This window comes from Leptosomus discolor, chromosome 3 (assembly GCF_034619465.1).
Source record: "Leptosomus discolor isolate bLepDis1 chromosome 3, bLepDis1.hap2, whole genome shotgun sequence".
Classification (NCBI taxonomy): Eukaryota; Metazoa; Chordata; class Aves; order Leptosomiformes; family Leptosomidae; genus Leptosomus; species Leptosomus discolor.
Window position 1 is genome coordinate 74,146,745 of NC_141393.1, and position 144,179 is coordinate 74,290,923.

Genomic DNA, 144,179 nt, shown 5'->3' on the forward strand with positions numbered 1-144,179 from the left:
GTTGTGACACATGAAGTGTTGCTGTTTTGTTTAGCAACTGCATTGGTACACATTAGGTAATAGAGTGTCAGGGCACTGTGAGGGCTGGGGCCTCCCTGGGGTGTGGGGATCACTTCTCAGGAGATGGCAAAGCATTTGTAATCATCCGTGGTAGGCAACTGCTAATACAGACTCACCATTTTTAACTGTTTTTTAATGCGTCTAAAAACATTTTGAAATTATGTTTGCTTCTCATATTTATTTTTCTTTTAAATCCATTTTGAATTAAACCTCCTTGCTTCTATTATTTCTTTTTCTTTTGTGTGGAATGATTATTTGCCATTATCCTGAAAGTGTGAATGTCACATACAAGATATTTTGTGCACTTGTAAATTCAGCAGGCATTTTCTTGGCACCTCAATATTCCATTGATGCAGCTGGTACTTTACACTCTTCATTTAAAAAACCCAGTATCCTGCCAAACTACACGAAGTCTAATTTGCCTTTTACCTCTGTACATCTAAAAGCGGTGGTATAACCACCCTTTCCCTGTCCAGAAGTAGGAATAGATGTAGAAGAGAGCAAATGCACACAGAGTTCACAAAGCTCTCGGGTTTATATCGCTCAAGATCAAACAGCTAATAATAACAAATTCATTCCTTTTTCATGAGTGGTAGCTCTTCATTCTGGCCACAGTTCAAGAAAATAATCATGTTGAGAAAGTTTGAGAGCTTAAGACCCAAGTTATATCTCAGGTATCCAGGTGACAGTGAGGTTACAGGTAGGTCATTGCCATGATTGCAGTGCAGTGTCACTGTGTGATGAGAGATGGCACAGCTGCACCAAACACTCCAGACAGTGCTCCAGTGCTCATCCATGCTGCTGGTGACTTTTGCTGTCCCCCACCATGTGCTCGGGTTTTTGTCAAGGAGGGCCGTATTCATGGGATACTGTATTTTAAAGAAGATTTAAATAAGAGATGTGTTTGTGGCCAATAGGACCATAAGAGTAGAGAGTAGCCTTGAAAGGAGGACAGAAGCTTTGCAAGAGAAGCAGCTGCTGACAGAGGACAGATGTGGGCAAGAATGAGAGAAAGGGGAAATGTCATAAAAAGAAGCAGGGCAATGCAGGAAGTTTTATTTGATGTAATCTGGGTTGCTGGGCTCCTGAAAAGCTGCTTCTCTAGATTGCTGCCCACCACACTGTGACAATTCTGCTCTAACTGAACAGGGATGGGTATTGTTATCCCATACAGCTGGCAATGGAAACCCCATTGCTTTAGTTCTGCAGATGAACCTGCAATATTTCTTTATGTTTAGAAGTGATAACCAGTGCAAAAGGTGCTGAGGTAGCCCAAAGGGGAAAGCTAAGTCCTGAACACTGCAGTGAGTTCTTGTGAGGTTAGTGTCCACCTTGGTGGCTGTTCACAGAAAATATATGTTTCACAGTTGAGCACTGCACTTGGACTGCAGCCATGACCGAAACTGGAGGCAGTTGTGCCTAGGGAGCGAGGCAATCCTGACTGCCCTGTGCCATGCAGGAGGGTGCCTGCTTTGGCTCATGCGTGTAGGCTGGGACTGGAGTTCCTTCCTCCCTTCAGCAAATCGAAGCCTATCACAGCTTGATTCAAAGCACTCCTAAATAAATGAGCCTTTCAGCTGATGTCAATAGGATTTCTAGTCTCTTCCCCATTCCTCGGCAACTTTGCATCCCCAGAGAATATATCCAAGCACAGGAGACTGTAACAATCAGGGCTTGGAGATTATGTAGCATCCAGGCACAGCCCTGAGGAGCTGTGTTTGCTGACATTGACTACAGCTTTACGGTCATTTTACACATGACAGCGTGTCAGTTGTGTAAACCTCGCTGGAACAGAAGATTGCCTATGACCAGCTGCTGTGAAATTGAAATGATCTGTCTGTGTCTACATGGACTGAAAATCATGGCTATTGTTTGCTAGCCATTGCAATTTCTCAGGGTTCTTTTCTAATTCTGTGTAATTTTGTGGTGGAGACAAGGCATTAAGGGGGTTCATGATGCAGGTGTGTACCAGATCCCCACTTCATCAGTGCCTCCCATCAGCCTCCCTTCAGATTTATTTCGCTTCACCTGGAAAGCACCAGATCATATTATATTTTTTTAGCTTCAGTAGAATTTATTCCAAGGGAAATCTGTGCCATTGCAGGGGGAAGTATTACTCAAGGTCACTCAGTGTAACAGAAGTGAGCTTTAACTGGCATGATTTCTGTGAACACCCTGTGGGTTAAGGTACCATTTAGCGTAACTGGTGTAGAGTTTGAGCCCATGGATTCCTGTGCTTTTGGTGTAACTGTATAGATGATGATGGATGTGCTAGTCTGCACCCTGAACCAAAGCAATTTTATAAATGATTATTTCTGTTCTAATTTTTCAGACTTAACAAGGCTATATAAAGTTTGTGGTGTAGTTAAACAACAGGACAATATTTTGAGTACAGCTTTTGAACATAATTTATTTTGCTTTAAATTAGCATCCAAAAATTGAAAATATTTTGACTCATGATTTTGACCAAAAGCTACAGAGTTTGTGTATGTTCCTTAACCTGACCACTCCATGCATCACAAGGAAAACAGAAATGTTTTATTTTAAGTTCTTGTGATAGTCTATTTTGTGTGACTTGAAGTACAATAAAGATTGGGATAAACAGACTTCAGCAACACCACATCCTTTTACAGAACATTTTATAAAAGAAAAGGAATAAAGGCTCCCACTGAAAAGCTGCTGGTGTCAAATAATCATTTATTCTGCTGTTGTTGACTTGCCCTTGTGTAAATGACAGGGGCTTAGCTACCAAGAGGAAACAATATTCCAACAAATGCTTGTGAAACCCTGTATAATTCTTGTCACATCAAAAGCCAATGTGGAACAGTGTGCTTTTGGCTTTAGTGTTCTTTTTTTCTCACACATACAGAAACAGTAAATGAGGAAATATTTAGGCTTATCAAGAAAGAAGGCTGCTTGTTACAATCATCCTTCCCCAGCACATCAATGGATCTTAAACTGCATGTCTGAAGTTTTGGTGAACTTCAGGGTTGATGTCACATATTGTGCTCAAAAGCTTTTTCATTATGCTCTCCATGTTCTTGTGGTAGCTGCTAGTGAGGTTTCGGACGGTTTCTGTTGTTTGCTCTTCTATTTTAGCAGAGAGGTTACCTTGGGAGCCCATTACCTGAAAAGCAGAAGTCCTCTGAGCAAAATAAAGGGTTATATATGACTGTGTTTATTGTACTTTTCTTCACCATCTAGCATAAACATAACACAAACATGTCACAGTTCTTCCTAACAGTAAGGGTATGATCTAGGTTGAACTGTATGCATAAAACCAGGATTAAAGGGAAATCTTTCATATGCTCATTAGCAACAGGAATCTCCCCATGCAATGAAAGTTTCCCAGCTCACTGTGGGAAAAACATTGTACATGTTTAGTCTTTTTTATCTCTCATTTTAATTTGTTTTCTATTTTAATGACTAGTCAGCTAAGTTCTATCACCAGTGTGCTTCATTTGGCCTTACTGAGAATGAATGTGAGTGCGACTAAAGAGAGAAAACATGGGAAAGCCTTCCTGACAATGTGTAATTATAGTTTCAGAGTACTTGAAGTGTCTGCAGCAGTTAGTGATATATGACCCTCAACAGGCCTCAGACAAGGTCTTTTAATGTTACATTTTCTTATCTGGCGAAATACCAGACAGCTTCTGGCACAGTTAATATCAGGACATTCGCTTAGAATTTAATTGACTCTAGACTCGCTGAACATTTTAGCAAGGTTATGTTATAAACAGATGCACACGTTCCAAATCCGTGACTTTGCTCCCTCCTCCCCCACTGCCCCAACATCCCTTAAATTCTTCCCTTATGGAAAAGTCCTTCAGATACCAGCAGAGAAATTGGTTTCCAGCTAAAGAATTCCATGGGGGAGAGAAGAAGTCATTACTGCATGCTGACAGAGTAAGAAAGGAATAAGTAACATATTCCTCTTGTTCCTGCCATGGTTCTCTGGGGTGGACTAGCAGCTGAAGCTAACCTGTGATGTTAGTGGGATACCTAGAGGATGACCAGAAACAAGGAAGGAGTCATTTGCTTTATTTTCCATGTGATTTCAGCCCAACTTAGTTCTTAAGAGAAAGAAAAGCAGCTGAGTGAAGATCTTTTGCACAAATCACTTGCAGTTCTGTTTATCGGTACCTGGTGATATAGTAAGAAGTTTGTCCATAATCCAGATGTAAAACACTTTCCTATTTGGAAGAAACACAGGATGTAGACATAGTTGTAAATATCTGTAAAAGGTTATAGTTTTCTATAGTAACTATTTTTAGCTGGCATTTTATTTTAACTTTTAGTCAAGTTGTAAGTCTCATGTGGGAAAGATTGTAAAGCTTAGACCAGATTTATGAAGCTGATTTTTTCCACTGGGGAAAACAACTTTCTAGAGATCCCAGATGGTTGCATGTTATCCAGCTACTAAATACTTTTGAAAAACCTCAAGGAAAGTATTACAATTTTAAGAAGGGCCTCTGTAGACTGGGAACCTTCGCTCTCAGTTCATGCTAATACTGTAACTTGAGATAGTTGATTCTTACACTTCTATGTATTTTCCCCCCTGCTCCGTTTCTGCTTCTGAATTTAAAGACATTTTTCTTGTCAGAATGTAGACAATGCTCTGCTTAGTCTATGATTTCTGCTGATCTTGAAGATCTGTCCCTTATTTTGCCCATACTGGTTTTATTCTAGTGCTACTCCAAAGTCGCTGAAATGTTACATTGACCTGGAAGCCACGAAATTCAGAACTAGGCTGCACATCTCCAGAGTTCAGTGATCTCAGACCCTAAGTACAAACACCATGAGCACTAGCAAAATTGGTTTCATATCCAGGCTTAAATTTCATAGATTTTGAAAAAAGATCTTGCATATTGTCACTCTAACCTCAAATTAATTGTTATTTTCTGTTGCTGCTGTTGTTCGTTCTGGGCTGATGTGGAACATCTTACAGTATGAGAAAAATTACCCCAGTTTGGATCCAGCAAAACAAAGTAACAGGAGGAATAGCATTAAATGAGACTCTGACAAGGAATTAAAAATACTTGTGTCTGAATACCTGAGCCAGTAAACTGGACTGGGCATCAGGCATCCTTCTGCACTGGCTTAGCTGGAGCTCTTGACTGCCTTCCAGGCACAGGTTAATAATGGTGATATTTGTCTGGGTAGATAAATGTTCGACATAATGGGGTCAGGGAATGTGAAGGAGGACTGCAATGATTTTGTACACATGCTGTCATTTGAGAAGTAATATGTGCTCTGTCCTGCTTGTGTGAAATGTTCAGGCAACAGTGGCCTTTCCCTGCAGCTTTAATTTTGTTTGTGATGAAAAAATTGAGTTCACACCAAAGCAATATCTGTTCTCTTCTGCTATTTCAGACCTAAAAGAAGAGGTCTGGCTTGACTGAAAAGATGAACAAATTTTAGGTGTTTTTACTTTATTCTATTGTCAGTAAACATGTGAAATTGTACATAGGAGACAATTCCACCTGGCCTGGCTGTGTGACAGTGTGTCTGGGGGCTGGCAGTGTATGTTAGAGACTCTATGTGTATATCTGTTCCTAAGGCTTGTGATCTCTGCTGGAAAATGTTTTATGTGAAGTGTGACTGAAATGACAGGTTTGTAAAGCAGTTTTTATTTGACCTCTTTGGCTTTTTTTTTTTTTTTTTTTTTTTTGTGGCTGCTTTTGCACATGTAGTTTCCTTGCCTTTGCACAAAACAAGCAGGAGAAAAAACAAGAACAAAAACATAAGAGGAAGGTCACCAAGTAAAAAGAAAACTGTTAATGAAACTTCATGAAAATATTAGAGAAAGCTGCAAGATGACATAAATGTATAAAATGTACTATAATTCAGATATGAAAACATCAGCCAGATCACTTTTACTATGAAACCGTAGTAAAAATCTCCAAAGTTTTGGTGATTTCAGTTCATCAAAGATGCAGTCTTATATGCAGTCGAAAAAGTCAGCTAAAGTGGAAAAGAAATAGAAAGAAAGATTTTAAATCTTTGCTTTTGCTGAAACATCCACCTTACTGAAACTTCCAGTTTCAAGACAGGAATGAGATCTGTCTGGAGTTAAAGAAAGAGGACCCAAAGGTATTTTTCGCTAAATGAGATAGTCTTCAAAGGACAAGCACGAGCCAAATACAGAATCTGGACAGTTTTAGTGGTGAAAGTCTGCAATACCTTCTACAAACGCATCAAAGCCTTATGAAAAAGTCAAAATGAAGACATCATAGCTGATACCTCTGTGTTTAATCAGTATGATCATGTTGGTGTGCACAAGCCTCCGTGTAACACTGTTTGAAGCAGTTTCTTTTACCATTGAGTAGATTGATACTACAAAAGAACATATGCATGTTTCTTACATTTGTTTGCTTGTTCCTAAATTCCTTCTCCCTCTGTAACCGGTAGTGGTCTATCTCGGCTATGGCTTCTTCTTTGGCCTGCTTCAGCCTCTTTCCCTTTCCTAAGAGGGGAAGAAACAAGGATTTACTTCACACTTGTTACTGTATCCCGAAAGATGAATCTCTCTAAATCAGAGGTATTTTACATGGCATAGTAAAACGGACAAATCTTCAAGCAAAGTCAACAGCAGCTTTATTTGCACAAGAATGGTCAGAAGAGCCAAAGTGATTTGGGTAGGATCCTTTTTGATTGAAAGCCAGTCACGCAAGTACCCATCTTCTGAAGCCAACTCCCTGGGCGAAAGCACACATCAAATGAAATTGTTGTTTGTTGGTTTGCTAACAACAGAAGTCTTTTTGCATCTGAACATTTTCTGATAACACAAATGCTTTTTCTTTATTTTTTCTTTTTTTTTCTTTTTTTTTTTTTTTTTTTAATCACAGCTTGGTGTTTAAATAAATATCTATCTTTCCTTCATCAGCAATAGTAGCAGCTAGATAACAGATTTTAGTTGTCACTGACGAGGAAAGACGTTATTCTGTAAGATTTGCTGTATTGATTGGTTGCCAGCATCCCTTCATCCCACACCAACTGGATTCTGCTTTGAGCTGGCAGATTTCCAAAGTACTGCAAGATACATCTTAACCACTACCAAACTGAGTTGCATCCTTCAGGCTTTGTCCTCTTCTCCCCCATCCTTTTCCCTTAACATTTGTTAAATGGAGAGGTGAGTGATTAAGAGAAAAAGGAGATCAATGGTGTTCTCTACCAATGCATAGAAAATATGAAAGTGATTAAATTTTTTTTTTTTTCCTTTTCTTTTTAAACAGGAGGGTGATCTGTAAGGTGGCATTTTAGGCTGTAGTGGGAACTAGAGCCTTCCTCCTGAACAGGTTTGTTTACCTACTTAATTTTGCTCACTGTGAATAGTTACTTCGTCTTAGTTACATAAAATGCTAAGGGTTTGTCAAATCAAGCCCACATAAGTCATTGCAGGACAGGGCATAAAGTAGTTCCTGAGTCTAGCAGGGACGTTATCTAAAGGACAGGATTAAAAGGTTCGGTGGGAATGTGATGCTTAAGTTTTTACATGAAGTAAGTGTTGAACATGTCATAGCCAACTCATGGTGATGTGCCTCTGTCTGCCCGTTTTGTATAAAGTCAGTGAAGTTGTATGGCTCTCCACAAGACTCTGCTACACTACTTTGTGAGGAAAAAGTCACTTTCTAACTGATGGGGCTGTCAACCTCTTGCATTGACTGGGCTGATGGTGACTTTTGGTGTCCCTGCTGTACGGCTAGAATATTAGGAGTGGGAGAAGATAAGCTTGCTTCCTTTTCTTAACAGGAAAAATGTCTTTGATGGCTGAAAAAGCTATTGCTTAGTTGCTTAAATCAGAATATCACAAGAATGAGAGAGGGGAGGCTAGGCAACTGAAAAAGGCATCTTAATTTGATGTGTGAAACATCCATTTATTTATTTACTTATTGTAACCACCTACTTAACACCACTGAGCAATATGGAAACTTGTAAGGGTTTTTGTTCGTTTGTTTGTTTGTTTTAATCTTGCAATGCAAGCAATAAAGTTGAAAACAGTACCTTTTCTGAGATCCTAAGGAACATTCTCAATCTAGGCTAGAAAGACGAGCGTTTGTATTTCTGATTTATTTTTTCCAGGCTTACACACTGGATTGGTTACACCTGTGCTGGGCTTCTGAAGCCTTTTCAGGTGTGGAATATAGCAATCTGCTTCTATTGAGGATGGCACAATGAAGAAGCTGAATCTTGAGAGAAAGACTGTTGGTCGTGATACATCTGAGATTCAACAAAAGCCTGGGTAAAATGCTTGATCCAGCAGTAAATTATTTGCCCAGTTGATGGCTCCCTCTGAAGTTATTATCTGCAGATGGGTGAGTAGAAGCAGAGAGATGCCTGAAATATGAATTTCTTTTTAAAGTCTTGATTCTTGACTGTTTGATTTTATGGGTGTGCTTCTTGTGAGATGTGGGGTGTGCAATTGTATAAAGGCTTTTTACAGGAAGGAGCAATCTGGTGAGGAACTAGATAGCTTTACTGACTCTCAGTTCATCAGTGCAGTGCTCTCTTGTGTAGTTAATTATATTTCTCAAAGTCCTTCTGCCACTGAGGCACTGTGCTTATGTATAAAGGGGCAGAAACTCAGTTTAAAACCTGGAGTGTACTTTCCTGGAGTTTGTATTTGTTTGATAAGGGCTGATTCCCTCAGCTTCTGCCACTCACCGTATGAAGTTCTGTGGCCAGTATGTGTGAACTGACAGATTTGTGTAAGAGCCTGACATCAGTCTGGACAACAAGATTTGGAACCAGGTTTAGGTTTGTATTTTGAAGTTTCCTTTATTCTCTTTGCCAAATTTGGAGTTGATCAGCCTTTTATAGACGTTTCCTCTAGGAGCGGAGCTGGGGAGTGATTCTCTGGAGCTGGAAGTCGGGGTGAGGAGGAGTAACTACAATGAAGCTCTGCCAATTTCACCAGCTGAGGAACTGGATCTCTACAGCAAATTAAATTATTTCAAAATCAGTGGGATTTTAATTTCAAATTCCATCTGGGGGGCCATCTGTAGTAAATATGTTGCATATTTGGCTACCAGATAATAAATAAATCCATGTAAAATGCACAAAATGGAGAGAGATTAACTGTAAAACAACAGCTCATTTGCCTCTGACAATGTAGCTAGTGAACCAAAGAGTATATATATACATACATGTCAGGTCTTGACAGTGTACTGGAGTAAGCACAATACATAGGGTGTCACTGTAAGGTGGCAGCCATTTCATTTTTCCATGATGCCTTTAGGATTGGCACAGCAGGAACCTGCTGCTTCCTATTTAATTAAGTGGAAAAGCTGTGAGTAAATTACTGCTAGTTCAACAACGTTGTGGACAGAATCGGCAACTGCCAACATATGTGATAGTGCATATGCTGCACCTGATTAAGTTAAGCAGAAACTAGAGCTTAACCTGCTGTTTCACTAGAGACAAACCAAAATTAATTAATCAGTCTGTTATTAACCACTTGTCTGCTACCTTAGTTGTGCAATATGGAATTGCCTTTTCAAAGTCTTACCCATCTTCTGGATGGGATTCTCTGCAGCGGACAGCCGAGCTGAAGTCAAACCTTACATGCTGAAGGGTGGCAGAGCATTGAAACTCAGCCAAGATCATGCAAAAAGAGGGCAAGAAATACAGGAGGATGGGCAAACCAACCTGTCCCTATGACATTTCCTCTAGGGCCATAAAGGTGAGGTAGGGAAAGCTCCAAGTTTGAAGAGATTTTTGCCCCAAAGGGCTGTGCAAGCCAGGTTTGCTGCTGTCCTTTTGTCCCTCATTCCTATCCTTGAAGACGGGGAGCAGTAAAGCAGCTGTGCTGTGCCTGGTTTCCTTGTACGCTCTGGTCTGTGATTAGGGTCGCTGACAGCCTATGAGTTTCTAAGCATCATGTTAAATCGGCCAACTCTTAACCAATTTTCTGTAATAAGTCAGCCCCATATTAGTTTTTCTTACCTGATACGGGAAGGCATTATTAGTATGGAGAAAGGCCGTAATCTTCTTTCTGGATATTGCTGTGATGTTAATGAAATACCTAGCTCTGGTTAGATCCGAAAGAACTGGCAAAGTTTTTTAGGTTGTTGGAGTTTTTTAGGTCTTGCAAGAAAGACAGCAGAGAGCAAAAATGTTGCATTCTAATTTGCTTGAACACTGAGTTACCTTACTTTCCAAAATCTGACATGCTAAAATTGGTTTTCTGTTTTCAAACTTATCATCTAGGCATTTAGCTGGGTTTCTGCATAGAAATCACGTCATATGAAGAAGTTGCCAAAAATTAATCATATTTTCTTTAAATGTGACCATTTCAGTTGTCTTCAAGAGTGTTAAATTTTGTGCAAAATGGGATTTAGGGATGCTGATTTTGAGAAGACTATTTTGCACTTTTAATAAAATACAATAGAAGCTGCTGATCAGTATGTATAGCTTTTCCAGTAGATAAAATATGGCCTGAATATTATCCAAGAGAGCACCATGAGTATAATTCTGTTTGCACTACCATATTTTGATTAATATTTGTTTTTAATCTGATTTCCTGAAATCTTTCACCTGAGTTTTCATTTTATTAGGCACTAGAAATTCAAGCCAAGATATAAAAATCTATAGGAAAAAAAGTTTTGTTAAACCCAGTGTTCATAACACATTTGTTTCCCTTGTTTTACCCAAAAGGATTTTCAGGAATTGATGTCTTGGCTCTGACAACGCTCAGTTATTTCTGGGATTCGAATTATGCTTAAAGGAAAAATGATAGGTAAAGCAGTTCTGTGTATAAAAGGCCAAAGGATTACAGACTGTTTTGGTTTGTGATTAATCAGTTTAAGAGTTTCAGCCTCGCACGTGTGCATTTAGAACAAACTGTTAATAATTTGTCAGGTATAAAAGACAGCGGTCAATGATACAGTAAAGATATTGCAAGCCAGGACAAATGGTGTTGAGCAAGAAGTAGGAAAAAGCACGTACAGAGGAGCTTTAGCACTATATTTTTGTTTTTCTTCATGTCTATAAATATAAATATATTTATTTTGCTAATTTTTCGGTTATCCAAAGTGGATTTTGCATTACAAACAGCTGCACATATGTCAGCAAAACCAGGCCCATTATCTGTTTATATACAATATTATGTGTGTTCACAATACATTTTGATCTGGTTATGTGGGTATCAACTGTAAACACCAAAGGGTTTGCATAAGGGTAGTTTTGCTCATCACATTTCCTTGAAAATGACTTTTCCTGGTTGTGTCCCATGAACAATCTGCCATTCACTCTTCTCGCGTTACAATGTAAATAGAACAGTCGGACTCATTCGTGTAGTGCAGTGACTGTTTGTGGTGACAAAGGAGGTCACATGTACAGTTTAGCAGGGACGGGACTGCATTAGCACTCACTGGACGGGTTCGTCGCTTTCACATGCGGTCCAGACCTGCAGAGGGCCAGGCCCTGAGCAGAAGCTGCTGATCTGGACTGGTACCAGGTGGATCTGAGCTGGTATTTTCTGGGGTGAAGCAGCAAGTCCTCACCTTATTTCGCTGAATTGTATGTGCACAGGTTAGCCGGTTGCACTCAGTATGTTGGTTGCATTTCATGTCTTTCCTTTTATCTTAGTTTTTATGTTCAGAGACAAACTATGCAATCCTTTCTGCTGATCTAACTGCAGAATCACTCTGGGGAAGAGACTACTGAAGTAATTCCGACTTGGCATAACTGGATTTGGCACTAAAAGAACTCCTTTTGTCCTTGTCTCACAGTATTTAAGTTATATTGGCATAGTTAGGTATCTAAGGTGGCTTAGTGATGTTGCTGTGAAAAATAATGAAATTAAAGAAAACATGGAAATTTTATAGTTTTTCATTTCATTTTGTAGCTTCACTGCAAACCACTTGTAATGTTGACTATAATAATGATTGTCTAGGTAGAATTAATTATTCTGCTAGATTAGCTATAATGCTTGGTTTAGCACAAAATCCAGGGTGGACTAGTCATTAGAAAAACCCAAATCAGAAACATTAAGGCCTGACCTTGCTTGTGTGATCACCAGATCTAAACTTCACAAGCGCTTTGTCATTCACACCCTATAGAAACTGTTGGCAGTATTTAACGTGAACAAAAAGAGCCACCAAAGTCTTTAGGTCATAAATTAATATGCCACTTCATTACCTATTTAAACTTTTTTCCCTTGATCTAATATACCTAGGAATAAAATCTCTTAAAACTGCTTGAGGCTTTTTCATGGGATCACGCAGAGCTGCTGAGGCTGTAAGGGGCCTCCAGGGTCCACTCCAACCCCTCTGCTCAGAGCAAGCTTGGCAAAGGCGGCTTGATAGGGGGCCAGCAGGTACTGAATGTCTCTGGGGATGGAGACTCCACAGCCTCTCTGGGAAGCCTGTTCCTGGGTTTGACCTTCCTCGCAGTTGTTGAGTTGTTTTCTTACGCTTAATTTTGTGCTGTTGCCTTTTGCCATTTTGGTGGGTGCCATTGAAAAGAGTCTGGCTCTGTGTTTTTTATTCCCCTTCAATCTTCCCTCCCCCGATTTTTATGTATGAGAAATGTTTATTTTCCTTAATAATTTGTATAAGGGCAAAAAAATATTTGGCCTTAAAAGTGATAGAGAAAAAAGTCATAGTGATGAAACATTTTTACTCTAAATATTTTTAGGATAGCAAAATTTTTAATAAGTGTTTTTCTGTAGCTGTTGAATAACCGCTACCAGTGTATTAGCATTGAGGTAAGTGTAGACAGTTATTTAATCCAAGTTCCTGACTCAGAGAGGTCTGCAAGGTGCTTTAACTGTAAGAAGCTCTGGGCTTATCACAAGCGCTCTGCGTGGGGCTGAGGTGATAACAGGGGAGTGTGTTTTATGCACAGTAGAGTAAATGCACACGTAACTGTGTCCAAGTCCTGCAAAACACTCATCTTCTGTCATTACTTTTATATTATAATCATACTTTTAATTTTTGCAGTTCCTTAATTTACAAAACCTCTTTTAACTGGCTGTTTTAGAAAAACCTAAACTTGACTTTTCTGGTTTTAAAAAAAACAACCCAAATGAACTGAAAATAACAAAAAAAACCCCTCAAAACCAAAAGTAAAAGGTAATCAACATCAAGCTATCATAGCTAAAGGCCTGATTCTGCAGCCTGTGTTCGGACCAAACTCCCACTCCCACCACTGGGGGCTGTGCCTTTCCAGGTCACACACTTTCTTGCTTCTTGCTTTGAGGGACAGCGTGTTTCCTCCGCCCTACGTGAGAAGGGAAGAACCAGACCACCTTGTTTAGCTATATAAGGGTCAAATCACTTAATTATTCCTTGCTTTCAGGCTGGGAGCAGCAACTTCCAAACACCTTCTTTTTATGAATCTTCTGTTTTATGAAGGTGGGATAATTTTAATTTTTTTACCCCCTCTGTTGCTTCTGCAAGGCACAGGCAGCAGCAGAGCGCTCCGGGAAGGGGTATTGCCTCTCCACTTATTATTTGTGTGCTGCTGTACAAATTAACATGCCACACTAATGATTAATGAACGCACGGCAATACTGATTTGTATGTAGAAGAAATATAGAAACTACACAAATTACTTTTATTTAGCTTCTATTTCTCTCAAAATATATTCCTTCATCACAGTCTTGTACCACGTGACATCATCATATCAATTGAGTCCTGCAGGACCACATTCTTTCCTGCTGTTGGTTTCTAAATCAAGATAACTCCGTGAAACAGTATTAATATTTCAGTGCTAATCCAGGTCAGTGACTCGTGCTTGGTACCTACATTCAGGAGGATAAGGTTATCGTATTTTGCATTATATCACTGGGAGATGAATGCAGAAAATTAAGGAAATGGATAATGGAAAGACTCTGCCAGGAGTATTCTTTCTTAGATTTAAATTATTCTAGCAAACACCTTCATTTTTATATTTGCTATTATTAATTTTTTGCTTATATAAGACTAGAATAAAAGTACTTGAATTAATTATTATTGGATATCTATACATGCTTTGCCCTGGGCATTTAGGCATTCAGTAAACAAAACTTTTATTTTAAAATGAACATTTAATCACTTGCTGATTACTTGTACCATGTAATAAGACTTATATGAATGACCTAGTACAGTACTGACAGTGATTGATGTTGTACCGTGACTTTGATTACTGTCACTGTGCTGAAGTGTCCCTTTCTTTCATATCTTTTTTTTTTTTTTTGAAGCTCAGCTGAGATTAGAAGGCAAGTTACTAGATTTTTATAAGTAAAGAGGGACACTGAAAAATTTATACAAGACCTGTAAAGAGAAAGAATTTGGAGTTCGGTCCTCCAGAGCTGGCAGCCAGAAGTGTGTAGGCTTCTAGTTTAAACAACTAAGGAAGGCTGTAATGATGTTATTGGCATTGAGATAAAGCAAGAAAAAATCTAGCTGACAGGATGAATGTAACAATGAAAAGCTTATTTAATGTAATAAGCATGTGCACACGCACACACATGCACACACAATTTTAAGCAAACTCTGAATGTTCAGGTTTGGTTAAATGCAAGTGAGGAGAGCTCTAGAATAGGAGCAGCACAGCTGTGACGTATACAGATGAAATAATGTTCTTCTGTGAGCCACTGTAATTCTGAAGAGCTTACAGTTGAAAACTACAGTAAAATCAGGCCAGCTACTTACTTTTTTTGGCTTCTTCCAGTTTGTCCTTGGCACGTTTTTCTGCCTGCAGAAGCTGCTGGATTCCCTGAGACTGGCTGGTCATGCTGATTGCTGAGGCCGATGCACTTCTGCTGGGACTGGAGGTCGGAGGGGCTTTTATACAGCCGAGAGGCTCTTCCTTGTGCTTTTTGTTCTGTCTGTTATTACAACAGCCTTCCAGATTGAACCAAACCAGCCGGCTCTGCCTGGATTGCTGCTGGGCAAAAAGGCCTGCTAGTGCAATCAGAAAAACACAGCAGCAAGGTTGAAAGGAATGTTCTCCCCTCCTCAGGGTCACAGAAAAGCTGAAGTGTCTGATTAACACATTGGGAAAAGAAAAGAGCACTCCAAGACTCTTGTAGTTTAATGGGGATTTTTTTTTTTTTTAAACCTTTTACTGCTGAAGCAGAACATAGTTAATCTTGTCAGAGGAACCGGAGGAAAAAAATCTGTTTCTCGGAATTTCCTTTTAATAAAACTTCCCTTGAATGTGAAGAATTTGACTCAGTCAACAAGTGCTTTTGATCGAATGCAGTGAACTGGTTGTAGGTTTTTGTTTGGTGTTATTTCTTTACATTATTTGTTAAGAGTTTTTTCACTTAAAAAACCCCCATCTTCATTGGAAGTGAATTCATCAGGGACTAAAGTTTAAACAAGCATGTGGTGGTTGAGGTCCACTCTGTGTTGTAATCTGCCATGAGGGAAACTTGTGTCATGGTGGGAAGCTCTGGGATTAGTTCTAAAATCCAGACTTGAGGAAGGCATGACTGGTGATCTAGGTCTTTCAAGTCCTAACATATTCAACAGTCAAATGAATGTGTGAGCATGGCTCTAGATGCACATCCCGTATCCTACGGTAGGAAACAGTGTCTTGTGAGCTACTGCATGAATAAGCAACGTGTTTGTATTTTGAGTCTATATTAAAAAAAAACAGTAAATCCCACACAGGAGAGGGACATATCGAGATACATAAATGAAATAGACTTTTTTTTTTCAAAATACTTCATAGTATGAGTAAAACATACTTATTGCAAGTTTTTCTGACACAGCTGTGTCAGAACCAGAGATCACCTTCTGATGTAAATAACTTTTTTTTGGCTGCAATTATATAGACATATATATATCTGATTTTTGCATATATATTATAAAATAAAAGACATACATATAAAAATTATTTGGTGTTGTCTGCTAATGGCCTTTGCTGCAGGGCCCTTTATTTTTTGGGGCTTTCCAGGGCAGCTGTGCCACGCTTCCTGCAAGGCTGTTACCTTGTCCTTATGAGGAAATGTGTTCTGTTGTTACGAAGGTTCCCCCCCCGCAAGCTGCAGACTTGAGGGAAAGTGAAGGGAGAACCCTCTTGCCCTATTCCTGTCTTCAGCTGTGTTCTGAGCGACAATAACACTGAGACTTTGAAGAGGAAGTTGTTTTTGTTTTCTGATTTGTGATATCATGGAGTCAAATTCCACCCAGGCTCCCTCTTGGAAAAATGCCTATTTCTTACAGCATCAAGTTTCTTCCTTCACCCAGAATCTGTGTGAGATGCCTCCTAGTCTCCAGCAGTGAACTCAGAGGTCTGCTCTAGCTGCAAGAGAGCAGACATGGCACTATTTTAGAAGATTTTAATGCATATCCTTGAAGTTTATTTTACTCTGACATAGAAGAGGAAGTGATGATCAATTGTACAGAAAATGTGGAAACTGTAGGGTTAGGAAGCCTGTTGAGCCACTGGGGCTGAGCTCCAAATGATCTGACAGGCAAAGCAGAAGTGGAAAATGAAAGTAAGAAATGAAGAGATTTGGTTTACTTGGGGCAGGAAACTTGGGCTCAGAACTTTAAAGCGGTAGTTAATTAAAAATTAAATAGGAAGTGGAAATGTCAGGCTTGTCTCCGACATCAAAAGTATATTCCAGGCAAAGGGTCTTGTGAAGCAAATCTGATTGCTGAAAGAAACATTACAAACTGTTAGCAAACTAAATTTTTTCAGAGTTTCTGGACTTGGCTGAAAGCGTCAGGGGTCAGACCCTTTGATTTTCAGAGCAGTTCTCAATGCTGTAATTATGTGTGCCTCAGTAATGATCTGAATTTTGATATTTACAATCTGTTTACTTTAATTAATATTTCACAGAACATAGTTTATATGATGAATTTTTATGGAAAAAAAAAATCTGCCCTTGAACAGATTACAAAGCTCTTCCGTTATAAAAAAAATAACATATTTCTTAAGTAGACCATTTGAGGTGCAGATGTCACAGTTTACATATTTCAATGTTTTTCTGAATAAAAAAAAATAAAATCCCAGTTTATAATTTTCCTTGTAGTTAGTTCATATACGTGTGGTGGCATGCCATGCTGACACTCCTCGTGGCATGAGGCAGGTACTGGTACGCCTCTACAGGGGAGAAGGTGATCATTTATTTTGGCTGGTGCTTATACACATTTTGTAGACTCCATACAAAGTACTGCCACTTAGAACTAATTTCAAAGCTTGTCTGATGATGATAGTGATGACCTCAGACTATGTTGACATGGCACTTCTGTGTATCCCACTTCATGGATAATTCATTAAAATAAAGTGGGTTAAGCCACCGACTGACCAAACAAGCTCCTACTTCATCACACAAGCTAAAAAGAAACTCCTCTGTGTCATAGTTGCTGGCTTTCTTTCCAAGTCAGCTCCAGACTTATTTAATTAGAGAAGAGACGCTGATATGGTGACTGGTTATGACGGGGGGTAGGGGGTGGTGTTAGTAGAGGGAGAGAGGGCGGAAAGTAGTTGGGTTTTTTAATTATTATTTTTTTAAAAAAACATCCTCCCTTCTCTTCTCAGCATTCCATCCAGCTATCTTTGTCTCCAGATTTTCCTGAGCTGTTTCTGGTTATCCCCGCCTACAGGAAGGGAAAAATGGGTTCAGTTCTGGCATTCTCGCTCCCCTAAAGCAAAGCCGTGGAGCAAGGAAATGAAGAGTCTTACAAGGGATGAGAGACCCTGCTGAGCTCCCCCTGCTCGATCACAGCTTAACCAGCACAAACACTCTAAATCAGGCATTTCTAGTTTAGATGAAGGCCGTGCAGCTGCTGCGTTCTCTCTGCAGCAGGAAGGTCAGGGCCAGTGGGCAAGTTCAACCCAGGTAGTTCAGATTATTTTATTCGGAAAAAAATCGGTTTGCTGTTACTCAGATTGAGCCTTACCTAGCATGGATATGGCAGCTTCTCAGTCTATCTACCACTCAGCAGCAAAGGCAGTGCTGTGGCATCCTTTTATTGTGGTTTAAGTGTGCACAGGCTCTCCTGTATGTAGGAGGGCAGCAGGCAGAGTTTCTGCTGAAATGTGTTTTAAGTTGAACGTCTCCCAGTGCATTGTCTCTGTGGCTATATTTCATGAAGCCCACACACTTTTTAAATAATTTTTTTAATTATTAAAAATATTCTTTCCACATGAACTGCTTTATTCAGGCTACAGCTTCAAAGCAGTACATTGATAATGTTAAAATCAGCAGCATGTCAGGCAGGGCAGCTGGTGCGGATGTGTCTGTGCCTTTTGTTTTGTTGCTCTAGAAAGGCCTAAGTAAGGAAAAGCAGGGTGCACACCTGCATAGCTTCCTACATCACGACGGGGCCTGCTCTTCTGACGAAAATGGGGCACCTTCAAAAGGAGTAAGATCTATCATGTTGCAAGAGAGTGGTGGGCTCCTGTCAGCGTTAATGTCGAAAGGTCTTTGTGCATAAATAAAGATGTATGCAGCGAAAACCATCACACATGTCCCAAAATCATGGTCTTTTCCCTCTGAATTCAACAACCATGTTTGCTTATATTAAAAGAAAAACAGTTACGAACTTTGTACTGAAGTTGTAATTATGTCTGCAAACTAGGATTCTCACTACAGCATTTTCTGACAGTGACGTTCTTGCCCTGTTGACATCAGCGCAGTTGACCTCGGCAGCCTGAATTTTGCCCAGAGGCCTGAAAAATATGGGAACAAATAGGTGAGTAAAGATGAATAAACGTTAAAATATTGCCAGGGGTGTGTTGCTGCCATACTGTCTGGGTGAGCTTATTGACTGCTGGCCAAGTCTGTCAACACAGCACCAGCTTCAGCTGGCAGAGCAGCCTGCTTACCCTATATTGAACACCTACCTGGAAACCACCTCGTATTTTTTCCTAAATTTGGCTTGTGTCTAGGTATGTGAGTAATTATGTTTGCAAATATAGTTGGTTTAGCATTCAGAGAAAGTCAGTGTGAGCTGTGTCTTTAATTATTCTTTCTAAAAATCTCTTCAACTCCCAGGACAAAAAATAAGAAAAAAAAAATAAATTTGTTTTTACTACCCATGTGAAAATTCAGATAAAGTAAATAATAATAATTAAAAACTCAAAAAAAAAAACCCCACCACCAAACAACAACCAAAAGTCAGTCTTTAAAACTTCCAGGTTAATTTATAACTTGACCATCAGTATGCCTGTGATTATCTCCTGTTCTCAGTGCATGGTGTGTTTGCCCCAGCTGGCAAGTAAGCCCCAACCCGGCAGATTGCTTACTCCCCCACAGTGGCATGGGGGAGAGAATCAAAAGGGCAAAAGCAAGAAAATTTCTGGTTCAAGACAAAAGCAGTTTAAAAAGTGAGGGGAAGGGGTAGGGGGGAGGTGAAGTGATGCAAAGGCAGTCACGCATCACCTCCCACAGGCAGACCAATGCCCAGTCAGCCTCCAAATAGTGGCTACTTTGGAAAGACCAAATCCCCAGTTTTACTGCTGAGCCTGATATTAGGTGGCATGCAATGCCCCTTTGGTCAGGCCAGGCTGCTGTGTCCCCTCCCAGCTTCTTGCCCACCCCAGCCTGCTCGCTGTGGGGGCAGAGTGAGGAGCAGCCTTGACACCCTGCAAGCAGTGTTCAGCAACACCTAAAACATTGGTGTGCTACCAACACAATTTTAGTCACGAGCCCACAACGTGTGGGCTGTGATGAAGCAATTAACTCCATCCCAGCCAGACCCAGCACGCAATGTTTCATTTCAAATAATATTTCCTCTTTTTTTTTTTCTTTTCCCAGTGCAGCTATTTGCTATCTTCTTTCCCACCCTTCTGCACAAAGAGCATGCCTCTTCCCTTGCTGCACCCTCTCAATGATTTTTAGCATTGCTGCCTTTCCCAAAAGAAGTTTGCAGCCTCACCGGTGTATGTGTGCAGGCAGGCAGGGAGGGGAAGTGGGGAGTCACATAAGTATATTTTGAACTATGTAGGCTAACCAACAACTCGCATGCATGTCGCAGCTCAACATTCACTTGAAGAAAACAGAGTGTAATATATCAGAAAATTGCAGTGCTGTCTCAAATTAGATTTACCAAGATTAACAAAGATACCACAAAGAAAATAGTTCAACTTTGCAGCCTAGAGGAGCCGAACCTCTAGCCCTCTGTACTGTACTTATGTGCTGCTGCTTTGTATATAGTTCAAGGTTGTTTAACCAATTTGCTGACCTTTGACAAAAATCTCAATTTTCTGCTCATTATATTTCATTCCAGCTTTGAGCAACAGCAGCTTAAACTGAAAGTGAATAAGAAGAATTTCCTTTCTTCTAGTGAAAATATCAATACTACAATAGGAAGAAGGAAAGCTTTATTTTTTTTTTTTTTTTTTTTTTTTTCCTTGAAGTCCTCATAAAGCAAGTGATTATTTGGAAAGGTAAGATGCAAAACCTGGGGTGGAAAAATGATGAACACTGGCAATCTGTCTTTAAGACCAGAGTATACGTTGCCTTAGCTCAGCTAGTCCCTGTAACATTTCCTGATATTATTCCTGACACATTTATGAAGGTGATGGGGGTGTTTTTCTCCTTATTTTTTAAGACCTGCTTTTGCATTAGTGTTCCTGAAACAAGAAACGTGTACATGTACTTATGCTAGTACACATGTATGTACACAAGCATGTGTTTGTGCATTAAGATTTAAAATCTCTATTTATTCACTTTGCAGTGCTTCTAGGAATTTTGGTTTAATAAAAAAAAAAATAGAACTTACACTCCCTTCATAAAAGAAATCAGAACATTAACTAATTTTAGCCTATTCACCAGTTTACATCATGTCTCTGGTATTTTTGTTCTCTGTTTCTCTTGTTCCTCATGTGGCTGTAAGAGCAGCAAGTCTTGCATGTCAGGCAGTTCCTCATCTCAGAGGGGGAAGGACTTTTCTTGTCAAGCCTTCATGCAGTAAACACAGGGGTTTTTTTCCTTCTTATTTTTTAGCCAGTCCATTGGTAACTCATAGGCATTTGAGTTTTGCTTTTTTGTTTTTCTGCTTTTGCAGAAAGCAAAACTGACAGAAAATACTGACAGGGATCTCTGTATGTTTTATGTAAAGCATTTGTCCCTCTTACAGGCTCAGAAAAAAGGTTGAAATTCGTCACTAATTCTGGTTTTCTTTCAAACACTTACTTTGCAAGCAATTTCAGACCCTAGCTAAACTGAGCACAGTTATAGCACATTAAATGTGTCCTGACTTCTAGTGTCAGACTTCTTTAAAAGCTGGTTGATTTATGCTGCCGTGTGCAGAGCGTAAAAATATGCCAGCATGTCTGCATGCACCATGCTTCATGTTTTCCTCCCGTGAGGAATTTTGCTGCTTTATCCAGCAAGGAGATGTATCTAAGGCCTTCCTGATAGTTTTTCCTTGTATTTTCAGGGCTGCCACTGCAAAAATTTCACCAGATTATTTTCTGTAAACCAGCTCTGGTGAGTGTTTTGGGCAATGGCCTGTTGCGTCACCAACCAGTCAGTGTTTCTAATCCAGTACTATCATTTTCAGAGCCTTACTTTATGTATATAGGGCTCTTTAAGATGCAAAAACTATGGCAGAACTTGCGAAGGAAAACATGGGAACAGCGCTCGGAGAGTTAGAGCCAGCTAGTGCTTACAGCTGGCGGAAAAGCAGCACTGTGCGCGGGTGCAAGGCCTGGTACACTGAAGGAAGCCATTGCCGCTGGATCCAAAGGCCACCACGCAGATGATCTGCTCCCACTTAAACACGAGAGACGACCTCGATGCTAGTCGGGCACCGAGGTGCCGGGCTAACCTGGTGGGGAGGGGGGTGTGAGGGAGGGAGCAAGACGTGGGGTTATGGGCCGCTCTGAGGCAGTGGGACTGGGATAGCAAGGTGCGGCTGTGGGAGCCAGCTGCAGAGAGGCGGGGGCCCTCGTGATGCCTTTTCAGAGGAAGGGCGAGACTCGGCTCTGATCGTCACTTGTGGACCAGTGTTGTCTGAGATTGCCCTTTCGGCGGGATGGAAAATAACAGGGGTGGGGATCCAGGGGTAAGTCAAAGATGAAGATATTGTCCTGGAAGTGTCATAGATTGAAAAGGTGCATTTCTGAGAGGAATTGTGCTTTTAATGGTGGATCTTGGAGTAGGAGCTATCATGGAAGAGCTCCTTGTTTGTCTCCCTCACGGCTCCTGTGAGGAGATGTTGGCTCTGTATTTCTGTGGTTATTGCACAGAAGGTTTAGGGGTCAAACTTTGCCTGGGAGATGCAAAGAACAAAGAGGAACAAAGTGTTGAACAGTAGGAACATTTTGGAAGTTCCTTTTCTACCCACAGGGAGTATTTTCTGGCCCTGAAGAGAGCCACAAGATTTCTGGTATCACTCAGCATTTTAAAGGGGAATGTCTGACCACCCATCTGTGCTGTTCTGAAGTCATCACAACAACAAGGCAGATGACTTTTTTTTTTATTTTTATTTTTATTTTTTTAAAAAACCCCCACTTTTAGTATAAAATGATATTTCATAAACATGCTGTTAATGTGAACACCTTTCTCTAGTAAATATATGGTCAGACTGGAGCTGCTAGAAATGACAATATAGACAAATTATCGTTAATTTAGTTATTCTGAGGAGCTGCCTAATTCTTCTTTGAAATAAATGCCTTTCTCTAGAAAAAGAAAGAATTGGGAGTAGACTACTATGAAAGCACAAAAGTATTCTCTGTATTTCTGTCTGAGGATATTGTGAATATTTGCATTGCTGTTTTTTTGACATTATGAGTAACAGCAGAAGCAGTGTGGATTAAACCTTCTGTCACAGAGCATGGCACAGACTATAATAGAAATCTCTCAAAAGAAAAAAATCATTACTTTGAAAAACCTCAAAAGATACATTAAAAAAAGAAGCTTCATGCTTGTGGTAAGGTAACACTTGATAAAAGGCTATGCAATATTGGCTTTCAAAACCCTCTTGAAATTAAATTAAATCCACTGAAATTCTTTAGTAAAGGCCTAACAAGTAATAGCTTTTATTCTGTCAGTGCGCCCTACTGGATCTTTTCCTTCCACACTACCTGAGATCCTTCTCTTAATAGCAGAGGTGAGTGCAGATATATGTCTTAGGATTCAGAATATTGCAGCAGTTCATCTGTCCATTTCACTTCTCCCCATTTTTTAGGTAGGAGTGAACAGCTTATGCCAAAGTACTAAGAATCTCAGAAATTATTCTTTTTCTGCCTCTTTCTGGGCACTCGACTCCTCCTCACCTTCAGAACAAAAATGTCTCTGGCTTTGTGAAATAACCTGTGCTAGTAGAGGGAGCAGCACCTGCATTTTGTAGGTGCTGTCTGTTCAGAGCCTCATGTTCAGTATGACCTCCAGGCAGGCTTCTGCACACATAGCACTGTCAGACCTTTCACTTGGTCCTATAGCCATGTTTTTATGAATCCCACCTGGGAAGGAAAGGGATAGAAATAGTGATGAAAAGACAAGGTTTTCCTACTGTGAGCTGCGAGGTGGGGTGGGAAGTACTCCCCTGTGTACATCAAACAACTGTGCTGTGTTACAGTGTCAAGCTTTTTGGATGTTGTGCAAACTGACTTTAATAGCAACAGGTTGATATATTTTTCATAATGTGCAAACTATGTCCTATATACTCGAGAAAAAAAACCACAACAGGAATATGTGTTATTACACTGGGGACTGCATCGAAGCATTACAGGTAGAGCACTATCATTTCCCTGTAATTTCCCAATATAACTTACCTCTCCTCATTGTAATATCTTTTATATCAGTGTTTTCTTCTGATCCTCTCATTTCTATTTTTGCAGTTCTGAGCATGTGAAACGCTTATTATTACAGCAGTGATGATTCTGAACAAATAACAAGGCTCTACAGTGTATAAAGTTGTGTCAATAGGTATGTGAATTAAAGGGTGGGAGGGGAGCTGGCGGTAAGAAGTTCAGAAACGTGACACTTTACAGTAACCTTGACTTCCTCTGTACGAATTTTTGCCGTTTTGAAGTTTGCAGATTGAAAATATAAAGGGATGACTTGGTTATGGGAACCTTTCCCCTCCCCAGACGGTATCTGATGGGCTTGTTACCAACAAACCAAAGGTTTGCATCGAAATGTATTTATGCCTGTGGCTAGATCTATGTTGTGCTGTTATTTGGCTCACAAATCTTAATAACATTTCAACACACTCCCTTGTCAAAGAATCTATGTTTATTTTAGAAAACTGACCTGAAATATGATTTTGCAAGGGGAACCTTCAGAGTTCTCTGCAGCAACATGATTTGAGCATATTGAATCCTGTCAGCATTTGAGGATGAAGATGCTTTGGTTCCTCATCTACCAGCAGCTTGCTTGAGCTCTGAAGGAGCACATAGGTGGTGCAGCACAGAGGTGTCCTCAGTCTCCAGAGGCAAGAACTATGGGTGCTATGGCATGACAGGACTTCTACCAAGTAGTCTACAGACAGCCTGTCCGTGTCCTGGTCTAGAAAGGATGCAGAGATGACCCAGTCCTTTCCTGTACTGCATGATGCCTTTCAGGTTGTCTAACAGCTGCAGGCAGCAGTGGGGAACAAGCAGTGCACCCACATTAATAAGTGAAGTTTCAATCCTGTTTTTTGTTCAAGGGATGTAAAATGGGAAAACTGCTGCATACATCTAGTCTCTAAATGTTTCCTAGAGCTAGCAGTCTCTAGCTTGCCCTAATATCTGCGTGGGAAAATGGAGAGGCCTGAGAGGCTGTGTTTCTTCCTATGAAACCACCAAGAGCTCAGTTAAATGGTTTCAGGCCTATGGTTTTTAGCGATGTTACTAAATCACAGCCTCTGCACAGAAACCTTAAAGTGGCAGACTTCGAAATTCGAGCAAAGGGAAGTCTAAGTATTGGGAAATGGCTGGGAGATTTCATTTCATTTACTGCAGTGATTACACAGACTCTTAATACTCAGAGTTTTAGTAGAAGGTGAGTGGCAGTAGGCTCTGCATTTGGAGGAAACCCTCACATTAAAAAGAATGTTTCAAAGCAGAAATATTTCAGATTCCCATAAGAATGGAATGACCTGGGGGAAAAAAGGGGGTTAAGGTCACTTCAGAGTGGCATAAATCAAAACCTTTGCTTCACTTTTGAAATCATAAAGTAAAGAATTTCTTCTTCATAGACTGCTCATTCCAGAGGTGGGGCTTTTTGTTCTTGTTTTTTGTTTTCTGGTAAAATGCTGTGAAAATGGAAAGAATTTCTAACAGTTTCAGTACGGAGCGTGCCTAGTGATTAGTACTGACTTTAAAGATCATGTTGAATATCTTTCCCTCTCCCTACAATTTGACTGTTATATTGGTCTGTTATCGTAAATCATTTGCTAGAATTAAGAGATTAGTTTTGAAAGACTTTTTTTTTTCCTACCGCATAGTTTGCAGTATCTTGAAGTTCCTCTGCTGTCTTGATGTTATCATCCCTGGTATCATTATTAATAAAATAATGGTATTAGAAATATATACTTATGGGAAACAAAAAATACTGGAAATAGTTTTATCTCCAAACACCATATCAAATAGGCAGGAAATATCTATATTTATCTATCCAAAAATCAGAAGAGCAAATTGAAGTTCAAGTCAAAAAAAAAAAAAAAAAGAAAATCGTAGTATTAATTATGGAAGACTGGCTTTTCAGAAAAAAAAAAAATTAAGTGGCTAAACAAATGTCATCCACAATTCTGCAAACTGCTTTTAGTTACAGGTCTGTATGCAGATCTATAAACTCTAGATATTAAAAGAAAGCTGGATTCAGTTACTGGTTCATAGTCATCCATTGTCATTCACCATCCAAGTGTCCACAAGAAGTAATGTCACCTCAGAGTCCTAGCATTTCAGAGCTAACTTGTTAATTATGCAGAGAATAATTAGGTGATACATATGTTTGTAATCTTAGTCAGCTATGTAGATGTTTTCAACTACAGAACCTAGATTTTTCCGTGGCGTTTGTATTCTGGGTGTGAGATACAGAAAAATGGATTCCTATATTTTTGCTTTTCAAACATGCAATGTGATTTTAAACAGTATGAAGCATTCAGCTAGTGTAATTGATATAGTGGGAACTGATTGCTGGTTAGTGATATTTTTAAATTAGTTAAGATAGTTTTAAAAGTTAATCAAAATTTTAATTGATTAAAAATTCCTAGTTACTAAAGGAGGTGGATGCAGATATCATGTAGCATTATCTTACTTTTTAGGTGTTCTTGCCACGTTGGAAAGCATTGCCCGAATAAAATATACTATTGTGTGTAGGCTGAACAATATTGCTGTGTTTCCAGTAGTGGGAAGAGATTCCCTTGATGAAATCTAGAGCGCTGCTGTACAAAAATATCAGACACTCATTCTACCGTATTTTGCAGTGTGGAATTTTTTCAGTCCTTACTGGCAGTTACAGATCAGGGAGGAATCCTCAGTGGAAGCGTGGTGGATGGTGTGTACATGTGTGCACGTGCACATGCATGTTGATGAAAAGCTCTACCAGTCGTACTCTGTGCTGCAAAAACAATTTCAAGGTCTCTCCCTGAAGCATCTTAGGGCTAATTCCAGACTTAAGGAGAAAGATAAAGGTGAGATGCAGGAGGTGGAAGTATTTATGCATAAACCAGAATGGGAAAAAGAAGTTTTTTAAAAGAAAAACCAAAAATAAATGCAAGGATCACTTCAAATTGCCTAAGTAGATACTACTGCCTATCTGTATCTTTTTTCTACTCTTCTCTTCCTGAAATACAATTTTAATACGTTCGCAAAGTTGATTTGAAACATGCAGCAATAACAGACTATAGAGCACCATCTCGGGGAACTATTAGCCAATGATACCAAAGCGTATGTAGGTTTCAATATGTTCTGACCAAAAATAAGAAGGGGTAGGCTTTTTAATCTGGATATAGCTGTATGTGGAATTAAGTGTGTGTGTGTGTGTACACATGTGCATATATATGTCTATACAGACACGTACAAATAGTTATATAAATGTGAGCAAAAGCTGCTCAAATACACTGTAATAGATCTTTAGTGTTTATTGGGTGCATTTTAAATGCACTTTTTCTTTCCATATGGACTGTATTTTCAAGCTCCTTTTCTTTCTGCCCTTCACCTCATTGGAGTATTCATTTTCTTTGTACAGAAGACCAGCAGGAGGTCTGCAAAATCACTTTTTTTTTTTTTTTTTTTTTTTAGTAAAGACTACAGGATTTGGCCTATAGTTTTAGTGTAGATGAAAGAAAGAATGGATTTCTTTGAAAAAATGAAGAAAATCAGAACCATTTTGTTCAATACTACACCACTGTTTCCAGTAATTGCCTGGTACAGTTTGCAAGTCTTTCCATTTTACGTAAATACATTACCTTCTGAAAATCCCTTATAGTTGTGAGGTGGGGCCTTCTGAAGGAGGTGTTCTTTTGAAGGTTCGTCAGTCTCTTAAACACACATTTTTTCTTCAAAGTAAATCTTGTAGAATCCCTGTCACAAATCTTTCTTGTTAGGAATTCTGCTTGAAGAACTGTTTGAATTTCAATATCAGGTATTTCAAACAAATACATCTGATGCCTCAATACATTTTTCTTATGGTCAGTCAGTGGCCCTAAATAAGAAGGGAAACCTCTGATAATTTGAAATCTATTCCTAGTAACCTTTTGAAGAAAAAGAAGAAATAAAAAAATCTGAGGTATTTATAGTTACTCCTAGAAACTAAGAAAGGGAAAGTAACTGTAAAGTTTCAATTTTTGAAGCTGTTGAAAACAACAACAACAAAAAAAAACCAAACCAAATCCCAGTCCCACAAAAAAAACCAAACAAACCAAAAAACATTCAAAAACCAACTCCCCACCTCCTTCCCCAAGCACTTGGTGAAACTGTTCTGGTTCATATTTATGCAATGATGTTACAGAATAATCCAGGCTAGCAAAGCTCTCAGGACTTCATCTGCTTGTATCCCTTGCTTAGAGCAGGGCAGACTTCACTGTTGGTTGCTCAAGCCTTAACTGGTTGAGTTTGGACTCTGAGGATGGATGGTCCTCAGCTGCTTTGGGCAGCTCATTCCACTGGATGACCGTCCTTGTGAAATTTTGGCTCTTACGATAGTCATAATTTTGCTCGATGCAATTGGTGCCCGTTGTACCTCATCCTTTCATTTTACACCTCTGAGAAGTGTTTGACTGTGTCTTCTCTATAACCACCCATCAGGTAGTTGAAACCAGCAATAACATCCCCTTCCAGCTTGTTTTTTGGGTCTAGGCTGACAGTTTTGTCATTCTCTGCTGCTTCATCATGTGCTCCAATTCCCTTTGCTTTGATAAATGAGATAAACGAGAGGTACAAAACCCTGTAACAGAGGTAGGTTTTCATCTTGACTCCTAAATAGAGGAAATAATTCGTTATAAGCATGTCTCTCATTTATCAGTTGAAGCGGTCAAGTGAATAACAGTTGTATTTAAGTTTTCTATAGTGAAATCCTATTCTAGCAGATTTAATTAATTGCAGGACAAGCAGTTTGTTTACACATTATACAGGAGTGAGACCTTAAGGTTTCAAAGCATTTACGTCTGTATTTCTTTCTGTAGCAAAGAATGGCTATTTTGTTAAATATAATTTTGAAAATTCCAATATGCTATAGTATAAGGTTTTGGAGGCTACAAGTCTGGAAAGAGAAAAGGTACTTTCAAAGTTTGGATATGGAGAGAAAGAATATCATAATCTCAAGAAAGTTTCATAATAAAAGCTAGATTTTTTCTTAGTGTGTCTATGCAGTTGTGGACATCAGGAAGTACATACCTCATCTTGGATTTAAATCCTTTAGCTGTAAGACAATTAAGCGAGCACATAGATTACTTGAAAGCTTGTCTCACTTATGTTAAATTGTTACAAGATTCCTACAGCTCAAGGACGCTATCTTGTTAAGAAAACCAGAAATGAACTTGGTTATTGAAGTCCAGCTTCATTTTTACGGACGCGGTCTCCAGGAAGGAAAATCATAAATCTGGAATGTTATAAAATATTTTCCCATAATTCAAGGTCAAGCTATAAATCTAAGTTACCAGGGCTGTTGCTAGATATGTATTTTCTCTTAGACCTTAAAGCTTCCAAGAAATAACCCTTTAAATGCTATCAACACTAATTTTAGCAGCAAACGTGAATATTAACCTTGCTGAGCTGGAGAGTATGAGTTGCTTAAAACAAGTATATGATCAAGGGACTTTGTGTGACTTGGAAGACAAAGTATGTTGCATGTTACAGAAACATGGAACGTGTAAAGAATCCTCTTTGCTTGATAACCTTCCATCTAAAAATGACAACTATTTTGCAACTTCATACATGTGTACATACTCTTGTAGATGTTCCTAGATACACCTACACACGCACCGAGGATCCCGTGTATCATTGCCCCTTTGGAACACTCCTTGGGATTTCCCAAATGCCTGTAGAGCTGAGAATAGAGTACAGCAACCTGACACCTAGATGGATTTGGTTATAGTGAAGCATATTGTGCCAGCGTTCGTGCTTTCTCTGCTGAGATGATCCCCAGCATCTTGCTTTCATCTGCAGTGCTCTGAGCGATCACCACTTCTTCGTGATCTACTTTTCTCCTCTGCTTCTCCTCCCACTTCCCTCCCACACACATTTGCATTGTTCGTCCAGAACTCGTGCACTGCGCGGAGCTGGATTAATCAGAGTGCGCACTTCCCTGAACAGCGGTGTGGTTAGGGGACATCCGGTGAAAAAAGAAAGATGCTGTCAGTGCTTGGCACCAGCTTAGGAGAAGGACAACGTAGATCTCTGCACTAGTAGTATAGTATGTCTTCCAAAGATGAAAATGTTCGAATTATTCCAAAGAATGCTGCAGAAATGGCCATTTAAAAAAAAACCCCTCATACCTCATTAGCTGGTAAGGGAAGGAGAAGGTATTAGTCAATGTGTATACAATAGGTAGATTGAAATGTGTTGTTAAACTACAAGCCAAAATACACTGAGACACAACATGCATCCTATCAAATGTACTGCAGAAAAGTGGATTAGGGAGGGCTATCTAATAGACCATTCTGTTCCGTACAACATGTTCAAGTCCTATCTTGTCAACTGGAAGCCATCAACAAGCTGAAAGAGCAGCCGGGGGCCAGGCAGAGCAAGAGATGTGCTCTCAGCACTTGGACTGGACAGAACTTCAAATTTCTGCACACTTCTGCAACCCCTCCACTGCCCCGGAGCAGGGTTCGTTGGTCTTGCAAGACCTGGGAGTCAATGTCATGTATGCTTTAGTTCAGTGCAAACTTCAAATCATCCAATGTATCGTGACAAGAGCTAAGAAACCAGCTTATCAATTTAGAAGAACCTGAGGCAACTGACTGAAAAAGTTTTGCTGAATCTCTACAGTAGTCCTTAGATAAGAATTTGGGTAGTATTTATTGGTCCCTGTACTTTTCTACTTTCAGTAAGAAAGTGCTGGCTCCTGTGGCACTTCAGATACAAAGTCAGACTGGTGAGAAAGAGCTTGATACCTGTGATGTACAAAATGAAATCTGAGATCTTAATTAGATTGCCCCCAAAGGACCAGTCTTTTCATCCAAACAATCCAAAGGTAAGAAGGCATGCACTAACATAAATGGTTTTAATATGTTAAATTGAGGTTGGGGAGCAGAGGGCTGGATATCAACACTGCTGTTTTTAGCTCCCAGATATTTCTTAACTTCAGGGACCAGCAGTGCGCTGCATCAAAACACTTCAGCTGACCTCCAGAAACTCTGTCTTCAAAGAGATATCCCAGAATAAAACATGACTGAAATTGTGAATTCACTGATGTAGCTTGGATTTCACTTATATGGCGAAGAAGGTTATATTCAGGCCCTCAGTTATGAATTTTGCCTCTCTGCCCCATTGCTGGGCCTTGGTAATTAGCATATAGGAACCAGAAAGTGAAACTGGCTTGGAAAGCTGAGAGCAGCATCACTTTGCAGGCCAAACTGAGGCAAAAGCAGAAAGCAGCAGTCATGAGTTTTTATTGGTTTTCAGTTATATCAGCTTCAGTTCTAGCTTTTTTGGTTCTAATACTCTTAATCTGATTGTCTCGAAAACACTGCTGCTGACCTTTCACGGCGTGATCGACAGTAAAGGCATTAAATGTATCTAAAGTTGCAGTTAATCTTGCTTCCAGTATGTAAACTATCGATAATCACAGCATAAAAAGTAATATCAGCAGTACTTTAAGAGGGTATTTGCTTGGATTCAAGATAGATATTCTATTTGACAGGACTTTTGGTTTTGGTTTTTCCTTTTGAGCTTTTACTTGATCAGTAAGTAATTTTAAGAGGTTTTGAAGATTAGTCTAGATAACTTATAAAAGCAGTTTTACACAATTTAATTACTGTAGATCATGCAAAGCAAACTATTTTTTTTTCCTTAATTTGAATGTTAATGAAAGCATAAAACTCTTTAAAATAGTTGAATAAGTAAAGATGCATGATCTTCAGAGAGTTCACATGGTGAGATGGTTGTACAAAGAATATGTATGTTTTCAGCCTGCTCAACTTTCCAGCACTGAGCTAGGACATATATCAAAACCAAGTTTTCTCAAACCCCACATTTTCTACTTCCTGTTATCACTTGGATCAGAGCAGAGGCCACTGTGGATATAGCAGAGAAAAGCTCTTCGCGCCTCATTTTGAAACTTCTCTTTTCTCACCCTTCTTGTATTCCTCATGCTAACAAAAGGGAATGAAGACTGAACTCCCCAACTTGCCCCAACCTCCCTAAAGTCGAGGGTTTGATTGGAGCATGGTTTCCTCAGGGCTGGTATTCAGTGCTCTCACTCCCCGAATATTGTAGTAGTATGCGAAAGGTACTATTTCCAGCCAGAAGGAAGTGGAAGTCTGACCTTAAAGGTTTATGATTTAAGAAGGTGAGCTATCTGTGAAAAGTAGGTAGGAATTTTTTCAGGCTAATGTGGGAAACTTGAAGAAAAGAAAGTTCCAAGGGCAAGGTATAGCACAAAGAATTTTCTGGGTCAGAAACAGTGGAGGGCAGGCTGGTCTTATTTTGTTTGCTATCATCGTCTGCTTTTAAATTATGTTCCTATTTACAGTAGAAGAAGGAAATGAACAGATTAATTGGCTTTCTTAGAAAAACTTCTTTGTAAATCTTTATCTTTCCACAGGACTGGTCTCTTCCACCTAAAATGGCTGAGTGCTGGAGGAGGGCATAAAATCTGTCTGAAACTTCACCCCTCCGAAATGTGTCTCCACTGATCAGAGTGGGGCAACTTGCCGAACACCAGCAAACTGAGAATAAAGCTGGGATGTCAAACTGAAATGAGGTTGATCGCTTTCTCAGTATACATTTGTCTGAAGGATAAACAATTTTTGTTTTCCAGTTTACAGGCTTGATAGACTGATGTTGCTGTAGGAACTGGCAATGTTTAGCTAACGTTTTTTTCTTCTTTTTCATAAAACCCGTTTTAAATAATGCCTCTGTATTCTAACCCAGAATTTCATGAACTCTAAAGCAGATCTTATGAGAAGATGACAGAGTGAGCCTCTTGCTAAATACTTGTTGCGTGGAGTTTCAGCTTCTGTGATATTTCTTAACTTGCTAAGTATAGGAAATAACATTTACTATAAGGCAGAAAGAGGATGTGCAAATATTTTATGCTGGTCTTGGGAGGCGGAGAGCACATTACCTCAGTTAGAATGTCAGCCTGAACTGGATAAGGGGAAAAATGAGCTATTCTTGCTACACCAGATTTTATATTGCTAACACTTTATGACTTAAAAAAAAAACCCCAACAACTGAAGAAAAAATAGTGATACTAGGCCTTTTTTTTTTTTAAGAAACTAGATTTTTGTCAGTGTACACATGAGCATAAATTATAAAATTAGCTGCTGTGAAATAGTGATATTTCTTTGTGAGACATATGAAAGGGGTTTTTTTCCTGAGCTAAAGGGATCTGATGTTGTTTTACTTCTGTTGTGATTCAATTGTTTATGTACTCTGAGAATTCTACGTGTTTTGGGAATATCACAGCATGGACTGTTTCAGCATGATAGATTACCAGCTTTCTCTCGCCCTCCTCCACCATCCTTTCTTGGCTATTTTTGGCATTGCATTGTGTGCAGTAAACACACTGTATGTGTTTATAAGGCCCCAGCAATATTTTTCTTGAGCTTTTCTGACACACAGTTAAAATAGCCAGTTTGTGCTAAATGTCTTTGAGTGTTTATTACAAAATATCCTACAATGAAATAGAAATAAGCTATGAAACAAAAATAATAAACCAAATCTTTTTATTTCAGAGTGTTTAGTTTCCCCAATGCTGTCCTTTCTCTTCCCTGTCTTTAAATCACTCAAGTATTTACCTGTGTCTCTGCCACAATTTGTCTCTCACACAAGAGCCTTTACCTGGCTGTTAATTTAAAAGCATATATTTCCGATTATTTCTGCACCTCTGTTAGCTGACTTTAATTATGACCATTAATAAGAAGCGATAAATAAGCATTTGAAATTTCATAAATGACTTTATATCATACTTATTTTAATCCTTCTAATGAAACTGAAATGCTTAATTGAGTCTCTTTCATTTTTGCTCAGATTTGCTTTCTGCACTTCTCATTCAGACTAGACACCAGTCTACCCAAGTAGGACGATGTTCACTGAACTTTCTGAACACTGTAGAAGTTTGGAGAAGGCCAAATGAATCTGCAATGTAAAAAGAACAGCCAAACCATCTTAAATTTGGCAGGTCCTCACTGCAGATCTCATTTTTCCTGAATAATCTAGTATTGTCTTCAGTTTTTCTCTTCCATTGCCATTTTTAATCTGGAGTCTTTTCTGTGTCCTAGAACAAATAACATCCTTGATTAAAAGAAAGGATAAAATCAGTACGGAAGTAGAAGAGAAAATGAGAAGGCTGATAGTTTGGTAAATTTGTATTTAATGTAACTGTTATTGCAGACAACTAATCGATTTGAAATATTTTGGCCAAGAATTACACATAATATGCAGCAAGTAACCTTCTTTCCATGGTACTGCAATGCATCTCATATTTTTTATACTTCTGCCACCTGCCCTTCCCCCATTTCTTATCTGTATTATGATTTTTATTTTTTTTTAACCCTGATTCATTTTATATCAGTCAAGGAAGATTGGTGGTAATATCAGATTTTTTAGTACTTTTACTAAAGGACCAGATAAGCAAGATACATGGAATTTCAGACTGAATAGAAAATGTTTCTGGGACAATACTTTTAAAATATGTATCAAAATTACGTCCCAGGATGTAGCTTCATGGGATTTTCAATATTACAGCAGTCTTTTTGTGCTACAGAAGCTTCTCAGAAAAGTTTGTCCCCACTTATAGTAAACTGTTTGTCAATGTTTCCTTCTAGTTTTGATAACTCTTCTTCTTTAAAGAAGCTTTGAATTTACTGCCTGTGCTAATTACTCTGTTGTTTTTACGGTGTGAGAACAAACGAAGAACTAGTGTGTCTTTAGGCAGACTTTTTCTGAGTATCAGCATTATAAATGCCACATTTTAAGATGGCTTACAGTGTGTGTGTGTGTTCATGAAACATACAAATCGAAGAGCTTACAGGTAGGGAAACAGGGAGAGAGATGTGGCATGGACCCTGATGTGCAAGGTAAGTATATGGGATTAGTCTGGTTTTCTAGCTGTTTCAAATTCAAAGATGGATATTATGGGTTAAGATTATAGAAACCTTCTAGACTCTTTTAGCTTTATAGCAGTAGTTTCTTGACAAGCCACTGAGGAAGAAGTAATGCCTGCCACATGCTTATCTTTTGAGACATCTATCTAACCCATTTGGACAGCCCCAGAGAGAAAAATCATGGCAAAATGTGGAGAAGGGTAAGAGATGGGCTATCAGAAGATGACCGACAGCGTTACTGTGAGCAGACCAGCCTTCTAGGTAAATATTTGTGGTTTATGCTTGTAAATACCTTGCTCAAAGGCATTTTTGTGCTTCTGTATCATAATGACTGGAATCAGCTGTGGGAATACATTTCCATCCAAATATAATCATAGTCTGGATGTTAAGAAAGCATTTGGTATAAAGTTATCCTCTATCTTATTGGAAAAATCAACACAAATACGCTTGGATATAAGCACTGTCATCTGACAGATAACAAAACACTAGAAGGACTTGCAGACAACAGCTAATAGTGTATGACAATGAATATGGCATCCTAGGTGGGAAGCAGTCCGGGTGGAAGCAGAACATAGTTCTAGAAGAAAACAATACATAAGTTAATGTCACAGGAGATACCTACTCGGGGAAAAAAAAAAAAGAAAAATGGACAGAGAACTCGCAGAAAGCAAGATGGTCTACTCATTTGTGACACAGATGAACCAGCAGTTAGCTCAGAAGTATCATATTGTAGAAAGATAGCCCAAAACATAAGTTCAGTAGCCTATCCTGACACTGGTTCTGGCTAGCTTCAGCTAATGTAGTGCTTTAACAAAAACCAACAAACACACAAAAACCAAAAAGAAGAAAGAAAAAAAAAAAAAAAGAAAGAAAAATTAAAATCCCCACCCTGTTAGGTTATTTCAAGCCATAGCTTCAGAATAAACAGACATGTCTAAGTATGCCACAGAGCATACAGGAAACAATGTCCAAGAGATAAGGGAATGTCCAGTGAACTGCAACGAAGTATGTGAGTGCTATTTTGAAACCAGAATGGAAACACTTTGGGAAAGATTGTTTCTGTAGGCATTTTCTTCTTTTTCTGTGTGGGCTCTTTTGTGTTGGCTGGTGTTACTATTGTTTTGACTCATGTTCTGTCAGGCCTTCTGCAAACGTAGCACAACTATGACTTTCTGTATGGTGCAGGTAAGAGCATTTACTGCAGTGTGTCATACAGTTGTGTATAATTTTGCATATAATTTGGGGAAATTAACTGGCAGACACAGATTAGCTAATAGGAAGCAATCAGTAAGCAATTAATCACTTTTGTTAAAGGCATGGTGGATTTGGTGAAGGTAATAGGGGGGATCCTGCACAAGGGAGCTTGTTTAATACCTCCAGCTGCTGTATTCCTCCTGAGTTTCAGTGTGATTCCCCAGAGCACAGCTGCCTGCCTGGCATTCAGCTCACTACTTTTTAAAGCTGTGATTGTTCATTTGCTGAGACAAAGTCATGTGAGTGTCTATAAGAATCCAGAGGTTAGTATTAGGAGAAATGAAACTAGGAAAAAAAAGGAGAATTGGACCAAGAGAAGGAAAAATCTGCCATTGTTGAAGGAGTGGTCAATGAGTGTTCAACAAGGAGTGGTCCATGGGCAGCAAATATTGAAATAAATGTTGTCAGTCCTTTTCACTTTCCCTTTCAAACTGGATGACGGAAGGAAGACACTATGAGTAAATAAGTTTGTTCGATGTTTCATAATGTAAAATGAACTCGTTCATTGTGCAATTTTTGAACACTGTGCATGAAGTTAAATCCTGAGCTGTTCTCAGCATCCAGCACTCATTCAAAACCAGGAGCAGGAGCAGATATTCAGACTCTGCTTATGGGTGTGCTGCCACTGTCTAAGGGCAGCAAATTCTAAGGGGCCAGTTAAACAGAGCTATTCAACAACACCCATTTCACAATAACTGTGCCTAGTGTTATCCTGGGATGATTTTATGTGTAAGCAAGAATTAAGTGCCTGGCACTTCTGAGAGTTTATCACAGATTTATCGCTCATTTTGGGCCAGATTGTGAATAGTGCCTCAGGGATACCAAAATACGATCTCTGTCCTGAGCAGGTACAGCCAAGATCATGCAGGCAACATATGAAGTGAAGATGTCAAATCATCATTGCCTGAGGGTTGGTAGCAGCATAGCAGTATGCCTGCACAAAGAGCTGTATTGTTTACTCTTGACCTTAAAATAATCTGATCCAATATGACATATTAAGTAAAAATGTTTTCTTCAAGAAATAGTTCTTGGCAATTGCAGAGAAGCCTGGAAAAGTATGTGCAAAATAGATTCCTTAGCAAATATTCAACAAAAATTTAAGACTATTATAACACACATTCTCTAGCACAAACAATATTTTCATGGTAAGGCTGTCAAATTAATTTTACAGGATGAAATGCATTATGGAGGTAGCTCCCTTGATTTAAACAGAGTTGCCCTTGGGATGAATTTATCCTGCGTCCATTAGTGTTTGCTAAGGTGTGTGCCTTCAGATTCTGTGGAACTACTTAATTCTGATGTGCAAAATATTGGTGTAACTGAGCTGAGCTATGTGAGCTGACTTCCATGGAAGGAAAATTATGCAAAACAAAGAAAGTCTGCATAATTTTAGATCCAAGTGATGTATGGACTATGTAGAGAATTTAATCTTTATAGAGTTGCATGCTATATTCTTTCAAGGCCACTGGACAAAAAGAAAACAAAGGTGGGTTCTCAAGAATACATTTCTTGTGAAAACTAATGTATACAACATTTTGTAAACTCATTAACACAAAACGGTATCAGGTTTAGGTTCCAGTGGAGAATACCGTTGCTGGAATTAAAATAAATAAATAAATAAAAATCAACCTAGTTACAATTCTTTGCATTTAATGCCAAAGTGAAACATCGTATTGACTTTGAAATTCTGGATTTGGAACTTGTGTTGGGTGAGGGAAATGAATGCCCCATCATTATTTGGCTAAACTCTTAGGGAAATGAACACAGGGTGAAACTGAGCAGTGTGAAATCGTACGAAAAGGGAACAAAAAGAGTGCAGTTTCATTGGCATCTTTCAGTCACAGTTGTTATGGCACTGAACAGAGCAAGCACCAGGAATGATAGCTTTTGGGTGGCACAGGCCCTGTGGGTGTTAGCGTGCGGGGTAAGCTCGGCTGCTATTTGATACCTGATGGCAGATACAGGGTGGCCCAGTCTTTTGGGGGCAACCTGTGACAATCCGACCTGACACAAACTTTTATTTGGCTTGTGGCTGTATGAAAACACTGCTCATACCCCGATTACTGCGACTCTTGCCTTCCCTCCATCTTTGCAGTCTGTTTCCTCCCAGCCCTGCTGTACCAGGTGAAGACAGGGAACGGTTTTGGGAGCATTCTGTGGGGTGGAAGAAGGAAGTCTCAGTGTTGCTTACATGGATGAAAAGTTTGTGCTTTCCCTGCCTCTAGGGTAAATAGTGGTGGGGTTTATGGTTATTCTCTACTTTCCTCTATGCTTCATTGCAATAGGAACCAGCTCCTTGGCTTCTTCCCAAAGAACAATAGGGGTTTTTTTAGCCTCATTAGCATATGATGGAGTTGTTCTGGGGCAGAGGTGCCATGCGTGCTCCCTCTCCCTCTCTCACACACATGCAGATACAGATGTCACTCTTACATAGTGAGGGAGGAAATAAGGCAAGAGTCTATACTGAAAAGAGCAAGATGCCACACCCCCTGAACCACCTGCTAGCAAAGCTATTGTAGAGCAGGGAGCTGTGGAGAAGGGCTTGTATTTATTTGGCCGACGTAGGTACCTTTTTGAGTAAAAAGTTGTTGCTCATCCTTCCCCTTTCTTAGATGTGCCCCCTTTTTGCAGGTTTCCCACTTGAGTACAATTGCCTTCTTGGGTGACTTAATTCCCTGTGAGTTCCTGCACGAGCAGGTACAGCCCACGCTGTCCACTTGGTTTTGTTGGAAAGTCAGTGAAATACTCTGGGAAAGGAAATCGGCTTAACCACCAGAAACAATCATGTTCACATGAATTTTCTCTTCCTCTGCCTTGCTTTTGCCTACACAGTGTGATAAGACCTGGCCAAGCAGGACCACTACAAGGTAATGATGCCTTCAGAAGCAAAAAATGTGAAATGCTTTGTGTAGTAGTGTTTGAGGATCACACCATGCCCAGTGCACCCTGTGATTTGACGCCTTTGTGCAGCACAACTTACAAAACACCTACAGAAACACCTCCTGGTAGTAAGGAAGTTGGCAGTGGCTTTGGAGGCTATTAGAGATCTTGATCTCTCTCAGCAAGCTCTAAGATTGTTTGGGATCTGGGCAGAGCTTTTGCAGTATCTAGGATCAGTCACTGAGTAACTACGGGATTTTTGCCTGACGTGTTACGAGAGATTGTTCAGGAGGATAGGCGTGTGTAGTGTTTTCGGGATCCCAACTCCTTGCTCTGATTCTGTGCTCTCATTAGCATTGACAGAACCAGACCTCCCTCCTGGCCTAACCATGGGGGCAATTGACTAGGCCTAGGGCTACAACTCAGCCCTGGGAGCAGGAACAGTTGCCTTCCCCCTTCCCCCATTTAGGGAAGCAGTTTAGGGCTGGCACTGAATGGTCCATCTGTGCGGTGACTCATCTTTCCATCTAACTCAAGTCACTCTGGACATGTTAGACAGGTTAGGACAGGTTAGAAGGGAAATACTTTCCTGCCAGAGGGGCATCCTTGGTTCAAGGGCTTGTGTCAAATACTGTAAGCATTTATTAGACCTATCCAAGGACTACCAAAGTGGGAGAGAAAGAGAATTGGGAGTGAGGATTGATGGTATCTTTATGATCATCTCCTTATTAAACAATTATTCTCATGTGGGACATCTGAGTCATGTGTACATCAGTGCAAATCTAAAAGAGTGGGGATTTTCATCTCGTCTTTCCACAGAATAATTTGATTTTTCTCTCTCCTTACATCATCTGTTTGAAGGAGAGAGTATCTGAATATACAGAATCTAATAGAATGTTTCTTTGAAACTTAGTTTCACACTCACAGTAAAGCCAAACTTTTTTTTTTTGCAACTGTCAATCAAAACCAGTTGTGGTGTATTGTGGGTGTTGAAGCTGAATATAGCCTGCATATATTCCTGTAAAATATTAGCTAGTTCTGAAATGCAACTTGGTTTATGTTTCTGTTATTTCTTGTGAGCTTGTTTCATTTGTTGTTTGCCTTTCCAGTCTTTTTTTTTAAAAACAAAACAAAACAAAACAAAAGGTTTAGACTAGATTGGGGATGGTTAATTTATCTGCAAATGTATGATAGCTTCAGCATAGAAATATTTTCAAATGCCAAAAGTGTCAAAGCAAACATTTATGTCATAAACCACTTTAATTAGTACAGAATGAATCTAATTATTTAATGATTATGATTTCCATGTATTTTAATGTAAAATGTGAATTGCTTCATAACAATATTTGCAACTCATCTGGAGCAAGGACATACTGCTTTAATTCTTTCTTTGAATTCCCTTTTTTTTCCCTCTATATTTCAAGGGCTTTATTCTTTAAAATTTTTTGTACAAAGCAGGAAGCATGGATTCATGATTTTTTTTCCAAAGGCTTCAGATGTAAAGCAGAAGGAAAACTGATTGCTATTGACACTTTATATTTTTAGAATTTTATTGCAATTGTGATATAACTGCCCTTTGAGCTGGTGTTTAACTGCACAGAATATGGAGACATTTATGGTAATTTAACAAATCTACTGTATCGCAAGGTGAATCAGACAAGGAAAGATTTGTTTCTTACAGGGTTTTTTGTGTTTGTTTCTTTGTTTTGGGTATTTTGACTGTTTTCATAACTTACAAAAGAGACAGACTTCCAAAGAGATGGGTAACTTAAGCATCTACATGTTTTTTTAATGTCATTTTAGAAATCCTTAATAGTACAAATTGATGGTTCTGGCTTTGATTCTTTCCAGTGCTGGGGCAGTGTACTGCTTTAGTTACATACTGACATCATCATTTGGCTGATTAAAAATGAAGTCTGTGTCTTGAGAAAGGATTTATTTTAATAGCCTATTGCTTAATCTGCAAGTAAATTAATCCCTTTCCACTCCCCCAAAAGTGGGGACTGGGGTTTATCCTTGGGAATAAGACTGCAGTTTATGTTTGGGAAAAGACTTCATGTGTTCTAACAGCCTTAAGCATATTTGTCATTAATTCTGGGTGAGCTATGAATAGGAAATAAAGTATGTGGTGTAAATACATTGACGTAGCCATAATATATTAATTTATAGAAAGCTGCACGCCGAACCTATGTGATATGGAGCTCAGAATAAGATGATGAGTGTAAAATGCCACTATAGCATCTTTATAGTATCGCTTTCAGCACGGGTCTGAACCGCACTAGAACTGAAATTTCCATCCTTTGTAGTCTGTTTGACTTGCTCGCAACGCAGTGATCTTAGCTAGCAAAACCAAGCAACCTCTCCTTGACAGAAGAGTGAAACAGAAGTGTTTATATCCTGGCCATCAGCCAGCCCTATGCTGTAGGAATTTCCCCTTCAAACCATCTTCTTCTCTTTCTTTTTGTGGAGCAACTGCTTTTATGGACCATGTTTTCCACTCAGCAAGTCTACAACAACCATTTCCTGACCTTCCCTGTGGCTGACAGGGACTAAACTGCCCTCCTTTGTTAATCAGTAGAGCTGAGATTGCTCTGTCAGTTCTGAAGTCCTCCAATACACATAGCTTTATACCCCGTGACATTTAGGTTTTTCTGACTAATGAAAATGCTAGCAGAGTATACTGATTCCCTTTGGCTGATTCTATGGGTTTTTTCCTTAAATCTGAACTTTCTTTTGTGCAACTTATAGCTTTGTGTATGTAGTTGATAATTACCTGCTTTCAGAGGCTTATTACAAAGGGAGAAATCTTGAAAGAGCTTGCTTTTTGTCACACCCTTCCTCCTTCTTAGGCCAGGTCTGCAGCTGTTTTGAGGACTTAGTGACTAAAATGCACATAGCATCTCTCAGTTAAAATATTGGCTTCTTGATTAGAGTGTTTGAAAAGCCAGTGTTTTAGTACCATGATATCCTTTATTGCTTCCTCAGTTGTCCATATAGACAAATGTCAAATATGCAGACTACTGAGATTTATATTTCAAATGCACCATAAGCAGTATATTAAAATATCTGAGACTAATCGGAAATCAAAGACACTGTGTAATTTCTGTGAAGGTGTTTGTTCTCTCTCAGTTACAGGGCAACGGTTCACTGCCAGAAAACAGGCACTGAAACAATTTGCTGATTGAAGGATCCGCTCTCGGAAAGAGAGGTTTTTCTTAGCACTTCACTGAGACTTGCAATAATATGGTTTGAGTCTCTGAATCCTCCATGACTCTCATTTATAAGTTTGGTCAGTAATTTTAACAGTTGATGGTTTATAGTTTCTCAACTGTTAAATGAGAGTAACAATATTATACCTGAATGGTATGATGGCTAGAGTGTGTGATATTAGCACTAAATAATATATATGACATATTGCAATATTTAAGTGCTATGGAGGCTATGTAAATATGACACGGCCAGCAAAGGTCCACTGTGAAGGAATTTGTCTGGGGGACACAGCTTGAAAAGTTGAGTGGAGGTTGTATAAAACTGCTGGGGAAGGATGCATAGAAATAGAGCCTGGTTCTTTGTGAAAGCCTTTATTTTCCATGGGATGTCATGCATCTATTCATCAGATGGCATGCTTCAGCCATTCTGTTATCCTGGTTTTGTCTAGGATAACAGGGACTAAGATGTCAGTGCTGCAGACAATGTATGGCTATAGTCCAAATTTGATTTATGACAACTCCAAGGTGATAAAATTACTGTGTATGAAAGTCAGAGCCTCTGGAGTGTCAGAGTGATATCACTATGTCAGTTTTGTTCTGAACACCGTTTATAATATAATTATTATTACAGTCAGTTTGTACAGAAGACATACCTCTTAATGGAAGCTAAGATTTGAGCAACCTGGTCTAGTGGAAGTTGTCCCTGCTCATGGCAGAGGGGTTGGAACTAGGTGATCTTTAAGGTCCTTTCCAACCCAAACCATTCTATGATTCTATGACTTTGGCCTGTGGTATAAGACTTGAAGTTGGACGTATAGAAGCTAAGTTTGATCTTGTGAGGAGTTTGATTCACTCATGTCATCTCTGAATTATTGTGTGAATTTGTGCAGCTTTTTTCTGAGTGATGCTTAGGAATTCTCCAAAGGACTTATGAAGAATAAGCACAAATATATTCTCTTCCCTTCTTTATCTATCTTGTGACAGCACTCTGCTGGTTCTTTTAAAACCTTTGAAACCTCCAATAAGAGAAGCTATCCCAACATCTATTCCCTTTGTAATCTACTATATAACGGGCATTTTTTATTAAGTTGTTGAGTACGATCTCATTGCATGCAGTGAGGAAAAATGTCTTTGGTGTACCTTGCACCAGCTCCAGGAAAGGGACCAAGATCCTCTGGCACTATCATGGTAAAGAATTACATTGAGCTGTCTAATTAGGAAGTGAATGTTACAGAAAACAGAAATAAGACTTCTTTTATCCATTTGTTGTGTATTACTGTCATACCTAGAATTGCACACTTGCAGGAAGATTCAGAAATACATCCCATGTTTAAAGGGTTTTCATTTCATCAGCAGTCACTTCACTTGAGGATGCATCTTTTTATGAACACCTCGTTGCCAGTATAAGGGTTTTGTTGGCTGATGGTTTAGGTTTCTCTTTCTCTCAGCAGAAATCTCAAGAAGCATCCATAACATAAAGGGACTCAGTGAATATACGCAATAGAAAAGTGAATATGAAGAGAAAGAATGACTTTGTTAAATCCAGTCCTTTGAAAAGTTAAGTCTTGTTTAGCTCCTCAGTAGAAAGAAATGGCTGAAATAATCTATTTCGTTTGAATTAAGGAAGCTGAGCATTACTGTAGCAACTTAAGAAAAACCCTCTTGACTTCCTGGAAACTGAAAGAATTTTTTTTTGAAGAAGTAATTGTCTCTGACATCATTGAAGTGCATAGCGAGTTTGCAAGTGGTTAGTTTGGGGTAACAGAGGAAGCAACTCCTTCACAGATAAGCAGGCAGTGCAATGTATGTGCCTAGTTATTCTGCTTTTTGGTTCAAGTTTTGCTGAGAAATTCTTTTGCAGACAGATAACACTTGTTTTACTTTCCAGAGAGAGACACATGCTGTTTCATAAGGATACGCCTGATTTCCAGAAATAATCATGTTTTTGTGGCTTAAACTCCTAGCTTTTGGCGTTGCATTTCTGAGACAGGATGCTTTTGGCAAAGGTAGGTAGCAACTGATATTTCTTTCTCTCATTTTGATCCCTGAATGTCCTCTGTAAAACAAATTAAAAGCTTTGTGGAGTGTAGAAATAACATCTACAATAATATAGAAACTATAATACAATTTTATGCAATGGTGTCGGAGCCTAGATCAGGAAGATTAATGCATAATAGACAAGGCTAAAATGTCTTCCGCGTGGTCATACATGAGAGTTATACGAGCCGTTTAAAAAAAAAAAAGAAGATTTATAGTTGTATTTTAAAAAGAGTACAGTTAGATCTGTTATGTGAACCTGTTCAATATGGTTTTTATGTTTAGTTTCGTCTCAGAATGCAGTACTTTGTTTTCTGTGTTTAAATCCTTCAAGAAAAAAATCTTCCCATCCTTTTTAGCCACTCCCTGATCTCAGAATCTGCTTACAGTTCCTCAAACTTTGATTTTTACTGCAGAGGGGTTAGTAAAAAAATCTAAACGTTGTAAGTAAATCTCTACAATCTGGAAATTACTTATTTTATATTAATTTAATAAGATTTTATTTATTTATTTATTTAATAAAACTGTATTCTTAAAGACCCTTCGGAATTTTAGTTGTCTAATTACCCCACTACAGATGAATTTGTCACTTGACTTTTTTTTTAATTTTATAAGAGAAAGATAGAGCCCAAGAGGTTGATCTTGCAAAACATGCTAGATGTGACAGATAATGTGAGTAGCAAGAAAAGCAATTAACTTTGAGATAGTACTTTATATAATAAATACAAAAATGGACCTATTTTTAAGAAAATATTTTCCTGAAAAGAACATTGCAGCATTCTTTATATATGTACCTTCTGTCAGTTTAGCTAGTTAATGTAATTTGGGACAGTTGACGGTAGATACAAAAGCTTTTCTCTAAAGTAATGTTACCGTAAAAAGTGGCTTGACACATATTCTGAAATGGCAGCAAATTATACGCAGGGCTGAAACCTCTTTTCACATACACGGAATTTATGCATGTTTCTATCATCATGTCACTACAGTAACTCCAGGTTTATACTGATGTAAGCAGGAAAAAGATTTGCCTTTAGTTGATAACCAGCTAAGAAAAGCATTTGAAGCCTGAGCATTAGTCCTCTTGTCCTTCAAAGTCTCTGAAGAGAGGCAGTACTGAATAAATCTGGTTGGTAGCTGTTGGATATTATAAGAAAACAAGTGAATGCTGTACTCTAGAAGAAAAGAACAAAATCTCTTGCTTTTCCTGTTCTCTCTCTCTTTTTTTTTTTTTTTTTTTAAATTTTTAAAAAATCTGCTGTCCTACTTTCCATTTTATAAGTCTTTCTGAGACTTCCTACCGCTCTCTTTTCTCCAGAAAGGGCAAGTTACTGTCTGCTCTCAGCCACCTCCACAGTCAGCCGATGTGTTAGCTAACAGAGAGGGCTGGAAGATGGAAAGAGGGGTAGCAGCATTCTATTTCAAGTGATAGTTATTTTCTCTGTTCACATACCGTAGTTTAGCTTGAGCCAGTTTCTCTCTACATACTTTTATTAAACAGAGGATCCTCAAAGAAGTTATAAGTTTTAACTCCTTTCTAGTATACTTAAAGCAATTAACAGTCTCATGCTGTAGTACCAAGTATTCAGCCTAATAGACCTTGTTTTCACCATGTAGTTTGGCACAGAGACTGATTCTCCTGTCACGGTGATAGAACCATTATACTTCATCTTTGCTGTGTAGATTACTCTGCCCTGTAGCTGTGGCCAATGGGGCAGTCTTCTAGGGAGGATGTTGTTAATGGGGGATCAATATGCAGAAAAGATGGTGTAGGTTTTGGTTTTACGGCAAGAAGAATTTTCAGGCACTTGTTAGTAAGTGTTGAGTGGGCTTTGGGTTTACTGGTCATGGTGGTGGTGGTGTTATTGCTGCTGTTATTATTATTGTTATCCAAAAAGCTATTGTACCTAGTGATTATGAAGTTCTAGCAGGAAAAATGTTAAGGTTGTCTGACTTCCACCACAAAAGCAGACATCCTATAAAACATCTCAAATTTCCTGTAATCGCCAAGCCACTTTCAAGCGTATTCAAACAAACAAACCGATGAAAAGTTAAAAGGACAGCCTACAAGGCCTTTTCACTATGTAAATCCCCCAAATAGAAGGCATGTATCCGGCTGGTTATCCTGGTAAGAAATAGATGAGTATTTGTGGATGTAGCTATACATACTGTTATATGGTACCAATAAACACCGAACTTGGAGTTCGATCTGTCCTTGTAAGCGTTTGCACTGCTGAAGCACCCCATTAAATTCATCAGTGTTTTGTGCACTGTTAGTCTTTCATCTCTACCTACATGGAATAGCTAGCTTTACCAAAAGCTTTAGTTGCCAGATGTGTGCTTCTTAAAATCTTTGCTGTAAGATTGATAACATAAAACTTCCTAATATCTAGGCTGACTTCCCAATCAAAGAAGTTATGTTAACATACCTGATACAATGCATCAATGCCTGTTTAAGAAAAAAAAATAACCCTCAAAACAAAATCAAACCAACTCCCCCCAACAACCCAATATTAACCCTAAAACAAATAAAAAAAGACCACCTCCCCCCCCCAAAAAAAAAAAAAAAAGACAAACCTAACCAAAAACCTCCTTTTGCTTCCATTTAGAAAAAAGAAAAAGAAGTGCTTGCAGGACAAGCATTTTTTTTTTTTTTTTCCATTAAATCATTAATTCAGGTTCCTCCTCCACCCTCTACAAAAGTATTAGCAATTTGACAGCTTTCAAAAGCCTTCACCCACTTCTGAGCCACTTCCTTTATTTCAGGAAATGAAATAATTGCTTGATAGTTTTGGGTGTGACTTTTTTTTCTTTTCCAAGTTAAAAGTGCCAAGCTTCAGCAGACACACAAAATCTGGGGCCTTGAGATCTCCAGGCGCAACAGCTGTGGAGGTTTCCACCTGAAGGTGTTATGTTTCCTTTGCACAGGCATTAGCGTCAGCATAGATCATCCTATGGCTTTGACTTTCTGTGAAAAGCTTTTTTGCAGATTGGTCTATCCCTTTGGAAAGAGTCTGGGAGACGTAATTATTGAATAGTGGAACTTAGTAATATTGGCTTGCTTTATGCCAATGTAGGACAAAGGATAAAGGGAATTGCTGTGGCAGGAGGGATAGGTGTTAAAGCAGAAGAAAGTGAAGTAAAGATTTTGGAGCACTGCCTCTTATGTTTTCCTCTTATGGATGCCCTCATGCACGTTCTGACTGTATAATATTTTTTTTATTTTTTTTTTAGTGGTGCACTTAAGCCTTTCTAATATTCACACCCCAGAGTCCTGAACTCAGGGACCTCTTAATAATTTGAAACAAATTGCCTGCTTTTCACATCTTGCACAGTTCGAATACTTTATTCAAAACCAACAGAGAGAGATTGTGTATGCAGAGAGGTCCAGGCAGCCCTGCTCGCTTCCTGGGCAAGCCGCTTCTAAACTAGAAGCTGCTCAGTTTCATCCTGGTGTTGTACCTAAGCCACCAGCAGGACACTTGTTAATCAGAGCACAGCAGCACACTAGCATAATTACATGGTTTCTGGACAAAATTAGCTAGTGATTTGGACTAAATATGTAATTTTCTTTACCCATTCCCCTAGACCTGCACAAACATAACAAACCCAGCAGATGGCTGGGTTGTTGATGTGGTATATTGATTTTAACTGTGGATAGGGAAAGAGACATTGATTCTGGACTAATGGGTCTTTCGTACATAGTATGGAAAAGACATTTGCTAGTTATTCTGTGTTCTCTCACATCAGTATACTGAGATACGGAGAATGTTTTACCAGTATAGATCTAAAGCTGCAAAACTGCCCGTGCAGACGCCAGTTCTAAAGAAAATGCAGCTCTTGGTGGCATAGTATGTTGGAACCTCTTCCTTTAGTTTTAGTTTTAATTTGGTGAACTTATATTTATATATTTAGGTTCTGAAGAAGATATCAACAGTCAGTTGGTTAGAAGCATTGCATATATAATGAGATAAGGGCAAAGAAGCAGGGTGAGGTAACAGAATGAAGTGACTTTTTGAAATGTTCGGAGTACCAGGAATTAAGCTCTGTTTTTCTGACTCCTGTGACCTATCTGCAGAACTACCTGGCTCCCTGGGAGCATGTGTACGTGTTAAACAAGTAGGCACTCTCCACGCTGAAGTTGTGAATACATTGCATATAGTGCATGAAAACTACCCGGTTTTGTTTTGCTGTGTGGCTGCGTTGTGATATATACTATACCATGCTGGGAGCAAGAAAAAGAGAACAGCAGGCCATGAAAACATTCTGTCCTCTGTTCACATTCTTGATCTAGTTTTAAGAGTTAATATTCATAAGCATACATCTGGCCCACCACGAAGGCAGAGCAAATTAACCCACGATGAACTTTCTGCTGTCATGGCTTGACTTCTTTTCATAGTCATCCAAATACCTCGTTTAGAGTCAGCTTGAATGTCTGCATTACCCTGTGTTTTGCAGCACAGACTTGCCCTGAGTCTTGCCACTGTCATTCCTCTTTGTTTGGGTGGCTGTTTCTCCCATGCTGCCAGCCCTAGGGTTGAGGACCACAGGGGAGCACATCACGAGAGTGGCTGCGGATGTGGCACCCAAGACAGCAGAGGAACGAGAGGCACTGCAGGAAAGTGTCACGTGCTGGGCAAGACTTGCTAGCCTCAGTTCAGCTCTTTGTGGCTGCGAGCGAACTCCTTCGTGGCTGTGAGTAAACTCCTTTTAAGCCCTAGCAAGAACACAAGTGTTACAGGAATGCCACAGCTTAGATAGGTGTGGACTGGATATCTGTGTCCTGCTCAGGACAGATGTGCCCTTTGAGCGCTCTGCTGGGCTGTGACTGCCAGACCTGCCTGGGAAACAGTGGTTGTGCCTGAGCTCTGCCGCTTTCTGCGTCGTGCAAAGATGTCTGCTGTTCGCATTTATTCATCTTTAGTTGTGTATAGCTAGAAATCAAGCAGTTATTTCTTTCAGACAAACTTATGAAGTCAGAGCATCCAATATGTTTTGAGGGAGAATAGTTTACTCTTTTCAAAGCTCAATTTAGGCCCTGAAGCAGTTTTGTGCAAAAAATAGTAAGAAGTTTTAATGTGGCAAAACTCTGACTTCCTCCTGTAAATATCTTGACTAAAATAACTGATACAGTTGTGAAAGCTTTTTTTCCCCTGCAACTTTATTGTTCTCTCAGACTGTTGTACTGTGTGTCCTGATGTATTTCCAGGCTAGCCATACACTTGCAAACAGATCTTGTTCACTGGTGTTTCAGTAACTGTTACAGCATTTTATCTATTTTCAGGCTTCTTTCCCTTTCAAGTAAAGCAGTTTGAGGCCTTTAGTGCCAGGATTTTAGAAACTAGCTGTGAGCACTTCAGTGCCAGCTTATGTTATCCATAGTGTTGTATAGCTAACAGGATCCACTCTTCTATTCTTTTATACCACTACTTTGCAGTACTGTTCTTCCAGTTATTCCCTCTGTGTCAGTGCCTCCTCGGCTAGTCTGCTTGCTTAGGTTTCTATTCTCTAGTTTCAAAGACTTCTCTTACAATCTGCCTGCTCTTCATTCATAATCCCACCGCCCTGCACAGACCTCTAGAGGTATCTTTTGTTGTGCATGAATGACTTTTTTTGTTGTTGAAAAAATGTGGACTCCATGGAGCAATATTTTTAATTGCCTTTTGAAATACATTCTTTTCCCGGCAGAAAGAAATAATCAAACTAGCTGTCTCATAGAAAAAGGAAGCCATACAATGAAGCTTTCTATACAACATATAAGGAAATAGTTAGTTAAATGGAGCATCTATGTCCTATAGGAGGTGAAAGGTTTTACATGCAGGGAAATGTAGTACAATCAGGGCCTCAGCTGAGATGATACAAAAATATATGGCTAGTAAAGCCTTTCCAGGTGATCATATACATTGCAGAAGCTGTGAATGGAATATTTAAGATAGTATTAGTCCCTGAACTGTTTCTGGATGCTTGTGAGTTAAGACATATGCAGGTGGGAAAATGGGCAAGATAAATGCAGAGCATAGTCAAGCTTCTAGAATAAGGTCTAAGAGACACAAATCACCTGCAGTCTAGGCTGTCTCAAACTCATGGTGTGAAGTGTTAAGTCGTTTTCATTTCTCCAGATCTCAGTTTCATCATCTGTTAAGCCGAAGGTAGTAGCGCTTGCCTTGTTGCAAAATGTAGAATCGTAATTCCTTCAATATTCTGAGAGACGCTTAGTTCTTGCAATCTGTAAACCACCACAAATTAATCTGAAGAAACTGGTTATGCATTGGAGTATTTTGAAGAGTGTATCTAAGCAAAGAAAGTGAAAACTATGAAACAAATGACTTGTGCAAAAATTTCTACTGTGTTCTCGGTCCTAAAGCAGTATTGTCAATAGGGAGCCGATACTTTTGTGATGAGTAAGAACAACCCATACTGTGCTTAACTTCAGAAAATCTGAAATTCTCTAAACCATGATCACATCAACTGTAGTCTCCATTTTAACCAATGTTGTGTGAAATAACTGAAGTTGGTCAATGAGTCCTTGTGAGACACAAGAACAGGACTGACAGCTTTTTACTTCCAGTGTCTGCAGATGAGACGAGAAGGTGTGCTAAACAGACCAGAGCTGCAAAAGTCTTCATCTTACAAAGCATCCTCCACACTTAGTGGTAAACACAATAGTGAGCCTATCTAGTAAATTAGGTGTTTTAGGAGTCTCAGGAGTAGCATTTATAAGCATAAACCAACTGTCCTAGAGAAATGCAGGCCAAGCTGACTCCGTTGGCATACAATTTGAAATCATACGCTTGCATAATTGAAGGAGAGATGATCGATGTTGCTACTGCAGCAGTTTAGTTAATCTTTTTGAGATAAACTTCCGATATCTAAAATGAATGCAGCATCACATGAATATACATCTTAGAGAAATCTTTTGGTTTTAATGAGTTTTGGATAGAATAGCTGGAGGATTTCTTTATTCATATCATTCTTTTTTTGGAAGAATTTAAATGATCATGAAACATATATTTTTAAAATTATGTTTAACTTTTATTACTTGATCCCCGGTATCATTGACGAGATTGCCCTAGGTGTCTTGTAAGCAATATACAAGTTCCCTTATCCCCAAATAATGTGTGTGAATATGCATGTCTGTGTCATGTATCTCTGTGTGTGAGTGGAAGTATAACACATGATACATGGGACTGCCCGATAAGTACATGAAAATACTTGGCCTTGTTTGCAGTTTCATTAATGCATTTGTGCTCAACTGTGCTGCCTCAACAGAACTGAAAGACTTTTCTACATCCTCTACACACCTGCAGTCTAGTGTGTTCATCTGAAGTATGAAATATGGTTGAGGTTTGAGGGAAAGATGTGAAACAGCAGTAAAAAATATGCGTTAGAACAACTTAGTAGCATTTCTGATTTTTCTATCCTAGTCTGCTAATCAAATGACTTAGAAATAAATGTTTCTGAGGGCTGCCCAACACACTCACTCTCACTCTTAGAAAATGTTAGGAATAATAACAGCTTAACCCAGTGTCAACTTACAGTTTGGAAGGTTTACAGTGGAATGGTGCTGAAAATGAGGGAGGCAGTTGAAGGAAATGAATGTGAGATCTGTAGTTATTTATCCTTGATATTAATGGATTGAGGTTTTGTAATACTTAGAGATTTTGTAATATTCAGAGATGAAACTTTCATAAAATCCTGTTATGTCTGGCCTCCTGAATTTAGCACTTTCTACTTTTCTGAAGATTGGGTGGTTTGTCCATGAACATTTTGAAGTGATAAAATAAATAAGTTTTAATGTGTAGTAAGATAGTATTTATAGAGGCATGCTGTTTATGGAAATATCACCTACAGATGCCTTTTTAACCAACACAGCATGTATTATATCCATTAGAAATCACAGATGAGTTCAGGAGAAAAGGTCCCACAAAAATTCCAAGATTTGAGGATCAGATTATTCCAAAAGTTAATAAAAAAGACACCTGCACTTGTCTTCCTGCTGTGATTAATGCTGAGCTTAAGGGCCTACTATGATGCAGTTTTGTACCACCCTGAATAAACAGATGAGTGTTTGGCGCAGTAGCTGGTTTAAGTTTTTGAGTTATTGTTGGGAAGAGAGTCATATACAACGTGGAAGTGATTCTGCTCCAGAGATGTCAACAAGCATGTCGTCATTGCAGGAGCATGCCTTAAATGGCAAGGGAAGGATTGCTTGCAAACCACAGCTTCTAAAAAACACTCTTCACTGAGCAATGAAGACATTTGAATAACACAGAGCATGTCAGATACGCCATTTTTGGCTGCTCTCTCTGCAGTTGATGCTCTCTGTTTCTCTTCGTGATAGAGTTGCTGCTCACCTAAGTCTCACCTCAATGGTGACCTCAGTGGAAAGTCTGAAAAGGATTTCAAGTATTTTACAGAGTTTATTTTATCTTTGTGGGTTTTTTTTAACTGTATTTTGTTTAATTTTATTTGGCTTTATGTTAGAACAGGAAAATAAAGCCCACTTTTTTTTTTTAACCTACTGGAGGTCTTCAAACTCAAAGTTCTGCTTTCCTGTTAGGTACCCTGAGAAAGCTGTTTGGAGGATACACCCTAGGTTTTGACTGTAATCTCCAAACCACTTGAGACTGATTTTTCATAGAAGAAAACGATCAGATTTTAAGAAGACCTCCATATGTTGGTCACTGAGATGATGTAAAAAATTGGAGTGTGCAGCTGCAAGTTAATAATTTCTGAAACCTTTTCTGAAGTTGTGAATACTGAGCACTCGGAAAGTCAGGAAGGAACCGCTGCTGTGTGTGTGTGTGTGACTGCCTGACCTGTGTGTGCAGTAGGGCTGATGGCCACAGTCATGATCAAGCATTCTTGTTGGGCCAGGTGCTGCACAAATGTAGGATGAAATATGATCTTGTCCTCAAAGGGTTTGTGATCTGATTCTGGACAACATGGATATATCTTAAAAAGGAATGGTATAGAGGCAAGAGGAAAGGAAGATAGGGGAAAAAGTAATAATAGCATATGTGCTCAGCCAAAGAGCTTGCATAATCCCCTGTGCTATTTATTTCCTTTTCTGCAAAAGGGACATATACCATCTTATTTGAAGCAGCTTACAACTGAATAAATTATTCCCTGGATCCAAAATAGACTCTCCTACATAGGTCCATGTATTGCAGGTCTTACACTGTGTTCTTATAACTTCTTTACGTGACAACTGATGCACATACTCCTGGAAGACAACTTTTAATGACAAAACTGTTGCAGGTAAAACATTACAGTTCTCCAAAGATCCTCTCTTGCTATATAGAAACAATAAAAAAATCAGGTTACATACAAAGGCGCTATATTTATTTGCTGTGATTATTTTCTCCGGCTCTTTAATCCTTTCATTAACATATTGCATTCTCTCACCAGTGAGTGAAATATGGTAAACAAACAACAGAATGTGTAGATGATAAGTTACAAACACACACTCTTGTATGGGAGAGCATATAATCTCACCCTTGTGATTCTCATTTCTTGTAGCACATACTCTCTCTGCAGGAGATGAGCTTACATGAACAGCATCTTTACATGAAAAAGGGTGATCATGTTCTGTTCAGTTCAGGAAATTTTTATGTCGCATTCAACATTCTCATATCTAAGTGGTCATAGATAGTAATAACAATAATAAATTAATTTTTATCCGTAATTGCCCTGACAGATTTATTTAGACTTTTAAAAAAATCACACTATAACTCTTTTCTCTTGAAAAAATCAAGGAGAAAGAAATACAAAACTTATCTTCAGGGTTGCAAAGAATGACATCGTATTTCCTGAATATCAGATGCTGAACTCTGTAGACACAGCCTCTGGGAATTAGTTGCAATTAATTCAAGTGTGACCTGGATCTATATTACAGTCTAGAATATATTTCAAAATATTTATTGAACTCTACAGCGTCGTGGTTTTTTCTTGTGTGTGTGGAATTGGTTGTGATTAATTTGCTGAGTTGGAGTTCAGGGTCATAAGGACTTTTGGGTTCTAGATGGCTGTAAGTTTGAGTGAAAAGATTTCTTATGGAATGGTAAGGGTTTGGAATGGCTGTGTTTGATATTACAGCAGTTGATTATAAGATACAGCTGTGAGTAGAGTCTTGAATGAAGCTGATCTATTGCATAATAACTGTTCAATAATATTGTCTTTCTGTAAAATCTGAGCTCTATCTGTTATGTCGGCTTGTCCTTGTGGCAATGAGCCACCGCAGGTAACAGGAAACAGGTATGTAACCCTACGTCCTTTTTGAAAAAATCACTTAAGATCTTTATGGTAGTCTTCAAAAAGCACTGCAACGATTGATAGAGTGACACATCTTCTAATTTATGGGTCATGTCAGATCTTTAAAATGTTAGTGGATACAATTGCGGTCTTTAGTGAAATTTTCTGTAGTTATAAGAATTAACATTCAGAAAGAAGTTCTGATCAGATATGAAGCCAAATGGAGGGAGATCAGTGTTGTGGGACAGGGAGTCTGGATGCGATGGTACAGCTATTGCTAGCCCAAGGCATCAGAGGAAGGATGAGGAAACTGGTTTGAGAGAAGAGACTGGATGATGGGACTGAGGTGGCAGTGGGGAACAGAGCAGCTGAAGGAAAGGGGAGAGAGAGAGGCAAAAAAACCTGATAGAGTGCCTCTACAGCATGCTGCAAGGCCTAAGATAGCAGCCAAAGTCCCTGAGTTTCACCACTTCTGTGCTGTTAGCAAATATCTGCAAAACTCATTGATGAAGCTCTTCTAGCACTGTCCTACACAGAAGATAAAAATCTCCCAATGCTATCAGTACTCCCTTAGCCCCAAGGGATGGATCTGAGCAAGGAGATACACACAGCCCAATCCTGCTGTTAAACCCTGGGGAGAACAGCATTCTGCCCTTTCATAGAGTTCCAGATTATTTTTTTTTTTGAGGGTGGGGGATGTTTTTAAAAACTAGGAAATCACATGTACAGAGACACATGGAGGTCATGAAGTTAAGTGCCCACTTTTCAGGAAGTAGCCTTGTCTCTGTATGTTATGGCAGTTTTCACTGTCACGTACCATTTTTCCACTACAGAATTGTCTTCTCTGTATAGAGAATGAAAATATATTCAGTGTGTTGCTCAGTGTATAGTTCAGGCTGTATTTATGGAATTATTATTCAAAACCTTCTGCAGCTAGAAACATTAGTTTCTTCTTAAGCTTTTTGATGATGGTGCTCATCTTCCATAGCTAGATGCTATGTACATACTGATTTTCTTATTTGTAATGACGAAACAACCCAAAGAGCACAAAGAACAATCTATTGATTTGGAAAGCTTAATCTGAAACAAGCACCATACTCTTTAAAGCACCCCTTACTTCAGTTAATTTGCAGTTTTGAAAGGTCACCACTTCTGTGAATCAGATTGGTATAATTAAGATAAGAACCTGTTAAATGCAGACCAATAATTAATGGCTGTTGTATGGAAAAATTAGAATAAGTAGGTTTTGTAACATTGCACAAGAATTCTATGACAAAAGCTGGAATACAATCCTGTTATACTAGTAGTATGGACAAAGACTACTGAGCTGTGAGATTTTTTTTTTTTTTTTTTTTTTTTTGTGGTCCCCTGCCTCACTAACTCCATGGCTCATGCACAGAATTAGCTCTGAAGGCAAAAAGTATCTTCACCACAAGGTCTGGAGCATTTTTGTGCTGGATCAAAAGAGCAGTCTGCGATCACAGAATGAAAGATCTCAGTGAATGTTTGTAAGTGTTAGGAAAGAAAAAGAACTAGAGCTTTGCACTGGCAGTACAAAGGGATATTTCCCAACTCTCGAATAATTACCTTTGGTCCCCAGACAATGTCTTTTGGAACAGCTTACGTGTGCATCATCTTATTATAAAATAGTCACTGTACATTGTGAAAGTCATACATATCTGTGACTTTCCGGGGTGTAATGCTGTGCTTTCTTCGGGCAATATTGTAAACAAAGCAAGTCAAGATTTTTCATAGCTACCCTTCCAATGTTTGGAACAGAATTGAAGAACTACTACTGGAATTCTGTTTTGTTTTGTTGATGTGTTTTTCTTGTCGTTGTTTGTTTGTTTGCTTTTGTAAAAACACTTAGAGATGTCTTGTTAAATATTCGGTTATTTGCAGTAGCGTGGTGCCAAACCTGCCACATTCCTGCACTTCTTGACAAAGGGCAACCCATTGGTAGATGTATTTCCTACTTATTTCTGAGGATTAGAATTTTTTCTGTTGTACTTATGACCATGAAACTGACTTGTATCATATTAGTTTTACTATTATTTTTGTATTGTTTTCAATTGTTGGTATCAAACTCAACATTGCATTTGTTGATGTTATTTATTTGGCAAAGCGCTTTAAATGTTGTTTTAAAGTAGATGCCACATTTAAAGTAGATGGCATGAATATTGATAATGTTTACAACGATATCCATTCGATCTGTGTGACGTCAGGAAATGTGGAATTACAATTTCAGAATGCGTTGCTTCAGTTTGGACAAAAGGTAGCTCCCATTTAATGGAGCATAGAATTGACATGGAAGTAGGAGGAAGATCCTATTGAAAAACCATCACATTGTATCTGTTTTGAGCTCTGGTCTTTATTTTTATATCCTTATTCAGCATCAACACCCGTGAAGTGGATGTTAGTAGAGAATCTAAGTGCAAAATATTGTATAGAAATATTTGATATCTTTGCTCAGGTTTAAGAGATGTTTGAGGAGAAAAAAAAAAACTGATTTGTTGACTATTTCAAGTCTTTTTAAGTTGTCAAGCAAATTCTGTGTTACTGCTACTGCTGTAACACCGAGATAAGAAGGAAGTAATAAAAGAAAATATTTTGGTCTCTTTGGGTCACATTAGGATCCCCACAGCAAAAACTGATTTCAGCAAGTTTCTTTGTATTGTTGCTGGAGTAGCTGAGAGAATTTTTTTTTAGGATCATTAGTGTCCTAAATCCCTTATATGTTTTGGAAATGGAGCACAGGAAGTTCCAATTCAACATGGGGAAAAACATCTTTATTCTGAGGGTGACAGAGCACTGGAACAGGCTGCCCAGGGAGGTTGTGGAATCTCCTGCTCTGGAGACATTCAAAACCTGCCTAGACGTGGGTTCCTGTGTGACCTGCTCTGGGTGGTCCTGCTCTGCCAGGAGGGGTTGGACTAGATGATCTCCAGAGGTCCCTTCCAACCCCTACCATTCTGTGAAATTTTGACCTTTGAAATGGCTTACAATGAATGTGCTGACATATTAATAACTTGTAGTAGTAACCGCAGTCCTGATGCTAAAACAAACAGCATGGTTTGTTTTTTTTATAATATATAAGGGGATTTATTTCCTATGTAAGGAGTAAAAAAAAAAAGTACTGAAGGCATGATCACCATTTTACATGTTAGCCTAAAGAGGATGAAAATGGTTTATCTCCAGCATTTCTTCACTGGTAGCATGAAGATAGCTTCTTTTTTTTTTTTTTTTTTTTTTTTTTTTCTTCCCCAAACTAACACTTGGTATCCCATGCTCCCTAATTGACCTCATACTTTCTGATAGCCACCAGAACTAGTGCAGAGCTTAGCTCTGCTGACTAGTTAGCCACTACTGACTGATTTGCTGCTTGGTCCCTTGGCTCAGTCACCGAATCCAAAGCCAGGGAAGAAGCTGTGGCATCTGATAAGATCGTAATTCTGACCACACTTCTAGTCATGGAAATAATGTCCTTCATTTTTTAAGTGACTATATCTGATTCATTTTGAGGAGAAGCACTAACACTCTTGAATTGATTCATCAAGATAGGTAGCATCTTTGTCTCTAGATGAGTATGGAAAATTACCTGACCTTTGATGGATATTTTGATAAAAGCAGACACACAGGCCTAGGCTGAGTTTCCAGGAAGTGTAGGCAGAATACTGTCATTCTTCCACTTTTAACAAAATTTAAAGGCAATTCTTAAAGGGGAGGGGGAGGAATTCTTGCTCAGATAAGGCACCGAGAATGTCTCTCTTCTCTAGAGAGTAAGCGTATTGTGCAGAACGAATGCAGAGGGGAAGAAGCAATGTCTGATTAAGAAAAATACATTCTTTTTCCAGTCAGGAAATCATCTCATTCATACCTTAATAATGGTTAGAGCTGTGCTACTGAAATGATTATAGTGTCCCTTCAGAAAATTCTTACCTGGTGAAGCTTTCAAACTAAGTTTGTGAGAGATTTGTCTGCGACAAAATAGCTTGTCTTTAAAATAAATGTTACTAAGATTTTACTAATTTTACTTATTTAAATCTATGCTTTTGAGAAAACAAAGAGTTATTCACTAGTTTAAATTTCGGCCAACTTCAGTGAGATTCTTTATAGAGAAAGTAAAATACATCACTATCAGGCTAGACACACAAATCTTGATCCCTTAGCCACTGTATAGCCACTATTCAGAATTCCCATACTGTTAATGGGATGATAGTCCTTTATACTGTGAGCTTTTATGTGCGTAAGTAGAAATACAGTAACTCTTCCTACATACTGAAGGGTTTAGAATAGATTTCTGCATTCAGGAATATACCTGATCCTTGATTATTCCATATACATATAAGTGGGTTTGAGTGAAACATAATGTCAGTGACTGTCATTTTTCTCTTACAGGTGAGACAAAGAAACGTAATTTCCTTAAAATAACAATAAAATATTTTTCATTACAATCCTACCTTGCAAAATATTTGTGTCATTAGAGGGAACAGTATGTATTAGCAGAAATCGGACTACGTATTTATTTTAGTAAGTCCTGATAAACATTAGTTATTAAATGAAATGTAAAAGAAAAGAGCCTTTGGACACCTGTTTATCATAGCGAATTCTCATCTTGTAGAGCTGATATAAAATATTTCTGCTTCATAAATGGACTTCAATGCCCCTTCATAAATATCTTGCTGTTATAACAGAACTCAAAACACTTCAGCAAAGAAAAGTCATTATTCCTCAGTTAAATGGAAACAGATTCGGAGAGGTCACTTCAGAAAGGTCACCTGGAAAGTTGTTGGACAGAAAGAAGTACTCTGGGACTTTTGCTCAGCAAGAAGCAGCAAAGCAGGGGAAATGAAGACACAAGAAGGAACATTTTTGAATTCAAACTTTTAGTTGCTTGTTTGACTGTTATTTCATAAAGGAAGTCACATATTTTGTAGCAAACTCAAGCAAAAAGTCGTACTGAACAATGCAAAAGGAGAGTGTAACGTTGATTATTGTGCAAAATCATTCATTTAATGAATCTAGTTAGTCGATCAGCAAAGCGGTGGGAGGCCTGTATGTCACCTCAGCTAGTTGCAGAAACCCTGCATTAATTTTTGCATAAAGTATTTGTCACCCTAGCAAAGGGTGGACACAAGGACTTAATCTGATATTCAGTAAAGACTAGTGGAGGAAGATATGAGGGTATTAATCCTTCTTTCTGGGAGAAGATGGCTGTCAGCTTCAGAAGAAAATTTCTGTCTACATCAAGGCAGGGGTATCAAATTAAAGCACAAATAAAAGAGTTGCTTGGGCAGTTGGGTAACATCAAAGGGTGGCACCTTTCAAATGTTCTGAAGAATGAGTAAATCAAGAGCAGGGAAATAGCAATAATGCATTAGTAATTTTTCAGCAGAGGTCAGTACATTTAGGAGCTGCATTTAATTTTATGATCTGGAATTATTGTGGTGCTGCAGAAAGCAAATGCAAATGAGAGTTAACATGATCAAGGCTACCATGATAGGTCTTAGTGAGACAGATTTCTAAAAAATATACCATCTACTCTCATCGTAAAAGAACTCCAAACACAAAATCAAACCAGTTCAGCTGTCCTGGTGATGTAGACTCCTAATCTATGTCTTAGGTCAGAGTGACAGATCTCTTTGAGTCCTCTTTCTATCTGTGCGCATATAATAGCTTTTTCACTGGAGGTGGAAGATGTTGCAGAGTGCATGTGGTTGCAGTGTTGGTGCAGCCATAGAGGCAGATGAGAAGTCTCGCTACAGGAAATGTGATCATTAGGGAAATGATCGGTCATGAAATTCATTGTAATGCTATATTTCAGAACAAAAAGTGCTTCAAAGCTTTTATCTCAAAAACAAACTCAAACCCAAATCCCTATGACTTCTCCTCACACTGAGACAGGAGATTTCACTCATAATGAAGAATGCTGGGAATGACTGACAGTGTGTGATGCTGAGTATTTGAAGTGTTGGATGTTAGTTTCTTCCGCAGATTCCATCTAGAAGATTCACAATGCAGTTGCTGGAGAAGAAACCAGTTTGATTGCAAATAGATCCTAGCTTGGTCTCTCTGCTCATTATCTTTATGGTACACTCACTTTTCACATGCCTGCTGTTGTTATAATATCCAAAATGCTTTCTGAATTTCAGTTCTTTGATGATTTTTTCCTAATAATAATTAGATTTAATATTAAGTGTCCAGTGTTTATAGACTTACTGGTACCTGTTTTTAATATTGCTTTTGATGCATTTATTAATGTAATGATCAAATTGGCAAGCACCAGCCCAGCTCATGCGTTCTTCATCTATGAAGCCTTGCTATGAGGAAAATAGACAAGTCGGAAAGATTCCTTAGAGTTTCTCAACTTGGACAGGATTTGTCTGCATGCTACAGGAGAAAAAAAAAAAAAAAAAAAGAGGTTTAAACATCATACAGTACGGATCTCCAGATCTGGGGGGATTCGAAGGATTCTCTGGAGATGCAAGGGTTGTTAATCTTCTGCAAAACCCAATTCCTGCTGCTTTCTTGGCTTACAAGGCTAGAGGCGTTTCAAGAACACATCCAGGTCCATTGCACTAGCTTTGTCTAGCAGACTAATAACTAATCAGAATGAACCTTCTCTATTTTTTAGTATAAATATACCTTTAATTCAGGGTAGGAACCCTTATTTTCAATGACACTTATGATCTGTCAGGGCAACTTTATTGAAATCAAATGATTTTTTGCTGTTCTCTGATTTTCATAATTCTATTAAACTGACAGAAAGAATTATTTATTGGGGTTTTTAAATTTAAATTAAAGAAACTGTTTGTATTGATAGGAATCTTTTTCAAAAGCTTGATAATGCAAGTTATGAAATAAGAAAAAATCCTTAAAAAATTATAAGGTAGGTAAGATATATGATGTGAAATGCTCAGGTGTAAACATCTTTGACTGGATCTCTTCTGCAGTTAGTAATATGCTCTAAGCTGCCCCTTGCAGCCTTGGCCCTCTGACTGTCCAGGGGGACATCCTGGCACATGTTACTGCTCCCTTCTTTCCTGCAGATTTAGGCTTGCTTTATCTGGGGACCAGCATATGGCAGGTGGAGGTGCTTCCCCTTTGGTGTCTGGTATGCTTCGTCTAGACCTGTAATCTTGGTGGTGCTTTCAGGTTTGTTGATATAGAGATAGTCATACATTTCTATTGATACATTAAGGATGAAATCTGAGGCCACTTGGATGCCTCTTACCATACTGTGTCCAAGCCTGTTTGGCAATGTGTCATTTTTCCAGTGATTGCATTGCTTTTGTTGCAGTGAGTCATCACTTTTTATCTAAATATGGACTTAGTTTAATGTCATGTTGTAACTGATACTTTTTACCAGAGAATAGATTCTTCTTTCAGAAAAGCACAGGTAACAATATGCAGATGCAGTAATTTGGTTTTACCTCAGTCAATTTTAAAGTTAGTCTGAAAAATCCTTCTCCATTTCCTTCATTCCCATTGCCTTGGAAGTGCACAGTAATCAAGCTGTCATAGTCTCATGTAAGTACCACTAAGTTAGACTGGAAAATGGTTATACAAAGAAACAAAGTTAATTCACTTAGTTGATCAAGCTCCCAGTATATCTAACCAAAGGACTCCTTGCACAGTTTTAGGCAAGGTAGAGATTTACCATGAAGAGCATCCTGTCTTTTAACTAGGTATTTGGAGTCAATCTTACAAAAATCTGTGCACACTTGCTATGAGAGAGTGAGAGATGTGAGGATGTTACATGTATGTAATGTCTTGCAAATAAATATGCTATCTTCTAGGTATAATTTAAACAGAGTAAATGTTACATCACTCCTGAAATCCCCAGTGCTATTTCTGCAGAATATGAGCAATAGTATTCTCTGGGACAAGTGTTTGGAAGTTAGCTCTAGGAGAAAGCATTCTAGAATGAACTGAAAGAGACTATAAAATATAAACTGAAAACCTAGAACCTGTAAGGAAATTATGTTAACGTGCTGTGCAAGTGTTGCCTGAGCCTAAATGGAGAATGAGCAGTAGAGCCAGGGAAAAAGCTAAAGCTGAGTTATGAGTGGTTTTTTAGGTATGAGAGGTGTTCTTCTGAAGCTGGAAATCCATCTGAAGTGATGTTAACTAAATATCAACTGTGTAGGTAAAATTCAAAGTCATTATTACCAAAATGAAGAAGAAACTAATTCAGGAGACAACATAAACCATAATAAATTAACAAATTATTCCAGTGTATGAGAAAAGCTGTGAATAACTCTGTGCATCTGCTAGATTGTTGAACAGTAACAGGAACGATCAAACAGACTAAAGCCGCCTTTTGACAAAGTTGTCATGCAGTCATCCCTGGAGAGATTCCTGTTCACTGCTTGAAAATATAGGACAACGTTAAAACTAGGGTTGGCTACGATCTGATAGTGGTGTGGGAAAGGGGGCACAGCAGTGTAACATCACAGAGTGTTTGCTTCTGTGATCAGTGGGGAAGAGAAGAAATGGGATCTGTTGCCTTTTGGTATTTTTTGTTGTTGGTTTTTTGATGCTAGAATTTATTTTAGGAAAGAATTTTGCATAAAGCTTGTGAATGTTGTTCTTAGGAAGTAAGATTCAGACCTGAATGATGTGGGATTCACCCAAAATTTCTTGAAGGACTTATGAATATGAACGTACAATAAAAATAAAAAAACAACAACTCCCTAAGCATCATTTGCCATAGTGGAGGCAGTCAGTGTACTACAGCAATCATTGTTTTAAGGGTGGCTCTTTGGACTTTAGATCAATGAACTTTCAGTAATTAAAGAATAGTTGAAACAGCAATAGGAGAAGTACAAAAGGAAAAAATTCTTTGGATGTTTTTACTGGGCAACTGTGTTCATCCTAATCCAGAACAGCACTGGATTTTCTGTGTACAGTGTGATGCTCATAGAAGGTAAACTACAAACAGTCTTATTTCTTAGAGAATAACTCTTTCATACTGTGATGCACCATGATGCTTGTGTCATTGTAGATGCTGCTTGTGTAGTGCTTTGTAGCTAAAGTAGTACGCTAAAAATGAAAGATGACTCATTTGGGCAACTACACTTTCTGGTAGTTTAGTTTTGCAAAATTCTGTGTTTTCAAGTGATGTAGGCTGAAGTGTTAATATTTATGTACGTTGCTACTATTCACCTTACCTCAGTGAGGAAGTTTACTCATTTGCGGGTTGACAGGCAGCCTTGCCATGGGAACGGGAAGGCGCTGGCTTAGAATGCAAGCTGAGAGCTGGTTTGCTAAGTACAGACTAGTGCTCTGCAAAACGGGGATAAAATTAAGGCACCCACATCCTGTGACACCATATAGGTCTTGCAGGCTGCCATTTGCCAGGACATTGAAAGAAGTCCATTAGTTCCAAACACTGTTAGAACACCAAAATGCTTGAAAAGTTATGCTTGATTTCCCTTATATTGTGTACAGCGAAAGCGTGCCTTATGAGCTAGACCTACTGACGCAACTCAGCCTCTTCCTGGTGGTTTCAGAGGAGGAGCAAAAAACAGCTCTGGCTACTTGTCTGCCGTATAAGTTTTGTAGATGGACATGAGTACATTCCCATAATTTGTAGCTAATGTGACTCTTGTACATCTATAATCATTATATGCTGTTAGTTCCTGTGTCTGTTCTTATCCTTGTTCAAAAAATGTTAAATATACAGCCTTAAATTATTAAAAAATACAACTGTGTTCTATTTCTAGAATACATATACATTTCAGATGAAGTTATAGACTAGGTGGAATTGAACATTTTCTTTTTATTCTTGTGTTCGACAGGAATAATGTTACGAACTTAAATTTTTATTTATCTTCCGCAAGAAACTATTAAATGGATCTATTTTGGAAATTCCTATGAAATGAGTTAGGTTATCAACTGAAAAGAAACATAATTTTTCATTAAGCCTGATAGTTTACCTGAAGTCAAACAGTATTCCCCCAGTGAAATCTGGTCAAGACTAGGAAGAGAAACATAGTGTCATGGTCACACGTCACAGGCTTGCTGGCCAAGCAGGTCTAAATTACTGTCTCTGTAGAAGGCTGAACCAATCTCTGATCTTGTCACCTCCAAATCTCAGAATTTCTGATCAAGTTGGCAGAGAGAGAACAAACTCTCAAGGTATCCCAAAATAGGCAACCTAGGTGGCAATTCTAAAGCAACTGCAGGTTTATAGTGAAACTGGTGTAAAAACAGGCCAGTTTTTAGGCTATGGAGACTGAACACATCTTTCAGATGGGGATATTTGTGCTGTGGAGGCGTGATCAGAGTTACAGACCAGTTTCCTGTAGTGTGACATAAGCAGTTGCACGATGATAAGCTAACAAATAGAGCCAGAAGGGTTCAGCCCCTTGAACATGGGACCATTGCAGTTTAGAGATAGGCTGCTGAAACTGTTTCAGAAGCAGCAGAGAATCAGGAACTTCTAACCATCGGGGGTGGAGGGGGACGCAAAAAGACAAAGGGCAAGACACAGCCAATCGCATACGGCTTTTGCAATTTTAGGCTTCCCAGCAGAGAGTAGCATTGTCCGGTGCATGCGCAGAAAGCTGTGGAGCCCTGCAGGACCTGTAGTAGCTGCAGCCCACTCTCTTAGCTCATTAATGTACCAGCACTGCATCGTAAGGTGTTGTGTCAGCATTAATGCAGAGCCTGGGAAAGAACACATGAAGACATGTTGTTAGACAACGTTACTACTAGAGACCAAACACATTTAACAACAGTTTTGTTACTTTTAAGTGATCAAATAACTCTTCTGCCCCTTCCTAGTGAGGAGGTGGATTGCAGTGGGTTTTATTTACTTTATGTGGGGTCTCTATACCTCTGCCATACCAGTATATGGATAGTAAGTGAATCTTCAGGCTGACTCATGGCTAAACACCAACATTGACCTCCCAGTTTTGTCCCCTAAGGTCCAAAGGCAGAAACTTAACAGAATGGGAACCCTCCCATGGTTAAGCCACTCAAATCTAAACTGAAGTTGATTTGTACTGAAATGGGAGTTTGACCATGTGGCTGATTAACTGTAATGACTCATAGCCAAAAAGACATGACTACAGGGTACAGCAAAGCAAGACAGAGAGGCCCCTGAACAAGCAGTAACACAACTAGCTGCAGAAGCAGGATTTTTACAACCACATTTGGTAGCGTAGTGCCAAAGCTCGTTAACATTGATGAGGTAAAAGATGACTTTCATTAGTAACAGCCAATAACTTAAAACATAAAGACAAAACATGTTTGGCAGTTAAGCCATTTTAGCGTTGTGTACCTTTGCACAAGTAAAAGCACCTGCACTCCTGGCTGGAGAACAGATGCTCTGGCAAGAGGCCCACATTCCTCATGGAAGGTAGACTCTTGTTCACAGGGAGAAAGCCATGGTCAAATAGTTTGTAAATGGTCTAATCTGAGAAGTTCACCGTGATACCAAGTGCAGTGGCATCCCACTCAACCATCAGCCACTCACCTCTGCAGAGCCAGCTCCTCTGCTACAGCCAGTTCCCCAGTCACCCATGGTGGGGGTGTTGAGCAGGGGGGATGTCAACTCAGTGTGGAGATATTGGTGACCTCAGTGCCATTTCTTGCATTCCGTGGAGAATGCTTTAGTAAAGTTCTTTTTACATTCATCAGAGAACAATATTCCTTTGGGGCAGCTATCTGTCCCAGACATCTGACAAAATTAATTGACAACCTTAAATTCAATTGTCTTTTGTATCATCTGCTGTGGCCCTAGAGGACTGGCTACTCATCTCCTAACAGAAATGTATTATGTCCTGTCTAGAGAGGTCCATTCCCTCATCACTGTGTTCCTTATTATCTTGGGAGTTTACTAATCTTTGTAAAGGCTTTCCTTGGCCCTGTCAATGTAAAGAATGGTGGTGGTTTCCTGCCTTATCTTTCACTACTATATTTCGGATTGCTTTACACTGGCATTGCTGCAGATGCTGTTGGTCTGTTCTTAATTTCTTTGGGTCTTGGTTATGTAAATAAGGAACATGATTTATTTCCAAATTTCTTGGTTATGTACATAAAGAACGTAATTTATTTCCAAAAGGAAAGACAGATATCATATTGTGTAACAATGTACAGTCGATTTTGCAGCGGATGTTACAATGGGCAGAGCATCCTGCGTTCTTGACCATGAAATTTCCTATCTTGTGTAGCAAAGTGAGAATCCAAAAGCCAGAATTTTACTTTTTTATAGATTTTTTGAAGTCTCTGGATGTGAGGGTAGTCTTGAAAATCCTAACTGAAATGCTGCAGCCTGTTTGAATTTTCGGGTATAGTGGTCTCAATTGCCTTGCTAATGTTAGGTACCATTATAAAATGTCTTAATGTTAATATGAATGAAATTGTTTTGAAATTTTCAGTTTGCAGTATGAAGTGTTATGAAACCAGAAATCGACACAGGGTTTGGCTGAGGGTGCTGTGGATCGTGGAGGGTTTTGATCATAGTTCAGTTTATCCAAATACTCCTAACAGTGTACGCTGGTGCAGCGCAGTCCATGGAAAGCCAAGTGATTCCACACTGGAGCTGGTTTACATGCACCAAGTGGCAGGCAGAGAAAAGGCTCATGTGCCTTCCCGAGCCAGCAGAGCTGAATGCTGAATTACGCACTGTCGGTCCCCACTTCCTATTTGTACTTGTGGCTGGGGTGGTATTAGGGGTCTGTTTCATGGTTATATGCCGGACTCAGTAGCAGTCCTGATTCAGAACATCATCTTAATTCAGACTATGGGCTTAATTACTGCTGAAGTCAATGGTGAATTTTCATGCAGAAGCGCTCTTTTGAACACCTACTAGAGTTTTTTCCAGGTTTTTTTTGCTTGTTTGTATTATCAAATTAGTGCAGCAAATGTGTGAAACATTATATAGGTGCTAAATAGTATCTCCAAGTGTCTTAATCTACACAGCTGAAAAATTTCTGATATATTCTCTTAGCTAAAAATGAAAGACCAGTTAATTTTACCAGATCATGTGATCATAATTTTATCAGCACTTCAACCAAATGCTGTTAAAGTATAGACTTTGAAAGAATAAAATCTTATGTACATTTGTACATACTGTGTCTTCTTCTTCAGCTTTTCCATATGTCCTCACAGAAGACATTACACGTGCTACTTCCAGACTGCTCCATCTATGTGCATGTGTGTATACAAACTGACACTTGTTCTACAGATCAAATCGGAATTCTGACCTCCCACTTCCAAGTGGGAGTTGTTTTTGCTATTGTCATAAGATATGTGATGCTACTATATACAGCTTTCTCATTATTAGACATCAGAAATGTTTACAGGTCTGCTGCATTTCCTGGCTTGTGCATTGCTGTGCCTATATAAAGAGTGTAAAACTATTTGGAGCATGAAATTGGAAGCTTTTGGCCTGAGGGCTTTCCCTGGGTCCTTATACTTTGAAAGGTCCATAAAATTGTTTTCCTAAATACATTCTTGCCTGGCATCTTTATCTAGTATCTTTGATTTTGCTTTTCTTTCCCAGATGGCTCACTTAATATTTTTACAATAAAAAATTAAATTAAAAATTAAAAAAATTTAAATATTTATGAAATGATGACAATTGCTTGCCAAGTACAAAAGACGGAAGCATAGAATGTTTATGTTCCTTTTGCCTTGAATTATTTAAAGCAATACTGAAATTAGTCTTGTTCAAATCCTGAGGAACATGAGCTTCAGATTTTGTAGGTTCTTTGCTGGAATATGGGGCACCACAATCCCTGTGAGCAGAGTGCTAGTGGAGTTGTTCCATTCTGAGCTTTTATTTTCGTCTCCTGAAAGGTTCAGATACACTGCGTTTTAGAACAGAATGGTCAGCACAGGATTTAAAGCAAAATCAGATGAACTGTTTTCCCCTCTTTTTGCTTATGATTATCAGATGGAATGTTAAAGCCGGGGCTCATATCTCATGTTTGTTATATTGAAAACAGCAAATATGAAGGAGAAAAAAAGAACACATTTAAAATGCAGGTAACTGCCCAGAGTTGGGCATCAAAATTGATGATCATATTTTCAAAAGAAAAATAAAGAAGGAAAGGGGATTGAGAAGCCACTTTCACTCAGTTTTTATTGGATTTAGGAGGAGTTGTGTGTGCTCAGCTCTCTTCTGAAATCCATTCACTGTTGCTTCTGGCATAACATGAAGTACAGGTCCCTTCTTGATAGCACTGGCTCAGCTTCCCTGCAGGGGCAGAGCCCAGGTTTTGCAATCCGGGTTTTGAGATAGGGAGAGGATTTGTATGTGCGTGCACAGCATTCTGGGGAGCTCAAGTTTCTCTCTGCAGGCCTACGACTGTTCCTGTTTATGCAATCAGACGGATGTGAGCACATTTTTTTTATAGCACTTTCAGATCCCTCATCTGCAAACTTCATAATTTTTGATGAATTTCCAACTGCAATATGTTAATTTAGTAGGATTGTGCCATTATCTCCACTTTGCATGGGATGTTACAGAGGCACAGAGCTGGAGGCTACATCCGACCACTGTCAGAGTAGTAAAACGTGGAATCCTTGGACAAGACTTGGTCAGAGTCCCAACTTTCCTCATGCTGGTTGTGTACAGGATGGGTTTCAGGTTATATATCCAATATAGAAAATTCTGATTAATTTAAATACTAGTATTTCTGTATTTCAATTAAAAAAATGATTCAATAGTTTGTATAGGAAATATATAAAAATAATTTCTAACAGGCAGTTTTATTGAAAGATGTTGCTATGCTTCACTGAATGATTTACTTTTCAAATTATTTTTGCATGAGCAATTGGTGGAAGAATCTGACCCTTATCTGATGCTTCCTATCAACATTTTGTGTGTATATTTTATTGTGTTTTAAATTGTACCCTAACAAGAATACAGTTGTTTTAGCTGTTGATCAGTGAATACTGTTTGTCATAATATTTTATGAACAATAAAAATGTTAGTCAGTAGAATATTTGATGAACGATATTCAATTCCCATCATTTCTGGCCTGAATGTCTGGGGGAAAAAAAAAGTCAGGATAGTAACCAAGTAAAATCACTCTCCCTTGAAACAAATAGAGTTTGCTGGCTGCAACTGGCAGCCCCGGGAGGGCAGGAAGCTGCCTAGCAGGCAGAGTTGGTATGGGAACGGTTCTCCACTGGGCTGGCTGATTTTTTTTTCCCCTCTGTACTCTATCCTTTTAAAAAACAGAAGCTAGATGTCTATCAGCCAGTGCTGGTTAGGATCTTCTCTTCATGCTGGAAGAAATCTGGGTCATAGGAGATGACTGAGACTAGCAGGATAGTTTAGAGCATTGCTGCTTGGAGATGTGAGGCTGGGACTTTGGCTCGTGGAGCACAGGGACTGCTGAGGGTCCTGTTAAGCTCAGAGCAAGAAGCTGTAGAAATACAAATGACAGATCACTGGAAAATGAAATTTTTGTGCTACATCTTCATTCTGATTTATGCCTTTCTGCTGTAGTTAAGAATCTTCTAAAGGCTGGGGCTGTGCAGTCAGAGTAACTGAGCACAGTAAAACCCAGCGCTGTGCACTGGAGGTACAGAGCAATGGCATGTGCATTACTCTGCTGCAGAATAAAGCAGCTAGTTTTCTTTAAGTCTGAACTACACAATCATCAGAGAATTCAATTAAACATTGAATTATTCTTTGGAGCAGATAAAGTCAGATCCTCACTCTAACTCCAGTGTGCTCATCTGAACCACAGGACTTGTTCTCATCAAAGACAGCAGCTGACTCCCCCCAGCCCCAGCCTTGGGCTCTGTAACAGGGATGCTTCTGTAGCAGCATCACTGAAGTCCTCAGATCACCACTCCTGTGAGCCACTTGGCATCTCCTGCAAGTGTCAGAAATTTAGTATTCAGGGCACTATCTGAAATGTGTGATCTTTGCAGCAATACTGAATTACTGGGAGATTCTCCTTGGTGAGGGGAAGAACTGTCCTGCAGGAATAGTGTAACTATAGCCTGTGCCTGTCATTGTGTCACTAAACCAGAGTTATTCTGTGACTGCAGCTTCGGAAAGACTTAGGGGGCTCTGAGCTGTTTCTGTCCCCAGCCCCTATTGCCGAGGGTCTCAATAGCCAGGTGCTGTCAGAGTGTCAGCACAGCCCCCAGTAACACCCCGCTACACCTTTACAGCTCTCTGGTAGGTTGTCGCTGTGTGGTTCACCACGCTCTGGTCTCACTGGCATGGGGCTCTTTGCCACCACTTAGCCCTGCTTGCTCTGCCCTCAGCCCTTGGCCAAGGTGAAGCCATGGCACTCCTGGTACTTCATATGTCCTTTTTCATTAAAAAAAAGTCCGCAAAGCATAAAAACCAAGTAAGGGCTTTGTTAGGGACTAGCAATTTATGATAGTAAAAGGATGGGTTTAAGAATTTACGCAGCACTAGATTGTTGTTTGGGCATCCTCTTTGTAGCATAGACTTTTTCTAAAAATTTATGAATGCCTGTCTCAAGTTTTGTAGTTGATGGGTTGGTTTGACTTTTAATCTTAATACTCCTTTTGTAACACTGGGAAAATTCCTTTCCTTTTCTCCATCTTGTCTGACTGAAACCTTTCCAGGAATAAGTTGTCTATACAGCATCCATAGAACATAGCACCAAGCAGTTATGGTTGGGATTGAGGAATACTGATATTTCTGCATTATAAATAAAATTAAATTAAGAGAAAGCAACCTCACCTTGAAAATCAGACTTCCATCTAAAACTTTTTACTGGCTTAGAATAAAACGTGCATCTAAGGTTACAAAAAAAAAAAAAAAAAAAGAGAAAAAAAGAAGATTAAAGGAAATGTTATGGTCTCTGTTCAGAGCCTATGTGTTTTCTTTCTATTTTTGATCGTGGTTTGATCCTATTTTGTAGGAAAGCTAAGTATTTCCAAATCCAGGTAATGTCCGTTGGAGATAAAGACTTTCAGAGCACCTGAATATCAACTATTTATCTCTGTCATCTGCGGTCCCCCGTCAGCTACTTTTTGTTTGGGTCTTTAATATAGGAACGGATCAGAGAAAAGTATTATTACAAAAAGGAAAAGCTCATATACAGATGTCATTTCTTGAAAGAAATGTTGATTTATTTTTAAAAATCACTTGCTGCATCTTTTTGAAAATCACTAATTAGAGTCCCCACTGACATAATGCTCCCAGTAGGTACAGAGCTGTTGATCCAAGGACTTCTTGATAATAGATTCCTACCAAACAGAAGATATTTCTAACTTCAACAGGCTTTATATTATCAGTGGCTAAAATGCTGCTATTCATACAGCACTAAACTGTTTATGGTTTGACATTTGAGCGGATTAAAGATGGTTTAAAGAAATATTTCCAAGTCGTTTCTGTTTTACAGAGGAAAGGATACATATTCTGTTGCTGGTATAATTATGTAAAAAGTAATGTGCAGTTAGGAAGAGATCTATAACATCAGATAATGCTTTTATCTTGAAGGAAGTCAGAGGTAGATAGAGAAGCAAGTCAGATATTTAAATAAACCATGGTCCAATGAGATAGTCTAAGATGAATAAGTTTTCTCCTACCTCACACTCTCACCAATAGTCAGTCAGTTCTCAGCTGCAGCCTCCTTGTCTGGTCAAAATTCTTGAGAACTGAGCTGCCTTCAGCTGTGCTCTACAGCTCCCCAGGACTGATAGGGTCAGCAACTATAAAACCACGGGAGTAGGAATTCAGTGGACAATGTAAGAGTTGCGTGTTTTTTCCTCCTCCTGCTTGCTGTAAACAATGTGCATGCAGCATATCCAGAACCAGCCTGTTGGTATCATTAAGAACAGCAATATGGAGTAAGTGTGTGTTTCTGCTCGCAGTAGATGTGGGAAAGGAAGATCAGGGAAGGTACAGCAGGGCTAGATCTAAACTAAAGTTAGGGACTGGCCCTTGACAGCAGACAAGTTTAGCACAGTATCAAAGTGAGTCTGGCTCTTGACTTTATACATGCACAAATACTGAAAATATACAAAAGGCAAAGCAAACATAACAGTTTTTCTTTCGCATGTAGCACAAAATTGCCAAGCAAATATCACAGCCAGTCTTCCATTCCTCATCTATAGGTGTTTCTTAATGACTGTGGATAGTAGCCAGCTTTTCACAGTTGAAGTAACTGTTACATCAGGGTTTGATATTCTCCCCTCTTGCAGACAATTTGCAAGTATTCCCTGCAAAGCAGCCTGGACTGTATCCCAAAGGTTACCACCCCCCAACTATATGATATTAATGAACATGTGCAACTAAAAATAATTATAAATGCAAATTTGATGAAAAGGAGTTTGATAGGGAAACTTCATGACTGCACTAGAGAAGTTGTGGTTTAGCACTAAGATAGGTCTGATTGCTTGAGCATGTGGGTGCTATGGTAACTCAGTTTCACCATTTGGAAGCACTTAAGCTCTAAACCACAGTATGCTGCACCCTCTTCCTTTTGAGTAGGGTTCTGTAAAAGAAAAACAGAAGTAAACAGCATGAGAGAAACCACAGAGCAGCAAAGGCCTCGTTAGCTGTAGTTGTACAAGTGGGTTACTGCAGTTAAAGTCCTCCTATGAAGACTGAGGATGTCATTTAAAGTGCGGTGCAATTGATAGAAATGCCTTCCTTCTGCCTGCTAACTACACAATATTCCTGTATATTGATTTAAGTTTGCAAGAACTGTGTACATGGCAAAGAGTATTTGAACTGCTGCTTTTAGTTTTGATTCTTTCAGGTTCATGATTTTGAGAAGCTTTAGATATTGTTGGTAACAAATGTTGTTTCCATGAAATTAGTATTTCTTGAGGGAAATGTCTCTTTTTTTCTCTGTGTTTCTATTTTTCTGGAAAAATTCAACTCTTAAATTTACTTTGTGAAATCAGAAAATTGCTTTTTTTTTTTTTAAAAAAAAAATACATTTGATCTCAGGTTAGTTCAGGAAAAAATATTTTTTCAGTATTTTTCTTGTGATTTTCTTCTTATCCTTTCCTTAAGACAGGCTCTGTATGTTAGCAAAAGTTATGCTTGGTATTAATTTGTTTCAGCTGATGAATGTTGGCAAACTCTGATGTTTGTACTTCCTCATCTTTCCTGAGCCTGCAACATTGCGTTCCTCCTTGTGTCTGCCAGCTATAAATTCTTCTTAATTCCATCTCTTTCTTTTGGCTGCTGCCCTTGTACTTTATTGCTGGTTAATTTGAATTTTTTGCCTTCTCCAATGCTGTAAATGCTGCTTAACGTTTATAGTTGACTCTCAAATTGAGAACAAGAGAGACAGCTCCTGTCCTGGAAGCTGGACAGCAAGGAGAGGGTCATAGATGTTGGGAATCAAGAACAAGCTTTAACTTCAAATATCAATGTTTATTAAAAAAATAATAGCACTTCCTATTGTATTTAGCTGTAGTGTAGGCCTGTGCTTATTCCTGAGATGTGGTTTGCAGGATGACCACCCGTTCCACAATGCAATTCAGGTCGGAGCACTGGTAGGTGTCTCGGGAATGAAAAAGCCTTTGGCTCCCCAGATACTTGGTTTAACCAAAGATTAAACATAGTAGAAAAGACTGACAGGATCAGGCTCTTAGGTGATGACTGCAGTGTGTTAAGGAGCCAGTATGGGTGCAATTATTAATGAACTTGTATAAAAGGAAATATTTTGAGAAATTCAAATGGAAACAATTTTAGTTATCATTTCGGAGAGTCAGAATGAATGTTACTTCCTGATGCCAAAAGGAAACAACTGGCATTTCTCAATTAAAACATTTTAAAATTTCTGTTAAATTAAAATTTACAGTTTCAAATTTATATCCCTAATTTCCTATGAAAATAAATATTATAAATATTGCCTGTGGGAACAGAAATTTGAATATTTATTTAGTTTTAATTTTCAGCTACATTAAATGTATAGCATTCCTATGATTACTGTAGGGTTATGAAATTTTTTACTAATTAGATAATGGATGACTGAAGTGATTTCGTGGCTGCACCTTCAATGACCAAAAGTGTAGGCATTTTTTTTAGGACCCTCTGAAATGTCCCAGTTACCTCAGAAGTTTCTACATGTTAAATTCAAATGAGTAATTTGGTTTTTGACTCAGAGGGTGCAAAATTTTGCATATTTTTAATGTGAACTTTATATGGCATTCCTTTAATCAAATTTAAAAAACCAGCAGTTTGTCCAGAAACTGGGAACAGTTTTGTTTTTTTTTTTCTTATCCATAGTTAGTGATAAAGAGTAAAGTGTAATTCTGCAGTCTGTGATTATGAAAGCGCTTCAGCATGTATGATCATACCTATAAAATTTGAGGGGTCCTCTGTGGTATAGAATTACTCAGATGTTTAAGTGTTTGCTAGCTTATTCATAGGTCTGCCCAAATTTATTTATAAAGTAAGTAGTAATGGATCCTTTTATTTCATGTTTGCAGCAAAAAGAATCAGTAACATCTTTGTCCCTGATGCTCATTTACTTTAAGGTCCCTTTAGCTGTTTTTGGCAGCACAAGGGAGCCTTAAAGTAGGTGTGAATTACATCCTATCCCACTTGAAGTTTAAAAATAAATGAAAGAAGGGCCACTGGCAGCATTTTGTAAGGCTCCTTGCCTTACTCACCCTTCACCTCCCACCAGGAACGGTTCTGTTTTTTGCTATTTAGTATTGGCTTGCAGTGGAGCTGACTAATGTCTGTGCTGTTTGCTAGAAGACCCCCTCAAAGAGCTTTACTCCATCTGAACAAGTAGACCACATCCTGTTGCTTTCTGTGCAGATGTGAAGAGCCCTGACCCTGCTGAAGCAGTGCTGTTCAGCTGTAAAAAGAAGGAAGACAGAATCTGGCCCTGTACTAGCTGCTTTGTGTAGAGTGCTGCTCAGTGGGGGTTGCTGGGGTCTGTCCAATATGCCAAAGGGTCGAGAGATCCTGGGAAAAGGGCAGCAGCTCTGCAGAATCGCTGAGCATCTTTCCTGGCAGAAAAACCCAGCTGCCAATGGTTTTGCAGGCATGAGGCTGAGAGAAAGGATTACTTCCTCTGCTCCCTTCCCAGGTCTAGCAAAGACATGTGGAGCACAGCTGGATGTGAAGAGCCAGCTGGTATGGTACCATGCTAGATGAAACACCAAATGCACTATAGCAGAAAGGCATCCTACTTTCCCCATTTCTCTATGCTGTGCGCATGAAGGGATGCAATACTGCAGCACTCCTGTGCTCTGAGGGGACAGCCTAAGCTACTGGCATGCAAGCCCAGTCTCCTGCCCAGCCCAGCAGGAAATACAAAACCAGATCCATTTTACCCGCTGTGCAAACTAAGCAGCAGAATGGAGTTAAAAGGCATGTTCTCTGTCTTCAGTTAATGCATTTTTGCCCATATAAACAAGTTAAAGGTTTTAGGCTCTTAGTGGAGATTCACCAGTACCTCCATTTTATCAGCTGGAGTTTCCTTTAATAACACATGCACACAGGATGCATGTGCTGGTGCTTCCTTCTGCTCGAGAAGATCAGACTCTGGACTTACTTGGAACACAGTGTCTCTACATATTAGAGGTCTGAGTTGTCTTCTGTTGAGTCACTTGGTCCTGCCAAGTGGAAAGCATTTTCACTTTATTTTGTCTTTTCTGAGAGGACAGCAGTGAGCAGTAATTTATTATATGGGTGCAACCACAGTTCACAGAATCACAGAGTCACAGAATGTGAGGGGTTGGAAGGGACCTCGAAAGATCATCTAGTCCAACCCCCCTGTCAGAGCAGGACCACCCAGAGCAGGTCACACAGGAACGCGTCCAGGCGGGTTTTGAATGTCTCCAGAGAGGGAGACTCCACAACCTCTCTGGGCAGCCTGTTCCAGTGCTCTGTCACCCTCACAGTGAAAAAGTTTTTCCTCATGTTAATGCAGAACCTCCTGTGCTCCAGCTTACACCCATTGCCCTTTGTCCCGTCATTGGCCATCACTGAGAAGAGCCCGGCTCCATCCTCCTGACACTCGCCCTTTACGTATTTATAAACATTAATGAGGTCACCCCTCAGTCTCTGCAGTGAGTACAAAGTCACTACTGCAGCAGCGATGTGTCAGCTCCTGCACTTCCAAATGTGACCTGTACAGCCTGCTGTCCTTGGGATTTGACTTTTTTGGTTTTTTTTTTTTTTTTTGGTGGCCTGATTTCCTTCAGTTTTTCCATTTACTGTTCTTGTTGAACATTGAAAGGTTTCTTCAAAATACAGCAGTCTCATGTTTCACTCCCAGGGCCTGTATGTCTTTGAGTTTTCAGGAGAAAAGGTGAGGAGCTCATCTGCTTTAGGTGTATGTGTTGACAGCCTGTCATTCCGTCTAAAACTTTTCTTTGAAGCAGCAGCTGCACTCTCTCTGCCAACTGGTAGCCAGAGAGGAAAGGGAATGAAAGCGATTAGCCAGCTCTGATCCATGGGATGTGCTGGTTGTATCTTTTTGCAGGGCATCCAACTAAGGCCATATCTGCTCAAGCATTACTGATGGGTTGCAAATCTTTCCCGTAAGTTATCAGGAACCAACTGGTGGCCAAATCAAGAGAAGGGAAAGGGAAACTTAGAGAAGTTCCTTCAGTAGTAGGAACTTTTTATATACTTTAACTCTTCCACTTCGGTTGCCTAAGCTTATCCGAGGCATATTATCTTAAAAATGTTTTATGACTGGATACAGTTTAAGATTTGAGAAAAGGTTTGGGATAGTTCCTGTCTAAACCCAGACCCACTTGCTTAGTTTGGTAATCATCAGGCTTTTATATCGCACAGCATGTTTTTGCAGGTTTGGATATCCATATTAAACTTCAAAGATATTCTTAGATTTCAGCCTTTAATATTCTAGAATTGTTTCAGAATATAAACGTGAGCAGACAGTTTGACTTTGAGGGTAACTTTGTTAACCTAAGGGTACCTCAGACATATTTGGTATCTGTGGGACATTTTGGGAAAAATAAATTAATAGTAGCAATACACCTATTAATATTGGAGTGACGTGGTCCAGTGTGTTGGGATCATTCTTTATTTTCCTTCAGTTTAACTAGTATGTCTCAGTGTTATATGGTGAAATGTTTTGCTGTTTGAGAGGCTTTTTTTAGTGTTCTGGTGCCATCTATTGAATTCTTTTCAACTGCGTCCCATTCCATTGCTACAATGAATCATATATAGAATAGACTCATAGAAGAGCAGGGGACCTTTAAAATGCTTAGAAGGACATAAAACTGCCGTGAAATTCTGTTAAGATGTTAGTGCTTATTTGGAGGAAAAAAAAGGACAATCTAGGACTATTATGTTCCAAACTGTTTTAAGAAGCGATCTGCTCTAGTTGACCGGTGTCTGAGCAGGGCAGTTGGACTACAGAATCTCTTGAGGTCACTTTCAACCTCAGCTTCTATGATTGTGTGTAACATTTAGTATCTGTCACCATGAGTGAGCAATAAACCTCATGCTATGTTTAAACTAGTAGTATTATGCCTAACTTTACAAGGGGAGAGGGTGGGGAAAAAGTCTTTCAGAGGAATCTTAAGGAAGTGAATGAGGCAACCAGAAATACAACACTGTGACAAGCTTATATTATCTTCTTTCACTTTGAAGAGAGAATCTCAAAGTATATCTTTTTGTCTCCATCATGTTTGCATAAAAGATCAGTAAATAACTTGAAAAGTATTTCTAAACGTTTCACTAATCTCTTGAGCAGAGTTTCATTTAGGACTTTTTCTGCAACTCCTTTTATTCTTTTCTTGGAAACAGTTATTTAGGTGAATATTGATGTGCATAGATGCTTGCAGAAAATTAATTTTGGGCTTGAGGCGTGAATGTGCTGAACCGAAGTAAGATCTGTGAAGGAGAGGGAACAATTTATTCTTCAGCTCGTAAGCCAGTTGAAGAAAGAAAAATCGAATTACAGAATTTAGAGTGACCAACTGCCAACTTTCAAACACTGAATTTAAATTCATGAAGTTAAATTGAAAATTATTTGCTCATGGCAAATATGAATGAATATACATGTTGGCTTTTGCAAGGTTCCTTGGCAGTTTAATGTATACAGTTAGATTATACAATTGCTGTTAATAAGTGTTCCAGTCCTTACCAGATATTTCAGACACTGAGGATACATTGATAGTTCAAAAGATAGTCTATATTTTGTTTTTTATTTGCAACATCTCTAAGCTTAGGAAGCTTCATCTGCTAACATTCTGTGGCTCTGGAAACTATACGTGGTCCTGTGTTTCAATGGAAATACGTAGATATACATGAGCTAAGATGCTAGAGCTGTTAATATAGTGGCTTCTAAACCCATGTTTTTCAGTCTGTTGTCATTTACTGTGTTTTTTACAGATTATATTCTTACAGTTCAGAGCAATTTTATTTTGACAGTTTCATATGATTTCAGACAAGCTATAGGCAGCCCCATATCCTTATCTTATGGACCAGATTTTAGGCAACACCCCTCCCCACTTCTATAAAGAATGAAATAGCTAGCTCTGCATTACTATTTTTAGCCAAGCTTCATTTGACTTCTGTTGATACTTTTTCTTTAAAATATCAGACTACTGGCTTTTTCCAAATTTTAATTTGTAGGAAGAGATCTTGAATAATGTACAGTCCGCAACGGATTCGACTGTTCTTACAAGTACTTACAAGATTTTAGCTTTTGTTTACATTCATTTTTATATCATGGCTTATACACATTTCATGACAGTTCTGAGCACAAAGAAATTACTCGCACTCCACAGGTGACTGTCATCACTGGTTGTGTGTTTTTAATGGCTGTCGTTGGTCTTCTGAACTGTCCATATGGGGTGCAGAATCCAGGGTGGCTGTTGAGCAGCCAACACGCGTGCTGCTGCTTGTTGGGTGGGTAAGGAGAAAATTTTTGGAGTCCCAGGAGGTCTGCCTATGTTGAGCTTCTGTGTCAGAGATGTGAGACATGGGTTTGATGCTAACATGTGAACAGGGCAACAGAACATGTATCCTTCACAAGTATTGCAATTTTTCACATAAACCTGGATTTTTGCTTTAAAGGTTGAAGTAGTCTATTTTCAAAAGAGTAGAGCTGCAACAGTGTGACGTACCATGTAGGGAAGCTGAAGTAACAGAGACATTGTAAACAGTGAAGCACTATCTGAAAAACATGCACGCCCCGCCTCCCCCCCCCCCCCCCAAAAAAAAATACAGGCGAGAAACACAGTGGGAAAGAACTAGGAGAAAAAAGGGAGAGAAACGAAGAGCCAAAAGAGCGAATGAAGTTTTGTGGACAGTCACAGTAAGGAATGTGTGAACAAGTGGGTTTGTTCCTTGCTGAAAGCATAATAGACTGTTAGAGAGAGAAATCTAGAGGTAACAGGCATACTTTTGGGATGGATTTCAGGATTCTTATGTCAAAGTGGAAGGTTCTGATCCTCAAAATTAATAAAAGATATAGTGATGAGAACCAACGCACGATTCCAGCCATTGCTATTTATTTTTGTCTCGTTTTCTTGCAACAGAAATTTTACATTACACTACTACAAAATGTTTTGGGTCAGGATTTCAGAGCAGAGTGGAAAAAATGAGGCTTGTTTTTATAGGTGTGAAAAGATCATAGCTCCCAGCTCAAGTCAGGAGATAATTTATAACCTGGAGATAAGAATCTCTCTGATTTGCAGAGATTCTTAAATATGAGCAGGATGGTCCAGGAGGGGTGTTGCCATTTAGAAATTATTATTAGGGAAAGTACATAGCTTTCAGGAATGCTGCAGCTTGGCTTTCCAGGTCTTGTATAGTGAGGATTAGAGACAGGTAAGATTTTTCTTGACAACAGAATTGATGTTGGTATCTCTTCTTAGTGATAAAGTCATTCTTCATTCAGCGAAAAGTCAGCTTCTATTTGTTGATATTGATTGTACTTGTATATACTGCTGTGTGGTGATCCAAAAGATTTTGAGGGTTTTAGCTTTTGATCTTGCAAAATACATTGATAAACATGAAAACATTTAAGTATCCCCCAGTCAAATCTGTCCTGAGAAATGTGGTTCAGAGAAAAGCGTACAAACCGGTGACCTTTTTCTACTATAGATGACCTTCTCATGCATTGCTCACCTGGTGACATGTTTTTCCCACTCTGCAGCAGATGAAACGCTGGCAACTGCCAGCTCTCCCTCCCCCGCGTCACCTCCACCTGCACGCTCCACATCACTCTCACCTCCAGGCACCACTGAAGGTAACGGTGAATTCAGGACCGTGGCATTGCTGCTCTTCTGTTTTAGCTGAACTGGCGTCTGCTTCTTTTATACATTGGTTAACTCCATCACTGTTAAAGCAATCTGGTGATTTATGTTGTCTGACATCCATTATATTACAACAAAATTTGTTAATGTGATGAGGACATACTTAGTTTTTTATTTCAATTAAATCAAAGGTGGGGATGTGACACATGTTTCTCAAAGTGAGCCATTAGGATTTAAGTTATAACATGCTGTTGGTACGAGTCCATGTTTTCCTTATGGACACCCCTTCTCCTTGAGCTCTCAGGTGAGAGTTTCATGCTGAGCTGTCACAGCGGCACTTTCCTGTGATTCATGCAGGGCTCATTGGGCACCATAGTAGTACCTGATGATTGTGGGAAGAGAGTCCTTCCTGGGTCAACAACACGAACCAAAACCACCCCAATCAGTCTGGGCTTTTTACAAGCCGCACATTAATTTATTGCCTTCAGCTGGTGTTTTCAAACACCTGAAATCAGTGCATCCCCCACATCTTGCTTAAAGATAGTCAAATCTCTTTACCACAAAGGCATCCCAGACAAATTGGTGGGAATTCGGAATTAGTGACATTGCAGACCTAATTGCAAGCCACGCTCTTGCAATGAATTCAAGCAGATGTGTTGCACAGCCTGTGCAGGAATCGGAGAGCAGTGTAAATGTGTTCTTTTTGCCAGTGCTGGAGGGACAAATATAAGTCAGAGAGCAGCTGGCAGCCTTTCTGCTTGCAATGAGCTTCTCACTTTCACGCATTACTCACCTGATGATATTTCCCCCCCCCCCCCCCTCTGTGAGCAGGAGATGAAAATCTGGTAAACACCAGCTCTCCCTCCCTTATGTCACCTGCACCTGCACGCTCCACATCACTCTCACCTCCAGGCACCGCTGAAGGTAACGGTGAATTCGGGACCGCTGCATTTCTGCTTTTCTGTTTCAGCTGAACTGGCATCAGCCACAGCCTTCCTGATGCTGTCTCCACCCCTCGGGCTGCACAGCACAGACTCCTGGCTCAATGAAAAGTGATTTTTGAAGTGGATGATATCAGTCCACATATGCTTGATATTTTGGGGGTCTGGTTGTTGCTACATGCCACTAAATATTACTTAAGAACGTGTAATTCCCTCTGCAAAGCTCAGCTGATAGCTGGGAGGAAAGAAAGTTACTTTTTATATTTTTGGCATATGATTGTGTTTAATTCCTTGAAAGTCCAATTTACACTTTCTCTCTTTCTCTTTTTCAGAACCTGAGTCAACAATGACTACACCTGGTAAGAAACTTTTCATTTATACGGCAGAACTGCATTGATGTTTTGTTGTGATCATTTCTTCTCACGCACAGTTATCTTGTAGCATGTGTAATGCCTTTTCTTTCAGCCCAGTGAAATGAAATATGTTGTCTTAAGAGGCAAGAATATCAGACAAGTCTGATTTTGAGTCGTGAATTTGAGTATATTTTAAAATACAGCATTTAGCATGAAAGAAGTGCAGTCAGCACCAAAAAGCATTATACTTGTTGGATGTTCAGCTGACACCTGTCGGACCACCTAATACCTTGAGCGTTCAATGTGTCTTTGCTTACTAACAAATTCACAGTGCCTCAGTACAGGAGCACTCCAGCACTGCAGTCCAGTGTTTTGTGCAGCTTCGTGTCCCTCCTTGATTGGGCAGCCTCCAATCATTAATGAAACTGCTGTACTTCTCACCACAGGTGTCTCTCCTGCAGACAGCACATATCTCTCCACGCATGCAGGCTCCGTCCCTGCCATGGGACTCAGCAACCCACCACGCAGCAGCACCGCTGCCCTCACCACACGCACTCCCATTGCCTTCAAGAATGCTTCATCAGGTTTGACGTCTTCCTTTAGATGTCACTTACTGTTCTTTGAACTGTAGTGGAAAACTAAATAATTCAGCCTCAGGATAGCCTTTTCCAGCTTATGGTTCGTCAAATAGAAAAAGTATTTGCAGTTTGGCGTAGTGGCAATACCAGAATTATTTCCAGGATCTGGTATCTGATAGCCAAGTCTTGTGGTCATCACAGTGTCAAAATGCCAGCTGCTGTCAGCAAGGCTGTTGCTAAAGCAAGGGCAATAGGAATGGACCTAAAGAGAATGTAGAAACCTGTCAGTGGTTTGTAAGTAGGGAGATAAATGTCGAGATACAGTAAATGATATAGTGAGACAGGTATGTGATCTGGCAAACAAACACTACTGGAGTGCTTTTTTCTGAAAGAGCACAAGAGCTATTCATAATTGTGTTTTACTGTGAGAATATAGGAAAATGTTTTAGTTTTTCCCAGTTCACAGTTATTAATGCCCTTTTTATGTTGACTCCATCCTGGATTATGCATAAATAATGATAAAAAATTGTCCTTATACATTGCAGTATTCATCAGTAAGTGGCATATTAAAAAAAATTGCTTTCTATTTAAATATTCATTTTCTGGTTTATTGGATATTTAACATGATTTTTCTTTCAGCACTCTTCTCTAAATTACAAAAATCCCGGAAGAAAAAAAAAATCGAGAAGTGCTGTAGTGTAAGACATTTCTGATGATGTAGCCATATGAAATAATGAATTTTACTTTTTAATGCTGATATGTTTTTTTATTTCCTTACAGATTATTACAATTCAACATCCTTGCACAGCACCATCTCACCAGTCAGCATGCCAGCAAACACTGGGATCACCCCCATTCACACAATAGGTGACAAACTTGCACGCAGCTATCACAATTATGACACTGCAAACACAGAAAATGTTTTAGGATGAAGGAATTAATTTTGAAATTATTTTCTCAAACTTAAACATATAAATTAGGCATATAACTGCATTAAACTTAGGGGTTTTTTTTAGGAATCTTATTAATAGTTTATGAGTAATATTAAAGATACCAGGTTTGCTACTTGTCAAGCAAGTGAAAACCAGAAATTTTTTCCACACAGTGGCATAGTGGGAGGGTAAATCTGTCAATCACTGTGCCAATACTCCCCTTAATATTCACGGAAATTTGCCCAAGCAGCAAAAAAAGGTCTGTGTGCTTCTCGGTTTTCTGATGCCTTCTTTTTTGTTTCCCTCAGTATCAACATTTCTTGGAATCTAACATTGCAAGCACTTACACACATTATTATTGCAGTTGATCTGTAAGGAATTACTCAAGTCGGTAAAATATATGTGTGTGCTTGAGCAAAGAATATGCAGGAGCTGGACTCCTACCACCTTTGTAGCTGTCCTTCAAGTATTCGTAGGCTGCTGCCAACTCTTTGACAGACTGAGCTTAACTTTTACTTGAGGGTCTTCTGCCCCTAACCATCTTGGTAACTCTCCACTAGACCTCTCATTAGGAGCACTACTCAGCCAGGTGACTCCTAGCCTGTAGGGATGCAAATCTAGGGCCTATCTTCTATGAAAAAAAATCAGATATCTGTCTCTTTTGGTAATTTTTTTCAGGACCAAGTCCTTTGCTCAAGCTTCTGTACAGATTTTATAAATACCGGCTCGTAATTTCTTTTGGTACCCAGTGTAAAAGTAGATGTAAAATGATCTGTATTGTTGCATAAATGTCTTTCCAGAGGTAAGAGTAGCTGTGCAAAAAGCAGGTAAATTTTGTTTCTTTGGTGACATTGGATACCGTTCAGTTAGCCGTTCCGCAGCGTGTGTATCCTGGGAAACTGTGATAGCTTATCATACCACTATGAGAATGTGTAATTTTGGAATATTGTTGTGTAAATTTTGTTTTCTTTTCTTATAGAAGCAGCCATTGTGACAACTGAAGAACCTTGTGGTAAGAACCAAACCACTTATATTTCCTCAGTCTTGAAATTTGATCAAATCAGTGAAGTCAAATACAGAAAATCGATCAGTGAAGCTGATAAAAGTTAGCATCTCAGGTTATTTTATAAATTGTCTTCTAATTCTGGAAGAGTAGGATTAAAGTCATTAACATTTCTGGTCATCTTATATCTATTTACAGTTCTGTTAAATTGCCCTGCAGTAGGCTGTTGATATCAGTGCTGCAGAAGAGACCTGCCTTCATTCCACTAAGGCCCCTCTAGTTTTTCCCCATCATGATGATAATCACTTGCTGCAAACTGTAATTCATAACTATGTAAAACTAAAATTTGGACATTGTTTTTTCTCTCTTCAGAACTAGAGACCTCTCCTCTCTATTTTTCAGGAATAGACTATAGCCATTATTTACTAGATGGTTATGAAATGTTTTGAATAAGAAAAATTGAAATTTCTGTTCAAACAAATGATTCAATGTGTCAAAAAAAAAAAGTATTAAACTTCAAACTGATATTTTAAGTTAAAGCAAATCTGGTTCTTGTGATTCTGTGAATTCTTTAGTTTTCCTAACTAAGAAACTATTTAAAAGACTATTTTCCTACAGACATTTTCTGTTTTGACTAAATGGTTTTTTGAAGTATAAGATAAATGAAAAAAAAAAAAAGAATTTTGCTGCATTTTCTGATTCTTAAAACATATATTGTGCTGGGGTTGCCATAAAACATTTAATGGTTCTTAAAAACTGTCATAAAATGTTATTTTAATTTTTTCTTTTAGATGTTGATATTCACCACACTATAACAAGTGTAAATGGCAAGGATAACATGGCTGAAGTTACACTGAACAATCTCAGAAAGAACAGAATATATGCTATTCTCGACGCTGGCAAGAACTTTAGTGTGAATTCCAGTACCCATACGCTCCAGAGATGCAGGAAATACACAGTTACGGTTAAAAACTGCCGTGATGTTTATCTTAATGTTCCACCTGGTAGGTATAGAAGGGGTTTAGTAGTTTCTTGGGGTTTTTGTTTGTTTGTCTTTTTGACATGCAGTGATTCAGCTTTCCGGGATTTCTTAGTCTATTCTTGTCTCTTTTCAGAGAATCAAACAGAAGGTTTTCATGCTTTGTGCTTGGTTTGCAAGATATGTTGCGTTTTGAAGGTGTACCTTAAAACCTCTCAGTATTTTCTTAAAATTTGGGTGTAAAAAATGTAATTTACTCATTGTAAAGGAAAAAAAGGAAACTTTAACTACTTTGGCTATACGCAGCATGGTTGGTGAGAGCAAGATGAGCCACCACTTGAAAGCTTCTATTTATGCTGGATGTTTTGTTCACTAAAGAGTTTGCTGGATTAAAATCTTAATTTATTATTTGAATACCAGCAGTGTTTTTAGCTCATGCAGGCTTTTTCAATTTTTACTTTCCATTTCTCGTTAAATTATTTGTATATTATTCTGTGCCAATTGTATCTTCATATTGCAGAACAAGTCAACAAACATAAAAGAACAAATTGCTATTTAAGGAATCAATAAAGCCAATGTCATACTTACATGTAATATTAATCCTTTTCAGAAAGCAGCAGCAATCCTTTCAAAGTTGAGGGTGAAACCAGCACGTCTGCAAAGTTATGTTGGGAAAACTCACTTGCCTGTGCTAATGTGACTGTTAGCTGCAAAGGTAAGACACTTAGAAGTTATTTTAAAAGTTTGTTCATCTATTTATTTATTTTTAAAAGCAATGTTGATGTTGTATTTTGATGAGAAACTGGAAGATTCAAATTAATTTTGCCAGTTTGAGGGAAGGGCTGTTCAGAATTTCTGAGATTGCCAGCTTGGGGACTACCTTCCCCATGCACTGCAGAGCTGGGGAAAGTTCAAACCCAGAGAGCTCATTTGCCGAGTTTATCAGCTTCACAAATTGCAGAATTCTGGAGGTTTTGAGGTCTTGCTTGATGATCTGAAGCAGTGCTGAGTGTTTGGAAATCCTGAGTCTGTGGGTCTGTTGTGAACTGATTACTTTCAGGCTACCCAGGCAGCGGGCTCTCCAGGCTCTCTGCTCTTGGAGCCAGCCAGCCCAAGGACATGCTGGCTCAAAGGCAGCTAGTGCAGGAGGGAAGATATGGATACTGAATGTCCTCGTGTGTCCCAGAAAAATGGGTGATGAATATTTGGGGCTGGAAGTTTCATGTTTCAGGGAACTGAAGAGCTAAGAAGCTACTCCAGGGTTCTGCCAGACTCTCATGAAATGTTTTGATTTCTGTAGGTAAACTGTTTTCTCAAGAAGTCAAATCATATGAGCTTTACTGAAGAAAAGTGAAGATCTATGCAAACTAATTTAGTATAAAAGAACCTAAAACCTAGTCATCACATTAGGTTGTACACTTTTCTGTTTGGAATAGTATGATAGTTTATTACAAATTATATTGAATAAATATAGTAGAGAAAACCCCAGTTAAAATGGTACCACGTACTTTTGGAATGAAAAATATTGATAAAACTCTTTTTGTGTCCACAGGTTTACCAGTCTTCACAGAATTTAATCAAACTTGCAAAGAGCTGAACGCTTTATCACCCAACCATATGTACAACTGCACTGGTACTGTACATTTTTTTGAAGATCAAATTGTCAGTCAAACGTTCAACATAACAACAGATTATGGTGGTAAGTGTAATGCTTATTTTTGCTTTATGTTCCACACATGTCTGGAAACCACTACTATGAATCGCACTATCTGTGTTTCCTGGGGTTGAAGATACATTTTTAAGAGCATGATCAGCCATCCTCAGGTTCTGCTCCAGCTCTTCCCACCCAGTCTTCTGCCCTTGTTGTTGTTGTTTGACTGCAGTCACAGTCTTCCTTTCCATCTCCAGCCCCAATCCTCAGTCTTCCAGTCTGATACCTTCCTCTCCTTCTCTGAGATTGTGATTATTTTTTTTGGAAGGTGGTAACACGGCCAAATGTAAAGAAGTCTGAATGAAGACACACATACAGAGAAAGTGCAGGCCTCCTCACAAACAAGTGTTAAATTCTTGACTTGAAGAAAGATGTGATAGAACAATTGCAAAGAATGTCTCCAGATAAAATGATGTGTTTTTCCAAAGCATTATCCTTGGAAATAGCTTAGCTTTTTTTTCTGAATTAAAAAGGAAATCAATCTAAATCAAGTAACCTGCAAATAAAAATTCAGGCCAAACATTTAAAGTTTGTTAAAATTATAAGGAAATCAAAACAATGTGTAATATTTGGAAATGTCGGACCATTTTAGTAATATGTGATATTGCTATATTTACCTTTTCCTGAATTAATTACATTTATGAAATTACTCTACTATGATGCTTTTACACATACTCAGTTTATACTTATGTATAATTTATTTGAATGAAATAGGCTATGAAAAATATCATGTTAATGGTATCTTGCTTCAGTATCCAATGAAAACTAATTCAATCAAAGTAGGTAAAAAGAGGAATATTTTGCATTTTCATTCAAACTTTTCCTTCCCTTCCTGTTATTTTTCTCTTATAACAGCTCCAGATCCACTAGAAAACCTTGGATTAGTTCTTGATACGAGACAAGTATCAGTTAGATGGGACCAACCTCGCAACACTTCAAAGGGTCCTATAAATGGCTATATGGTGATGTGCAACAGCAGCAGTAAGTATATGCTCCTTCAGTATTGAATAATTCATAGTATGTTTTAATATTTACAGGGCACCAAGTATGATGCAGTGTTGTCAAATCATACTGGAATTTCTTCAAACTGTGCATATTTATTTTTTTGGTTGTTATTCAGTTCACCATTTCAGGACACAACTCCGTGACCCTTCAGTTCTCATGCTTCTTCTGTTAAGAATAGGTTATGACAAGATCACCAGTTGCCTGATCAGTTTGTATAGCATGGTGCTCTCTGTCTCTGAAAATGCTGCTATAGCTGGTTAATATATTCACTGAGAAGACAGGGGCCTACCTGCTGTGTAACAACAGCGTGTTTAAATCCAGGGGTCCTAAGTATGGCAGTTAGCATATACATATCTAGTCAGTTAAAGCCAGGTCGTTGTCTTCCACTAAACGGTCACTCCTTTCAGATATGCTGTTTTAGGCCGCCTTTCATTTAGGTGGAAAAATGTGTATCCATTATACTGGGACCATGTTTTCCAGATGTGAGCTTTTCTTCAAAGCAAGGACTGGAAAATGATGTTTTGAAAATGAAGAGCCTTACACATATTTCCAGGAAATATATGCCAGGTTTAAGTTAGTCCTGGGTTAATTCTTTCTTCCTGCTCATATACTGCGTGTTTTGTAAACCTTGACAGCCACAGGAACCAAAGGCTGTCGTGTTTCTGTGCTCCCCATCTCTCTCGTTCTCCATGCCCCCAATTTGACTGCTACCCAAAAGGGCAGCAGCACCGTGCACCAGTTTCTGTCTTTGGTCTGGCTTGGCCAGCGTAGGAGACTGAGGTAGTATGCTGAGGTTCATCAGAAGCAGCCAGAAGGAAATATGGAAAGGCCGTTGCTGCCCGGTTCCCCAAGCCACCGAAGCCCCAGCTACAGTGTGGGCAATAGCTTTGTATGCAATTCCTTTCTGTCCTGCTTACTGCTGCCAAAAGCACATGACATCTCTTGCACCATCCCAGAAGAGACTTGCCCAGTGTGCAGAGTGGTTTTTGTTAGGTTTTTTGTTAGCACTTTTGTTAGGGTTTTTTGTTAGAACTTTATGTTAGTTTTTAATTACACTCATTTAAATGACATGCTGAGAAATCAAAAAACAAAAGAGAACAAAATCTCAACTTTCTACCTTTTTGATTGGGGAATACATGTCTTCCTCTTCCTGAGCCTTCACTTACATTAGTAAGCAAGACAAACCAACCAAGTACAAAGTAATTAAAATAAAAGTACGCGTGACAGTGGTTTCAGGTAGCTCTAATGAAGTGTAAGAATTCCTGTGCTTCTAACATAAATTTCATTAATGTTATTAATGAATTTAATTTTTCATTTTTTCTTAAAGAGGAAGAATTTACTGATGGAACTGACTTCATTTGTCGTGGATTAGAACCTTATAGCAAAGGTTTTGTATCTGTGACTCCATATACAAAGAGCAAATCTAATAATGAAATGTTTATGGGAAAAACTGAAACACGCAACTTTAAAACAAATTCAACAGGTAAGTCTCTTCTTTGTTAACTGTTACAAACAAAGCTCATACTAACACAGGCAATATGTACTTTCTTATTGTAATTCATTGTCTTCTATGTATGTTATTCCTGTTAGCCAAAACACTGATTAGTATTAAAAGAATTTTATTGATATTCATATCATTAGCATTTCTTTTTTAATTACTTAATGCTAATCTATTTTTAATTATGCATTTAGTATTAGTATTCTTCTTATATATACTAGCTTTTTAAAAAAAGTCCTGCATTCATTTGAAATTCTTGGTAAGGTTTTAGAAAGCATTATGTCCCGATCTAAAGAAAAGATTCAAATTAAACAAGAAGAGAATGAAAACCATGCATTTTTCCTCTGTGTCATAAAAGCTATGAAGCTGTGCAGGATGTAACTTCTGTTCTGCAGTTACCTGTTTGCTCAGAGTAGCCCCGCATTAACCAGGCTACACCAATGCTGATGTCTGAACTGGGTTTTGGTTAGTTTGGATATGCGTCTACACAGTTGGCTTCTAAGACTCCCCATCAGGTTAAAGCCAAATGTGTGCCAACCCTTGTCCTGTCAGAAAGGTCTGTGCTCCTTTTTGGGTCTGTACTTTCAATAGCTTACCACTGTGGTCCTGATTCTTTGTTTACCATACATGTTCAAATGATAGAACTACAAGAAAACCTAAAAAAAAGACCAAAACAAACCAACAGACTTTGTAGATACATTTCTGACGCAGACAGGACATACTAGAGACACAGTCCTTTCTATTTGATTGTGGGCTTCTTTCCCCTTTTAATCTTCAGATGTAGAGCCTCATACTGATTTAATTCCTTTGAGGAAAAAAAAACAAACAACCCATCCCAACAAAAACGTAAAAAAACCCAAACCAAACAAAACCAAAACCACCCAAAAATCATGTTTAGCTAATTTCTTCTAGTACCTTTTAGCTCTAGTCCCACCACCCCTAGACTCAGCTAATATAGAGATACAGCTATAGGGAAATGGTGATGGTTTATACCTGGTAAAATACTATATTAATATTTCCTTAAATTTCATTGAATAAGCAAAACATATATGTTTTTGTGAAAAATATAATATTGTTTTTGTGAAAAATATAATATTGTTTTTGTGAAAAATATAATATTGTTTTTGTGAAAAATATAATATTGTTTTTGAGAAAAATATAATATTGTTTTTGAGAAAAATACAATATTGTTTTTGTGCTAGTGATTTAATGATAGCTTAAAGTGGTGATTTTTTTTTTCCCTAATGACAGGAATAATTAAATCTTTTGTTGCTTTTAGCACTCCTGAAAAGTATGTAGAAATGGATAAGTAAGAACATTAAATCTGACTGCTGTTTTTATTAAATGTGTTTCCGTAGAGCTTTGGGAAATACAGGGGCTTCTGACAGACTATTGTTTTGAATTTTAATCTTATCCCTCTGTGGAATAGATAGAGCTTTTGAAGACAGTTTTATAGGCAATCCATGAAAACATTTGAATCTCCATATTACTCTGGGTCATTGAGCTAAAAAATTTCGTTTTGTAGTTGGAAGAATACAGGGATCAAAATTATCACCTGAATCCCCATGGAAAAAAAAGCAAGCTGATAAATGAATTGATTGATAATGTAAACTATTTGATCTGAGACTTAACTGTAACAGAAATTGAAATGTGTATTTAATTTTTAGACATCCCTAATTTGAGAATGATCATGATTTTTCTCTCTATGATAATCTAGTTTGAGCATATTATATTTTGGAGCCCCCACTTTCTGGGGCTCCACTCGTATTTTAATAACTCAGTTGAAGATTACAGTGCACAATATAAATTTATGGGTCTGGAAAACAATCTTGGTTCCCCTATTTTTTGAGAAAATAACAAGTTGCTTGCCTTCATGAATTAATGGTATTTATTAAACTTTCTCCAACAGTTACAACATTTCATAACATGATCAAGCAGATAGTGGAAGAGTTTTATGGCTTGTTGAACAAGAGAATATATCAGTAGAGCATAACTCCTTGGAAATAGAAAAAACTTACATTTTGTAAGATGAGGCATAAGTGCAAGCACATTGCCTCCAGAAACGTTCACTTTCTCCTTGTCACAGCTCTTTCAGTAGTATGCTGAACAGGAATTGAACAAATCTGCCTGTAGATAAAAATAAGCAGATTCGTTGTAACCAAACACTCACCCAAGTAAAATATCCTGCCACTTGCCACTCCCCACGTGGGATATTTGATCTACTCATAATGCCTCACACAGCCCTTCATATGAAGAAAGAAGCAACTACCTTTTACTTTCCCCCTTTTTTTTAATATACTAGCTTGCAAATAGAAGTGATTTCGAAGAACATTTTCGTGGTGGTGTCCTACTGAAATGTAGCTAGTGGAGCTGCCTTACACAGAAGATTATTTACTTTCTGAAAGGTTTTCTAAGCTCTCCAGGAAAGGTCCCTTGTGCTCTACCCCCAGGCTGAAACCCATTTGCTACAACATACAAAATTAGAGTTAGAAAATGCAGATTAGACTTAACACATTCCTTATTATTAAAAAGTAAAAAAAATATATGATTTTAGGCCAGCTTTAAGACAATGTGACAAACCTTGAAGCAAAAGGACAGTATTCCAAATATTAAAAAGTACTAGTAACTTCTGCTAGGAAATTTCATTTACAGAAGTTTTGAAACATACATTCACACAGAAAACGATTTGTTCCCATGTCTTGTTTGTTGTCCCATGTTCCTCAAATGAGAAAGCAATAACAGATGTAAGAGAGACAGTTGCATCGTATTATCCTTGCAGCCTGACTGTCAGTAGAGCTCTGATCTTCCCAGCCTTTTCAGTTCCACTTCACATCTTTTCCCGTTCAGACAACCCTATGGTTAACTCAAAACTGATTTTATTTATCTTGTTAAATTGGGACTGAAATTTTTATAGAAGAAAATGTATGAAATTATTAGGAGAGAAGATAACAAACAGACGTTAACACATACAACTGTTGAAATATTTGGTTTGAAATGCTGAGAACAGAACCAGTAACACTTCTATTGTGAACAGAACCACAGCAAGTGATTGATGTTAATGCAACATTGACAGCTGATAATGCTGTCCGAATTAAGTGCAAACCTCAAGAAGTGTATGGAAACCAAACAGTATTTGAGTTGACGTGGGAAAATGATGGAACAAACGACTCCAAACACAATGATTGTGATTTTAAAAGAGAAAATCTCTTGTACTTGACAAATTATACATTTAGGGTAAGTAGGCTTAATAAATGAAATTTATAAAATATTGTTGTATTTTCATTGTTTAAGCATTTATATTTGATTGTAGGAAAAAAAGCAAATATGGCAGCAGAGGAATTGATTATGGATCTGTAGGCCACAGATGCAAAGAAGTAGCTGTTACTTTGGAAACAAAATGCATATGTGCCTGGCCTATCGATCAATCCCTTGTGTGCTATTCCACATAGGTTCTGACAGCAGGAAAAATACAAGCTGAATAGATTATACTTGGGACAGGGAGAAATTTGGGGGTTCTGTAAGTTTTAAAACAGTTTCTTAAGTGTAATTGATATTTTAGTGTTTAAAACACGTTTCATTTAATGAATGTCTTACTGTCATTTCAATCAGAAGATAAGTATGGGGTTTAAGTCTCGAGATAATTGCTCAGAATTTTTCACTGTGAAGATTTTTGGTGCTTAAAGGATTAGTTGGTGTAAAGCACTTCAGGTCCTTTCGCATGTCTTTACATCAGCCTTCTACAAGCCGGTCCTTGTTTCCATACCAATTATATCATCCTCTGTTTACAAGCTTCACTTTCCTCAAGGCCTCCTGCTATTTTCTCTTCTTTCAGGCATTTCACCCTTTTGGTGTTTGTTGCTTGCAAAGCCAATGGTCCTGTGTGATCTCCTTAATGTGGCCAGTAGGAGTATTTTTTAATATCCTGATAGCTCCTCTTGGTAAATTTAGGTAAGAAAGTAACCAGTAGGAATGACCGAGTTTTATTACTTTTAGGAACCAGTTTCACTCATTTTCCACAATCTTTCCCTCTTTTCTCTGTGACTTCCTGAGGAAATGCAGTATCAGAGAACTTGAGTAGTCTAGGTTTTGTTCCAAGGCTTTGTCAGTATTTTTCCAACAAATTCTGCTCTGAAAGCTTTGTATTTGGAAAATACAGACAAGGTCCTGTAGGAGCAACAGATGCTTGCATTGTTCCCGTAGTATGAGACCCCTGCACTCTTGTAAGCTTTTTTGTACACCACTTGCAGTGAACAGTTTGCCTTGCAGAAGAAACTGGCTTCTGCTTGGCTCTAAACTCTGCTTCAAACTTGTTCTGCCCAATTCTTACTAGAAAAACAGACAAAGCCTTATGGCCTTATCCAGTAAAGAAAGGATTCTGCATCAAGTTATGGAAGGCTCAAGGAAAAAAAACCAGATCGCCTGTGAGAGTTGGCAGGTGTCACAATTCCCTTCTATCTACACACTGAATTGGTCAGGGAATAAACAGGAGCCTATCCAGCATACTTTTTGGTTTAGTGATGTCTCGATCCCAACTGCTGCACTTGGTTTCTGGCTTTTGCTATTTGAGAAGCTTCTTTCTTGTTTTCTCTGCCATCTCTGCTACTCCTCTGGATGTTGCCACCTACCATGGTTTTCTTCCCAGCTGCAGAATTCAGAAACCACAAAACCCCCCTGAACACATCAACCTTTTAGAGCAGAGGGTGGGAGCTGGGGCACAGTCCTCTCAGAAGAGGTCTTCAGAAGAGGTTTCTTTTAAGGGATCAGGTAGGCTTAGTAAGAACTCAGCCTGCAGGTAGCAATGGTGCTGAAAGCCTTTCTCCTCCCATTTTGGATGATTTATAGCAGGAGAATATTACTATTAAAAACACTATTATTCAATCTCGTTAGTATTCTCCAGTGTTTAGTATTAAATCCTTAAGTTTAATAATAAGATTAATTTTTCTTCATAAGAAAATTGTGAAATATTTGACATACAAACCTCAAGCTGCCTATTAGATCTGTTAGGAATTACTATTAAGGAAATTGAAAAGATTGGATAAATGTAAAATACATTATGAAATACAAACACATCTAAACAAAGGTAGTATTTTAACACCAGTTAAAGTACCCAAAAGTTAATGTTGCAAGAAAGCAGGTTATTTAAATGTTTATTTTGGCTTCCACAATTTAACCTTTTATGAATTACTTCCCATACAGGAATTTGTATGAAAAATATCCTCATCAGTTGACTATTTGTATATTTATTGTGAAAGCAAATAAAATAATGGTGGTTTATTATATATTGCATAGTTATTTTTCAGATTTCAGAAATCTGATTTTGATTTGATGATATAAATTTGATTTTTTTCTTTGAGATATATCCAATTTTTATTTTGATTTTGTAAAATGTGTTTCCTGTTTCACTAAATATTTTTTCGAGTTATCTACATATTTTTGGATCTAGACCTTATTGTAACTTAGATGAAAACCTGCGCTGCACTATACGTGGCTGTATAAAGATTGACAGCAAATCCTGCTGTCAGCGAGGATTCATTGAAAACAGATGGATGTATTTTGAATATCCTTTGTGCTTTGCCTTTAAAAAAAATTATGCAGAAAGTTTTACTTGTTATATCTTAACATCTCTGTTATTCTCACCCACTGCATGCAGATCTTAGTGTTTAATGGAGACTATAGAGGGCAGCCAGTAAAGAAGAGTATAAGAACCAGATGTAAGTAAATATTTACAACATTTTTACTTTTAGACTTCAGCATAGTATAGAGTAATAATGTAAATTGTGAACCGTTACATTCCTTCTAATTAAAAATCCAAACTAACTGTTTTTGTAGTTAATAGTTGATCTGCATTTGACAAAATAATATCCTCACTCAACATTAACGTAACAGATCATGTTGACAAGTCGTTGACCATAATTCAGAATTATTACACAGCTGTGGTTTCTTCAGGAAAAATTTGAATGTAACTAGAAATTCATTTCTCTAAAAATTATTCACTTTAGGATTATTTTCCTGTATTCAGATCCTGTGTTTCAGGAGCTGAACATCTGTGACTTGTCAGGGATTCCCAACTCCCAGATCAGGAACAGCTGAGAGCTCCACTGTTCAGGCGTACAGGTCACACAGAGCAGGAGACAAGTATGGTAGTGCCAAACCAGTGAGTGAGTTGTAGCATTTTGACAGGTGGATGTGGAGAATTTAAGTGAAAGTTTTCTTAATGAAGAAATAGAATTCCCTCCTTTACTGTAAGCTTAAAAGTTTTTGGCACTTCGGAATAACAAACTTAAAGATAATTGTTTAGTTCTCACCAAAAAAAAAAAAAAATCAACAAGCCCTGGTTCTAGGAAGTATACAGATTAAAAAAAAAAGAGGGGAAAAAAAGTAATTTTTAAAAATGTTATTAATTATGTATTCAAGAAATAATAAATGTATTCTTTGTCTGTTGCTAGACAATTCTAAAGCCCTGATTATGTTCTTGGCGTTCTTGATTGTTGTGACATCAATTGCTTTACTACTGGTTCTGTACAAAATCTATGATCTTCACAAAAAAAAGCTTAGGTAAGTTTTGCGTTTATCTTTCTTTTATAAATGAGGGTGGGGGGAGGAGGCTTTCCTTTTTACCACAAGATTTCCCAATGGGTAGTACAAAACTGTTACTAGTTTGATATTTCATTAATACTGGGAAAAGACATCCTTCACCCTTTAAATCGTTTCAAAAGAAACTCAACTTTTGGTAGTTTGTCTGACAACAAAAATATAATGAAATAGACGTAAAATCTTTCTGTTATACCCTTTCTCAGGGCACAGAACAACTGCTTGGCTAGAACAAAATGTTTTGTTGTTAGTTTTGTGAAAAAAATATTCACAAATATCTCTAAAACCTTTATTTCATGATTTAAGTTAAAAGTAATGAAAATTATACACACTTTCTTGGAACTCTTTCAAATGCTTATTCACCCAAAACATATTTCAGAGAGGCTATAGTCACCTCTAGGTGACTTGACAGTTCTGTAGGACAGTGGACGGCGATAGAAGAATGGTCATTGCCTTCTCTGACTGTGCCAGACCCCTGGAAAGACAGGCTGACTGCTGCTATTTCTGTGAAGAGAGGTGGTGCAATGTGTGAGGGGGCATTTGCTCCTGGTAGAGACAGAGGAGTTAGGGCAATTTCTTCAGAAACCTCTCAGCCCTCTGGCAACACTGGAACCTGAGGACTTGTCTCTTCCATCTCCTTTTCCCCTGCTGCTCTTCTCCTTAAGGGGACAAGGAGCTGCTCTTGCTTAGATTCAGACTTCTATGTTTAAGGAAGCAAAACTGATTTGTGCTTGTACAGAAAGTCTGGCTTGTTCTTAGCTACTTAGCATTTAAACTTAATTTCATTGTGTTTTATGTACGTGTTAGCTTTTGTCACTTGTTTAGCAAGAGAAACAGTGTGAGCAGTCACTCCAGTGGAGAAATTAAAGACATGCTTGCTGCAGGTGACACGGACAAAATTATGTAAGCGGTAAAGCTGTTTGATGTGGTTCCCTTGTTTCTTCCCCTCAATAGCACTCCGAGTAGGAAGACAAGTATCCCAGCCACCTCTGCGTGGGGCCTGTAAGTCCCAGTTGTAGCACTCTTGTTTCACAGAGAGCTTGTAATGCAGTCCGCTGGTTATGGACAGTCTTGGTGTCCACACACAAAGCTGCTTTTATTTAGCTCATCATCACGTATATATCTCACTAGGCAAAGCTTTTACAGATGTTTTTGCTTCTTACAGCAATTCTTCTGAAGGCGTGAACCTTGTTGCAGGTGAGTATGTTTATATATTTAGCAACTGGAAATAAAATCAGTCACGTGTCTTGCTGCCACCTTTGGATTGTTTATGTTCTAGATTGTATACATAGTTTACAGGTATCCACACGTTAACACCTCGTTTGGAGAAAAAAAGCACTTCAGTAAATACGTCACAGAAGTATTTATACTTAAATGAACTGAAAGTTTATCAGTGTTTGAAAAATTCTTATTTATTATTTAATTACAAACCAAATTTTGTAATCCCAGGCAATGGTTGTGATATGTTTAAACTTGAGAGTAAGTCCAGAATCAAATACAGCTTAAACCAGACTTTTCCTTTCCTGTGAACTTTTTTCAAAGCAAGAATTTAAACATAAGCCAGCCATTTTTTACTGCAAAATCTTGAAGACTTTCAAGTCCCAGACTGAAACTAAGCATTATGTGCAACTTTTTGCACAAGACTTCAAAGCCTGTGAGGAAAGATAGAATCAGTCAATACAGAAAGCTTCAAGAAAAAAAATTATGACACGCAAACCAGCGGAAATTAACTACATTAAATGGGAAGTAATACTGTGTTGATATTCAAATCCATTTGCTTAGACACATGGTTGTTAAAAAAGAAATCTTTTCAATGTAAATGAAAAATGAATAAATGTCAAGTTAGAGACACTAAAACTTGTTCAATCGTTACTTTACCATTAAAGACGATATTGTAGATTATTGCAATTCAGAGAATAAGTTGGAGAAAATTTGGAAAAGTAGGCAATACATGTTGTTACATTTGTAGGTTTTTTGCACAGCCATCCATTTTACCACCGGCGATAAATGATCAGAATTGAAGTAAAGGGCAAGGCCATGTAACTGCTGTGGGTGTTGGGGCTGTTGCTGTGACCTGAATGTGACAATCGCCACCTTGTACAAAAGTGCTGTTAATGCAATGTCCCTGCATGTGGCCTCCTCCTGAGGTGTCCCCAGTCAGGCGGCAGAGCTGAACAGGTTCTGTTGTTCCCAGGGCCTGTTCGCTCAGGCAACATTTATTTTATTTTTTTTTTTTTATTTTTTTTTTGAGAAATAAACGTGCTTAGTTAAGATAAAGAGGTTTGTCCTTTTTTTTTAATTTACCTGACAATTTGAGAGTCACATTTACTGAAATGTAATTTACATTTCCAAAGTCACTAATGATAAATGTTCAACATATTTACACAGTTAAAGATGATGACAGGCAACTTCTGAACATAGAGCCAATACTTTCGGAGCAATTGCTGGACACGTACAAGAGGAAGATTGCTGATGAAGGAAGACTTTTCTTGGATGAATTTCAGGTTTGTCATTGGCTCAAAATACACCACAGATTTGTAGCCAGGTGGCTAGAAGAATTCTGTTCAAGAGCATATTTGAAGTATATGCACTGGTTATAAATAATTTTTTTAAAAAATCTTGAAAATGGAGTGAATGCTTATCTAAGGTCAAATAGGCTTCAGTTAATTTTGCTACCAAGCTCTCCTCATTATAAGACGATGGTGCTTTTTTTTTTTCCCTGAAGGTGTTTTTCAGCAAAAGTACAAAATAAACAGTCTAAATTCTTCTCATTCTAAGATACTTTTTAATGCATGTTTTTAATACCTTCTCTTACTGCATAGCCATGGAGATATAAATAATATATAACTGTGGAGATATTTATATTAAGGGAAAAGAAATTTGTTTATTTGAAGTATAAGAAATATATGAAGTAGTATTGTATGAAACAGAATCCAGACTCAGTAGCACCAAATTTCTTCCATATTCGTTTGACTCTAAGTGGAAGCTATTTTAAATATATGCCTACCTAATGAAAGAAACATTGTTTTTTACAGAGTATTCCTAGAGTTTTCACTAAATTTTCAATAAAGGAGGCCAAAAAAAGCCATAATCAGAACAAAAACCGTTACATTGATATCCTTCCATGTAAGTATTTGCTAAAATTTTTGCATGTTTTATAAATATTTGGTTTCTCCATGCCTTGAGATAATATAATTATTTTGTTTTAAATGATTTAAACAGATGATCATAACCGTGTTGAACTCTCAGAGATACCAGGAGATCCAGGATCAGACTATATCAATGCAAGTTATATCGATGTGAGTGACTTCTACTTACAAAAAGTCTTAGGCACTACTGAAGAAATTCTGTAGTCTGTTCGCTTCGTGTATCAAACATTTTTGAGGATTTCCATTTCAGTTCTTTCCTGGATTGTTGCATATTGAGTTTATTTTTAAAGTTGCAAATCTTTTAAATTGCTCATGCTTTCTTTCTAGAAGTTGATAACATTGTACTTTTTATAGGGCTTCAAAGAACCAAGAAAATACATTGCTGCACAAGGTAATTTTTAACCTTAATAAAATAGTTTTCTTTATTCACCCAATTTTTTGTTAGAGAGTAGTAAAAAAGTGTTAGTAAATTTAAGAAAAATTGAAAATCTGACATTTTGAAATTTAATATGAAAAAGTTGCCAATGAGTTTTTGCTCATCGAGGTATAGGAAATACATGAAGTAGTACTGTATTTTGTGAAGATGAATACATTTCACTTCAAAGGCAGATTTCTTATGCTGTATAATTTTACACAAAAAGTTTTCAGATTTCACAGCTATGCATTAAAGATGTATATGAGACTTTTAAAATGTTGTAGCCCAATGGCAGCAGTCATAATGAAATCAAGTGTGTGGCTGTTCTTTGCGTGATCTCTGGTTGGCTCTTCAGCTTGCCTGGCTAAGCATGTCAAGAAGGCAAGCGTTTTTTTCATGTAGCTGCACATGAGAAACTCCCTTAAACTATCTCCTGCCAGGCCCTAAGGATGAAACCATGGATGATTTCTGGAGAATGATCTGGGAACAGAAGGCAACAATTATTGTCATGGTGACTCGCTGTGAGGAAGGAAAGAGGGTGAGAACTATCCTTCCATCCATCCATGCTTCCATCCGTCCATCTTTCCATCCTTCTTTTATCTGGAAACAGAATGGCTTGCTGTGCTGTGGTGAATTATGCTTTCTTCTTAGTACTTTGTTTACATTCTTTGCTGTTCTCTCATTGTGGCAGAATCTGTGCTGGAAAGCATGCCAAAACAGTGTTGCCTCATTTACCAGTCTTATCAGAAAATGTCAGTTTAGTCACAGCCATAAGTAGCAGCGGGTGAGCTTCCAAATTGCAGCTAATAAATCCAGAAAAGGACTCAAGGTAGAACTCTAGCTCCTCACAGACCTGTTACAAAAGATATGGTTTATATTTTTCTCCTTTCTATTGCCTTCTGATATCCTGGCAATGCCCTCAGTAAATCCTAGATAGAATTTTTTTTAATCTGTTGTCTTTGCCCTTCTTTTAACTGGAAGGTTGGGTGCTACTGGCTTGCTTTTGTTCCTTATTCCAGGTACAGCAGGAAGGGGAACTGCTGTTTTAACTGCTTTTAAACATGAAAATGTTGGCAGCATGCGGATTTACAGCAACCCCAAGTTAATGTTATAGACAGGCAGGAGCAACATCCCTCACTGAAGACTGAAAAAGAAGCCGTAGAAGTAGCTGCAAACTTTTCTACAGCCTTCAGGCAACAGCAGCAGCAGCTGCTCACTTGTACTATACAGGATTTTTTCCCCACTTTATGTGCCAAGTTAAAATCCACGGGCATAAACTTTTGGTCAGAAACCTGAATTTTTGGATATTTGTAATTATTTAGCACTGACATCCTAAGCAGTGACAGCCTTTTCACGAGAGGACAAGACCTGTGAGAATTTGGAAATACTACGCTGAGTTGCCATCTATTTTAAATCGGACTTTCTTCTAGCTCTCAGCTCTCTGCCACTTTGCTGTCGTGCTGCTCACCTAACTTCATATCTTCATAGAACAAATGTGCCCAGTACTGGCCATCAATGGAGAATGGCTCTGCAACATATGGGGACATCATTGTGAAGATCAATGAAAGTAAAACGTGTCCAGACTATGTGATTCAGAAACTACACATCACAAACGTAAGTTGATTCAAAAGTGCGAGGCTGAGTGGAAGTGGAGTGTCTATTTGGAGCCTGTAGGTATCGTTGAGAGATCCTTTAAGAGAAGAATCAGTTATCAATGGAAGATGCTGTTCCGTTTTTCCCTAAGGAACATACAGTGTAAGAGAATACTTCTTAGATGTAAGTGTCATTCCTTACAAGAAATACGAGCTAGAGGTATATTTCCCAACTTAAAAAGGTATTTTCTTTAGTACTCTGCAATCTACATTTAAGAGCAAACTTAATACGCTGTTAAGTATGGAGAACTTAATACACTGTGGTTTCCTTAGGTATTTAGCTCATTCTTTAACACAGAAAGTTTACTGGTTTATGTTTATGTCAGCATAACCTTCTGCAAGTAAAATCAGTGTGACTCATAGAGCACCACTATCTACCCTCGTGATGATTGTACAGTGGGACAATTAAAAATTCTGGCAATCTCCAGTGCATTTATAAACATAAGTGTTTTAAAATTACCATTTGGCTACATGTAGAATCATTGAGGCTGGTTAATTGCTCTCTTTTATACATCTGAAATCACATTAGTTGCTCTGTGTGTAATTGAGAACAAAATTTGCTGTCTAAGGCTAAATGCTCTTCCCAGGCCCTTGCAAAAATATTTCAGCGAGGGTAAATGGAGCGTAAGTCCTAGCTAAAAGCATTAAGCCTCAAAGGCTAAATGTGCTGACAGATCTTCAGCAGAATAGTCAGGCAACAGGCTCCACCTATCCTGACCCATGGTTACAGTTGGGAATTCCTATTCTGCTGTCTCACCCTGCATTAAAATTTACTGAAGAAGTGGTCTGGTTAAAAGAAAGTTGTAACTTGGTGTGAAGACAGGAAGAATATCAGGATGCTAAGAATTAACTATTAACAAAGGCATCTAGTGACATCTCTCACTAGAACAATCAGACACTAGAAATGAGAGATTGCTGCAGGTTAGGAGTGGTATTTTTAGAGCTGTCTGCTCTCTGTTTTGCTGACATCATATTAATATACATAAAACTGATATTGGTCATGGAATTTAAGAGTGATCCCCGGCGAAAAGTGGAGACTTCTGCAGTTGTAGTGGAGTAATGATGTATAATTACTGAAACAACGGCAGATAACTGTATGAGTAACTGCCACAACTGAATAATTCAGCTCTAAGTAAGAATTTGGGGGTTAATTACTGGGGAAATGCCCATACAGCCATACTAAATTTTGGCCAACAAAAGAATGTTATTGAAATAGCTTTCTCATTTGGCTTTATAATCACGGTTATCAAAATCTATGTCCTTTCTTTTAATCTAGCAGCAACATACGGAAGTAGGACTTAAGACCTGACACACTTTAAGCTTTAATCTGGCAACTTAACAGTCAGTGTCATTGAAAATCATAGGTTTTCTTGAGTCTACTTCTAAATTGTTGAATTCTGAGTTACAGTTTAAAGTTTGTTGGTTTTTTTTTTTTTCTTTTTAATCTGTTGTACCCTCAGCAGGCTACTTCTATACTTCTAGGAGACATAAAAGAATTACCAACCTGTACCCCTTGAAGTAAGCAGAGCTGTACACTGGCCAAGTGGTTTATGAATGGAGTGGGGAGACATATTGTACTCTGGATCATAGGCTAACCTGAGAAAAAAGTATTTTTAGCAGCACTTTGAACCACTGCTTGTCCTCTGTTGGAGTCATTGTGTATTCCTGATTCATGGATACTTTTTTAATTGAAATTGAACATGAAAAATGTCATAACCTGGGAGCCCGTTGGGATTACAACATTACAGCACACTGTTTGAAATTTCTGTTTCAACATTTGGTGACTGTTGCCCTTATTATTCTTCTGCTTTGTATATCTGCACTTCATTTTGGCTTTGTATATATATGTATTAAGAAACTCTGTGCTTCATTTTGTTAGGGAAGAGAAAGGACAGCTGGGAGAGATATCACTCATATTCAGTTCACAAGCTGGCCAGACCACGGAGTCCCAGAGGATCCGCATCTCCTTCTCAAACTCCGACGCAGAGTTAATGCTCTCAGCAACTTTTTTAGTGGCCCAATAGTGGTTCATTGCAGGTGAATGTATATTATTTTTTGATAATTTTGTTAATGTTAAATGAACATAAAGTGAAGCTACTCAGAAAAGGGAGCTGGCAAAGGTATTTGACTGATCCCAAATTTTATGACTTGATTATTTGAGAGTGAGGCAGCCAAAGATGCATAAAAAGATCTGCTTTCTGAAGGATATGAAGGATATTTAGGTCAATAAAATCTGAGGATACACAGACTTTTGGACTTTTGGAAAGCAACCAGGTAAATGTTTGGCTACTCTGGCTATAAATACCACATTTAGCAATACTGGAATATTGACCTTACTTTCATTAAAAGATATTTGAAATACGAACTCATCATTGTTTGTGTTGCCAACTAATTTAGAGCAAGAACTGCTTTCAGTTGCTTCATATCCCGTTGTTACGCATTTTCACTTCCCTGCTTTCGCTGACTGCTCCCCTCTCAGAGTGGGAGTGGGAGATGCCATTCCCTCTCGATAACCAGATCTCTTTACGCTTTGCAGTGCCGGTGTTGGGCGCACTGGGACATATATAGGAATTGATGCCATGTTGGAGGGGCTGGATGCAGAAGGCAGAGTGGATGTTTATGGCTATGTTGTGAAGCTGCGTCGGCAGCGGTGCCTCATGGTTCAAGTAGAGGTATATCACTAAAACTCCTGCTACTTAGAACTCTCCTTTGCTAGGGCTTCGTCAGCATGTCTCAGAAGCGCACTGCTCAGTCTTGGGTAGTGCTACAGTTCTGTTGAATCTTCCAACAGAATTTTTCAGTTTTAGAAACTTCAACGTTTAAGTTTAGGCTTTAAAAAAAAAGGAAGCCAAGAGGAACATTCTAGATGTGATAATTCAGCTTTTGGCATACAATTCAGAAAGCTGAATTGAGCTTGCATAGTCAAACTTCTATTTCAAATTCTAAAAACTGTTTAGGTGGGATTTTCGGTTGAGTTGAGAGTACAACTAAAGATATGGACTGATGCAATGCTTGTTTTTAACTTATTGAAGCATTTTGCAGATCTTTCAAATCTCAATTGCATATTTCTTGAATGACATTACGTTTATTTACAGAACACTTTTCATCCAATACACTAAATATGTTCCAAAATGTCTAATTTGGAAGCCAGTCTGATTTTTAGTGCTTGTATTTAATGCCTATTTAACATTAATCCTTAATATTATTAACACTAATAACATCATGGGAGTTTCTTAGAATGGTTTTAAAAAGTGTTATGTTTTTGGTTTTTTATTTTACTCTTTAATAACTTCATTTTTAAACGCTTAAAATGGGAAACACCAGTCACAGTACATCCTTATCCATCAAGCGCTGGTGGAATACAATCAGTATGGAGAAACAGAGGTCAATCTCTCAGAACTGCATTCCTATCTTAACAATCTGAAAAGAAAAGATCCTCCGAGTGATCCTTCTCTGCTGGAGGCAGAGTTCCAGGTAAATAAGTGTTGCGTTCTAGTACCCTTACCTCTCGCTTACATTAGAAAAGTGTCTTGCACCACAATAATGAGATAGAGATACCACACATGATCACTTCTGTGCTGTTTTATTTCTCTGGCACAGAAACAGTTTCTTTACCTTCATGAAAAAAGCTGTAAGTTAGTGAAACTTTATTCCTGCTTTTGATGTTAATATTTTTAACAAAGATAGGGAGCATAGAACAATTATTTGTATCTACATGCTTGATTTCCTGTGCCATTGTACATGGTATAGCACGCATTTTTAAACTATAATCCAGATGTGACCAAAGTTTAAAGTGAGAACAGAGACACTGGGAAATGAAGACTGGATGTGGGTGTTCAGAGGAGACAATGATCCTAGGAAGCATTTTAATCGAGCATAATATCAGACATCCTCTTTCTTTAGAGATTACCATCCTATAAGGGGTGGCGGACACAGAACACTGGGAATCGTGAGGAAAATAAAATCAAAAATAGGAATGCCAACATAATTCCATGTAAGTATTTTCCATGAACCTTACCTTATTTTATCTGTTCTCTTCTGTAAGAAAACCTACTAAATTTTGAAAAAATGAGGACAGTAAATTACCCTACTGATATGTATTTGGCTGACTAATTTCCTCAACACTTAACTTCTCATAGTATTTTAACAGAGAGACGAGTTTTTTAAAAATGTGAATTATTGGGGGTGTTTATTTCAGATAAAATGGCCTTTGTCTGCAGTCTGTTGTGAAAGGACTGGCCTTTTTCTGTCTATTTTAGCCCCTGCACATGCAGGGACAGCCCCCCTCTAATGCTATACCTGAGCAGCAGCATGGCGTGATGGTGACATTTTGTCTCATGCAGATGACTTTAACCGAGTGCCCATCAGGCACGAAGATGAATGCAGTAAGGAGGGCGAACATGACTCAGATGATTCCTCAGATGAGGACAGCGACTGTGAGGAATCAAGCAAATATATCAATGCTTCCTTCATAACTGTAAGTATTTAGAGGATCCACTATAAGTATTTCATCAGCTCTCAGCTAAAGCTATATGCCAGCTTGAGCCCTTGTTCTCTTATTGGCTTCACAAATAGAATAGGATTTTTACCTGAATAAGGGAGAAAGATCTGGCAGTTGATGGGCCAGTTAATTTACAGTTTTAATCATCAAAATCTACATTTTGCTGCAGTAATAAGGTGCAGCTTTTCCCCTCACATGGTCATAGACTGTACAATCTCAAATAGTGGGACTAAAAATGGAAACATCTTTTTTTTTTTTGCATGTGGGTGTGTTACGTTTCAAACCACTAGCTATCAGACTGGCCTCATGATAACATGTATTTCTATTAGTGGACAACTGCCTGCAAGTCTATCCATATTGATATTTTCCCTGTTAGTGAAATGTGAGTATAATTATTCACATATACAAACCCCTACTAGTGAAAATTGGGGCCATGAGTTTTTTTGGTATCATATATACCTCCAAAGGAAGGAGAGCAGTTATTGGTCACTAATGATATAACCTATTTTAGTGCAATTACTAGCTAAATTCAACCTATCTGAATCCTTTAAGATGCTGCACAGACAGGATATCTATTCAGAGTAAATGTATTTTTACTTTTGGGTAGCTCAGTGTGAACAGGTGCACCAACTTTGTGTGGTATATACTCAATTTCTTGTTGGTCAAATTAAATAGCTGTGTAGAATTAAATGTTTTAGCCTTTAAAAATACGCTTTGCAGCAAATGGCAGGGTGAGGTCTCATCCGCTGCAGCATGTGCATACCTTGTTGCCAATCTGGAAGCGATATTGTTAGGAGGATAGAGTTTAATGCCATAATCTCCCTATAAACAAAAGGGTTCATTAGTTTATTTCACTGAGTATTCTTTAAATGACAATGCGGTCTGTTGCTTGACAATCCTATTTCAAATGGATTTAAGAAAAAAATATTTTAAAATTTCTTTTATAGGGTTACTGGGGTTCAAAAGCCATGATTGCAACGCAGGGACCACTGCAGGAAACAATCCCTGACTTCTGGCAAATGGTCTTCCAAAGGAAAGTCAAAGTCATTGTTATGCTGACAGAGCTGAAAGAAGGAGATCAGGTGAGGGCATCATCTTCACACTGTTGTATTGAGGGTCCTCTATATGCAAAGAAAACACTGTACTGCACTTTCTTATTCCCTTCCTTCAGTTAAACGTGTTTCATGGGGTGAGGAATCTGGATTTCCAGTATAATTTGTCTATTACTTACCTTCTTAATTTACCTTCAAATTAATTTTTGAGGGGAAGAGTGTATGATGCTTCATTTTAAAATACAATGACATTCCTACTACTTTAAAGTCAATACATTCTGTAAGTGCGTGTGGAAGCTAAAATAAAAGGAGGTTTGAATGGTAAGCACTGACTTGTACTTTTATCCACTTTAGGAACTCTGTGCACAGTACTGGGGAGAAGGAAAACAAACATATGAGAGCATAGAAATTCAAATGACAGACGTCAACTGTTGTCCTAGCTATACCATACGTGCGTTTGATGTTACACACCTGAAGGTAAAAGTTTCTTTGCAAATTCCAAAAAGAAGTTTCAAATTTGTTTCCCTCTTATAAATTTAGCTTGAATAAAAAGAAGAGACAGTTCCCACTGCGCTTACCTTCTGCTCTAAGAAATGGGAATATTTTTCTTTTCCAGACCAGCAGTCAGTCATGATGAACGCTGTAAATTAGCTCAAGTTTCCCTTTTAGTGAATTGCTGAGATGGTGGTAGTAGAGTCTTATAAGGTCAGCTGTCTTTGGTACTTTGAGCAAAGCTTGGGTGTCTACCTACCTTATCTTCATGAGGTAGAACTCACATCACTATGCCCTTCCTCAGGGATATAATTTCTCTTTTGTAAATTAGCTGCAATAGAGGTACTACGTGAATCTTTCTTCTAACCTGAACACTGACTACAACTCCACTGCTGTTTTTCAGACAAAAGAAACACAGAAGGTGTATCAATACCAGTATCACAAGTGGAGTGGCTTGGATGTTCCAGAAAACCCCAAAGATTTAGTCAGCATGATTCTCAACCTTAAACAAAAACTCCCAGCCAGACCAGCCACTGAGGACAAGAGCACCCGCAGCGTCCCGCTCGTTGTCCACTGCCGGTGGGTCTGAATTCAGCATATACCTTAACCTAGCTCTAGATTCTGGATATGTATAGCAACCACAATTTTGGGATGCCAGCCTTTTCACACAAACCTTTCCATGTGTCTGGAGACTCAGCTCTCCCTAGAAGACTCCTTGAGTTTCTCAAGCTTCACCTTTTTGATTGTAGCAATGAAAAGTGAGCACACATCTCTTGAGCAAGCATGGGCATGGAGTAAGTGTTCAGAGCTAGCTGCCCTTGCCAGGTACACACACTTTGAGAAGAAATGCTAGGACAGAATGTTCTTGTAGCATACTACTTATGAGGACACAGCAGAGTTTTTAGGTTCATCCCTTATTCCAATACACAAGACACTTTTTTAGGACTGTTTCCAGGAATAGCCTTGCATACCGTTTAAAACAGAGGATAATCCTGCTAACAATCGTTGAGACTGTAAGTCTAAAGCTTCTTTCTTTCTTACCCCTTCAGTGGTGACATGAGATCCAGGTAGCCTGTAGGTAAACTGTGTCTTGTGTGTGTCTTACAGATATTCTTAATTGTAACAATTCCAGTTCAGTAGAAATATTTTGGAAATATAATTCATTATGTAGACTTTGAAATAAATCTAACATTTAGTAGAGGACTTGCTGATTTTACATTTTAAATTTACATGTACCTTTTACATCATCTAGTGATGGATCACAGCAGACTGGTGTATTTTGTGCTTTAATGACCCTTTTGGAAAGTGCAGAAACAGAAGAAGTAATAGATGTTTTCCAAGTAGTTAAAGCTCTTCGTCGCACCAGGCTGGGAGTGGTCTCCATCTTTGTAAGTAAACCTTATGAATTAACAGATAAAATTATGAGATTATATGTCATGGTCACTAGTATCTTTGTAACCTTACACATCATTTCCACATGGGGAATGCTAATTCTAAACAGGACATTCACAGCCACTCACCACTGCTTGGGAATTGGCTGTTACTGATACAAATGATGGAGTCTGTGAGATGTCCAGAGCTGCAGTTCTCTAACACCTTTGTGGAACGGTGCATATTATAAAATTACAAACTGCATAAATTGATGTTTCTGCAGTTGCTTCAGGGATGCATGTGCACAGTGTCCCTTAACTACTGCAGTTAGGAGGCTAACTCCATTTCACAGGCTACAGCCATCGACTTGGGTTTTTTTAAATCATCCCAGAGGAATTGTGCCTCTGTGGCACATGCTGTGCATTTACTGCCAAACCAGACCTAGGTGTTATCGATATGTGGTAGGTTATTAGAAAACTTTCCTAGACTCCTTTCAATATGTGTTGTTTACAACTTAGGTACTGTTTGTGAACAAAGAGAGTACTGAGTGACAGTTTGGAACATCTGATGCAGGCAGTTACAGAGGCATTACGTACACATGAAATCAGAATAAACCATGGAAGAAACACTCTCTACACCAAAAAATGTGAAAGCTGCTTCATATGCAGTCTTGCATGTTCTACTGTGTCACATTTCTAAAATTTAAGAAAATAGAGAAAGAATGGGTTTTTTCTTGGGTTCTGAGCATTCCATTCATACTAACGTCTTTTCTTTATATTTAAGGAACATTACGAATTTCTATATGACACCATTGCCAGTACCTACCCTGCACAGAATGGACAAATAAAGAAGAACAGCCAGCAAGAGGATAAAGTTGAATTTTGCAGCGAAGTAGAAAAAACAGATCAGGAAACTGATTTGATCACTATTGATCTTACCCCCTCAACACCAGAGAAAAATGAGCTTTCTGAAGTATGTGACGATTCTAAGGCTGCGGATAGCACTAAAGGAACAGAAAGCTCTACCAATGGCCCCACAACTCCAGTTCTAACTTAGAGGCTATATTAAAGAAAAAAGTGTTTCTTCATGTGCAAAAAATCTTAAACAAAATAAGAAGTGTAAGATTTCTTCCCCTTCCCACCTCTTTTTCGGAAAATGTTTACTGTTATATCAGTTTTTCAAAGGTACAAATTTAAAGGAATACTTGAAACTTGTAGAGAATGACAAAGAACTGTGAAAGTTTTAATTTTTGTGTAGATTTGCAATTAATACTTTGTCAGAAAGCTTTTCAATATTTTTATATGTTTTCTTTTAGAAATATGTACAGTGTAATACTATGCGGAGCAGTGGAAAGGAATTTTTTTTACTTCTGTAACAAGGAAGCAACTCAGAACAACAAGATTAGGACATTGCAAAAACAGGTCTGTCTTCAAAACTAATAACAAGTAAATTAACCTAATTGGTAAGCATATCTTCTAGCATTTCAGGCGTGCCAACAAAGCACTGCTTTAATAATACTCTGTGGGACCTGGGGGACTTTGCCAAACAGTTTTAAGAGCTTATAATTTACATCATGTAGCAATTCCAAGGAATTTAGGCTTACAGAGACTCTGTAAATCCTCCCATATCAAAGTGGAATAGAAATTTTTGCATTTTTCTAACTTGCCTCAAGGTGTCCTTGTTGCTCCACATATATTAACTGGGATTTCAGAGTTAGACCCAAAGAAGTTTGAAGAATGGCACTTAATGACTGTAACGATTGTGATAGAAAACACATTCTGTTTACTCTTAGAGCTTAAAATACTGCGTGCTTGCACATCTAGTTCTTATGCGTACTGTTATTTAAAGGGAGCGCTTCCATGAATGCATCTGACCTGTTTTCGGAATTGGAAAATACTTAGATGCTTCTCCTCCAGACCTTGTAGATTTGAATTGGTACAGGATTTTTATTTTTTTTTACATTATGAGGTTTTGTATCTTACAGTTGTGATATTTTTGCTCTACGTTGCTGGATTTTAGCCTACTGGTTTTTAGTACAAATAAAAAAGGTAATTAATAGTTGACAAGGTGGAAATTATTTTATTCTATTGGACTCTGCAAACTGATAATTTTCTTCTAAATATACCAAATCTTGTGCTATCCTGTACATGGATAATTTACACATTTCAGTAGGAAAACACACCATTTAATTCTTATAAAACTTTATATGAACTCAGGTAAATGTCATGGTTTTCTCATTACAGAGGAAGGAAAATTCACTTTTTGTTTTTGCTTGAAATCACAAACAAATTCAGTGCTACTAGTTTATCACTGCATATTCCTAATCTCTCTTTACAAGACAAAACTGAAAATCCTCAGAAGTCTGTGTAAACAACATGTACAGCCACACTTGGTTAAAACATTAGTTTAATTTTGCCGTTACTCTAGACCAAATGTCTCATTCACAATTATCAACTCAGACAAGTGCTTCCTGGCAGTCTTGTTGGAATAAGTGGCACCAAACAGTCACAGAGGAGTGGGATTCCCCTTGACTGTCGGCTGCCCTGCCTTTCCAGCTGAAGCTGTGTTAGCTGATAAACTAACAAAGCTGAGGGCGTCACCTATGGAGAAAAAGCTCTTGAGACTAAATGTGAAAATAATCTAAAAAAGTTGTAAGCCCAGAGCCTGTTGGCTGTTTTTAGAGGAACATGTCAAAACTGCAAATTTAGCATAGTCTTGAAGATCAAAATGATAAAGAGCCTTGGATGCAGATTGACTCACTGGTACTCACTGGATGACATAGAATCGTTTAGGTTGGGAAAGACCTTTAAGATCATGATTAGTTTCTTCTTCTTCTTCTAGGATTTAGCTACTGTAAAGCCTCTCTGTGTAGTTCGGGTAGTAAAATAAAAAGGTCAGTACAGCTACCTAACTGTAAGAGTCTGAAGACAGAGACTAGTCACACTTTTAGAAATAAATGAAAATATTTTCCAAATCAAAAATCAGACCCAAATTTTCATTTTGTGTAATCCTGAGGGCACTGATACACCTCGATTTCTTGAAAAATGCCTCTGCAGCTTTTTAAGCTCCTGCAGCACCTGGGCTGTAAAAATTCTGGAGGATTTTGTTTTGGTTAAATTGTTTTCCAGAATGATTTTAATGTTTTTTCGACGCTTTTTTTTTTTTTTTTAAATATGCAATGCATGCCAGATTAACACTTGATTTGTGCACACATTTTGAAAGAAAAGTCCTGAACCATGTTAAATTTTGCCTCATGCATGTCTTCATTATTAGCCTAATCAGAGAAATGTTAGCCTAATCACAGCTTTACATTAAAACTGCCCTCGTGTGCCTAGTGTAAATCACTTTGGGAGTAAAGTTCCTTCTAGTCACAAGGGGATAAACTGAGCTCTTGACTTTCAATTATTTTCAAATTAAATAACACTTTGTACAATTAAATGTCATTAAATCCCAGCGTGACAATTGAGGGAGCCTGTCTTAACACAGATTAGAAGTTCTGATTGCTTCTAGGAACTCTCTGTGTACGTACCAGCGATGTTTCTCTGCCTTCTCTATTGTTATTCAAATTTCAAAAGCCCACAAGGTGGTGACACAGAGCTTGTAGAAGAAGGTCATACTGGATGCTCCATAGCCACTTGGCTTACTAACTTGTAGGCTTCACTTTATGTCTCCCAGGGACACAATGAAGCATGCCACAGGTGAGGTATGAAGCCCAAGCTCAGCAGCTCGGCCTCTGACTTTGTTAGGGCAAGAACATTGTAGCAGGCTGGAGGCTTGGCGTAGCCTAGAAGCTGAGCAACAAACATGCAAACTAAGATGCAAAATGTTTATTTTCTCAAGTAGAGCTAAGCTGTACAAAGACTACTAACCACCACCTCAACCTAAGAGTGAGCTGTTGTTTGACCATGTTTTATAATAGGAAGTCCAGAATAAAAATAACAAAGCAACAGAACATCTGGGAGAGGACTTTGAGCAACAAATGAGGGCTTATGTTACCAAAGGGACTGGATTTCTTCCACAATTTGCCGGGTAGAAGCTGATAGAGAAGTGGGTGTAGAAAAGTGACAGTTAGCAGAGTCTGGTGTGGGAAGATGGGGGAGAGGAAGGATCCTAGAGTCTCCACAAGATTCTGCTTGTTCAGGTAACTGTGGGGGGAAATGAACTGCATGTTTGCTTGTGTTTAGATTTTTAGTTTCTTGTGCTCTGTAATGAACAAGGTACTTTCATTAAAATGTCTTTCAGAGACTGTACATTATGAATATCCACCACATCATGATCCTCCAGATAAATGTTACACAACACAAAGCCAGCCAGTGCGCTGAGCCGTGGCAGTCAGGGATGCCGCTCAAGGAGATGTTTGCTTTCCTGCACCCCAGCTCCCACTGCTGCGTTTGGGGTCCTGTGGGGCTCCTTTTCCCACCCATACGTGCAGCTGGTGTCCATAACTCACCCTCTCCACTTCTGAGCTGGCTGATGCTGTCGGAGCCCGCAGCCCCCGGCGGCAGTGAGCTCATTCCCCACTGGGGAAGGCAGCGCTTTCTTCCCCTTGCTCTAGACTGATCTGCTGGGAAGGAGCTGGTGGCCACAGGCAGGAGCCCACAGGGCTGGACCAGGCCTGCAGGGTCCCCACCTGCCCCTGCCCCACCTTTCACTGCTGCCGTTAGGACCTCACCTGTGGGGGGGGGGGGAGGGAGTTGCCGGAGGAGCGTGGCAAGCTGTGGGGTTTGAGCTCTGCTGCAAAACAGGAAACCTAAATTAAACCTTGTACGAGAGGCACAAGCAGAGCTGGATAGTGAGTCTGTGACACATGGCAGTGTCGAAGCTAGGAGCTACAAAGGGAGGTGAAAGACTGACATCGCAAGCCATTGGTTTGTCTGAGATAGCAAAGAAAGTACGAAAGAATAGTGGCTCAAGACAGGTGTCCCATTAAGCTGGAAATTATATCCTCTGTTTAGCATTCCTCAGAAAAACTGTCCAGTAGCAATGCTTATCTCTTTGACAAGGCATCTTGCTTTTGTAAAGGCCCAGGTTTTTTGACATTGTACATTCTCCAGATTGCCTCTAAAAGAATATCAGAAACTCCTTGAGGGCTCTACACAGCTGGACCACAGCTATTTTTCCATATATAAAGCAACTGTTTGCCAAGAACCAGCGTGCTGTGTTTCAGACTAACGAAACCCAAAATTGAAGAAAAGGAAAGTTTCAGTTACAGAGTACAGTACATTTCTATACGCATCAGCTCTACAACAGAAAAAAATGTAAGTCTTCTAAAGAGCAGAATCCAATAACTTTAAAGGCACAGCAATGCAGAAATAAGGTTTTATACAAAAGCTTTATCAGGCAATCTTTCTTTTCAATGCAAATGAAAGGAAGATAACAATGACAAAAGTACTAAGCAAGCTTATCTTAATGATCTTTCTAGGAACAAAAATAATTATGTAGGAAGGATACTTAATACAAATTATTGTAGTAAAATATTAATCTCATTGTTTTAACCTTAGTGAAAAATACGGTTTTATTAAATAGTTGTCTTCAGACTCTGGATTGTCAGCATCAGCAATGCATAAAGTCACTGAATTTTTGAAATTAACATAATAAACCTTTTTCAGAGGGATAGGCACGTAACTGTTCACAGCTGGGTTGCCTCTTGAATCCCACAGCTGCACAAGACCGTGGCTGGCAGTACTAATGTAGTCATAAGTGTGGCTGTCTAACATACAGAGGAAAAAAAAAAAAAAAGAAAGTTTACTTTGGACCAATTTTAGCACTCGGTATCAAAGTTTTGCTTTTTGGAGATGAAGCCTTATGATAGCCTGACCTTGCCTGGCAGTTATCTGAGACCCAGAGCTTGCACACATCAGTACTTCGAGAGTCCTTGGGGTCGACCTGGTGTGTTTTCAGAGCTTACCCGCCAGGTCGCGCTGAAACTCTTCCAGTGCCTTTTGCTCGGTTCAGAGCGCTCCTGCAATGCATTCAGCTTGCTCCATTTCAGTAAAGCGGAGCCATTTGAGGTAACGAAGATGACATTTGTTTATACAGCACTGCAGAGATCGCGTCTATCCAAGACCAGCGCTAGTTCAGAGAGTGTGTGTGTGCGTGTGCGTGCGTCACTCATAGCCTTAAGTGTGAGATTACATTCCCAACCAGAAATCGATGAGTTGTTGACTTAGCAGCTGCTCAGCTTATAAAAAGAAAACTAGGAGAAACAGGCATGATATGGTGGGCCTGTGCTAAATGTTTTGTGGAGCAAGGCAGCTGCTAATATTGGATTGCCTGGTTGATGGGCTTTATAAGAGTGGTTTTCAAAAATGAATTTACAAAAAATAAACTACAAATGAGGTACAGGAGACTGCATGCATACAGAGTGCTCGTGTTGTCGCAGACTAAATGAGTGATGGCACCAGTGGCTACTAAAAGTTCTTTATCTGCTCTCTTGATGTTGCAATAAAAGTCATTGTGCATGTTCTTCAACTGCAGAGAAATGTATTAAAAAAATGACAATAGAAAGTTACCACTGGAAGATGGAGTTCTTGCCGAATGCGGACATTTGGCAAGAAGTGTCAATTTTGATTTTTTTTTTTTTTTTAAGAAAGAAATAGTGACTAATTTTCATTGTATTTTACTAATGTTAATATGTCATTTTGAGAATAACAATATCTTGTTCTAAGTTTAGTACCGTGCTTCTTTTTACTCCTGCTCTTTTCCAAAATATGCAAATACATTATTTTTAATATGTCATTATGTCATTGAAACCACTTCAAGACTAGAACAGTTCAGTATCATTAAATGTTTCCTTTTTCTATGCTACTTTCTTAATATAATTTCTATTCAGCAATAAAATGAAATTCTGACTTCATGTATTGATTTAGCATAAATAAAATTCTCACAGAATAGGAATTCAATTTCTTAAATGGCATTAATAAGTTTTCCCATAGTTATGTCTCCTTCCAAAGAGATTGAGGCATTTCCACTATCAAATAACACCTTGCCCTGCTCCAGTCACAGTGGAAAGACTCTTTCTGGGGCCATGCAGGGTGGACAAGTCTGGCAGCTCCTTCCCCCAGCAAGTGGCCCTATTTGCATCTGCACAGTCCAGTTAGTCAAAGTCTCTGACTTCTCCTTTTGCAGCTCTTGCTTCAGTTACTGACGGGTGAGCTCTTCCTGTTTGAATATTTCTATCAACATTCTAGGTTTTCTCCTTATTTGGGATATTCAGCATTTAGCTGACTTGAAGAGCTATCTGTTTCTGCACCAGCCTTCCTCTCCCATCTCAGTCTCTATCCCCATCCTCCCTCTCACATTCCTCCCCATCCTGGGTGCCAGGAAGCAGCAAAGGCCGGCTGCCCTGCCAAGGGAGCAGAGCCCAGCTCAGGGGCGAAGCAAGGCAGGCAGGATAGGGACAGCACCCGCGTGGGCAGAGTCCCACAGTGCCCAAATAATGTGAGCAGAGCAGGTCTGCTGACAGTGACCAGTATCAGTAAACAGCAGCCCACTGCTTGCCAGGCAAGTGCAAAGCAATGAAGCAGGTCTGAGGCCAAGGAGCCATGGTGGTGAGTCAGGCTCAGTCACAAGCACGGCCAGTTGCAGGTATACCTACAGCACAGCAAGTCTAGGCAGGGCTCCTTGCCTTAATGCCTCTCGTTTCCTGGCCTGTGTCAAGATAGAAGTTTCTGTTACATCTTCTTTTCTCTTGGTCTTGCGCTCCACTTTGGTGTTTCTACCTGTGTGATGTCCCCATGCCACCTGGCCAAACATTGTGGAGGTTGATTAATTGTCGTTGCACGGCATTTGTTGGAGCCTGTCGTATGTTGCCTCATGAAGTCCTCATACCTGGTTGGTAAAGTAGGAGATGTCAGCACGGCACCTCAGCAGCTGAGCTGTTGTATCACGGTGCACAATTCCGTGGGCACTGCTTTATTGTTTCTGAAGACTGATGACATTTAAGGTCTTATATGTTTAGATGATAGGAAAACCCTTGTAAAATCAATGCCACAGTCTGAGTGCCAACTGAATATTTGGACTAAAACTTGAAACTTTATTGGTAAAAAGTATTAGTTCATGCTGATCTGTGCAGAATTTAGAGTTAAGAGGTGAGAGAAAAGCAAGTTAGCTGAATTCCTCGACTTACAGATAGGATGCTCATGACCATTTTCATTCATCTTCTGCATCCTAGATGAGTCCTCCTGTCATCTGGTCAGCTGAAGTTTTATTTTGAAAGTTCATCTTAGACAAGATAGGAAAGAAATAGCCATAAACCAGGTATCTTGTTCTCAACATTTCCGTCTTGCAGAAAAAACTTTCTGACAGTGTTTTGTGAGAGTCACAGTTTCAAACTTGCTAGTTTTGAATTCCTAATTCAGTACTCCTTGAAGTCGTGAACCGTGCACTGCTGCGCAGAAATGTATTAACAAGCACCACATTTCATTTTCTGGTCTCTTGTTGAAGGACAAAGCTACATAATGTGCTGTATATTTGCTGTTGTTTTCTGAGGACTGTCTCTCTTTTTTTTTTCTTTTTTTTTTTTTTTTTTTTTAACTAATGAGGGAGTTGTGATATCAGTTACTCCTCCTTTTTTCTCACCTACGCCCAAAGAAGGAAAATGTTTCTTGTCTCAATAGATGTATGTATCCAGTCAGCATCGCAGCTCATGACAGGCTATGGTATATACAGGTGGTCAAGTTTTGGCTACAATGTTTTTTTTGGTCTTAGTAGTTTTGAGTTTCAAAGATGTTGAAGCCTAGGCCACTGTTCTAGTCTAATACATAGGTGACAGGCATGATTATGAACTGATGACATGTGTGAAACGGTGCTCTCAGTCCTATTCCTACGGGAAAAGTCTGTTTCACTGCTAGGGCAATAGCAGAGCCCTGCAAATTAAACTGCTTGCCATACATGCATCTGGACAAAATGAATGTAGATTGGTTTCAAGAATACCAGGGCCCATTCACCAGATTTTGTGTACTTGTGTCTTCTTTGGTGCATACACTCCATAGCCTTCTTGTAGGCTTGTCTTCCTAGTGAGGGGCTTCATTAACCAAAGCAGAGCAGGCATGAAGGCAGCAGTAGTGCTAGCTGCATGACAGGACACTTCTGACAGGAGGCACTGTTGGAGACTGAGTAAGGCAGCTTGAACTGAGATGGCCCCACAGTCATATGCTCCTTTCATAAAGAAATGCTCATCAAATGAATGCTATTCAACAGCCATTTCAATCTCTTCTCCCTTTTCTCCTCCAAAGTGTTTGGATGGAGCAGGTGGGTATGTTTTTCCTTATATTTATGGAATTTTCTTTTGCTTTGGTGCCTTTCTGCATTGCATTTCTTTAAATTGCATCTAGCACTCTATTACTTAACCTCAAGCTTTTGCTTGTAGCTAAAAATATAAATAAATCAAGAGTTTGTTTAGTTTAATTCCTGGTGCTGCGATTTTTTTCATCCAGCTGTCATTATGAATTAGTCATTTCTTTGCTCAAAACCATCAAGTACAACAGCATCCAAGGTAAATACTTCAATAAATCAAGTTTGATAAATTAAATAGTTATAACTTCAAAAATCTAAGATAAATAGGAAGGAGAGAATATTTTTATAAGGTTTATTCAGGTTTCCTTGGCAAGAGCTTGATCTACAGTAGACATCCCAGCCAGTACTTTCCCCTGCAACCTGACACTCTTGGCTGAGAGACATCACAAACACAAACGAGTGATCGTGTGATGGTAACTGCTCTGAACAGCTACAACTGTGTGCCGATGGCTCCTCTGAAGTGGTTCACAGGCAGACATCACATAAAAAGGGCTGTTAGAAGGCAGCATGAGTAACCCAGCCCAGAAGCTAGAACTGGATATGCCTCCACGGCAGGCAAGTGGGCTGTGTGCAAGAAATAAAAGCAGGTTTCCAGTTGTTTTATTGGACTTCTAAATTGGAAAAGGGCACTAGATTTAGCAATTATTTTTTTTTAGACAATTATATAATTTTATAACAGCATTTAATGGAAAAATTGCAGCATGCACTAATTATTTCTATGGCAAATTAATAAAATCGTGTGATAGGAAGGAACGTGTTCACTCCCTTTGCTCCCTCATACTGGTTCCCTACTTGTTGTTCTGTAAATATTCTGTAAGGGTGCCCCCAATTCTCAAAAGATCAAGGCAGCTTCCTCATAGAGGACTGAACTGTGCAGGGCCAGCAGTACGTGTCGTAACAAATGTCTAAGCATCCATTGTTTATCAAGGACTAAGGAGAGCAGATGACTATATTAAAGAAGAAAAGAGCAAATTTTCCTGCTGTGATTACTTTGAGGTAAAGGATGAGCCCAGTATGTCAGAGTTCAGCACTGGAAAGGAGAGCTCTGGAAACTGCGGATGTCTTTTTCTGTCCAAAGAGGGGATGCTGCGACAGTAAGTATGTCATCTTAGTCTTCTCTTAAAGAGCATTTTTGATGACGTTAACCAGACTTTGGAGGGCAGCTGTTATGAAGCGCAGCTCAAGAAACTGTGCTGCCTCAAGGCCTTGGAGCACCCTTTTTTACTTTTATGTCTCAGCTAGTGAATAGGCTGCCCTTTGGCATCTGTTACATAAGCCAAGATCTTTTTAAGCCCAATGCATTTCACATTCTCTTGAAAAACAAAATTTTTGACCCAATAGGGTAATGCGTAAGCAATTCCCTGAGTTATAGCCTTCCCTGAGTTTTCCCAGTGTGGGTTTTTGCTCCACAAAGCACATTATGAGCATGGGGAAAGTAGTTCCACGGACAAACTGCTTTTGCAATGTTTCTTAAAAGTTTCCAATGATGTCAATATGATCATGCTTTTCTTCTGAGCCAGGACTCTGTCCTATTTCAACTGAAATTAGTGGGATTATTTGCAATGATTTTGCTGGGGCTTAAACAAGAGAAGCAAGTACGAATACATTACATTCAATATTTTTTCTTTGGCTCTTCAGTACTAGAGATACAGACACTCACAAATACTGCCTCTACACAGAAAGTTTCCCTCTTGTAATAAGCTCTTTCTTCTCCCCAAAAACAAGGGGAAAACAGAGGTCATCTACACAAAAATGTACATTTGGCACACTACCGTGCTTTGAAACAATTCAGTTCTTAGATTCTGCTGCCCTGTAAGTGGAGAACAGCACAGGGTACGTTTGTGGTGGACTCAGTATCAACTTTCACATTCTGCTTCTTTAGAAAAAAAAAAGGTACAAATAATAAACTGTTTTAAGTTTGACCTGAAGGCCACTGTTAAACTAGTCCTCAGCCAACAGCAATCTAAGAATATGCTTTCCTGCTAATTTGGTTCAATGATAAGATCCCTGTCAGCAGTATATAGTGGGAAAACTGTATGTGGTTAGCCTTGATTCCTTGGCAATCAGGCATGCAATTTGAACAACAAGAGGGAAATTCCTATTGACCTGCTTATACTGTTTTTCAAAGTTTTACACCTGTTTCTTTTTCAATACTGTCTTCCCCTGCATCAGTTGTTTCTTGGAATTTTTTTTTGTATGTGTAAAATATCGAAGCAAGAGGCAACACGAATTTGCTCTCAGAAATGGCTTCTGTTATGTGAAGATTCAGTCTGGTGGATTAAAAATTGGCGTGTAATAAAAAAAAATTCAAAAAACCATCATCACAGATACAACTTCTGCTACCTCATAGTTTATTTTTGGACAGGCCTAATTACATGAGCGTAGTTGGAGGACACACAAGTACCTGTTACAGTGTCAGAGTTAAGCAACAGGGAAGTGTAATTAAATGTGCTGTTCTGGTGGGTTTAAAACCTAGTTCCAATCAAGCAAACCATTGAGCTTTTCAGCAGATTTGGCACTCTCCTCTCAGAAAAGGTCTGGTGCTGGGACAGCAGCCATGTTTCACTGCCACTCCTGACTGAGGTGCATTGACAGACACATGTGTGGGAGATTATACAGGGTCCGTTTGCATCAAACCTTGCTCTGGCCTGGATTAATCTCTCATTTTTATGAGCACTAAATCTCACCAACATTTACCCCCAAATTAGAAAACTAACAAGAACATATTACTAAAGTAAATAGACTTTGCTTTTTCTGCATAAATAAAGTGGAGTCTTATTTAATCTTTGTCGCCTTGGATGAGGGTAACATGGTATTAGGTGCCAAACCTTTCATGGCCTTCTGGATGTACCTGAAATTAACTTTTAGAAAGGAAAATGGAAGTGATGAATCACATATTGGTTTGCAGTTTCTTTTCATCTCCCATATAACTAGGGCAAAACTGTCAAAAGGCTGAATATCGTTAAGAGTCTATGTACAATGTATGTTCACTGAAATGCGGGTATCTAAAGGCGTCATACAGTGCAGTGCAGCATAGGGGCTTCTCAGCTAATGCTGAAGCAGTGAGCTTGGAGCTGTGAATCAGATGCAGCATAGCAACGTTATTCCAGGAGTCTTATCAGAATTAATTAGCCTGGCTGAGAGGCAGGACAGATTTGCCTGGGCAGACTGCAAAGACAGAGCAGCTATAGAGCCTGATACCTGAGCAAGTTTATTTGGAGCAAAACAGAAGTGCTGTCAGTGCTGAGAAAATTGTACTGACTTAAATGGGTGCCAGATCACACTGTTTATTAGATCAGTTGTCTCCAAGACACATGCACAAGGCTGTATCTAAAACAAATAGGTTTGCTTCTAAGTTCTTCCTTTTTGGTATAGCTTCAAGAGATGCAAGAGTCTGAGTATGCTTGCTTGAAAAGTCATTCTCTATAAATTCAGAAAAAAAAAGGTTAAGTTGTAGTAAAGCGGTTCCCTTTCTCATCTCATATGCATGTACGAATATTAAGAATGGAAATAGAAGTAGAAACACATAGATGTGTATCAAAGTACCAAAGCAGAGATGTCTAAGCTTGATCTGTACACTCACTAATCTGTAATAATTAGATATTACTGTAGTAGAATCCTTTAAATGAATGTTTGGGAAACAGTATGTCTGTATTTTATTTCTGAAGTCTAAATAGCTAAGTAATAGTTAAGCACATAAACTCACACTCATTAGCTTCCAGGAGAAAGGAATCTGGGGACATAATCTGATGTTAGACCTTTCCAGGTAATGTGAGCCTTTCATCTAATCGGGTTCTCTTGGATCAGAGCTGTTATTGCCAGGCACTGTAACTCCAGCTTCAAGGAAAGAAGACTAACCTGGAGAGTTGTATACCCACCAGGGAACACTGATGGAGGCTTAGCTCCTTCCTCTGCCTTAGTCTTCCTACGTGATTCTGGACAAGTCACCCTGGGAAATAACACACAAAGGCTATTTGGAAAGTGAGGAATATAATACTTTGAAATAGTATTAAGTTATTGTGAGATAAAAAAGCATTGAAAGCCTGCAAAGATATCGTCAGTAATGGGGAACAAGCAAGCGTTTTTTTAAAAAAATACTGTTACGTGGCCTGTTTTTATGGGAATCAAAGAGGAAGCAGGACATTAATGTGAGTAAGAGAAAGTGTTTTATATACATACACATACCTATAACTGATGGGATCAGTAAAAAGGAGTTGCTCTGGTAAACTAATCCCTGCCCATATCCTTCACATTGTATAGGTCTATCTTGATCCTACAACAAAGTCTGTGTTTCATAGGTGAGACTTCTCTATAGGTATACACGCCACGCAGCGGCTGCTGCGTTATAACATACTCAGGGCTAGATGCTGCAGTAGTTTGGCAGAGTGAGTACAGAGCAGGAATTAGGACTTTCAGAGCTGTCCATTAAATTTACATGTCTGTTTCAATTCAGTTAATGGAAAAAAAATCCAAACCTGCAGATCTCAACCAGGAGTCTCTAGAGAAACACAAGGTAAGATTTAGGTAGCTCAGAAAATAGCAGTTTTTTCTGTACAAAAATGTGCTGTATAGAGTCTATGTATAAAAAAAAAAAAAAAAAAGAACAACCCAAACACTTCTACAAGAAGCAACACTAATGGGGAGACACGTTAACAGAAGTGCTGATTCATATCATTAATATGGGCAGGCAGGAACTGTAGAGAGTGAAAGAGCCGTTGGAACATGCTTTTCTTGAGAACACACCTAAATTAAGAGGCTGTCAGAGACATGTGTTTCATAGTGTTGGCAACCCAGGTGTAACAAATTTCCAAGATGACTATTAGTGAGTACTAACAGCTAAAAAAGCATTTCTAATTTCTTGCTGAATATGGAGATTTAAGTATCAAGAGGAACAAGGGACTGTAAGCGGGAGTGAAGGTCAATTGGGACACACATGCAAAATACTGCCCATTAGCAGGGGAAGCATAAATGACTTCCACACATGATGGGGTTCAAATCAAGTGATTTGATTTAAGAAAAAGAACCAGGAATAAAGAGAGTGGAAAGATCACCTCATGTTTTCCTAGTGTAGAATTTTTTTGCTTTCCATGTCAAGATTTTTTCTTGGACTGTGGATCCTGGATTTGATTTGGCATGGCAATTCCTATTTTCCTGCATTTGCTTTTCTTTTGACATATTTTAGGATAATGCCAATTGCACTGGGAAAAACCACACACACTCTCTCACTGAGTGCTATGCTGTTTTTAATTTCTGGCTCTGTTTCTTACTGTAATGGAACCAAAGAGATGATAGGATTTTATTTCCTGAATGTGATTGATCAATGCCTGAGAAAATTACTTTTTTTATTTCACTGGAGGTGCTCTCCAGAACAGAAGCGGGAACTAAGCATGACTTTCAAGAATTTTTGTCAACTTTACTACTCTGCTTCTTTCAGTTAGTGGCCAATGATCTGCAGTGGTTGGATATTTAGACACATGACATAAAGGAAACTAGATCTTTGTACGTTTTTAATAACTTTTAGGTATCTTGCTAGTAAAACATTTATATGTTTCATGTTAGGGTTTTTTTTTTTTTTTCTTTTTTTCACCTGGAAGTTCTCTGAACTTTAAGTAAGGGTTGAAGACAAGTAGAACATTTGAAGTCAAATATTAAGACAAGTTTCAAGGATGTACATCTTACCCATTGAACTATTATTGGCAATGTTTATTATGAAAAGGTTAAGATGGTCCTCAGTTTGGCTACTGTTTTTTCAACGGGCAGCCCCACTCCTAGCTGCACCTATGTCATCTAAAGATATGAGATTCATGCTACCGATTGTTGAAAAAACATTTTCTTACACATTAAAGAAGTATTTTTGCTGATAATTATAAAGTGCTGACCCATTCACAAAGCAGGACATCAAGGCTTCTGAAAACGGTGACACTCAGGCCTTGAAAATGGAAGGTCCCCAGATCACATCTGAAATATCTGGAGTGCTTTTTCCAGAAAACACCTTGTAAATCAGTGGTGCTGGTACCAGAATTCTGGCCAGCCAGGCAGTTAATGTAGCTCCGTGTTAAGCAGTCTTGAACGCTGCTGGGTTGTTTTTTTTTTTTTTAACAATCATTCTGTACTCCACACTTATGTAATTCCACAAGTTTTATTGATTTATGAATCAGATTTATAGTGTTAATTAAAATTGCGTCTGGGAACACTTTGGAAATGCATGTTATTTAGGACCTGTGTGAAAAACCTCTGAAGGACAAGGGAACGTTCATTCCCATGAGTTTTCCATTGGTCTTTCACATGGTGGTTTACAATGTGCAATAAGTTTCAGAAGGTATTTGAGCAATACTTGGCATCTGTATCTGTGGTGTTTTCTGGGGAAGAGACAGCATCAGAAATGAAATTACAATCTACTATATTGCTCTGGGTTTGCATGGCAAGGTTTTGGTAGTGGGGTGGCTACAGGGGTGGCTTCTGTGAGAAGTTTCTAGAAGTTTCCCCTATGTCCAATACAGCCAATGCCAGCCAGCCCCAAGACAGACCCACCACTGGCCAAGGCTAAGACAGTCAGCAACAGTGGTGGCACCTCCAGGATAACATATTTAAGAAGGGGAAAAAAACTGTGCAAGACCAGCAGCAGCCTGAGAGAGGAGTGAGAATATGTGAGAGAAAGAACTCTGCAGACACCAAGTGAAGAAGGAGGGGCAGGAGGTGCTCCAGGCACCAGAGCAGAGATTCCCCTCGTGGTGAAGACCATAGTGAGGTAGGCTGTCCCCCTGCAGCCTATGGAGGTTAATGTTGGAGCAGATATCCACCTGCAGCCTATGGAGGACCCCACACCAGAGCAGGTGGATGCCCAAAGGAGGCTGGGACCCTGTGGGAAACCTGCACTGGAGTAGGCTCCTGCCGGAACCTGTGGACCACTGGAGAGAGCAGCCAATGCTGAAGCAGGTTTGCTGGCAGGACTTGTGACCCTGTGGGGGACCTATGCTGGAGCAGTCTGTTCCTGAAGGACTGCACCCTGTGGAAGGGACCCACGCTGAAGCCATTCATGAAGGACTGCAGCCCATGGGAAGGACTCATGTTGGAGGAGTTCATGGAAGACTGCCTCCTGTGAGAGGGAGCCTACGCTGTGGCAGGGGGAGAGTGTGAGAAGTCCTCCCCCTGAGGAGGAAGGAGCGGCAGAGACAGGGTGTGATAAACTGACTGCAACCCCCATTCCCCTTCCTCTTCTGCTACTAAGGAGGGAGAAGTTAGAGAAATCAGGAGTGAAGTTGAGAGCAGGAGGAAAGGGGGGGAGGTGTTTTAAGATTTGGTTTTTTTTCTCATTACCCTTCTCTGATTAGCACATTAAGCTAATTTCCCTAAGTTGAGTCTATTTTGCCTATGACAGTAATTGCTGAGTGATCTCCCTGTCCTTATCTTGACCCACAAGCCTTTTGTTGTATCTTCTCTCCCCTGTCAAGTTGAAGAGGGGAAGTGATCCAGTGGCTTTGGTGGGCACCTGGCATCCAGCCAGGGTCAACCCACCACAGATGTGTCTCTGACCACCTAAAGAAAAAGCGTTTGCTAATGTTGTCTCAGCTAGATAGGCTAGTCCAGTAGAGGACTTCCGGGTCCTAACCTTTCCTCTAATATACATTCTAGATAAGTCTTGTCATGAATGACTGTTCCTGGTGTTTGTGTCAGGCTTGCAGAACCTCATGATCCTATGGCTGTTCTTTTAGATGTACAAACAAATCATGGTGTGATAGAATAACATTTTTTTCTGCACTAGGCTAGTTTTATACTGTGTCTGCACTGCCCATTCACAGAAGCTTTCTTCAAACCAAATGTCTTTTCTATTTGTAGTGTTTTGAGCTTGAACCGCTGTTGGGAGAGGAAGAATAAGCAGTTGGAACAGGAGGCAAAAGGCAGGCAGAATAATGGCTGCAGTGTGCCCTCTCAAGCAGCCTGGGCAGTCCCAAATGAAGAAGAGCCCTCACCTGCCTATGAGTAAGGAAAGCAAATATACATGGTCCTAGACAAAAGCAGAAGATTTTGGCTATTGCCAGGAAGTTTATGTCACTTGCTGATCAGTGTTATGTCTGTTGACTGTTTGCTGTAGGACCTTAGCTCCAGGATGTATCCCTCACACAGATGATAACTCCCGAGTAGCTGCACCAGTCCTTGCAATGTTCACCACTGCTGTAAGCACAGGTGGTCCAGAAGAGGGCTGGTGGGACACCCAGCCCCTGTTCCTGGGCAAAAAGGGGTCAGCAGGCAACATTTAGGTCAGGCAAGGATCAGGAGATGAGTCAGTATCAAGACAAAGACTGGAAAAGCTCACATAGGCTGACTGTGGAGCAAACACCATGCCTGATGTTCCCAATGTGGATGTGTTTAGGATGCCCTAAGGCTCCAGACTCAAAAGTATTTTGAAGGGATTGTATGATATATCCCTTCTAGCACTTCGTGAAGCTATTTATAATATTTGAATGTGAGGAGTTTGGGTTGTTTTTAAAAACAAAGCAATTCTAGAAGTAGCCTTCCTTTTCTTCAATCTTGTGTTTTTATAGCAGATGGCTAGCACGGAGTAGTCATATTACTATTTCAAATTGGCATGCTCTGTTAAAAATTAGTCAGGAGCTACCTAGTCAGAGCTAACGCAAATTTGCGCTGACTTTACAGAGAGGAGAAATTAATTGTCTGTTTTTGAACATCAACATTTTCTAAGCAAAAGGATATGTTTTATCTCCAATAAGGCTTCACAACCCCTCATTAATGGCATTTACAGAACTTGAAGAGAGAATGGGCTGCTGGACAATAACTTTATTCTTCACAATCTGTGCAAGCTAGTGATACATACCTTTTATATTTAATAACAAAATACCCGCCCAGAGCACCTTTTACACTTTTGTTTGTACGTGCATGTGTCAGAATATTTTATTTCTATTTATATCAGATAGCTATACTGTCTGTAATATAATGTTACACATGAAGAGTTTTTACAGTGGTTAGTAGTGTTCTGCCTCCCTAAAATTTGTGGTTCTCAAGTAGGGCATTCTCTGCAATAACTTTCCATCATCCCTTCCAACATTCTTTGTCTCTTTTGAAAATCATGGCTGATTAAAAGTCTAATGTAACAGCTGTTTGTGATCATATGATTGATATGGTTTCTAGACAGATGCCGAGTATTGGAAGCAGAAACATTATGAATTCTTTGCAGTGCTCAAAAAATTTTGAATTGATACTTTTAAAAGTCAGAGTGGGACAGAGCGTCCAGGCAATGAAGATTCTTCATGCACTTAATTAAGCATTGGTACAACTCAAAAGATTGATCACACATTACAAATAAAAAAGCCCATAGGCATGGCTTCAGGAGGTGAAATTCTTTATCTGCACGAATCAAAAAGCGCTCTGAAAACTTAACAACTCACTATACTGATAAACTACTGCGCAATTTACTCTTTTGCTTTTTACTAACATAAGTGAAGTCCCCTTGTGCAGAAACATACTCATTATCTGGCCACTGCATAACAGCTAGCGGAAGGGCGGTGAAACAGCAGAAGTTGCAGGAGGAGCACAGGTAGTGATATGGCATTTAAACAGTTTGCAGCATGGAAGACATTAGGCTTTGTAATTGCCTTTAGAAAATCAAAATCCTTGTGGTCAATTAAGGGCAGAAACATCTGTTCCAGTCTCTGAAGAGTAAGCAAGGCTGCAGAGGCAGAGTCCTGCTCCCAGCCCTTCGGTGATGTGTCCCCAGTTAGGCAATGTGCACGGATCCATCCTGAAGGCTGGCAGAACAGTCGGCTTCTTCCGAGGCCTGTCCTGGTCCTTTCCACCTCCCAGCTGGCCATGCCTTTAGGAGCCTGGTGGCTCGGCTGGTCCCTGCAGGCAGTTCATCTTTAGGCACTTCAGCAAATGGCTGAATTCCACTCTCTATACTCCCCCCTCACAACCGCCCTCTTCCCGGGTGCTGAGAGGAGCCATCTGCCAGCAGCCGCTGTGGGGAGGGAAGGTCTCGCACAGCATACCCTAACAGCCCGCTGCCCTGGTCGCTCTGGGCTGGGGAGGCATTTCAGAGCCAGTCCTCATCCAAACCCACACCGTGAGCCCAGCGCTCGGGGACGCGCTGCTGCCGAAAGCAACACCTCGGAGGGCCCTCGCCAGCACCCCCGGAGCACACCTGCCTGGTGCTGGTTACAGCTTTGTCACCCTGTGCTGTAGCTCACGGAGCAACTCCCTCCAGCCCTCGCCCACCCTGCGAGGAAGCTGGAGAAGCAGCTTCAGCAAAGGTTTGCAGCACAGGGTGGCCCTGAGGGCACAGCAGCTCTGTGGACACTGCCCGGGCTGACGGGCGGCACCTGGGCCCCGAGGGGCGGCACCTGGGCCCAGCCCAGGCCCAGCACCTTCCCCTCCGCAGGAGCTATCTAGGGCCAGTCTCCAGCCAGTAGCCAACCCTCTGGGGAAGGTGCTCAGGCAGCACCTCAGGAAGGGCTGAGGCACTCCAGTGAGTTGTTTCTGTTAATGTTTCTTACAGCCCTGCCGTTGGAGTAGCTGTGCGGGTGGTGGGAGCAAGGGGAAGGGAAGGTATCCTTCTTGTCTGGAGGTGACTTGGAGTCTGAGATTTTAAAAGCTCTTGCTTCACATTTGGGATAAGGTTGCTCTTTGCTGCAGTTGTGTATGCTTGTGAAAACGTCCCTATGTAAGTGCAGTCTCTGCTTTGTTGTTCCCAGGCTCTTTGTTTCACTCAGATGCCCTTGTAGTTTGAGGACACTGTGGCTACGCATGCGTGCGGTGATGCAGAGAGGAGGCTTGGGCCCTTAAATAGTATGTATGGGTAAACTAGGGAAAGGTTTTGATGAAGTTGTGCTCTAATTGTAGTGTCATGTGATTCCTAACAAGTACTCGGGAGGGAAGTTTGAATGGTGTCCTTATCTCTTGTACGTGCTCTTGGTACCACTGGTTGCCTCACAAGGACTTGTTTTTCTGGTGTTGTCAGAGATTGTGACCTTAGAATTATAGAACAGTTTCAGCTGGAAGAGAACATGGGCCAATCTAGCCTCTGAAAAGTAGCTGAAGGTGTTTAATGCTTTATAAGGAGGAGAAATCATAGGTGGTGTGGGTTTCCTTCTGGAAGATGTGTACTGTTGACAGTTCAATTGTATATACAATTTGTTTTTCTTGGTACTAGAAAGATTTTTCCCTTCTTTTTCTTTCCTTACCGGTAGTTCCACTTAAATTCCAAAACTTTTATCGTTTACTTCTGCAGCATGGACAAAGAAATGTAAAGTAAATGCATAGCTTACATTCACATTCTATCAGAGCTGTACCTTAAATTGGTTATTGGCAGCTGATTGAGTTAAAGGTGGGGGAGGGAGAAGCAAGTTTATTCTATTTTGTGGGCTTAAATTCTATATCTGGTATTTTTATACACCAAGACTAAGGTTGACATTATGTCAAGTCTGAAAGCCTAGTCTTGCAAATAATCAAAAACTTAAATAAGGTGGTGTTTATCCACTCCTTGTTATTTTTTTAGGAAGATCACTTTTTATTATAGGAGAATTCAGTCATAAAATGATTGTTATATAAATTAGAGATGCAAGAGCAACATATTTGTTAACAGAGATAGATGGTAAACTTTGATTCCGAAAATAGTGCAATAATTATGTTCTCAGCCATCAAACATTGTGTATGTTCTGTGGGAACAAATACTAAACAGTATATGAAATGGACATTGCAAAAAAGCTTTATTCCATGTAGTATGCAAGACAAATAGCCTGTGTGTGTGAAATCTGTGGCTCTTTAACACAGAGCTTGGAGAAAATTTCTGTTCATGGGAATCTACTTGTATTTGGTGTCGAGCCCAGTCTGGCAGTGATGGCTTTAAAAATGACTCAAATGCAAAACCAAATAAATTTGTTTTCTGACTTTGGAGAAGTTAAAGAATGGTACTCAGTACCTGAAAAGGGACAGAAAAGAGTTCTGAAAAAGAGGGGACACGGATAAAAAAAAAAAAATCAAATATATAGCCCAAGTATTCCTATATTTGTGAAAGCATGCTTTTGGTATGGAAAGGGCTATGTTTATTCCATAACTATTGTAAGTTTCCTTTCAACTGGAAACTGGTTATAAACACAAACATACCAAAATCTGTATAGATAAAATGTTATGCATTCAGTTTGTCTCCGTGTTCCAGCCCCTCATAGCGAAGGATGGCCAAAAAAATCTAGCCAGGAAGTTGAACCAATGTATCAACGTGTACAAAAATATCCTAAACTAAATACTAATTAAATATTTCATATTGTTGTTTGCTACAAAAGAAAACAATAGATTTAGATCAGTTCACGTGATCTCAAATACAGGCTAGCAAATATGTATGAACTGCAAGTACCCTTATATCAACTGGCTCCTGATATATCTGTTTAAGTTTCCTACTTCATTATACAGGGCCTAAGTGGTGCTTTAATGGAAGTATTTGTAGTAAACCTAAGCATGTACATCTAAGATCTATTTAGCTGATTTTTCTTTTTTATATTTTCTTTAGGTATTTCTGCTTACATTTGTAACGGGCCACAGTTTTCACTTCACTGTATCACACGCTTAGTTTGCCTTTAATAGCAGGAACAAAGAAAATGGGCAGCTATGTAATCTGAATGATGTCACTGAATTCAGGTTGTGTGACTAGAATAATGTATAATATCTAAATGTAATCCCTGTAAAGCTAACAGAGCACTGCCTTTCTTGGTGTTGAGAAAGACTTTTGGAAAAAAGAAGGACAAGTTGTACAATAACTTATACAAAGCATAGCTTCCCTGAAAAAGTTTTAACAGCTTTGCTTCAGTTTGGCTTTTTCCATGCTTCATCAGGCTAATTTCTTTTAAGCATTGATGCAATTGTAATTTTTACAAATTCATAGGACTACTGTGGATAGATGAAATACAATAAGTTTGGGAATTGTTTTCCATGTGGAGTATCCATTAATTGTAAAATTCTCATAGCACAATCAGGGTTGATTAGCTGGATGATTAGCTATCTTCTAAAGGAGCATGTAAACATCTGGGGAAACAGGTGGTGCCTCTCCTAAATGCATCTGCAAGAAGTGGAAATCTGAATTGAATGTCTGCCCTGCTTGAATCCAGAGACTTTGTCTCTGACTGCCCATTAGCATTTTCCTGTAGCTGGTCCCAGCTTCTGACTCAAATGGGATTGTGTCCTTATGTGGCGTAACTATTTAATATGCCACCCATGTTCCTGGTGACATGGTAAGAGCCCCAGTGGTTAAAACTTAAAAGGCCTCTTCCTAAGAGCTTTCTTAACCCCTATTGGATTAGATTCAAAACAATTTAAAGCAGATACTGGATTTAGAACATGGGTGGACAAGCTCAAGGGAAATAAGAGTTGCACAGCTATGTCCACGTAGGGGAGACAGCTAAACTGGTATGAAATTAAGCGTTGTATCACAAGGCATCCTTGTGAATATGCATTTACAGTAGTCTCTAATTTGTATATGTATATTCTGACAATACAGGTGTAGATGTAGTCTGCAACACAGCTTGCTTTATTAAGCAAACATGTTTTTTGAGAGAGATCTACCATTATGTTCATAAAGACAGATTTGCTATAAAGCTGGCTGGGAATTTAGGGCATATGTTTGTTTATTAATGGTGTACTTTGTACTAAGTATATAGAGAAAGGCCATCAAAAAGTCAATTTATGATTTGTAGCTTGAAATTCAGATCTTTATTAAAGTTTGTTTCTGTGCCAAATATTTGCTTATAAAGATATACGGGTTTGTGTGCAGCTTGGAGATTCTGAGATTAAACTAGTGAAAAGAGGCAAACTTGACTGCTTTGTTTATTAATGGGCAAGAGCACTGTCTGAAAATTTTACAATAGAAGATTAGTTCTAGACAGACAGCAAGGCACCACTGTGGGAGCTGACTGCTCATTATATTTATAGATAAGCATAGAAGCAATGTGTGAAAGATTGCTTTAAGGGGTGAAGTTTTCTAGTATATGATATGAAGTACCAATCGCTGTTTCTGAGAGCTGTTGAGAAAACAGATTTGGAAATGGGACCCTGTCTTTAACAGCTGCTTAAAGATACCAAGTGAGAATTCTTTTTAAAGGCCTTTTTTTAAAAAAATTGTAACAGCTCTTGTTGTGTGCGTGTGGACTTTCTTAATTAGCACCTAACTCTGCATACCTGATGAGTGATGAGGAACTTGTGAGCTCTTGAATAAAGGTTTATCGGAATGCTGCATAATCTAATACCTTGGGTTGATAATAATCAGCAGTACTTTGACTTAACCTAATTTATTCTTTGATTTACTTTGAATAATGTTCATTTGAAGCCTGGTGGCAATTCAATAAAGAGCTGGCTTCCTACGAAACCAGTTCAACACACCATGTATTTAGATAACACTTGAAAGCTGGGTGATCAGTATTATATCTGTGTTTTAACAGGGTCATTTTCTGTGCTTGGGAAGTTCTTAAGATTATCAAAGAGTAGTAATTTATTTTTTGAAGAGGAAGCCTTATGTGGCATTAAGTATGATTTTGAGACTTCAGACTCTAATTTCCATACTCTATTGAACCTAATATGATTAATTCAACTTAAAAATTAAACTTTTCTCTGATTCTTGCATAGCATTAAAATTGTTGTAGCTGACACTTAAAAACTTTCCTGTATTTTTCTCTTTACAACTTTGCTTACCATGTGCATTTTCCAGCCATTTCTGTGGGGAAAGACTATTCAGGAATATCTTTCTCCTCCAATGACATGTTAAAATATAGGCTTAAGGACAGTATATGGCACAATTGATCTGTTTCAAAAATTAACATTCAGAATTTGATGTTTGCTCTTTCTTTTCAATAGGTCTGTTACGTGTTTGACGTTTGTAACTATTATCTATGTTATACAGTTGTGTGGCTGCCTGTTAAAAAGCTTTGAGATTCTCTAGAATGCAAGCTGCCAGCTTTATCACCTCTTGCGGTCTGTGAGCTGACTGAAAGGCTAGCAAACCTGAACGTGTTGAAGTGCTGGTGGTATTACTGATGGACTGAAACGGAGGTCTTCCAGCAACGGGTCTGCACAACCCTTTCCTGTTCTGTGTAGGGGCTGTGACAGATATAACAAAGGGATTCCAGTTAGCAACATCCTGTATCAGATTCTTTTGGTCTCCGCTTCCACAAGGTCACTGCTTGCTGTGGTTCCTTAATGATGCTTCTTTTTTCCTTGCAATTTAAAGAAAGTGGCCTAACTGCCAACTTATGTCCTTAAATTCCCTGAATGCCCAGTGTGTTTGGGTGCTGGCTTGCTCAGTCACTAAGGGCAAACTCTTGGATGATGTAGTTGGCACTATTGAAACCAGTACAGGCACACTCACTTGTACCTGGGGCCACTCTTAAGTCTCAGCAGTGAATAAAACAGTGTTCTAAGATTAAAAATCTTATTCTGTGTGAGTTTTGAGAACTTTACAGCTACTGTAATGAGATAATATGCACCAACTATGCTTGATAAGTTCCGTATTGCAACTGGCTTCTGGAAAATTTTCTAATGTCTGACGTCAATTTTTGCAGAACTTACTTCCATGATCTGTTAAAGAATTAAGGCTGCTTTTGGTTTATTCTATTTTGAAGTGTTGTGTGCTTTGATTTGCCAAAGCAACTGTACCTAGAATCCCATGTTCATTGACTCTTTAATCTTAAACATCCACCTCAAACCCCTAAAAAAAAAACCAAAAACCAAAAAAAAACACAAAAAAACAAAACCAAAAAAACACCACAAACCAAAAAAACCCAAACAAAAAAAAAAACCACCACTGCAAAACCCCCTCCCCTACCCTCAAAAAAGAGCAAACTGCAAGTTGCATTAACCAAGGTGTAAATTCCAGTTCATATTTCTGATAACAGTTCATGCTCTCTTCTGTCTTCTGCTGTGCAGGTTTAGTTGTTCTATGCTTATGTGTGCTATCATTTTTGGCATTTTCATATCAAAAGCATTCAGACAGAATATTGAATTGGCTATTATACATCAGGCAAAAACATTTTTCAGAAGCAGTGATGAAAGAAGTATTACTGATCTCATTTCTGTTTCCCCTTTTAGAGTAACGGTAGCAGCTTTGGAAGGAGATTTAATAGGGTATTTTTTCCTTTATAATGGAAACCAAGCAGGTCATCCTGCTGTGTTTCCAGTAACTGAGAAATTACCTGGGTGGAAAAAAGCAAATATTGGATCCTCAGAGCTAAAATAATGGATTACGTTTATCTAGATTTTACTTGTTTCCTTTATTAGTACTTGCATTTTTCAGAGGTGACTAAGACAGTAATGTACTCAGTTTTCACTCCTAAAACGCTGAAAATCCCAGGCCAAAAAGTAACTGAACAAGCTAACAGCAAGTTTTCTTTTCACATAGACCACTATGGTAGTTGACATTACCCTGCCAAATATTTCTTAATTTGCTAACTTTCATTATCACACCATTTGATTTCATTCTTTATCAGACACAGCTGAACCCTCATTGCCTGCAAATAGCTTTCTGAGGCATGTTTTGGTGCTGCTTCTTGTGAAATATAAAAGCTTAGCTGACTCTCATAAGGACCCTACTAGGCATAACTTCTTAAAACTAGCAAATTTAGAAACCAAATTTATTTTGGACAAGGTGCAAGTGAGTAAAAATGCTGCTCGGTATCACATTGTGCCGTACAACCTTCGCTCAACCTTGAAGATCCATAACACAATTAACAGATTCTATGTAGTTTGAACAGGCTTCTCAGATTTTGAATAAGACTCATACAAGAAGGAGAGACTTGCTTCTCAATATGCGTGGAAACTTTTGAAAGAGAAAGAGTGGTAATGGGGGGGGGGGGGGGGGGGCGGGCAGGCACTGAGTGCCTAAATTTGTCATTATATCTTCATATTTTGATTGTTGTTGCCTTTACCACACATTTTTATTGGACTTTATTATTAGTAAATATTATTTTTGTGTGTACACCAAAAATGCATGGATTCTGGTAATGCTTCAATATGAGGGAAAGTTGAAACATTGCAGGAAATTCTTTCTGCATCGACACAATCTTTTTGCTCATGGTTCTGTGCTTGTGTATAACGTTTATAAAGCAAACAGATATCTGCTTCCCTTTCCTCAATTGTAGACTTTGGATCCAACGAAACAGCTTTTATCATACAGTATTTAAGTGAGAGTAGTTCAGCCTTTTAATGTTGATGTTGGTTCTCATGCTTTTGGAGGTACTGCATGTCTCTTTAGGTGAAAAGATAATTTGGGGCTCAAAATTGTCATGGTGCCAGCAAGGGTCCATTCCTGACAACAGCAGTAAAGCCTGCTGGAGTGGAAGGAATGTAATGGGAGCAAGAAAGTGACTCAATTTTGTCTGGATTTATTGTACAGCAGGTTCCCTGAAGTGGTGATGTGTCCACTGCCAAGTTTTCTCTTTGGTGTTGTCCAGAGAAAATTAGTAGGGATTCTGTCCCTAGCCTACTAGTTTGGTGTATGACCCCTGACAACATCTAATAAAATCCTAACAAATTTAAAGATATTCCTTGCAATATAATTAAATACTGCTTAGCAAAAGGCTTTGCAATTTTCCAGTTATATATGTGCATCAAAGCACAGATGTTAAATAAAGCTGGACTTTTTCAGTTCAGTGATTGAATTAATGCATTTGAAAAGAAGAGAGGGGAAATGGTTTCAGGACAAACCAAACCAGATGGGAAAAGATTGGGGTTAGCTATCCAATTAATTTCTTTTGGGTGAACCCAAATATATGGTCTGAAATTAATGTTTTAACTTAGGAATTATTTTGTATTTTTTAATCTATATTAAAATAGAGGTTACTTTTTAGATGAGTAAAGTTCAATGTTTTTTGCTTGAAAATACTGAAACAAATTACTCCGAGATCCCAATTTTTCCCCTATCTGTTCTGATTCACATTCATTATACAATTTGAATGGAAATCATAAAAGGCTTGTTTTTCTGAGAAAACGTATTTTATGGCTAATTCCTTATTTTATTGGGGGAAGGGGACAGGGAAGTCCAGTTATGTTAACTGCTTTGGCTTGTTTACTGCATGTTTACTGCATGTTTAACTGCTGTTATATGTTCCTCAAGACTGATCTGAGAGAAGAATGATTCTAAGCTTGAGTTGCACTGAGTGTCAGGTCTGTCCATACCAAATGATACAAAAAAATGAACCTGTCATACAACCTTATTTTAATTTCACCCAACATCTCATCGTTAGGAATTGAGTTTTCTGGCTCAATATTCTTTTTAAAAATTTATTAAGATACAAAATTACTGTCTCTTCCCCTACATTGTGTACCATAACACCAGATTTGGAAGCATTCATTTTTATTTGAAATAGAATTTTTGATGAGAAAATAGATATTAAATCTTTCAGATCAGCAGAAATACCCACTGTAATTCTAATTTTGGAATCTCACTTGGTTGGATGATAAAGGCAATATTCGCACATGTTAGTTCGTGGAGCTATTTTGATCCTAGTCATAAAAGACTTCACAAAATCATGCTATATAGTACTCTGTTTACCTAGAGGACGATGCGTGTGGACAGTTGGAAAGGTTAGTGCTGTGGTTACTGTACTGAATTTTGTACAGGACTCTGTAAATAAGGGTGTGAAAGAGCTACACAGATTGTTTCAAACAGCGGTGAATACCATGGCTTTGGCTCAACACATTTATGCCTTTCTAGATGAAAGTAGAACATAAGTTTGCTGGAAGCCAGAAGATTTTTTTTTGTGAACTCTAACAGTCTGGAAAAAAAAAAAAGTTGGCTCAAAGAAAAGAAAATGAGATGAAAAAAGCTAACTCCTGCAAAACAGTTTTTTACCACTTGCAAGAATATCACAAATGCCTTCATTGTTCATGTGTTCCTACGTTCTTGCTAAGTTTTGAAGCAGAAAGAAACAGCAGTCCGCTTCTAATGTCATAGGACAGAGCAACTTCCAAATAGTATTTCAAGAAGATGAAAGAATTTAGATGGGTACTGCTGCAACTTGTTGTCTAAATCCAATGGGGTTTCACAGGGCATGCTTTCTGGATGAGGCCAATCCTCTTGTGTGTATATAAACATCATAAAATAAAGAATTGCTATAAGAAAAGTCTGATTCATGAACATCATTAATTACTACAGTCAGAGTCCAAAAAGATACTTATTTTTTAAAACAAAATAAATCAGAAAATATTGATTAACCAGATTGGGGAACAAAAATTTGGACCATTTATTTTGATGCAGCAGTGCAGACGACTGCGCTGAGACACGCTGAATCAGCAGCTGTGCATGGGCATAGCTGTCTGAGTGTGCTGGCAGGAATGGAATGTTCATCTTCAAAAAAAATCCACCCAGAAACAAAACATTTCAATGAATAGAGAGTAATGTAATGTTTAAGGATTTTATCCTGGGTCTGTCTACAAAAGGACTAATATTTATTTGCCAGAACTCACAATGAATTTCTGAGACACTTCAAAACAGCTAAAACCTTCAATTTTGAAAAACATCCACAAAGGGGAGAAAACCCCAGTAGTTATACAAGCAAACTTCAATTATTTTTTGAACCTTTTAACTCTCAGTTCCTATTGCAATACTAGAAATAGGAAAGCTTATTTTGAAAGTGAACTAGCAAAGGGTCTTTTACATGACACATTACCAAATAATATCTTATTCAAGGAAGCAGAAGGAATAGGAAAGTCCTCTTTAGCTGTGAGTAAGGAATAAGGCCAATGACGTGCTAGATATCATCAGTCTGTGGTCCAGTATAAACCCACCTTTGCAGCAGACTCCATTCCAGTGTCTAACTTGTGGCGTCACAGCAAGACAGCTCAGCCAGATTGCTAACTTAGAAAATGGGGAACTCTGGAAAAGGTTAATGTCTAGTTTTGTAGAATTATTCGTGCAGAGGTTAGCCCAGCTGGATGTCAGTAGGTCATCTTTTTTTTTAAACTATCAAAGGGATTGATGATTGGAAAGGGCTGTTATCAAACATGGAAGTGAGCAAGAAGAGGGGTACAGCAGCTGCATGCCATTTATTGCATGTCCCTCCATGCTCCTATTTCTGACATATTTGTTGATTTGTTTTCCCCTCTCCTGCAAAATGTCTGACCTCCTCTTGCTGAATTATATTTTGATATACTGAGACACCATCAGATGTCTCTGTATTCACCCTCTCATGTCTTTTTTTAAAGATTTCATTTCACACAACCGTTCCAAACTTTTCATCACTGGAATGTCTATGAAGTGCTTGTTTCTTATCTGTCAATACTACACTTCCTTCATTCTGATCATGCCTCCTCGTTCTACTGTTCCTACCTGACTTAATCTCCGCTGTCACCCAACTGTGTCACTGGCGTCTACAGAGCCCGAGTCACTCAATCACATCTGTGCTGTCCCAAAGCAAGAGTACCCAAGATCAACGGTGATGTCTTCCTTCATTCTTGCACCATATTAAATGTCACTTGTTCCATTTTACTATTGGTCTGTAATGAGAAACTGGGTCATGTATTTTTGTCTACAAGTTTTTCTTCAGTTCTGGTATACTTCTGCTCAAGTAATTTTTCTCTTTTACTGCCAAGTGTCCTGTGTTTACAGTGTCAATCATCTGTAAAACTGTAGTTTCTCTCCCAGATTTTTTTCCTGAAAAAATGATTGTGCTTCCAAGGAAAGATCTAAAAGCTTTGTGGAGGACAGATGATGGATAGAAAGAAAAACGATCTTTCCCACTTTTAAGAACTGGGAACAGGCTAAGAGGTGTCACAGAATTGTCAATCTGTTAGTTGAATTACTTAAATTCCTGGAATTAATATTGGAATAAATAGTACAAAATTTAAAAACTCTTGAAATGTAATGAGAATGAATCACCACGGATTTGTAAGGAGCAAACTATCAAATTAATTTCCATTACAATGTGTGGTGGATTGACCCTAGATGGATGCTGGGTGCCCACCAAAGCTGCTCTATCTCTCTCTTGCCTCAGCTGGACAGGGGGAAGAAAATATAATGAAAGGCTCATGGATCAAAACAAGGACAGGGAAATCACTCAGAAATTACTGTCATGGGCAAAACAGGCTTGACGTGGGGAAATTAACTTAGTGTATCATCAATCAAATCAGACAAGGGTAATGAGAAATAAAACCGAATCTTAAAAACACCTTACCCCTACCCCTCCCTTCTTCCTGGACTCAACATTATTCCTGATTTCTCTACATCCTCCCTCAGAGTGGGAGAAGGGGATGGGGAATGGGAGTTGTGGTCAGTTCGTCACACTGTCTCTGCTGCCTGTTTCTCCTCAGGGGGAGGACTTCTCACACTCTCCCCCTGCCACAGCGTAGGCTCCCTCTCACAGGAGGCAGTCTTCCATGAACTCCTCCAACATGAGTCCTTCCCATGGGCTGCAGTCCTTCATGAGCTGCTCCAGAGTGGGTCCCTTCCACAGGGTGCAGTCCTTCAGGAACAGACTGCTCCAGCATGAGTCCCCCACAGGGTCACAAGTCCTGCCAGCAAACCTGCTTGAGCATGGGCTCCTCTGTCTCCAGTGCAGGCTTCCCACAGGGTCCCAGCCTCCTTTGGGCATCCACCTACTCTGGTGTGGTGTCCTCCATAGGCTGCAGGTGGATATCTGCTCCACCATTAACCTCCATGGGCTGCAGGGAGACAACCTGCCTTACCGTGGTCTTCACCAGGGGCTGCAGGGGAATCTCTGCTCTGGTGCCTGGAGCACTTCCTCCCCTTCCTTCACTGACCTTGGTATCTAGAGAGTTGTTTCACGTATTCTCACTCCTCTCTCTGGCTGGTGTTGCACAGGTTTTTTTTTTTCCCGTTCTTAAATATGTTATCCTGGAGGTGCCACCACTGTTGCTGACTGTCTTAGCCTTGGCCAGTGGTGGGTCTGTCTTGGGGCTGGCTGGCATTGGCTGTATTGGACGTAGGGGAAACTTCTAGCAGCTTTTCACTGTAGCCACCCCACTACCAAAACCTAGCCATGCAAACCCATTACACAATGAGGTAATAGGACTTGTAGAAAACAGAGAAGCGATAACTGTTATTCTTGTATTAGTATGGTTCAAGGCAGTTGTCAGTTATTTGCTCTCAAAATGAAAAGCTATTGAATGGTGGTATGCAAGGTTCTGTCCCAAGCCCATGCCTATTCAACAGCTTCATTAAGAACCTGGTGTTGAACTTGAGCATTTTCACTAGCTTTACATGTAAGAATTAAATTGGGAAAAAGAGGGCTGCAAGTATATTAGAGTAATTGAGGAAACGGTTGGAAAGTGTATCTGCTGCAGAAGTGAAACGTCATCCAAATTACTTAAATCTTGGATGTACCTCTTCCAAAAATGTTGCGATCCTAAGAAGATAGTGGAAAATTATCAGGTATCTACACTGGAAGAATCTGAGTGGTGTGGCATAAGATAAGAAAACTGAGGGGAATGTCTTAAGAGATAAAAACTTCTTCCATATGGGAAGAAAAAACCCCTTGTTCTCAGAAAGATATTACAGGCATGAGAAATGGGATGGACTTGATGTGACTTCTCAAATTCCCTTGTGATTTCAAATGCCATTTGCTGTTAAAAATGTAGGGTGAAGTAGAATTGTTTTAGACGAAAATACGACTATATACATGGTATAGGCACAAAATAAAGGGGAAAACTGTTATTAGATTTTTTGTTGTTAATATAATTGTTGTATTGAACCATACCTCATAACCACTATTGAACCCTTTTAAGTGAGGGTTATAGCTGGACATACATGTTACAATTAATAATATGCAATAATATGAGATATTAGGCAACTGTCAGTCTTAGGCAGCTGAATTCATGTTTTAAGCACATGCATACTTTGATCTTCTAATGTAGCAACTGTACAGCTCTGAAAAGAGAATTCTCCTGTATAGTTACAACTTCTTTCCTACCCACTGAAAAAATGTGTACTTACATATTCCAAAATCGGTGGATTAATCCAAATCTATAGTCTGAACACCTTTAAAATTTGGAATGGAAGACCAAACTGTTACTTTTTTTTGTTTGTTTGTTGTTTTTTTTTTTTTTCCCCAAAAAAATCTTTTATGGGCTAATTTTAAAGCCTTTTGGACTTTTGAATGCATATTTAAATTTGTAATTTTATCTTCGGCCAGTCCCATGCATTTAAACGTCACAAATTTGGTACTGCTGACCTATGCATTGTATAACTGACTAGTTCATTTTACATTATGGTAAAGTGAATACATCTCAAAATTATTATTTCTTCCTATAGGCCCATGAAAATTTAGTAAATTTAATTATTGCAAACTAATATTATTTTAATGATATTTTTTCTTCCAAAGAAGAATCCTGAAGTATGGTGAGGTGATGGTTAAAGAGATAGCATGAGAAGAATTGATACTAGTGCTTGTCCCAATAGGAGTACATTTCACATCTGTTATTTATGATGTGAAGTGCCACTGGGGACAGATCCAGTAACTATGTACACAGTAATACCTTTAATTAGACTAACAGAATAAATATTGCACACAGGCTTTAGGGATCTCATAAAAGCTTTACTCCTGATGAAGAGGAAATTGAGGCAACTGGAGAATGATAACTCCAACAGGAACTGTAAACTGGGAAGATCAATATCTCCTAACTTCTTGAGCATTGATTCTTGGAGCACTTATAGATAAACTTATGGTTTCTCTATGACCTTTCAGAAAAAATCCTTCCTGTGAACTTGGAAAGCTTAAGAATAAAACTTACTTGCAGTAAAATGACAAATGTCAGATGATCTTCTGTTATCACTGTGCCTATATCAAGACTAGTTTAAAAAAAAAAAAAACACCTCTTCTGTAAGCACTACAGACTAGGTTATTGGAGCAGAAAAAAACTTTACCTGTGACTATGCTGCCTCTCTTCTGGGCTGCACTGCCTGAGGTATAGAGCTGAAGTTTGGGGATATGAAGGCTTTGAAGTTAAAACATAACAGTCTCTTTGTTTTCTCCATTTTCCTTGCCATAAAGAGCACATAACTGCAGTGACAGAGTTCAGTGAACAGACATTTTACACGACCACCCATTGCAACACCTGCTGGCAGCTGAGTGTGACACCACTGCAAACCTCTACCCGCAGTACAGGAAGGGACACAGAAACCCTTGTTCAATCTCATGTTTTATAATAGTCAGAAATACATATATGGTGGGTTGCACTTTCCTCGTTCTTGAAGCTAGTTTTTCCATGTGTTTCAGCCAAAGCAATACCTGCAAACATTGACTAATTTTCCAGCTCAGTACTTTAGAAGTAACTATGGCAATGCTACAATGGTATTGTGTCACTTTTAGCCTGTGGGGCTGGCTTCAATGTCTTTACAGGGGTTTGCAGGCACAGTTAGGTTGACAGGATTTGTGACTGTTGACTGTGCTTGTAGCTTGTGTCTAGCAATAAAAGGCCGGTTGGTCAATGTTCAGAAGAAAATAGAAAATGGGATGTTAAAATTGCACCTTTTTGCATGGTTGTTTGAAATTGAGGACTTCGACTTGAATGCTGATTGTAGGCAAGGTGGTAGAGGAATTAAGCAAACAAAAACTCCAAGCTGAACCTTGTGGGCGGGCTGAAGAAAGTGTGCCCAAAACAGTGGAACCCCAATAGCCTCTGCTGTGGAATCACTTGCATGACTTAACAGAGTCCAGCTTGAAGTTGTGTTCTTTCTGTGCTCTGTTAACATTTGTGTGCCTTGATCCATTAACATCACGCCTTCAACACACACAGAATGAAGTTTTATTACAGTACATTTCTAAATTGCTTAGTTTGTTTCATTGTTGTTTTTTTAAAAGGTCTATTTCTCCCTTGAAGAGTTACGAGAACTGCTCTTACAAAGAACATATCTTATAGCACCCATCAGATCTTTTCCTGACTTTTTAAATGTTCATTTCCAAATGCAAGGCATGAAAAACTAGCAAACCTGTACACTTCTTACAAAGGAGATGCCTCTGAGCCATGCTTGATTTGAAATAGTTTTTTTTAAGATTCCAATCTTAAGACTTATCTTAACAGTTAATATCTTAATTTATCCACAAAAATCTCTATATAAAGTGAAAAATTAATGTCTCTATTTTGCTATTTAAAGTTTTGTCTGAAACAGCACTAGTGGCTATTTGCATGAGATGCAGGCTAAAACGTTATTAAAAGTAAAAGCTGAGCACCCTCTGCAGTATTTCATTCTCTATTTAGTTTTATTAATAGTTGAGAGCTTGCTTGGTAGGAGAAGTTGTTTTGATAATCATAACATAAGAAAAAAATTCTATACACGTATAAATAAAACTTGATGATGAAAAGTAGGTCAGTCCTTCAGTTGGCTTTTAGCTACATCTTAAAGATTTTTCTCTGCAGTGATTTGCTGATCCACTTATTCTTAATATCATAATCCTCAAATTTATAATCCTCAGTGATAGTTAATGATTGCTAACATGTATAATTTCCCCCATCCAGTGTCAACAGTGCCAGTGATACATTTGGTCATGTGTTTGTAAGTGGCTGTCTGTTTCAGAATCTGGTTATTTAAAGTGTATCTAATTTAATTACCAAACAGCAAATACACTGTCTGCAAAAGTCACTGACCTAGAATGTTGCCTTTAAGCTTTTGAGCATGGCTGATAGTGGAATGATGTAAAATGACATGAAAGCTGAAGACATAATTGCTCATTGTGAATCTTTTTTTCAGTAGCTAACATTATTCTGAAGATGAAAAGTGACAGTTATATATTTTTGGCAACGTTTCCCTGTAGGAAAGGAACATGCAACCTACTTATTTTTGCTACCGTTAGGGCTGACTCAAAATTAGATTCCTAAAAAGTTTATTTACTGATGTTATGGACTGAATTTTTGAGTGGTCTTTACCCAAGTACTAATTTAGGACTCTTATAGTCTAGGTATGTAGTCATGCAAAATGACCTGTGAGAGGTTTATCCACAAAATATCACAAGAGTTATTTCTAGGAACAAATGCTGTGTTTTGGGAGTATGTCAAAAAAAAAAAAAAAAAAAAAAAAAAAAAAAAAAGTAGTGAAGCATCCAGAATTCAGATGCTGCTTCTGAATATCTGGCTTCATAAAACTTAAAAATGCCATCTGGTGACAACTTTACCTTCTATACAGATTCCATCAGACTGTGCGTGTGTGTGTGTGTTCCCATTGCTTGCAAATTTACACTTGTAGCTGATGGAAATGA

General features: G+C 38.8%; 2 protein-coding genes across 2 annotated transcripts; one reads left to right on the forward strand and one right to left on the reverse strand.

Annotated features, from left to right (window-relative positions):
• Positions 1 to 3,013: 3,013 nt before the first annotated feature.
• ATP6V1G3 (ATPase H+ transporting V1 subunit G3) lies at positions 3,014 to 14,781 on the reverse strand. The gene is made up of 3 exons (XM_086463166.1): positions 14,700 to 14,781; positions 6,426 to 6,526; positions 3,014 to 3,187 (listed from the first exon to the last, which is right to left on the reverse strand). The coding sequence occupies exons 1-3, from the start codon at positions 14,779 to 14,781 to the stop codon at positions 3,014 to 3,016; spliced, it is 357 nt and encodes a 118-aa protein (XP_086319292.1).
• A 29,133-nt stretch (positions 14,782 to 43,914) lies between these two features.
• PTPRC (protein tyrosine phosphatase receptor type C) lies at positions 43,915 to 110,742 on the forward strand. The gene is made up of 32 exons (XM_086462578.1): positions 43,915 to 44,007; positions 80,362 to 80,454; positions 81,290 to 81,385; positions 81,735 to 81,761; positions 82,202 to 82,339; positions 83,114 to 83,200; positions 84,245 to 84,277; positions 85,060 to 85,272; positions 85,858 to 85,962; positions 86,800 to 86,946; positions 87,814 to 87,939; positions 89,291 to 89,446; positions 92,496 to 92,695; positions 95,112 to 95,172; positions 95,908 to 96,016; positions 97,218 to 97,249; positions 98,441 to 98,556; positions 99,088 to 99,178; positions 99,275 to 99,351; positions 99,556 to 99,592; positions 100,057 to 100,154; positions 101,105 to 101,230; positions 103,148 to 103,305; positions 103,805 to 103,940; positions 104,593 to 104,742; positions 105,172 to 105,262; positions 105,612 to 105,745; positions 106,717 to 106,851; positions 107,176 to 107,298; positions 107,717 to 107,892; positions 108,566 to 108,701; positions 109,468 to 110,742. The coding sequence occupies exons 1-32, from the start codon at positions 43,941 to 43,943 to the stop codon at positions 109,738 to 109,740; spliced, it is 3,747 nt and encodes a 1,248-aa protein (XP_086318704.1). The 5' UTR covers positions 43,915 to 43,940; the 3' UTR covers positions 109,741 to 110,742.
• The last annotated feature ends 33,437 nt before the right edge of the window (positions 110,743 to 144,179 follow it).

Excerpts from the sequence above, each read along its gene's own strand:
- ATP6V1G3 (XM_086463166.1), bottom strand. The coding sequence starts at position 14,781 with ATGACCAGCCAGTCTCAGGGAATCCAGCAGCTTCTGCAGGCAGAAAAA. Across the intron at positions 6,527-14,699 it reads ACTGGAAGAAGCCAAAAAAA|GAAAGGGAAAGAGGCTGAAG; the intron begins GTAAGTAGCTGG and ends TTCCCCTCTTAG. Across the intron at positions 3,188-6,425 it reads TTAGGAACAAGCAAACAAAT|GTAATGGGCTCCCAAGGTAA; the intron begins GTAAGAAACATG and ends TCTGCTTTTCAG.
- PTPRC (XM_086462578.1), top strand. The coding sequence starts at position 43,941 with ATGTTTTTGTGGCTTAAACTCCTAGCTTTTGGCGTTGCATTTCTGAGA. Across the intron at positions 97,250-98,440 it reads AGGCGTGAACCTTGTTGCAG|TTAAAGATGATGACAGGCAA; the intron begins GTGAGTATGTTT and ends ATATTTACACAG. Across the intron at positions 98,557-99,087 it reads TTTTCTTGGATGAATTTCAG|AGTATTCCTAGAGTTTTCAC; the intron begins GTTTGTCATTGG and ends TGTTTTTTACAG.